Here is a 142,368-nt window from a genome sequence, read left to right on the forward strand (position 1 = left end):
ATGTTGAATTGAGCTGCTTTGGAAATCTAATTTTCAGACGGAATACAATTAAAGCTAGGGTTGGCGATTTGAATGAGATACATTTTTTTAAATACTGGTTAAAATGATCTTTATGACCCAATGGGAAGCAATTCATAGCGTGTTTTTAAAGTAGTTTGGAAAATATCCGCTGTCTACAGCAGGAGTAAAATGGGAAAAACAGCAATCAATAGTCTTGAGGGGACACCTTTTTTTAAACCAATCTAATCCCTTCGCCGTTCGACCTGCCCCCTGCGCGTACATGTCAATGGCGTGCACTGACCCTGGTTCAGCGCGTGCGTAGAATGACAGAGTGTCGTTGCAGAGTGGCGGAAAAGAATGTTTGGGGGTTTACTTACCTTTGACTGCGTCATAACTTGGCGTAGTGCAAATAAAGAAAAACGAGGAAACGTAGCGCTGAGGACAGGTTACGCCAGGAACGCACTGGACGCGGAAGCGACGCCGCGCGTGCCGCAAACGTCTCCGCGTCTCCGCTTCCAACGGGAGCTCCTCCAATGGGGTGGGAGCTGGGCGGAGCTACTTAGGCGGAGCCTTGGGGAGATGCTACATGCTAACGCTAGTTTTCCAAGATCGCCAACCCTAGCTTTAATTTCAAAAATAAGGGTGAGGGTTAACCTAACCCTTGCGTACACAGAAACATTTTGAAATCAGTATCTGTTCACACATAAATGGGAGAAACACAGAAAATGACCTAAGTCAGCATGCCTTGCCAGGCCATGATTTTGCACTGTTGGTTGTTTTTTTTAATCAAACCACCCACACGTGGCAATGGCGAATATGCAGACATTCATACGGACTAACTTAAATGCAATCAAAAGTTGTCATATTATTTTTTAACTCAGGAACTTCTGGTGACACATTTTGATTTTATTCATTTAAAGTCTGATATTTTCCATCAGCTAAAAAACACACGTCTTCCCTTCAATGCGTTTTCCTTCAACTTGAATGTCGTCAGCACATCCTGTCAACACGCTGCAGCGTGGTTTCGGGCGATTCTTGATCTGGCAGTGTTACTCTCAGTTCCTGCCAGCCAGCTTTGGCCGAACACAAAGGAAAACAAATGTATGTTACGTAAGTGACGGGTCACTGGAATGTCAATCAGTCACTGTCGAAAAATCACATTATGATAATGATGCTTCTGCTAATTAACTGCATGGTAATCCTCTTAAAGCAAACCTCGACCTCACTTCAACTCTGGGTGTGTTCTCTGCCGTCTCTCAGTGGGTTAGTAAATTAAAACAAACCAGCATTTCACCTTTCGAGTGAAGACGGGCCTCTTCCTCATCCTCAGCCCTAATTTGCAACCGATCCACATTCGCCAAGCGAGACATAATGTTTGTAACTCATTTCTTGGGGATATAAATATTTAATTGAATCATATTGCAGCAGGGCCACATCTCAGAAAGCGCCCATGTCATAAATCATCATATTTTACCAGGAGAAGGTTCGGCGTGGGTCAAGGTCAAAACGAGGATGAGAAAATAATGCAAATGGAAACGTGACAGCATGGAAGGAATGCGGAGGGTGTAATGAAATTTACTCCTTATCCCCATCCTCTGAAACTAATTGTTGCTTGGAGTAAACAAACATTTTCACAGCTGTCGGATGCTTTGCACACATGTAGAGCTGCAGTTATTTTTAGCCTCCTGATTGACTCGGAGGTGTCGCACGAGCCTCATCGGGCTGCTGCGAAAGACAAAGGCAGTAAACCGGTCCCTCTAATCGGAGCTAATTTACTGCAGTCAACAACACACACACACACACACACTCGCTCCTGGCTAAGCCCAAAATGCTTTACATCCTCATTCAGTAATCTTCATTCTGTTTATGTCTTATTAATTGAAATTTATCGTGAGCTGCACCATGTTCATTAAAGGAAAGGCATTAACGAGCAGCGTGGCAGAAAGAAAAAAGGTTTCTTGTCGTAATAATCTGGTTATCAGAAAAGGTGGTACAAACAGTTCAGGCTTCTCCCTCCATGTTTCCGTCCGATTCCAAACCACATCAATAACGTGGAAGGAGAAAATGAATATTTCAAAGCTCGTCTGTCTACAATATATCAAGATTAGATTTTGCTCCCAGTGCCCCACAGGCATGGGTGCTGGATATGGAAAAGCTGACGCTGAGGAAAAATACTGAACCGGGCAAAGAAATACGCACAAAGAAAAACGAGGCAATAAAATGGATTAATCCTGTTTGTGTTAGATGGACTTACTTACAACCAGTAAACATTTATTTGTTGGGAGAACAGTTGCCAGCTGTTGCACTGCGGAGATTCAACAAGGGGACAGAACACATCCAGATGTCTGAAGATGTGTAAAAATGACTTCTTTTCTTCTTCTTTTTTGGTGAATTTCTTGAAAAAGAATTGAAGTAATTAAAATCTTCCGGTGAAGATGAACAGTAATTACATTTCCGACCATAAAAAAACAGGTTTAAATTGGCAGCGCCAACAACATGACTAAACATAAAACACAAGGAAGCACAAGAGAAATAAAGCAAACGGGAAACACACAGTGAAAGGAAACTATTAAACAGAACAACAAGAACACAGAACGTAATGGCCCTGACAGTAAGATACATCATTATCAATGGCTGATTGGATCCATAGGCAATAAATGTAATAGCACAATATTTCTTGTGCTTGTTAGATGCCTTAAAATTGAACTGAGTGAGCGTTCATAAACAGTCTCCATTAAAATCATATTTTATTCTAAATATGCTTTTTTTTCTCCCCCAGTTGATGTTTCCATGTGTTTCTGCATTTATTTGGAGGCGCTGTGTGATGAATACTCAGCCAGTGTCACAAATAATAAGTATAAAGTCATAATTCATCAACCTCAGTAAACATATCATTCATATAGACGCTGATTATTCCCTCTCTGTTCAGGACGTAGTGTGTGTTTTCATGGCGTTCACACATGAAGATGCAGCGACAGTCGGTCATCAGCTATCGCGTGAGCCTCTGACCAGGAGAGGAAAACGGCGGCGTGAGAAGTGAAGCTCCGTGAATTTTGTTTCAAGGTTTATTTTTGTCATGTTTTTTTTTTCTGGAACAGTTGTGGGAGTTGGGATTGGAGCAGGTTAATGGAGGGTGCAGACTGAGGTGTCAGTGAATAGCAGTGGGCCATAATCTGCAGCACCTCCAGAGTAAACCTGCTCCGAAATGCAGTACAAACTGACAGATGACATTTAATGGCTCAGATCCTGACATGATTTCTTTATTTTCACTGTCCCTGAGGCCTAGTACCGTGTGTCCTTTCCACTTTCAATGCCCCTCATACTCATTTTTCACCTCGCAAAGCCAACTTGATTATCATCTACCATTATCCTTGGCAGCCGTCAGTGAAGTGTAGCGGTCGATTCATATTTCATGTATAATTATAATGAACATCTTTTTCTCTGGTTCCCCTGCAAGCGCACACATGTACTTACGCAGATTTATATCTGCAGACGTGCAGGAGCAGAGCAAACGGCTTCATACGGCAGATCTCTCTCTTGAAACCACTTCAAATATCTTATTTCAGAATCTGACAGATGATGTGGTGGAAAGTCAGATATTACTTTGATTTAAATAACTAGTCCCATGCAAAATGTCTTCCATTACATATCTTTTTCGACTTTATTGGTGGGGAAAAAGTTCTATTGTCTTTATTAAGACAAATGTTTGCATGAAAATGTAACTTGAATTTCTTTTTTTTTTTTTTTTTACTTGTAAAATTGTCCTTAAGGGGACAATTTAATCCTTTCAATAAGTAAAGTCAGTGTTGAAGTAGAAAGTGTTTGAACTTAATGGAATAACTCACCAGGGACCTCTTTCCCAGGATAAGGAATCGCAGATAGTCAGACGTCACTGATCAGTTGCACATCACAGTTAAGGAACTGATAAGTTACTGCAGGCGACACTGAGCCCCATAAAAAATCGAGACCGTTTGAATCCTGGTCTAAAGAAATGCTTTTATAAACATTTAAAATATCAAACAGAATTACAGTGAAAATATTAGAATTTAAGAATAAAATGCTCAAAAACATCTGTATGAACCGTGCAGTGCTGCCCACAACAGCTCCACTCATCATGGAGGTGGCAGACGCATAATAACATGACTCTATGGCTAATGGCTCCCACACACTCAGGGCTTCAAATGTATTTCCCTCCGACTGTATAACTCCTGCCCTCCTCCTCCTCAAGCATGATGGGATAATACATCCAACAAAGGCAATGATTCAGGCGTAATGACTAGCGCGGCTGCAGATGGACTAGCGCTTAGCCTCCAGCTAAAAAACTCTGCTAAATGAGTTTTATTCTTTTGTTTGCCACCAAATATGTATTTGTCTGCAGAGCAAATGTTTTAAATCTCATTTATAAATGTAATGTAATTTGGATGGCTGAAGTAAAGAAGCTGTATAATAAACACTTCAACAGAAACTTTCCAAGAACTTTCTCCAATAGACCAAGAAGACGGCTGAAATAAAAAATCATTTTCTCCTCCCTTGTGTTTGGCAAAACCAGACACATAAGAAGATAGTCAGACAGGAGGAACTACGAACAGGCTGCAAAGTAATCCTGATTCACTAGTGGGTAGAATATGTAAACCTCTCTGTCACATCAACAGCGCCACAGAGCAATGAAGGTAAAAGCTTCAGCCATCTTTATGTTACAGTTTTTCTCCATTGGTTCGGCTCTTTTCTTGAAACTGAAAATTGCATTCTCAAAACAACATGGATGAATCTCCAAACTATGCTGTAACTGCTCACAGCAGAACAGTATTTCTCAATCATTTCATCACATTGGAAATGTCTCAATGTCTCAGAACATCGTTGCAACTGATTGTTGTGGAATTTTTGGTGAATCAGAGCCAAAGATGACGAGTCAAGGTGTTGACGCTGCACAAGGAGGATTTATTGAGGATTGCAGAGGAAGCACACACAAATCAGCTGATTGAGAGCAAGGCTGTTGCTCCGAGGAGAATCCAACCCGACTCTGGCATGACTTCCGGCCATGCCATCTCATATAGCTAGATCTCACGAGACTAGCAGACGCTGTTTCCAAGTGACTTCAGACAAAACAGAGCGGCCTTCACACTGTGTTCCTGAGAACTTTGAAAACAAAGCATTATTCCATATCAATCCCTCCTGTTGTTAAATTTCAATTTAAACAAAACCAGACACAAAATAAATTCGAATTTTAACAATAATCTAACTCACTATCGGAGACAGTAAAGCCAGACAAAGTGAAACCACTTTTCATTTGCATCACACGTCAATATTAATGTTCTCCATAAACATCAATAAGATCAGTTCCTCCAAGTGCATTGTCATTTTTATTTTATATGTCCTAAGTTACCTATGTTTCAACGACCATTTCCAACTGACCCACTGTCACAAAAACACCAAGCGACACTCAGTCATGGATGCACAATTTAAACAAACCAGCATACCATGGGACAGTGACAGCTGCAAATACCTTCATGCCAAACAACAATCCTGGTCCAGGCCGATCAACCAGGAAGGCAAAAGACAATCAGTGGCCGCGATGTGTCCAATCAAGCTAAACTAAGAAAAGAAAGAAAAACCCTTAAAATCAGCAAAAACATTGAACACAAAAATAAAACACTGAACATCTGGTCGTTCTCAAAGTCAGTCATCAATGTCAATGTTAGTTTGTTAGTAAGTTAGTTTGTCAGCCGTAACACAGTCATAGTCACATTCACACATATTCAATTGAGCAGATATTTCCAAGGTAAATTAAAACCACAGAACATGGCTTCATAACCCCGACCCCCCTGCTGACAGGCACTCTGTGCTTTATTCACCAGCAGCAGAATGTGACGCATGTACTACGCATCCGTCGCCCCGAACCAAAACCTGCTGCAGTGATAATCTCTGCTGGAACATCAGCTGCTCTCAGACTATTTAGGAGCCCAGGAACCCAGTCAGGAGTCTGCAAGAGAAATAAGCATCAGGGTGAAACCGTGATCCATGTTTCCAAACCAGAATACCTGTAGAGAACCGTCCCTTCTCCTGGAATAGAGATGACAGGGCGGTCTGTAGCCAGGTAATCCCAGACCAGAGGCCGATGTTTAGTCTTCCTCCAGATGTTGACCCTCCTGTGACCTGGTCTCTGTTCAATCCAGTCCTGCAGAAACATCCTTGTGTGGTTGTTTCAAACACAGAGTCTACAGCTGCAAACCAAAAATCCAGTGACGACAGGATTCTGCCAGACCGAGAAAAGACGACGTCTCTTCTTTTAGTCTGTAGCGGCAGATTAGACCACAGTTCAGGTCTTCCCGAAGACCAGGACCGGTTCTTCTCCTCCAGATCCTCTCCTCCAGAACGTGTCCAAGGAACGTCACTTTCAGCTCAGCTGGGCTCAGGATGCTCGGCGGCCTCCCTCAGGAAGACGGTTCAGGAGTAGAACAATGTCAGGCTCTTCAAGCTTCCTTCAACCTTTTAATCCGAAAACATCATCCTCATACTGTATCAGATTTCCCACCTGACAGGTCCAGACCCAGATCCCCTCACCGCCGATGCACAAACTCCCAGACCAGAGACAAAGTCCTGGGCCAAATGTGAAGCATTATTTACCTTTTTAGGTGAATGCAGGCAAATATTGTCTTTCAGGATCCAATCTGAGTGAAAATAATGCAGCAGACAGGTCAGACAGGTCAACGACTGGACAGTAGCATGAGTCAGAGGTCCAAAAGACAAAATGATTTTAAAATCAGTAGATTTTGAAGTAGTAGATAGTACAGTTCAGTTGATTTCTATAAAATCTTGGAAAAATGTCCACCCATCAGGTCCTCTTCATCTTGGTGTAAAAAGAGTCGGTACTAAACATCATTGAATCATTCAATGACTTCATAAGACATTCAATACCTCCCATGACTTCCGGACAAACATTCTATTGTCTATCTGTATCAGTTAGACATTTAGCTCCAGTGTGATTCTGTGAGATTTAGTCGATGCTAAATCTGAGTAATCTCTTTATAGTTAGTCCACAAATACTCCAACTAAATCAAATAAAGGTGAAAATGTAATTAATTTCAGTAGATTTCAAAATTAAGAATGTAGATTCATAGAGAGTAACAAATTCTTGTAGCACAGTCATGTAAAAACATTGTCATGCTAGTTTTGTTATGTCGAAGGGGAAGGTCGAGATAAACCTCTCGCTTCTGTCTCCCCCTTCACTCAGTTTGAAAACCCGGAATGTGACCTCCAAGTTATTTCATTGAAACTGTATTGAAACAAATTCATTTAATTAATTCACTTTAATTCTTCACCCAACTGAGCAATTGGTTGATAATTAAAACCATTTCACTAAAACTAGAAGCCCCGCATCCTGTCTTCAGGCTACAGTGATGTGGGGAAAGAAGTGACCATCATGGAGGCTTCCTGCTGCCTCTGGTTCAGTCTGATCAGGACTGTTCAGCCCGACGACCCACTGATATCTTCCTAGTGACTTATAAAACAAACAAAACACATAATCCATTCAAAAGCTAAAAAAGTAAGGAATTTAAAACTTTTTAAAGTCTAATCTGTCTTCCCCCCAGTGTGTGTGTTCATGGCCTGACCTTGTCGCGGTCATGCTGCCTCATATTTTCCATCACGTTGCGGTACGCCGTTATCACGTCCGATGTTTTCACGTCCGATGTTTTCACGTCGTAATCAAACCCACCGCCTCCACAGCCTCCTCCCAGCCAGCCACCCAGCCACCAGGAGCAGCCGTCTCCAAGAATGCGTCCACTGCTTCTGCAGTCACAACATCTCCCCTCCTGTATGGAAAGTCTCAGCAGAACAGAAGAACAGAGAATCACCACACATGTCATCATCATAGAAAAACCAATTTTCTCGCTAAAATCTGAGTTTCATCACTCTTGTGTGCGTGTGTCTGTACTTCCCGCTGCTGACAGAGCTTCTCCCTCCCGGCTGGCTGGTGCAGTGCAGCTGGCCGTGAGGATCGGGGCTGTGGATCGGAGCGGCGAGTGCCTGTACAGGACTTTATAACAAAACAAACACTCAAAAGAGAAAAACATATTAGTATATTATCATATTTGTCTATCAAACAATGTGACTGGTGGACCTTCGTCTCCATTCTCTCACTAGTGCTGATATTTTCTCTGGATTGTTTTCTGTTCAGGGTCCTCGGCTCCTCAACAGTCTGATAAGGAGGAACCACTGAAAGAACTGCTTTCTTCAGCTCACTTTGGAGGGTTTAAAATAGTGATTTCAATAGAAAATCATGAATAATCATCCTGAGAGTTTGTCCTCAGGGAACCATCCTCAAACCTGTCAATGACTCAAGCAGTGACCTCTGACCCTGCATGCAGCTGGCAGTCTTGGAGAAATCAGTTTTCTCTCGAACAGGCCTGAATCACTGCTTTACAGCATTATCCAGGAAACGGTTCACAGGTGGCTCTCCTGGCCTCTGCCCACCTACTGAAGATGGAAAAAAAGAAATTCATTTTGACAAATTTCCAGAGGCAGAGGTTTCTGAAAATTTAGTACTGAAGTACAAATACTGCTACATTGATTAATGCTCAATGACCCGTAAAAGTACCAGTGTCAGAAAATACTTATGAGTGCAAAGCATGTCTCTAGACAAACTGCTCAGAGTATTGTTACTTCTAACCAATGGATGTTTTGTGTTGTCAGTAGCAGACATTTTATTTGATTCATCTGATAAAATACTGCATTCAAAGTTTATTCCTCAGAGGAATAATGAAAAACTATGCCAAGACAGCTTGTCTTGTGTGTAGATATAAGCAGGAATTTATTTCTATTAAATGAATTCCCTCTCATTAGAAAACAGTTACTGTTTTTCTTTATTTTGGTTTAAGCTGCAGATGAATTCAATTTTTAGATAAATCAATTTTTAAGATTGCAGAGTGAATCTCTCTCAGAGAACCAATCATCAATCACATCATAGATTAATCAACCCCGTCGTGATCAGACAGGCTATTAGATTCAAAGATTTGCATATAAATTCAAATCTTGGGTGTCCTCAGTAGACTTCAGGTTAAAAATAGTGGAGTAGATTACATGTTCAACAAGCAACTTTGTTGACTTATTGATGGATTCCTTATTTTAAACATGTAAAAAACAGGAAACAAAACAAACAGGTTGAAAACCTTCCCTTTGGTTAAATCCCTGCTTATTTTTCTTAACTTCCTGTTCTTCCTCCCTGTTCATCAAACTCTTCATCTCTTCACTTCACTCTGCCGCTCTCTCTCTCTCTCTCTCTGCCTGTCTTTCTCTCTGCCCTGTCTCTCTCTCTGTCTCTCTCTCTCTCTCTGTTCTGTCTCTCTCTCTCTCTGTCTCTCTCACCCTGCCTGTCTCTCTCTCTGTCTCTCTGTTCTGTCTCTCTCTCCCTGCCTGTCTCTCTCTCTGTCTCTCTGTTCTGTCTCTCTCTCCCTGCCTGTCTCTCTCTCTGTCTCTCTGTTCTGTCTCTCTCTCCCTGCCTGTCTCTCTCTCTGTCTCTCTGTTCTGTCTCTCTCTCTGTCTCTGTTCTGTCTCTCTCTCTCTCTGTCTCTCTCTCTTCTGTCTCTCTCTCTCTCTCTCTGTTCTGTCTCTTCTTTTCCTATGTTTAACACTTTGGTGTTTACCAAAAGTTTAGCACAAACAATAACTGCACACAAAACAGCAACACAAACAGCAACACATGTCCTCTACAAACCTAAACAACCTCCCAGCATCATGACCTTCTTCTTTATTTACCCCCTTTTCTTTTAACGTGAAAGAGAGAGTCAGAGTCGTGAGGTGTGACCTGCAGAATCACACTCACCCAGTTTTCAAAAAGTTTCACCAGTAGAAACTTCCACACGCGACGCCACCCACAGTTGCAACAGTGCAGGTCAGCCCGTTAGGGAAATCATCAACCCTTCTGTTACATGCACCAGGCCCGCCCTGGTGAAGAGGCTATATTAAGATACCCCCCAAGCTCTGCGGTGCGTCAATCTCGGATCCAATCCGAGTGAAAACAAAGTCGCTTCAGGGACTCAGCCCTTCCACGCCAGTGGCCCCCAGGGCCGTCCAGACTCCAAGTCTAGAAACTCTTCCTAAGCTCTCTCAGCCACAGTTCCAAGTTAGAATTAAATTATTGTTACAACCCAATCGTTACTAATCAATGATTAGCAGTTGATTGATAAAAATCAATCAAAAATTTAGGGACATCTTTGGCTCTTTATGTTTAGAAATTTGCTTTTACAATTCCAATCAACTATGAAATAGTTCTTTTATCTAGTCAAACATCCCCACAGGTAAGGCATTACTTCCTGAGTTAAATATTTAACAGAGGAAACATTTGCACTCACCTCGTTTATGTTGTGTTTAGATCCCGGACGAGCCCCCAAACTGTTGTGGAATTTTTGGTGAATCAGAGCCAAAGATGACGAGTCAAGGTGTTGACGCTGCACAAGGAGGATTTATTGAGGATTGCAGAGGAAGCACACACAAATCAGCTGATTGAGAGCAAGGCTGTTGCTCCGGAGAGAATCCAACCCGACTCTGGCATGACTTCCGGCCATGCCATCTCATATAGCTAGATCTCACGAGACTAGCAGACGCTGTTTCCAAGTGACTTCAGACAAAACAGAGCGGCCTTCACACTGTGTTCCTGAGAACTTTGAAAACAAAGCATTATTCCATATCACTGATAAAGCACAGTTACACTCGATTTAGTTCAATTTCCAAGTGAATATATCATGATGATCTAAACTGACTGACTGATTCTCAATCTAATGGTTGTTCTCTCCCAAACATGTCAGCATCATTTTGTTGTATCAGTCAGCACATGCAAAATCATCTGTTCAGCTGTCAAAATTAGTCCACGACATACTGCAACACCATGAATACCATATATGAATCTCTTGGAACATTGGATACAGTAAATTGATTGGATAATTGACAGTCAGGTAAAACTAGAACTTGACCTACGAAAGAGGAGTGTGTCACATCTCAGATGACCCATCGAACAGCAGGTTTCAGTTAGCTGACCAGTGTTGTCCATGATGGTGAATGCTGTCAATCATAGAGCTTGACCAGGACCAGCACAATTTCCGAACATGGAGACACCTAACCAAGCAAATGAAGAAGGACAACTGCCTGCTGGAGGAGGACGAGGGAGAAGAAGGGGAGGAAGAAGAGGAAGAGTTACAGTGCGAGGTGGTGGAACTCCCCTAATGGGGTTTTTACTGTAACATTTCTATCTGTCTAGTCATTGATGGTTACCCTTTCTCTCAAATACCCCTGTGGTACCGCTGTGTAGTCCTCAGGATAGATGTAACCCAAGTTTGCAGCCACTGGAGTAGTGGCCAGTAGTATCTTGAACTTGTCGAGGAGAATATTCCCATGGAATATCTTGTTACATTATTGTATGACTGTTCTCAATGAATGATTTGATAATTGTTCTTTACTCTGTTGTAGAGAATAATGCCATTGGAAGGAAAGGACACCCCTCACATTCTCATGTTTGTAGACGAGGCTGGCTTCAACCTGGCCAAGGGCCGAAGACGTGGTCGTAATATTGTTGGCCACCGGGCCACAATGGATATCCCAGGCCAGCGTGGGGGCAACATCACTATGTGTGCTGCCATTTCTGAGAATGTGTGGCCACTCTACATCCCTAGTCTTGGCCCGTATAACACACAGAAGCTCCTCCTCTTCTTGGACTGTCTTTACTCTGATGTGATCCCTGAAAATGAGAGAGTGCTCATCGGGCCTCACCATCTGATTGTGAAGGAAAATGTGAATTTCCACCGTAGTGCACTCATCAGGGCCTGGTTCGCTAACCATCCAAGGATGGTCATGGAGTTTCTACCACCTTACTCTCCTTTCCTCAATCCAATTGAGGAGTTTTTCTCTGCTTGGAGGTGGAGAGTGTATGAGCATCAGGCTCAAAATCGGAGGTCCCTGCTTCATGCAATGGATGCTGCGTGTGAGGACATCACAGCCGACCAGTCTCGGCGATGGTTGAGACATGCACGTCGTTTCTTCCCTCGTTGCATCAGAAGTGAGAATATATGGTGTGATGTTGATGAGAATCTGTGGCCACACACACGGCAGCATGTGGACACCCAGGAGGGTGACGGTGAGAGTGACAGTGAGGACAGCGACCCCTGAAGATGTTATCTGTGAAACTCGAGGTTTATTCACAGCACTGTTGGCTACATACAATTTTCCTTGTGCTGAATGCTGAAGGCAGTCGCACAGTACGATCCTGTTTCTTTTTTACTGTATCGGTTGAATGCTGAATTTTCATTCTGTGTAAACCTCTAACATAATCAATGTCATCCGCAGTATTGACACTTAAATTTTCTACAGAAAATACTGTTTTTGTTTGTGTGTGTGTGTGTTTATGTCACAGTATGTTGTACTCTGATGTATGAAGTTACTTTGTGTGTGAATAAAAGTAATTACAATTCCCTTGGCAGTATGAGTGCAATGTTCTCAGTTTTATACACAAGTGAATTCTGTTTGTCATATAACAAAAATTCTAACACAGTAAGCATGAGGGATATTTCAATGGTCCTCTTCTGTAATGACAAAACATCTGAACATTTTTGACTTGGAGTGCTCACACACCGCCAAAGGGACGATGCATTTTAGAGGCAAAAACTATTTATTTGAGAAAATAATGTAGTTCTGACACCTGAGTGAACTGTTTTGGAAGAGATCCGAGCTTTGACAGGTGAACCGTGTGGTTTTGCTGAACCGTCCAGGTTGCTATTGTCAAAGTACTAAGAGTGTTGAGCGTCCAATCTGTTTCAAGAAATGAGCCAGAGCAGTTGAGAAGGATCTTTGCATTTTGGTGGCACTGACTCATCATGTGGGGAAAAAAGTAGATTTGAAACATGAGTGATCAATTTTGGGAGAGATATGAGCTTTTGCAAGTGAGCCATGGTGTTGTGCTGAACTGTTAGACCGTTTAGCCAAATGATCTTAGAGTTTTGAGAATGTAATTTCGGTTTCAAGAAATGACTCAAACCAATGGAGAAAAACTGTAAGAACTCTTCCTGCTGCCTCTTTGAGTGACTCAATACACCACCTTGTGGTGCAAACTTGTATTGCATGGCCAAACAAGCAGGATAACACATTGAGCATTATCATATAGAATAGGGAATATTCAAAATCAGAGTTTGCTTGCAGAGTGTGCTGTGTTTACACAATACACTGCAGGAAACGTGATCATTTCCATGTTTATTTGCTTGTGTTCAGTGTAGAGTGACTGGAAGGAGTGCCGAGGCTCCGTGAACACAGAAATGTGAAGTTGAACGTGTTGGTAGAAGCAGTTATGAAACATATCGGAGTGTGACAGTCAATATATTTAAATGTGGCCTATTCATTGTGTGAATATCCAACTCTGACGCTTAGATTGTTACAACTAATAGTCTGAAAGATCTATCAAAAAGATACACAGAGCCTGGTCGGTTTATTTGCGGAACGCACATTGACAAGAGTAGAAGTGAAAAGCAGAGCATGAACATGTTTTCTAGTTTTAATTTGGGTAGGAGGTTGACCGGGAGGCAAAAGCCACAGGCAGCTCTGTGCATCTGTTGTTTGCAGGCTTGCATTGCAGCTCCACTGGCTGCTCGAGTGTCGCAGTCTCAGTTTTCACATTTGCATCAATGATGCAAAGTCAAACTTTCCGTTTGCCTTCTGTGTGAACAAAACCCGCAGCCATTCAAATCTGCAAGCGAGGAGTTTGCTTCTATTCAACAGGGCAGAAAAGAGGTGAAGTGAATGGAAATTACTGTCAGCCAGGGAGGACAATTGTGTTTATCTCACGAGTGCAAAATGAGAGAAAAACTTCCCTGTGACCTCGAGGCAAAGGCTTCCACATTACAATCAGCAGAAAAAGTGATGAGGCAGCAAAACGAGGGAAGCAAAGCCGCTGAACTTCATTATGCAGCTCAACTAAACCCACAAACACAACCCATATTTAACAGCGTGGAGGCTAACTTAACCCTTCTGGGACATAATTTCAATGTAAAAGTGAAATTTTTCAAGAAAGCAACCGAAGCGATGCGTTTTCATTTGAAAAGTTGTCTAAACAGGGATAGAGTTCCATGTCTGTGCCTGCCTGAAGTTACTGGGTAAAAGCATCATCTCTTTCTGCTTTCTCTGTCAGGGTCCCCTGGATCCCCGCCCCCCTGGCTGGGTCTCCCATCCTCTTCCAGGTCCTCGTCTGTCCCTGTGTGCTTCATCAATCTCAGCCGTCCCTGTGTCTGCCTCACCTCATGTCTCCTCAGTCTTTCAGTCATCTCATTTACCTTCGTGTCTCATCTCTGCCTCTTGCCCAAGCCTATTCAGGTGTCTCAGTCTTTGTCCCGTGTTGGTTCGGTCTTGCTTGGCCAAACATAAGATATTTATACACTTTCATAAAACTTTAGCATTCATAGACAAGAAATCAACTAAAACTTGCTCTTGAGAATTTTTAAGGTTTTACTGCATGAGATTTTGCACACCTGATCACATAAACCTAAACTGTGGCCAAATCAAAGCCACAAAGCCAAGAAAAACAGTTTACTGTCAGTGAAGAAACAAAACTTTGACTCACTTTTCATGTAATATTAGAAAAGCTACACTTAGCCGATGTTGTGTGTTCAACCGCAGTAATAGATCTATCCTGTGAAGTGTAGGAGTCCGTTTTTGCCACATAAAGAGCAGAGTGTGTCGTCTTTTGCAGTTTGTGACGTGTTTCTGCTTGAGAGCCGATCTGAGCGGTATTACTCAGTGATGTGTTGCTCGGCTGCCAGGTGGTTCCCTGCAATCACCTGTGGTCCCAGATGGAAGTCGGCCTCTCATTAGCCTGAATGGCCACATCGTTTTCCAGGCTACGTTTTCACTCCGGACCGATTGACGAGCTTCCTCTGGGGTAAAGCAGAGTTGGATGGATTTTGTCGTAATATAGTGACATTAGTGTCACTGACTCTGCACAGTCTGTGTGCCGACTATAAACTGCTCCTATAGGTGGGATTGTGAGTGGTGAAAACCCTTTTTAAATTTTTTTTTTTTTTTTCATTTTGATTGCAACCTGAAGAAACTTGAAAGACTTTATTGTAAACCGAGCTAAGACAAGAGTTGCAATTATTGATTGAAATAAGTTTTTTTTTTTAGCATCAAAGAAGTATAAATCTCTGTGCGACTGAAGGACAGATTGATTCCACAGCTTCATTTTTGTGGTTTGTCCACTCATTCTTCCAGTCAGGCATCTCCACACAGCCTACATAAAGGCTTCCAGCATTTTTTATCCTTACGTTTCATCAGTCTTCTTTTATCTGCTTATGTCCGACTACGATGTGTGTCTGCGTGTGTGTGTGTGTGTATCCCGCCCATTGATGGACCATCTAAATCACAGTCCCGGTTGATTGGATGAGTGTTTGGTCTTTCTGGCATGCTGCTGAGAGCTCCGTAAGCCGTAAAATCAGGGGGAAAAGGCTGCGTGTGCCATCAAACACACAACGCTTTGCAATCTGAAAGGAAACATTTTAATGTGTAAAAGAAAGAGCACATGTTTGTAGTTTAGACGGTCCAGAGAGTAGAAGGTTACAGGAAAGTCTGGACTTCAATGGGTGCCTGCTTGTCTGCAGATTGTGTACGTCTACATATGAGCACCTCTCTGACGTGCACGCATATTGTAAAATGTGTGTTTGCTCCACTAGATCTTGCCATTATTATGGCGGTGTGAACATGAATTTGTGTGTGTGTGAGACTAAAGTAAAGGACATCTTGTCATTATCATGCTGCACTGAACTGTAGTGGAGCTCAAAATGGCTCAAAGGTCAAATTAGTTCCATTTGAAAATAAGGGAAAAAAGGGCTGTGTGTGTGTGTGTGTGTGTGTGTGTGTGTGTCTGTTTAAGAAACGTCCACTCTATCTTAGTTCAAGATGTTTTATAGCGTTCACTGAGCCTTGGCAGATGGCCTGATGGTCGCCTCCGCTGCTGTTTGCTGTCCCAGCCGTTAAAACGGCTATAAATGACTAGTAGTAATGGTCGCATATCTGCATGTGCGTGCATGTGTGTGTACGTGTGTGTTTATTTAGTTAAGTGAATGAGCTGCTGGGCAATGTCTCAGCACCATGACATCTTTTGCCCTGAGCGGGTGAAGAACATCCGAATCCGTTTCGCTCAACCAGCGACGGAACTGCTTTTGCAGGGGAGCACGTCTCTGGAAGGCTGTGCTCCTTAAAAAACAAACAGAAGATTCTTACTTTTGGATAGATTTTGTATGTATTCATCATGTTGTCTGAGGCCGGCGGCCAAACCTGCTCCCCAGAATAAGAGATTGGAAAATACTCTGAATGCACACCGGTAACGCAGACATGAAGTCTATTATTAAAAAGCTCTGTATGAAATGTTGAGGAAAGCGACAACAAAGAGCGTTTCCTTGACGACAAAGCTGCAGGTGAGTGTGAGCTGCTTTATGAAGCAGAAGCATGGAGAAAAAGAGTGAATCCAGTGGCGAGGTGATGGCGAGGTGTGAATCAGGGCTGATGGAGAGACCTGAGCTCGTTCTGAAATATCAGCGATAAATGACACAGGAATCACACAGTCAGATTAAGATCTCTTTCATAATGTCTATAGTAAGAATAAAGTTAAACGATATGAAATGGATATGATTTTCTCTATTGTGGACCCACAGTAGGAGGGGAGTGTAGCAGAGCATAATAAACACAAGTTAAAGGAACCAGTCCATTCTGGACGCGAGCTGTTTTCTATGTATACAGTAACTGAAAGCTGAAAACTTGGACTCACTGAAAATGCTACTTTTGGAAAAATTGAAATTTAAAAAAAAATGCTCCGACTCCATCTCCATGGAAACGGGGGTAAAATTCAACTTTTGAAAAATGTGGCGACTCGGTGGTTATGGAGGAAACAACCTTTCTGAACAAATGCAAAGTGGTCGTCTGTCCATATGAATGTTGTTAACGTTCAGCTCCAGCACATCGCTCTCGTGTTTATTTTCAGAAACAACCAACAGCAAAATACATTGTTTTCACAGTTTCCAGACATCGATTTGAAAAAAAAGATTTTAACTTGAAACAGTCAGTGGGGCTTTAAAAAGTGATTTATTCTCTAAAGCAACCCTCAGCCTCCTGCCGTACAGCTCCTGAATGCTTTTCAGTCCCTTTATTTTTTGGCTGGAGTTTATTTTACTCTCACCACTGAGCTCTGTTTTCGAAGATAAGTCGTAAATTTCATCCTTAACACCAGCTATAAGTAAGAGGAGGTAGGCATACAGTCAAGATGCAAAGATGAAAGAATACCTGACAATGACTGGTAAATCTCTGTAAATAACATGCCAAGTCTTTATAACAAATTCTACAAAAGCACCAGTACAGCCAACATGATCACTTCATGTTCAAATCTAAATCAGATCAATTTAAATGCATCTTAAAGGCTTAAATCTCACAATCGCTGCATATTTTAGTGCAAACACAAATTGTGGAGCTATAGCTGTTCATACTAGAGATGAAAATGATTTGCCGGGGATCGCTGATTTTAGAGGGGAGTTGACTTTATGAGAGGCACTGAGGAAAGGGGAGGTGAAGCCAACACTCAACAAAGACATGCTGTCACAGCAAAACATCCAAAAACACACAAACATCTGAAATGCAGAAGCCACAGGGACACAACCAGGCAAACACAGATGAACAGGCAAACAAGACCTGCAAGAAAAAGCCTCAATTTATAGCAAAACCACCAGGTGAAGACAATCACACACTCAGGCACAGGTGAAAGACATCAGGGAACGACGATCAGACATGAGGAGGGGAAGTCAAGGAGCCTGAAGCACGAGAATTACAATGTTAAAATAATACAAGAACATAAACGTGAACGTGACAGGAGCTGCGCTCAGGATAGACTCTGTTTAATCAGTAGACTTATTTTTTGAGTTGACAGTAAGTTTACTGCTCAGTGTTGCTCCCTACAGAATTAAATTGAGAACAAACTTCAGTATATCGTTCTTCCACAATCCTGAAAGGCTGCCATAGAAGCATTTCTGAGCAGGACAAAGTTTAGCACGTCAGTTCATTGTAAAAACCAGATGTTTTCCAGTATTTTAAAACTCCTTGAGATTCTGCCTTGTTAGCACCTGCATCCCCGATCACTGAACTACTTTTCCATAGTATATCGCCACCTGCAGCAAAACAGCAAAGCCTGCTGCTCGTCAAACGGTCCTTAACGGCCTGTAATGTCGCATAAAACAAATGCCGTGCTCTGTTTACTTCCCCTACACAAACACAGGTTTGTAACTGAAGCATCACTGCAAGTCAAATTGGAAATCACAACGTCGGGAGCCGGATGAGCCGCCTGGTGTCAGCCGCTCCGTCCCGGCCCTGGAGAGCCTTTTAATGATAGGCTGTGAAGCATTAGCGCCGAGGGAGCGTCGAAGTCCTTCTCAGCTGTCAGGGCTTCGCTCTGAAGCTGCAGATAGAGCGAGAACACGACTGTAATTACAAGTCCGGACAAACAAAACCGGAAAGATATGAGTGAAGGACGATTCACACGCAGATTAGCAGAAATTGTTGGCGATGAATCCTGAATATGATATTTTGACTTTCCTCAACATCAAGAGGAGGACAAATGTCTTTGCGTTCAATCATATTGTCATGTTTTATCAGCTGCAGGATGTGTCCAAATCGTCTTTGTCATGTGTTGTTTCCACTACATGAATCCAATCAGATCTGAACGGTGAAAGACCGTGACGCTGCGCGCCGAGAAGCAGACTAACTCTGAATAGAAAACAGTCCTTTGATAAAAAGCAATAAACATGCTCAGCCAACCTTTCCTTGGAGGAAATTATGTTTTAATTATCCTGTCAGAAAGGCTTTGTCATAGAAAGCATAAGTCTGATTCAAGCCAAGAGGCTGCAAGTTTCTTGAGGAGAAAAAGTGATCCAAACTAAACACTCTCCTCAACATTTTCAGCGTTTTTTTTGGAGCCCATAATGCATTATTCACACTAAATTTGTCCGGTGCCTGTTCTTGGGAAGAGCGCGGTGCTGGACTCTGACGTGTCTGGAAGTTTTCGCTGGTGGTCGGTGACCCCTCGCCGTCCCTGACCCTCAGCGGGGAAAACGGGCGCTTCCAGCCAGGCTACCAGACAGACGGACCGACACAGAGCGCGCAGCGGGATTATTCTTCGGTGGCTGCGGTTCAGTGATCTTAATTGTAGTGTACACGGTGTTGCTCACAGCTACATCTCTCCATGTCAATGAGAATTAAAGTTTCAGGAGTTCAAAGTAACTTTAATGTTGGGCTGCAGTGCCCTCAGCTCGGCGCGGCTCCGCTTTTATCTCCCCACTGACTCTCCTCAGTCTGGCGTCCTCTCCGGGCCAGTGCTGCTTACTCATTACACTGTTTACTATGAACAGGCCAAACCCATTCGGAAAACAGTTGCTAACGTGCAGGTGCCCCCGAGCAAAACGCTGACCTCAAAACCTCCCACTTGTTTCAGGACCGAAGAACAAACAACGCAGAATAAGGTAAAGCCTGACCGAAGCGAAGGGGGGATTCAGTTTTCAGTCAGACCACGATGTAAACTGACGCGACGGAAAGTCCAAATAACACTCAAACAAATGAAAGCACATAAATTGCATTATGAATTGGTAGAAATATGCAACATAATTGCAGCAGCAGCCATCGACAGACCAGCCTCGTAATCAAAGTCCTTAACCAACTTGTGAAAATAACACTCAGGAAAAACAATAACTTCTAATTTGTAGCATTTATATTGCACACATATATCACCGTCAAAATAAGGCCATTTTTATTACAGATAATATGAACGTTGTTCTTTGTGCATAAGAGAAGATGTTCACCACATTTCTGCAGACAAATTGTTGTCGACCGATGTTGTACATCTATTTATTTACGTTTGTCAAGCTTTTCTTTAATCCAGAAACTGTTTTAGCTTGACCATCCTCAAACAGCAGGAGGACATTTGTGACAATACCAGGCAAAAAGATCATTTGATCCATGGTCATATTTACATGATAATGAAAAGGAGTGAAAACTCCAAAGTTTTGTCTGGTTTTGGGCGTCCACCACGATGCCATGCAAACGCTGAACTTCAATGAAAACGAAAAGGAGGGATGTCACTTGTTGTGTCTGGATTCAAAAGTGACCATTTGTAATGGCGTTGCAGTCAAGTCACATTCAATCCAGATAAAACACTTGTGCATCCTCAAAAACATCGAAAACAAACCAACTCTCTCTTTCGGAACGTTCTTCCGTTGTTAATTCCCTCCTGAGTTTCATTTTCTGCTGAAATGAACGACAAGCCCTGCATTTTATTGAAAGGTTTTCATGAGGCTAAATTAAATTCACAGAAGTTACCGATGATCTCTTCCCACCAGTAGGCTGACAGGTCGAGACTTTTGCGCTTCTTTGGGCATATAAAAGAGATCTGTAAAACCTTCGTCTGCTGATTCCACCAAAAAAGAAAAAGGAGGGAGATCACTCTGAGGCTGACGTCTCGCTCATCTCAATTTGCAGAGGATTAGAAGTATCCAAGGAAATTTACGCCTCTCCATATTTTACTGAGACAGAGAGATATGTTTTACATGGCGGAGTCTCTGGGTACATTTTATTCAGCGGGCTGAGCGAACTGTCAGGGCAGAGTGTTGTGAAATTGCTTACGGGTCAAAAGCAGTCAAGCTGCAGAGGAGAGAAAATAGAGGAAGGGAGAGAGTTTATGAAACGTGGCATCACATGTGGTGTGTTCACATAAGGTTTGCCCGGTGGCGGTGCTGGAAGTGTGCTTTTGTGCGCGTGTTTGTGTGTGTGTGTGTGTGTGTGTGTGTGTGTGTGTGTGTGTGTGTGTGTGTGTGTGTGTGTGTGTGTGTGTGTGTGTGTGTGTGTGTGTGTGTGTGTGATATATCTGCTGACATTACCAGCCATTGAAGATCACCCCTCTGCAGCGGGGAGAACAGATTATTTTGTCACACAAGGTATAAGTTGGTTCTTGTCCTGTCATTCACGAGGCAGACAGCTGGGATAAGCTTGGACAGAGAGATTTGATGAGTCCTTACTCACTTCCCACTGCAGTCATATGACCTGAGGATAATAAGCTATATTTGTAGCGATAACACAGAGTATTTGTGACTCCACTTCTGTCCTGTGAGGTGAAGGGAGAGTCTGCAGCTTGTTTGGAGCTGAACTTTAAGGGTCGTGCAGATGTTGATGCTCCACTATGGATTTATGCAAATGGTCAGTGTGTTTGAGGGCAGAATCGAAACGTGAAAACAAGGTGAAGGATAGCTTGTCCGGTCTCGAAAGACTCAACCCTTTATCAGGCAAGTGGCCATATTTGTTGACTTTCCCGTTTCGCTCTGTAGTTCAGTGCACACATGATTCTATAGTTACACCAAACACTGAGCTCTTTTGGTTTTCCCCTTCGCTCAGAGCAACTAATTGAAGCTTCATGCAGATGAAATTGATGCAAGTGACTGCAAAACCTTGTTTGAGCACAATCCATAAGCCATGGTGTTTGCATAAAATGCTATCCTGATTTTATGTTCCTGTCCTCGTCCTTCACAGGAGTCTCATGTCTCCCTTATATGATCCACTTATGGTTCCTTGTGTTTCTGTCTCCTGGTTTATAGTTTTGTTTTTGTTTCATGTCATGTTCACGATGTGTCGTTCAGTATTCATGGTTTTGCTTCTGCATGTTTGATATATTCATCTTGACGTCTGTGGTGTGCTTTAATGGACACTTTCTTCCTTCAAAGCTTGTATCTTGACTTCACCCTTTTGTCCTTTGAGCATATTACCATCTTAAGAATTCAGTCTGTCTTTGTTAGCCTGCGTTTTTCCTGTTTTTTATCGTTCATCTCAGCTCATCTTCTCAAAGGAAATCCCTCCCAGTTCACGCTGGTCGTGCTCCATCCTCGCTGATGTTTACATATTTGGAAAAGGCTGTTTTTGTGGTCATGGTAAAATGTGTGTATGGTCCATACAAAGCTGTCTGCTTTGTTGAAGACAAACACTGAAGTAGGACAGTTCACTGAAAAAAACCCCCGCAAAGGTCACTTTTATAATATTAAAAGAAGAGTCGGTAGATCATAAAAATATAAAGGCTTCAAAGTATTCAGAGAACTGGTGCTGAGGGTTTTAAGTAGGGCTGACAGATCCATCAAAAGAAATAATCTTCATCTTATTTGACCTCATATTCATTTATTTTACTCTTCCTTTGCATTCCAAAGTCTTGCCCCCTCAAGTGAGGACAAATCGTGATAGTAATGTAATCATTAGAGAAGTTAAATACATTTTTAAAATTTCTGAAACAGAGAAATTATTATTTCCTCACCTTGTACAGATGTGTGTGTAATGAGTTCATTATCGCTCCTGAAAGGGAAACGGTTGTTGAGAACAGACTGACCTGGTCTTTATGAACATGAATATGAACAAAAGGAATTTGGGAGTGCAGGACGGTCGTCCATAATAAGGAAAGCATTGTTGTTCAAATCCACATAGCCTCACCTTTAGACCTTTATTGTTGTACTTTCTCATTCTTAAAAATGATGGTGGTGATTCAAGGAAAGGATCATATCTCATGTGAGGGGATTGTACTGAGGACGCAGTTTGTCTTCAGAGGACGAAGCACCTCGTCTTGATGTGGCGAGCGTCGAAATGACTGCTGTAAAACATGCTCTCCTGTAGTTCAGCAGCCATTAAATGTTGGATTTCAGCCATGCGGGACAAACTGGATGCTTCAAACTACCGGCTAATGCTGTGCAAGTCATCCAGGTGCAAAGAAACATGGAGTGTCCTATAAGCTCAGCATTTGTCTGATTTGGCCATGTCTTGATAAAAATACCGACCAGATGCAGAGTTCAGGAGAATATAGAGGATGAATTACAAAACCCTGCTCCAGTTTCGGTGACAGGATTTAGGAAAAGACCATTGGTTGTGTGGTACTTTTATCGTTCACACAGCCGTGGCTGCTGTTTGTCTTGTGTCTGGTTTTCATAACTTGTTTTGATTCATGGCGTTCTTGGATTTCATTTAATTTCTAGTTTTGTTTTGGTGCTACGTTCAGGTCCATTAAACAACAAACTTTTCAAGGAAAAACAAAAAGGTTTTGCTGCATTCTGGGTGTCTACAATGATGCTTGAAGCCACTGAAAATACTCTGATACCACCTCTGTACAAACGGTGAAAAATGCAGTGTGAATAATGCAAAATGTAACTTTTCTGCAACGCTAGTTACTGTGCATCTGCACCACAGCTGTAGTCAATAGTACTTCTGCACATGCACAGGTTGATTTTATGGTTCAGAGTCACCCGTAACAGCAATTCAACTTCTTGCGTTGTCTATACGAATGTTTGTGTCCTGTCATTGATCATGTTAATAGCATTTTGTTCTCACACACTTGTGTGGTTTAATTATGAAACTAAAAAAAAGCAGCTCCCACTAGTGGCCCATCTTCAAAGTGTTGCTGTGGAAACATTTAACTTCTCAAAAACATAAACGAAGTTTCACTTCAAATATCTCGCAGGCATGGCGTTAGTTCCTAGAACTAGTCCAGCTCTGGTTTCATTTCCTTGTTTGCTTGTGTTCAGTTCAGTCTTCTTTATCTCCACCGCTGTGTCCTCCTCCATGTGTCCTCATCCTCTGATTGCCCTTAATTGTCATCAGCTGTGCCTCATTATCTTGTGATTATTCCTGTCTGGCCACAATGACAAGAACCTGTTGATGTTCCAGTGTTCCAGATGTTTGTCTTCTTTGACTGATGTTCTTCACATTTTTCCTTTCTTGTTTCTCGTCATCTCTTGTCTGAACCCCTCAGTTTTGGTTCTCCTTCATGGAATATTTAGATTGTATTTCCTTTTGTTGTGAAGTCTTTTTGTTTATTTAGATATATTTTTTAAATTAGCATCTTACAGACTTTGTTTTTGCGTCTTGGGTCTTTTATTGCTCAATATGACCAAGAAATTACTTCGCATTTAAATAATGCAATATTTGTTAATTTGCAAATACTAAAACTAATAAAAAAAGTTTAGTTTCTAAGATGATTTCTTGCTTCCAGTTGAGTTCATAAAAACATTACCTCAAAGTTTATTTGAGCATGAGTTAAAATGTTTTCAAAAGGCATTGCACATTGGTTTAAATTCCTATGAGATTAGATTTATGACCACACACTCCTCACTTAACCTGCAGGTTCTCACAAAGTAATATACCAAAGGTTACGGCTCATCGCTGCATCAACCTGCAAGAAAAAAGTCCAAAGCTTTGCAGCTCATTTCAAGTCTATTTATATTGTTCATAATTAAGAATGACTGTTTTGCTTTGTCTAATAAAGTTAACCCCTCTCTTATTTGCTCACTTCCTTTACTCTCTGATAATTGTGAGCCCATCAGGAGCCTTTTTTATCTCAGTGTAAATTATTTATGATCTTACATTATTCAACGAGTGTAATAAGTGCAAAATTCTGGTTGAGTGAATAATGGAATGGAAATCAGTTTAAAAAAAACACATCTCTCACCCGCTTAACTGGTAACCACTTCTGAATGACTGCAGGGCTTTTGGACTGCACTGAGTTCATTCATTAGTTTGAAACTTAAACATTACAAAAAAATGGAAAATTTTGTACACGTTTCATTAGAAACTTGTAGGAAACATCAAACAGACAAACTACATATGAGGTTTTCAGTTAAAGTTGTAAGTTTTGAAGCCTGTATATTGAATAGTTGGTGGCCTCTTGACACAGCCAAACAGGGCAGATCAACATTTGACTCTACGGAAAAAGTAAATGCAAAAGTGTTGTTCACACTCAATGGTGAATTGTTGTATGAAATCTTGGAATTTTAATGGAAGCAACTGATTTTTTTCAAAAGTTTTTCCTCCGAAACGTTTACCATATGTTCAGACTCTTCCAGGCCATGTACAGCACTTCCTCATGCTTCAGCCCAGGCCTCCTGGTGTGACGATCACTGCATCTCAAATAAAACTTCTACTTGAGCGCTCATGTTGATGTGGCCTGATGATTTGATGTGAGCGTCCACAGAAACCACTGACCACAAGCATGTCCTCGGAGATTCTGCACACGTTTAACAGACCACACTCAAATATACGCCCATATTTACACTTAAGTGAATATTTAACGGCTTCTAAAACTGAATGCGGTGAGGCGATGCTTCCTATTTCCACCCTGTGGAAATCCTATGTGTCATGTCCTTACTGGTGGAGCTGCACTGAAAGAACAGCATTGAAAAATATTAAACAAAGACAGTCCAGTAAAAGACCAAAATAAAGCTGCATAGATCAAAAAACCCAGCATGGAGCTGCATCAGACCACCACCGCTCAGCATAAACCAACATGAACCAGCACAGAACCGATATCAGACCACCATAAACCAGCAAGCTATGATGTTAGTTTTTCAATATTATATTTTTATGTGAGGGACATCAGCTCAGTTTTTCTCTCAAAGCTTCAGACGTGTCCTTTAAGTCTCCAAAAAGCCCTTTTGTGAAGACTGAGGCAAAGCAGCAACAGCAGGCGTCTGATTTTCATGTTGTGCGATGTGTAAGATCTCTAAAATTAGCGGGCGGTGATGTAACTGTAATGAAGGAGACCTTTTGAGATGTGCCTAAACGGGGTCTCACTGTGCCATCGCAGTGTCAGACCAAGTGAGTAATCCTGAATAATCGTGGTCATCGCCAGCTCAACATCACCGCAGGAGAAATGGCGGCGCTGTGTCCAGTTTTAGTTACTTGGCCCGGCTGCCTTTACCACTGTGAGACAGTGACACAGTGTACCTGACATTAGGAAGAAAGCAGAGGCTGAGAAATGTCCAGAGGGAGGTTAAGTGAGTGAGGTTCAGGCGAGGTTAAATGTTGAATTTACTTGAATGTCAAGTTACACTGTGAAGGGCGGCGCATATCCGAAGCAGCCGCCACGAAGAATGCCAAAGTGAAATGTCAGGCTGCTCAAGCTTAAAATGCTTATCAAGGATCTAGATTACATAAAAACCTGGCAAACACTGCGTTACCAGAAACCGATGTAATAACATTCTCAAGTGATGAGATGATGGCAAATGAGTTCTGCACCGTTTTATCTGCAGCACCACTGTAAAAAAGCGGAGATGAGTCTTGGCTTTCCAGTCCGGCAGCTGCGACTGAGCGCGGTGCCCAAATGCACGAGATCAGACTCTGTCGGCAATCCGCCGCAGCTCCGTCACGCTGATAGAAAACAGCACAAGCTAAAGGGCTTCAGGAGGGACGCTGCCAAAGAATTGATCGGTCGTGAGAAGGAGACAAAGGGGGTGACCCTCCAGAAGCAGGTAAAGGTCACTGGCCGTGGAGCCGGCTCACGTTTCTCTCCCCCACCGGTCCGCTCTCTGTCGTCATCTGCTTTTGGAAAAGCCGATTGCGCACATCTTTCTCTTTCCCTCAACATCAGCTGCTTTCCCAACTTCACTCTCCATCCTCAAGCAATCTATCAGTCAAATGTGAAATTTAAAGCACTTTACAGGTAGGCTGATGCAATTCAAGTCAAAACGCCAAACTTTAATTGCGTTCTGGGTTTCCATTTACCTGGAGCCACTGAAAACACGAGAATCACCAGGTTCAAATGAGTTTCTGTGTACTCGCCATTGTTAATGTTGATAACATTGTTCTTTGTACTTGTGTCATTTTATCACGAAAATAAACAACAGCGTTCACTAGTGGCCCAACATGAAAACCACCGAGTGTTCAGCATGTCAGTGTTTCTGCCATGAAAACAAACAGAATTTTCTCTTCAGTTTTCTGTAGTTCAGACAAATGTATTTACTTCACAAGGAGCGATTAATTTGATTTCCAGTGTGTATTCAGAAACACAACATAATAAATCAATTATTAATAAATAAATGATCAATAATCAATGTGTCAAGGAGACACCGAAGCTTGGGACAGAGCAAGATGTTAAAACATTTTCAAAACATTACTGTGTGAGCGCAAAACTTTTCTGAAAAGAAAACGTTAGAATGATTCATTTTCACCTCAACATCAAGATTTAACCCCCTGAGAGAAACCTTCAGAAAAACCACTGAACAAGAGGACTGGGTGTGATAGTTTTCCATCACAAAATCTAATTTCACAAACATTTAATGTTGCAGTCTCTGTAGAATAGTAGGTCAGTAGGTTTTCATGCTCTTTTCCTCATGATGTCCTGATTCAATGGTTCTCTTATATCATCTCTGATCCTCCCTTTAGGTGTTTTCATCCTCTAACTCCCTGTCTTCGAGCCCCATAAACTCTGCTTTTCATGATGTCTTCTTCTGTTTCTTGATTGTCTTCAAAGCGCTTTCATTTTAAAATCAATCACCTGGATCTCTTTATTACCTGCTCTCCCCTATTTATAACATTGCTGCTGATCAATTCTCCCTCACTAATAATGTTTATCAAGTTTTTTCTGATGCCCACTGTGACTTTAACTTTTCTATCTTTGTCCCTTCCAATCCCTGAGTTATTGTCTTCATTATTAGTTTTATTGATCGATTTCCTTTACATTCATGCACTGAACATTTATTCCTCATTTCCTCTCCTCAAGTGCCTCGTGTCTCTTCATTTTTTAATTTCCTGACACTTCTCCATTCTCTTCACCGATCCAATTCCTTTCCTCTGTTATGACCTTTCGCTTTGACCACAATCACCTCCCCTCCCCTCCCATCGCGTTTCCTTCCTTTCTAATAAAAGTCTCACTTTGCAATTCTCCTCCAGACCCCCTGTTAACCTCATATCCCCTCTCTCCCTGCTTTCGTAGTTTTTGCTTCCATTAATTCCTCTTCCATCTCCCACTTGCTGACTTTCCAAGCAGAGTTTTTTGTTGTTGTTGTTTTTTTTTTTTTTCATTTCCGCTCCGTTGGTCGTCTTTATCTCTCTCCGGCTCTTATTCCGCTGGCGTCTCTCCCCTACAGTTCCAGTTTCCGTTTCTGCTCCCTCAAGCCCAATGTTTAAGTACAACTGAATTTCATCACTTTCTCCACCTCCTCCTTTTATTCTGCCTCTTTTTCCTGATTCCTTTCTCGTACTTCTCCTCATGGCAGTAATAATGCTTCCTCCTCCCCCCAGCGGCCCCCCAGCTCCCACTTCCTCCTGAAGAACGGCTTCATCTGACGACCTGTCAAAGCCAAAGTTACCCAGCAACAACATACAGGCCACAGGAGAAAAAAATGGTTGCTCTGTAAAGTTAGTTACTACTTCTGCCATTTGTCGTCCCATTCATGAATCCATCCATCCATTCTTTTCTTTACTGCTCTAGAAAGTTTAGCTATTGGTTGATTTTGAATCTCAGTTTATTGAAGCTTTCTCTTAATGTTTGTTACATATAGACATACCTGAGTCTCCATTCTATTAACCTCTGTAGGTTAAATACCAGAGCAACAAAAACACCCACTGAATTAGAATATTGAGTTCTTTAAACTTACTGCTGAAATTGGGATTGCTGCTGAAATCGGCAAACTCGTCACGTCCTGCCGTTTTCGGAGCGCTCTCACACACTGACGTCAGGTCTTCGTATTTCACCCTCTTTAAGGCATAAAAAATATTTCCATTGAAAGGGTTTGTACAGTAAAATGAGAAATGACTCATCCATATTCACTGTGCTTCCACATCAGCCTGACGTAAGACGCATTCTGAACTGCAATCAATCAGTTTCCATTCAGCAGATGAATTTAGTGTCAGGCTTTTGTTTCGCACAGTGAAGGTCACACAAGCAAATGCGATAAGCAAAGTATCCTCCTGAGCCTCCAGCGCCGACTTTAATTCATCTTTAGAGGACAGTCGCTCAGCTTTGAATGGGAGGATTGTCTAAGATATAAAACTTCTCCTTTGAAAAGGACTAAGAAATCACGAAGGAACCGGATTTGTTGTACACAGCTCCATCAGTGTTATGAATCTTTTACATTCAGATTTCTTTTTTCACGGTCTAAATGGAGATTTCCATTTTTCCTAATTTCTTTTCAACTTGTTTTTTTCGTTTCACAGATAATGCATTTGTTACAAAACTATCATTTGTGTTTTCTTAAAATCAACAAATCATTCTGTTTTATTACCTTCACCTTTACTTGCATCTACTGTTTTTACTTTGAACCCTCTGCACTCTCTCCTGCCTCACACCATATCCACTTTCTTTTGCCTGTATGGCAGTTTTTTTTTTCTTCCACTTCTCACTTAACCTTTACTTCTGCAGTTGACTTCTCAGTTAACTCACTCTTTACTGTTCCCATGTTTTTTTTAATCCCTTTTTTTTGTCTCAGAAGCAATGCACTGACTTCCCCTTTGAAATCTGTAAAAAATTAATATTGCATAGGGCCCCACATGGTAAATTTTTCATCTGACACTGAAGCAGCTACATAATTCACCATCCATGTGAGAACGTGTGAATCTTTTCAAGTTTTCAGCCACTGTATGAAGACAAGAAAGGAATGGAAAAATGCATCTTGCGAAGGTATTGTTTGTGCACCGGATAGAAATGAACATGATCAGGGATTTACGAGGCTGCATTTTTTTTTCCACCAGATTATTCTGTTCAATTACTCCTGCCCATAATCTGTCACCTGACGTTATGTGCTTTCAAAAACTCAGATCAGCATCCCAAAAATAACAGTCCAATAGGCAGACAATCCACAGAAAGGATCTCTTCTCTACAGGCTCTTAAACCATAATGTTGAATTCAAAAGATAATACATCAGTGTTTTTTATGCTGATTCAGGATTCTTGTTCATCCGAGCTGCAGCCTAAAGCAGGTGTCAGCTACAAAGAGCCATCAGTGGTGTCAGGTGAAGCCAGAAAACCTGGCTGAGTGCTTCCATTAAGTGAAGCAGAGAGCGGAGCGGCGGCGACTGGAGCAGAAGCCGGGCCAAAAACAGCCTGGAGTCGGTGTACTCAGCCGACCCCACGTCTCATCCCTTCACTTTAAAATTTAACAGCTTACTTTTCAAAAGAGATCAGAAATGTGCGTTGATTTTTAGCCAAATTACACCCTCACCATCTGTCTTTCAGTGTCCATAGTCCTGCACCATTTACATTGTTTTCTGTTTTTTTTTCATGGTGATGCTATGTTAGGATTCTTGTTTTCATTGTCCATCTGATGACTTCATGTATTTTTTTTTCCTTTCTTAAGTACATGAGTGCAAACAAAAGGCAACTTTCAGTATTGTAATAAAATCCTTTCATTGGTGTAATGAATGTAATGCAGACCCAAGATAGAATGGAATGTCATCGGCGTACGATGAGGAGATGTGAAACCTCTAACTGCATGTCAACAAATGGTGGTTACTGACCATCTACTGAGTGTCTTCTAATGTGGAAACAGAAGATGCAAACACAGAAAGGCCCGGGACGTATTTGAGCCCATGACCTTCTCATGGTGAGGAGAGACTGCAAACCACTGCATCATCACTTCCGTCCCCCACACATCATCGATGTTTCCAGTGGATCTGTGAAACACTGAGCTTTCTCAGTTCCTGTTTTTGATTTTCCATGTTTTATATTTTGCTCTCTGTTTGCACCATGTCTCCATCTGGGTCTTCTTGGCAAGTTTTCTGTTCGCGCTTTAACGACTTCTCTGCCTTTATCACTCAGATGAAATAAGAAAAGAAAAAAAAAAAAAACAAAAACTGGAGTTTAAGACAAAGTCAGGGAGACTTTGCTGACAATTACATATTGGCTTGCAGAGTTAGAGCGGAGTGAGGCGTCACCTCCATTCCTCTGCTGTCCCATCCTATCTCCGTGAGGGGAGGAGGAGGAGCAGCGGGAGGAAGAAAAGGTATCATGGGGGCTACAGCGGGGAGTGGCGGTATCGATCCCCGTCAGGTTAGGATGACCTTCAGATGATACCGCTGGGAGAAGCCTTCAGCTCCGTCTCTAAGTATCTGCTGTCTGCTTCCTGTGGGGTTGTGCTTCTGCCCTGTCCCTGCTTACTTCAGGCAAATTCAAGATGCTTCGCTAAGCATGTCAAATAAAAAACATACTCTTATAAGATTTCAAAGACTGTTTCCTCTTGCTTTGCTTTATGTTATGATCAGACTACAGGTAAAGTCAGCAACAATTCTACAGTTTCTAAAAAATTTGACATTTAAACTTTAAAGCTTGTGTATGTGATTAAAATGGTTATATTTTCTCAAACTAAGCAATTACTACTGAAAGTTACTACAGTTTCAACATAAAGCCAATTTTACTCAAACCTTCTGGTGCAAAATATAGTGAAATGTCCAAAAACCTTCTCCTGCTGTTGGATCATTCATGTTTTTGCCAACGCACCCTGACAGCACGGCTTTTAGGCTAGTTGTAGTTTGATAGCTTTCATGGCAGCGCCACTGGAATCTCAGCTCAGGACTCAGTGTTTTGTTTTGTATCTGCCATTCTTAAGAAATTTGTTCCAAAAACATATATATAATTACAATTTTACAAAAAAAAACAGCTGATGTAGGAGAAACTATTTCGGCTCAAAAAGGAATTAAATCACCTCATTTTTCGAGACAATATGAAGTTCATGGGTTTGAGTCTGAATTGTGCCTTTCTATGTGCAGTTTGCATGTTTTTCCTGTGTGTACATAGTTTATTTCGCAGTTCAGAATCAAACACTGGAGGTTGATTGGCGACTCTAAATTGCCCGTAGGTGTGACTGTCAGTGTGTGTGGTTGTTTATGAACCTGTCTGTGTCGTAGACTGCGTCTTCACTCATTGCCAGCTGGAATCTGCTCCCGTGCCCCGCAGTCCTAAATTAGATCGAGTGTCAGATAGAAGATGGATGGATCCTCAACTGGACAACTGCCACGATATCATCACTCATCTTTCTAAGAAAACCTGTCGGACAGGAACAGCTCATTCAGAAAGCTGCCGCTTGAGTCCTCACATGAAAACCAAAGACACATCAGTCCACTTCTCAGATCTGAGCAGCAGCTTCCTGTTTCACCGGGAATTGACTTTACAGCAGTACTGCTGCTTTGCAAAGCTCTGACTGTGTATCTTCAGAACAATCAACACCAGGGGTGTCAACATAAGGTTCAAGGGCCAAAATCAACCTGCACGAATCTCCAATCCAGCCCATCAAGCTAACAAGAATCACTGTTAAATTTAAAAGAAAAAATTGGGGGGTTTTATTTACAAATTTCTGAAGAGGAGCAAAACACAGCACTCAGACCTGAGCTGACACAGCTGTGATGCTGCCATGAGAGAGATCTGCCTCACTGCTGTTAAACCAGCATCAAAGCCATGTTGTCAGGTTGAGTCTGTCAAAATGTGCATCATGCAGCCGCTGTTGAAGAATGTTTTTGGACGTTTCACTGTGTTTCACAGAAGGTGAAGGTAAAACTGGCTTTGTGTTAAGATTGTAGTCATTTTTGCAAGAAATTATTTGGTTTTGTGAAAAGATTGATTTCTTTCATCACACATACTCTGCACAATGAAAAACTTTAAAGTTTAAAATTAATGGAAAATATGGCATCATTTTACAGGAATTGGGCTGCATGTGCTCGCTGAACTAAAATGTGTTATCTTCTATTCCTTGCTGTTTTTTGTTCACCTTTCTTATTCTTCGTTTGTTGCTGGGCATTCACATATATGTTGACATAAACCACTTTCCAAATAAAATACCATCATGTCTTTGTGAGCATTTGATATTTTTAACCTCTGTATTGTCTTTGTCAGAGCTTCATCTATTATAAATGTACTGAAGAGGGAGATATTCATCACTCAGCTTTCTCAGGAATGAATAGATCCAGTTATGTATGAGATTAAAGAAACTGCCATTAAAGGGCATACCTGGGTAATCTTATTCTCTGTAATTACCACCATATCGCTCTGCCACTGACTTCTTTGTAGGTGTATCATCATGCATATCTTCCGGTCAGCTGCAGTTCAACTCTTTAAGCTGCAGCAGTGAACAGCAGCCTCCTCCTCAGGTCACCCGAGTCAACGCTACACTTCACAAAGGCTTTAAAAAACACCTTTTGAATGGAGAGATAATGGTCTGAGTCCTCCGCATTCTTTGTCACCACTGGGAATTCACAGTTTTCACTGTGATAAGTTGCTGCAGTTTTAAAGGTGGATTATAAATAAAGTTTACTTTAACACACACGCACACACATACACAACTAACCTAAATCGCTATTCACACACATACACACTCCGCAAACTCCTGACTCCCTGCTCGGAGGGAGATGGGAGTCTTTGGCAGGCAGTCTGATAGATGTCTAATCTCTAAAGCCACCTGGAGAAGATGGGTGATTGGAGTTTTTTTTCTGTTTCTTTTTCTGTTCCAGTCTTTTTCTGTCTGTATATCTCCCACACCTCCTTCACTTCTGCTCCTTCACTAGGCTAAATATACTGGTGAAGTTTGTCAAATGAGTGTGTACAAACATAGAAACAGACAAGTGAACTCAAAAAAATGCAAAAAATGGCAATCGCCTTGAATCAATGATTAAAAAAAAATTGTTGTACAAAGATTTGTAACTCTAACAACTATTTTTCAACTGAATCCCTGGTAGACTTTGATTTCTGTATCATTCATTGTCATTGTGCCCAAACCACAGGACAGAAAGGTTTAAACATAATCACAAAGATCATAAAATGATACAGTCTTGGTATCAAAAAAAAAAGGATTAAAAGTCATCACAATAATATAAATTACAGAAGTGCTCACTTTTAACTGAGCAAGTTTGGATGAATTGTTATGAAATATTTGTAACGTCAGGACGGTGTTTCCACTGGCCATGGGGCGCATGTACAGTAGCAGCATTTCTGAAAAGCTGTGCTTTCCGTCATTTACACAGAGATTGAGTTGGAGTACATTGAATGTGATTCCAAGCATCATTGTCCAGTAACTGACCCTCAAAATGCAACAAAAAGTGTGTTTTTATTTGAAAGCATTGTTGCTTAAATGGATTCCATGTCATAGAGACACTAAATAAGAGCTATTGGAAAGTAGACCACCACACGCTCACATGCATGTTTTTGGACTGTGGGAGGGAATTGGAGTACCCAGAGGAAACTCACGTACTCAGAACATGGAAACGCCACACAGCAAGGCCCAGCCGGTATTGAACCCGGACCTTCTCGCTGTGAGGGGAGATCACTCACCAGGAAGCAGATCAGGAAGGGAAAAACAAGTCAAGCCAATGATTCACCTCATATAGAGATAAGAAGCCTGAGGGGAGTAGACTCCAGGGTCATTATAGCAACAACATAACATCTCTAGCTATGCGTCTATGCTTCATTTAGTCTGATCTAATACACGTGTCCGCTGGTGTGACGTCGCAGACACCATATTGAATAACTGCTTTTTTCCCATCAGGATCCCTTTCATATTCTTAAGATGAAGTTATCTTTCTTTGACTAGCAGTACTGTGTTTACCTCTACAATAATATTTCATCAGTCTTTATCTCCTTGAAGAAACGTGACTCACAGTTTTACATAATGCCCTCGATTAAGTTATAATGAAGCAATCATTTTAAAGAAAGTTACTGTTTAAAAAGGCATTGATTCTTTCATCAGCATCTTCCACCTCCTGCTGTGACACAGCTGGGCCACTGTCCCCTTTACCCAGCGCCTCTTTGATTGCACATCTAAAACTGTACAGAGGGAAGGCGGCTATATTATTGAGGAAATTATCTTGAATGAGGTGAAATTGAGACACAAGCGGTGGATAATTGCCAGTCACTGCTGCACGGCAATCACGTCCAAAGGCTAGAGGTGCTTATTGGTGGCCTGCTGCTGCACATGTTCAGAGGCAGCTGTGTGGATGTGCATGCACAGTGGCCGCTTCCCACCTGCCTGGATGGCCAATACTTCTGATAAATGCAAAAACATACAAACAAAAATAACAGTAGTAAGACTTGCAGTGCATACTTCTTTCAGCCCAACCAGTTTCTTTTACCTACAGCTTAAAATGCTTTAACTGTCACACTAGCATGTAGTGCATTAACTCTCCTCCTCACTCTGCACAGTGCAGTGCACAACCTCGGTCTGCAGATCTCATCACCTCTTCTGAAGACAGGATTGACGACACCCTTCCCTTGGATCTTCGAACATTCTAACATGCTCTCAGTGGGATAATTACAACCACAGAAAGCAAGAGAACAAATCCAAGGCTCTGCGGGGTTTTTAATCAATCAACAGACAGCCTCTTCAGAAATTCGTAGTTTATTTTGCCTTTTCATTATTTTCCTCCTGCATCTGACGACTCATCAGAAGAGGCACAAACATGACATTTATCTTGAAACAGCTTGCAGAATATCTTTCAATTAGGAATGTGTTTCACAGTCACATGGTGTGAAGTCACCAAAATAAAGTCCTACAGCTTGAGAGAGAGAGAGAGAGAGAGAGAGAGGGAGAGAGAGAGAGAGAGAGAGAGAGAGAGAGAGAGAGAGCATGCATGAGCATGTGCACATACTTATATACTCATATACATATACATTACTCTGTGAGAAAAGGTAATGTGAAGTCCTTCAAGCTTTATGTGTGTGTGTGTGTGTGTGTGTGTGTGTGTGTGTGTGTGTGTGTGTGTGTGTGTGTGTGTGTGTGTGTGTGTGTGTGTGTGTACTGTTGGGCAAAGGTGCGTCATGAGCAGGAAAGTGCTGAAAAGTAACATTAACAGTAGCAGTAGTAGTAGTAGTAGTAGTATTAAGAGCATTAGTAGCCGGAGAAGTAAAGTTGCAATTTAAAAACGCGTTGTTTCGACATTTTTCGTCAGGCACAAGTTTAGTCGCCTTTGCATCCTCAGAAGGACCCTTCATAATTCCAACATGGCGGCGCCCATGCGGCTGTGCTGTGCCCTCCGCATCACTATTGGGGGTAAATTAGTGATCTTTTTTAGTATTTAGCAGCTTTAGGGGAACAAATTGTGTATATAAATGTATATGTCTGCAGTGTTTGAAATATATTGACGTTATGGAAGTGTCGTTGAATGCTTAAGCTTCTTGATTGACGTTGACCATGTCAGTGATTTTGAAGGTATTTTCTCTTACAGTAAACTAAATGTCGGTGCAGTGTGACGTTATGAATAGATAATAAATGTTAATGTTTCAGCAGCAGTAATTAGAGTCAGTAGTTCTGGGTACTTGCTACTCATCAGATATTTACCCACCCGGTGCAATTACTGAAATTCTGCAGAGCGTTGGCTGAAATAATGATTTTAAACGGCGTACACTTGCAGTAAAGCGACTATCACAGTGTAATCTCTGGTATTTCTGTCCTGTGTCCTTTGTCCTACGAGGACACATGCTATCGTTGTCTTATTGTCCTGATGATAAACATGCCATCCATGATCATATCATCTCTGTCAAAAAAGTATAAGAAGTTACTTAATGACAGACCCAATAAACAAAATATTGCTCATATTTTGTTCAGATTTTGTGCGCAACAGTTTTGATATGTCATCAAAGGTGCTCTTCTGACATGTGGTACTTCATGATAGTGCCTGTTTGCTTTTGATAATACACCACCTTCATGTTTGATTCCATGCACACAACGTGAACATTCTGGGGGATGTCTTCTTCTTTCAGGTGTGGCGCCGCTTCGTACTGCAGCTGGAGCCATTCAGGGATCCAACCTTCTGAATCGAGCTTCTGCTGCCTCTCTCCAAAGACAACATTCGCTTCCACTGTTTTCCCCAACATCATGGCAGCAAACCAGACACGGCAGCTTTTTCAACAAGTGTAAGTTCATGGAAATGCTTTTTTTGAATCATATTTTCTCCACTACAGTCCAAAGTCATCTTGAATATTGTACAATTAAATAATTCACATAGACACAGGTGTAGTTTTGTTTCAAGAGTGCAAAAATACTTATCATAAGACAGTTGCAGTACAGCAGTGCAAATTCTAGGGACATGCACAATATTTCTGAGTTTTTTTTTTTGTTTTTTTTTTTGGGGGGGGGGGGTAATTCAAATAAACCACTTAAATGTGATTTACCAACTTTTTTTTGCACACATGAAGTGAAGTTATTTCTCACAGTGCCATATTGTGTTACTATGAAGGAAAAACTACCTTAAACCTCTTTATTGCAAGAGCAAAATGCATTTTGGACTTACTGTTAAAACAGAAAACTTTTTTGTGGACAGCTGTGATCCTTCTATAAAGCACCAGCTGACTGAGGCACTGTTTAGATTACAATTTCAAGTGAAAACAGAAAACTTTTGTTGCGTTTTGTGAGTTCGTTCACACCTCAGTGGTGTTCAGAGCCACTGAAAATGCAACCTCTTGTGAACGGCTCCCAAGATGGAACTTTTTGAACACAATCCGACTCCATCGCTCTGGGACAGGTCTAAAATGCAACTTTTCCTGAAATGCTGCGACTGCACATGTGCACCACAGCCATAGTCTGTACTTCTTCTGCACATGCATGAGTACAGATTGACAGTAACAACAATGGCGACCTCAAGAGTGTCATTGCACCCAGTTCATATTTTCCTGGGACTCGGAAGTTAAGCAGTTGAGTCATCATCGTAGCAATCCAACTTGTCATCTGTCCATATGAATGTCCATGCACCCATAACTGTTAATGTTTATCGCATATTCTTCTGTGTGCGTATGATTTCATTACAAAATCATACAGCAGCACCCACTAGTGCCCTGGCATGCCAACTACATCCTTTTCAAAATTTCTGCCATTCCTATGTAAGCTGAAATAATTTTCAAATCATTGCTGAAACTCCTTTGAAAGGAAAATACAAAACCCTTTTCACTTGACAACACTAACTCAAAGGTTTCAACAGTATTACTAACAGTTTAGACACTTCCACTAAAGGTTTTTATCGAAATGAATATCATTTTTATCACTCACAACAATTGTATAAAATATTTAAAATAACAATAATGCAATGAAGAAAAGATTTCCAGGAACCCCCCGAATCAAAACATAATAATAAAAAAAGACAAAAGAACATTCCCACACATTTTTCCAATTTTTGCACGTTCAGTATTGTTTTGTTGGTATTTATGTAAATCTATCATGTCTGGCATTACTGTACCAAAAACATGATAAATATTTATTTTCCCATATTTAATGTGAAGAGCATGCTTTGGGCTTGGTTAGATTTTGTTTTATCATTAGAAATCAATGGGAATAACTCCCAGCAGCTTATTTCCACTCATGTTCTAGTGTGTCTTGTTAGCATGTGATTTTCCAAATGTCCACATCCTGTTTGCCACGCGGTGTATTTTTGTTCCGATTCTCCCATCAGTGAAGGCAGCCGCCTGTTAAAATGGTTTGTTTGGACAACATGTCAGATTGATGATAGTCTTTTAAATCAGCATATCTGTCTAAACATGCCTCTGCAGAGCTCCTGCCTCTTCAGAGGCTTCATACTCAGTGTTTTCCTCACTCCTATTTATAATCAGTCACAATCTCAGACAATCAGATGTTGCCATGCTTGTCACTGTGCTCACAGGAACTTGTGCACTTTTTGTTTTTCGGCTCATATATGATCTCCAGAAAAGCTTTTCGGTGACTAAGTTGAGCTCAATTCCTTTATTGTCCTCACATGTTCCCACAAACACAAATAAACATATTCTCATGAGACGAATAAAACTCAAAAACACAAAATAACAATATATGTACAATAGAGACATGTATGCAGCACTCCCGGGTGAAGTGAGTAAACTCTAAGATCTCAATCATGAAGAGAATAAAAAACACGACAAGAAAAGCGTTTGATGTATTAGAAATATAAAAATGGACCAAGGAGAACAGTGACCAACCTCATCCCTTCATCGTTGGACAGTGACTACTAGACAGTAGGAGAAATGCTGTATGTAACACCTTCAGTGATGTTCATTCTCCTAGCATCAACTGGCATTAGTTATTTATTAGTCAAGGCAAATTTACTTGGAGCACCATTCAGTCAATTAAAAAAGTCATTACTACAAATATAATGTTCTAGTTATATCATTTATTATCTATATTATCTTCTGCAACTTGATGGCAACTCCCTTGACCAATCGCACTTGAAGCAATTGAAGCATTTACTAATGGTTTCTTTCTTTCTTATGTCTGTATTCTTGTTTGTGTTGTACGTCGCTTTGGACAAAAGCGTCTTCTAAATGAAATTGTAGAATTGTAGAATTATTAGTTTATAAAGTTAATAGAACTTTAGTAATGTTTATGTTCCTGGTTTTGCAAAACAACATTTAATCATAAAATTCTGTAATTTGTTCCAAACTTTCTTTTCTAGTTTTGTTGTTTGTATCTTTTTGTAGCTGAACCGTTTTTATAAATCTTCCATGTGGACCGTGAGTTAGGTGAACTGTTACGCCCCTGATGTCCCGACATATTTGACACAGAGCTTCATGTGTCATAAATACTCTGCGGTTTACTCATGAGGTGAAGAGCGGTCTGAGCTCGGCTCCTTAAGGACGCTCTGATTTTGATATTTTGGCCGTGGCTGTGAGGAGGAGTGGGATCTCAGTCAAGTGAGGCTAGCTGTTGTACGGCCGCAGGGTAAAAGCTGTTTTTTGAGGCTTTCGGTGGATTTAGAGCCCTTTAAAGAGGACAGAAGTGTAAACAGGTGCTGTTTCTGCCCCGGCTGTGAAGTACCTGTTGGTGGCTTGAAGGAGAAAAACAGATTTTTGATCCATGTCGACCAGCTTCAAAGGAGAAACTTTGTTTTCTAGTAATTTTACTTTGTCTTGTTTGTTTTTTCCCGAGGTCCATTATATGTGGATTTGCTGTAGATATTAAACTGCATCTGCAGTAGTGTGAATCTGCTGTTAAAGTACCACACTACAGCGTTATTATTTATCTATTGCAGTCCTGCGGCGCCGCCATACGTCACCCGTTATTCTTTATTTGCAGCCTTTTCAGGTCCTGGGGTTCACACATTCTCATGCTGCATTAACAGGACACTAAACTGTTGAACTACAGTGACAAACATTCACTGTAAACCATTTTCATGTGAATCACAGGCTCGGGGGAAAAATGAACACAATTTCAGTAGCTTGAAAGTTTTAACAGCGTTTTTTGTGGTCCTCTGGGATATTTCTTTTTTTTTTTCTTTTATAAGTAAATATAAACTCAGAGTTGTCAAGGTTTAGGTCACTCGTCTGTAATTTTCTCCTTTGGCAGCATTTTAAGCTGCAAATTTACAGGAAAATACTGACTTTAGAAAGCCGAGCATGTTTGGATTTATTCACATTTAGTAGCACCTGTATTGATTTCAGTCAAAATTTGTCACAATTCAATTAGTATAAAATTCATTTTACAAAGAAAATCTCATCTATGATAACTCCATGTGTTTGTCTTCTGTACTGCTGAAACCTGTGCAGGGTCCTGGGATGCTGGAGCCAATCCCAGCTAACTGTGGCTGAGGGCAGGATACACCCTGCACAGGTCTCCAGTCCGTCACAGAGCAAACACACACACTCATATTCACACCCAGGGGCAATTTAGGGTCACTGATTAACCTTGCATGTTTCTGGACTGTGGGAGGAAACTGGAGTAGCTGCTGTGATGCAGAGAGTGAACCACTGCACCACTGTGCGGCCCTTCTTATGCCCCTGATACTTTAAATGTTCCGTATAAAATTATAATAATCAGTTATACCTGCAACTTTACACTTTTTGATTGTAAAAACGTATAAAATTATCTTCCTGAAAGGCAGTTTTTTGTTAATATTAAATGAAACTTTGAAAAGAAAAACATTTGAAGTCTGCGTAAAGCAGCAGTGAAGCAGTGTTTTGAGTTTTCACGCTCAGATTGGTGCCATGCTGTTCAAACTGCTGTGATGTGTCTGTTCAGTCACAAAAAACTGGATTAACTTTGGGAATTTTTCTCCCTGGTAGTTTTTCGATCGATGCTAATGTAAATGTCCAACATTGCGTTTAACTCAACAGTTTCCAGACACCGACCCCCATCATGTGTTTCTGAACACACAGCATGACGATGGCGGTGCAGCACAGTTTGTCCCCACGTTTGAAAATGCAGTTTGGATGATTGATTATTCATTTTATTTATGAGTCAAAAAAGGCAGTTTCATCCTGAAAATGAAAGCATAAGTTTGAATTTTATTCTTGCTCCATATTCGACCCAGTAGAAACAGGGTTTGTTTGGGAATATTCTGCCTCCGGGTTCCCCGGGACACCGTGTGAAGGACCTGGACTTGAACTGAAAGGGCTCTCGTCTGAAGAACAGCAAGTGTTTTTCTGGTGACTGTCGTCTGTATACACTGTTGACTGAAGCCGTGGGAGAGAAGGCTGGAGTTCTTTGCGAGCGTTAGCTTTACTGTCAGTCAGCTGAGTTGTCGGTAGAAACCTCCCTCTGCAGCGTCGACGCCGTAACTTCTCATCTCTGACTCTGTTTCTCTAAAACTCCACAACAGGGTTCAGTTGGTTTGGGACGCAGGCTGGCTTCATCAATAATTTATCTTGTTTTCAAACTTCTCAAACACCTTTTTTGAGGGCTTTTTTATTGATTTATTTATTTTTTTTGAGCTGTTGACAAAGTCCCTTCACTTCACTTTGTGAGTTTAGTGAAGTTTGAATCGTCTCCTGAAACCAGACGGTCACTTCTTTTTTTTCTGTTGTTTGTATAAAGATAACAGATCCTCCTGACGGGTCTTGGCAGCTCTTATCTTGACTCGATCTGTGCGTTGGCAGTGACTGCGGAGGAGCTGTGGAGAGGCGTGCTGGCCGAGTCTGGCGCCGGAGCCAGGAAGGGTCGAGGGAAGAGAACCAAACGCAAACTGAAGAGAGATCTGAACCGGGGACAGAACATCGGCGAAGGTGAGAATATTTACCTATTTACATACATTTTGTTGCATTCTGTCCGTTAACCGCAGAGGTCTTTTCTTTTCCGTTTCCTGGTTCTGTCAGGTCGTGGCGGCTTCCTGTGGCCCGGGCTCAACGCTCCGGTCCTGAAGGAGGGCACGGTGCAGAGCATGAGCCGGAGAGGCGAGGCCGAGCAGCTGGAGGTTCAGGCTGAACTCGGTAAACACAAACATCTTCAGCGGCAGACATATAAAGCAGCGATAAATTACACACTGCTCAAAAAATACAAAGCACCGGTACTGTGTTTCAGTTTAATTTTTCCAAATGAAACAATCCCCTCTTCTTATACTGGGCTGTAATGGCATCACTTATAGTCACAAAACTACCTGAGTGGATTTAAATGTGTTCAAACTGCCTGATTAGAAGAAACAGCTCAAACAAACCTGCATTAAAATAAGGAAATAAGTTGAGTTAAAACAGCTTTTGCAGTAAATATACTTGCATTTCTTTCCAATTTAATGTTCAGAGAGGAAAACTTTGTCAGAGAAGAAAGAGTGAGGACGAGGTCTTGATCCCGAGCAGCAGACGCTCCACTGCTGAGAGACCCGACTTGCCAATTTGCCTCCGCTGTGATCTTATTTGTTAAGAGTGATTACAGAGATAATGAGACGGCGAGGAGCGGCGCCTCTCGATGTTCCCCTCGCTGGGCGCATTTCCAGTCCCCCGCCGCCCGTTGAGTGAAGTTTGCCGCTCGCGTCCTCCCGCAGTGCGCCAGAGAGACGAGTGGGAGAAGAGGAAGAAGATGAAGGTGAAGAGAGAGCGGGGATGGACCGGGAACTCCTGGGGGGGCACCAGCCTGGGCCCCCCGGACCCTGGACCCAACGGAGGTACGTCACACCCGAATGGGATCAATGACCGTTTCTTTTTAGGTTTACAACTAAGATTCTCATCATCGAGGCTAAAAAGCAGAGCAGACAGTCGACCGTCTCGTCGGCGCCGTGATGCAGAAACACACGCTCGGCTGGAACGACGTCCACAGCGTGAGACGGAGGGAGAGACCAGCGTGTGGGGCCATCAGTGCTGATGAAGACGAGGCTGCCGGGGGGGGGGGGGGGGGCGATTCCCTGATTTAGAAAGACACCTTTCTCACTCGCCATGCCTTGATCGGTCTTTCTCTCTCAATCACCTCTCCTATTTCTACCTCTATTCCCACCTGGCTCTCCTGATTCGGGACGCAGTCGTCAGGTGATCACACAGTCTGAACCAACTGCTGAAACGGAGCTTCACCAAATGAAACATGTTCAAAGGCCGTGGATGTTCAGTGTGGCAAATCTATAATCTGTAAAATCAGAATAAATGAAGGCGTCTCAACTCGTTTTAAGCTCCATAAAATCTGCGTCTTCCAGAACCCTTCATTATGTATGCAGATGTAATCTGATCATTTAACCACAGAAGAGATTAGATGTCCTCTTCTGCTGTTATATGGAGGAAAATCAGCATCTGACAATCTGCCACCAGAGCTGGAAAATGTCAGTTAATAGAAGGAAAAAAAAAAATCTTGCTTTCGGTCCACCACACACAGAGCGGGCCTCCAAAATGATGAAATTAACAATAAATGTTTGGTTTTTAAGTGTAATGAGTCAACCAATCTGCCACGTGAACAGAGTTTTCTCTGCAGAACAATGCCTCATGTCGGGCGAGTTATTTCACCAGGCGAAGACACAGATTCACATTTTGAACTTTAACGGGATAAAATGTGTCGGTATCTTCCACGGTGAAGGTTTTTCTCTTGAACGATGTTTACATTGTTCATTGTTACCTAGAAAATGTTTCTGACACTAATTCCTCACATTATCACTGCAGACAGCTTCTTGACTGGATGCAATTCTTTTAATTCATGTCAGATTCAGCCTGTTTTTAAGCCCAGTAGTTTCTGTTCATGAGAATTAAAGTATGTGTTGATTTGTTTTAATGCACATTAACGTTCAACACATTAATGCTGAACTCACACATTCTCTTACTTTTCTGTGTAGTTTAGTGAAAGTTGTGTGAAAAGTCGGTATATTTGCCCCGTCTTGCTCATGCTGTGATGCATTTGAGCTTCTTGAACAACTTTAGAACACGTTGCGTTTCAGGGACGCATCGCTTCGTGTTCTGAGTGAAAACCTTTTAGCGCGGCTGATGAAAGTCTTGCTGCTGTCAGAGAGCACAGTTTCATCTCCCGGGTTTACAGCTGCGTTCTTAACGCCATATCATCTTGTAAACAGAGTCTGAGGCGCACGGCGCTCCAGCTCCCGCCTAATCGACTCCTCCACTCTGGACCGCGAGCGTCGGCGCCGGCTAATTCCCGCTGATTGGCCGCTGATTGGCCGCCGGCCCTCCCGCTCCCAGCCTCATTACGCCCGTAAACCTCGCTCCCTGCTCGGATTGAGTGGCGTCTGTTTTCCCTGATTTGTCTGAAGGATGAAGGACGAGACCGCGGAGTTACTCACTCTCCTGGTTTAGATTCTGCTCCTCGCCGTGAAGAGCGCTCTGGAGTCGGAGCCCGTCGTCGTCTTGTCTCAACACAAACTCATGAATGAGATGAGCAGAGAACCGTAACCAGGTTGCTGATCTCAGATCAGATTTGCCTTCTTACAGATGGTGGACTAATGTCCCTGCTGAGGTGTGTGTGTGTGTGTGTGTGTGTGTGTGTGTTTCCTCTCTTTGGAGCCTTGGCGTCGGCTCCTCTTTGTTTGCTGTTAATTGCTTCGAAGTGAACAAGCTGCTGTTGGGAGAGTAACATCCTTCAGAGGTCACTGGCAGTGGACTCGTTACGGCGCCCCGGGGGCTTCTGGGCATTTGCCGTACCGACGGGAGCCGGCGTTAAGCTGTTTATGTCGCGCATGCCTGTGCTTAAAGCTCTGGAATTGACATTTTCTATTTTTACTTCTCCCACAGAAACCTACGAAGACTTTGATTCTCGCGTCATTGAGGTGAGTGTGAAAACACGTTATTGAAATGGATTTGGTTTTAAATAAAAGGGAAAAAAAAGTGACAATATTAATAAAATGCAATCACACAAGCCTGGGGGGGTGCTAGAGAGCAGGGGGAGCATTCATCTTTGAGATGAAAATCACAGTTTTAAAATTAAAATGGAAAATTAATGGATGACAGAACTATTATTTTTCAAACGCATATTTAGCTTTTCATTTATTGTAATTGAAAGTCATAAAAACCATAGAATAGACTTTAGTGCAAAAGTATAGCGCATACAGTGTATTAGTACTGACCTGATATTTCCCATTAATATCATTTATCCAGCACAAGAAGAGCAGTGGGTTATACAATAAGAGACTTTAACAATAATATCTTACAGGAGGTCAATAGAAGACTGATGAAACCATGAACTCATGGTGTGTTTTCTCGTGTTGTCTAAAACCTCAACCTCCCCAGCAGTGGAGACCCAGTGTGAGGAGAGTTTACTGAACGTTAAAGTGCTGAAACTCCCTTGTGAGGCTTCAGCTCCTCCTGAGGCCAAAGCTTAGAAATTTGGAGAATGTCACGTTTGCATCCGTGTTTGATCGAAAGAGCAGAGGAGCGTTTCTGCTGCCCTGAAGGAGCCGCTCTTTATTTGAGAGGTGGATTTAAACTCTTTATTCCAGTCCTCCACAAGAAGCGGCTGCCGCAGGTAAAAGAGCCACTCAGCCCACCGGTATCACTTCAGCTCTTTGTTTTTAGTAGCTTCCGTGTGTTGATGGGAGTTTTTTAAGAAAGGCGGGGACGTACTTGTGAAATGCAACGGAGCTCATCTTACTGAATTCAGATTGTTCTCCCATTGGTCAGCTGTCCCAACCGGAAAAGATGAGACGTAATTCTTGACACAATCAACTTGCCGCCTACTTCCACTGATAACGTTGCCTCGGGCCAATTAATTCCATTCACACAAACGTCGTACCGTGCACACAGGGGCGGGATCAGCGGGTCACCAGGTCAGAGTGCAAATGACCTGAACTGCAAGATACCTTTTGGAAAAAAAACTGCCAACATTGAGCTGCTCAAACATAAATAACCACCGTGTTCCAATTTCATGTGTACTTTGATAACCCCTCCCAAATATAGTAAATACACTTTCTTGATAGTTTCTGTCTAAACTGGAGCTTTGTTCATTTAAACATTCAAACATAAAGGTCCACAAAGCAAATTCTCACAATTTCAAGGGAAGTGATTATTATTTTTTTATTTATTTCTTAAGAATAGCAAACAAAATACAACACTCCTGAGCTGAGGGAAGCAGTTTGGGGTTCAGCGGCTTCCAACAACAACCGGCTTTACCCGCCGAGCCTTTGAATTTAGAGGATTGAACTCAGAGCCGCTGCTCGGCGGAGGCAGCGATAAGATGCATTATATGAGCGGCTCATTTAGATTCTGTCTCTGTCATGCTGCATCTTACCTTCATTCAATTAGCACTAATGGACCCTGTTGAACTAATGGAGGGAAAGTCGCAAGGTCACACACACACACGCACACGCAAGAGGATCCAACTGTGTGTGTGTGTGTGTGTGGGTGTGTTTTTACCTACCTGCCAGTTACTACTGGCTTCATGTGGATTCATATCATCTGATATTTGGAAATCTTATCTGTCTGTAGGTTAGTTTCTTCGTGTGTGTGTGTGTGTGTGTGTGTGTGTGTGTGTGTGTGTGTGTGTGTGTGTGTGTGTGTGTGTGTGTGTGTGTGTGTGTGTGTGTGTGTGTGTGTGTGTGTGTGTGTGTGTGTGTGTGTGTGTGTGTGTGTCAGTCATTGATAGTCTTCCCCGACACTGCCGCCTGCAGAAATAAGCGCAGTGTCACGGACATTAGGCTTTCCCCTGGAAACCAGCAGACGCTTTTATGGTGCCATTGCTTTCTGTAAAAAAAATACTGTGTGAACGTGTGTGTGTGTGTGTGTGTGTGTGTGTGGGCGTGTGTAGACCACTATAAATTCTGTCCTAATGAAATGAAAGAGGCTTACTGGAATAAAAGGCTTGTCTCCCAAGGACGACGATGCTGGCATGCCATTAGTGGACGCATCCAGCAGGAGGAGAGAGAGAGAGGGAGGGGGAGGGAGAGGCAGGGAGGGGGAGGAAAAGTTGTGAAAGTAAGTTGAGAAGTTGAGATGTCTGGTCTGGTGTTCAGTTGTGGCGGATTTTTCTCGATGTGTGATGAATTCGCTAAGAGACTGAAAGTTGATTCTGTTTGCATTGATGATCATGAAGCCGCCCGCATAGAAAACCACAGGAACGAGGCCCGTGTTTTTAAAACGGCATTATGGAGGATTAGAAACGTAAAGTCTTTGAAAAGCAAAGCAGCTTATTAGTACTTTGAAATAGAAACTGAAAAACAAGATACCACTGGGGTAGAAACTGGCAGCTCTGTGGAGTCAAATGTTTTGTTTTTTACATCAGGAGCTTCAGGTCCTATTAAAATAGGATTAAATTGTTTTTCCCATATCAAGAGAGGAAAATCAATATCTTTACAAGTATCCTGTATTGTTGTTGTCTGTGTGAATGTGTTTGTGGTTTCATTATGTCAACAACCAGGAGCTCCATTCCAACATGTTCTTGTATAAAAACAGTTTTCTGGAAAGAAAATGCAAAAACCTTTCCACAATTCGTAAGATCTTTTTTATACAATTAAATAAAAGCATTTGAACCTCTTTCAGTACCTTGTTTTGGATCTTATGTTGTCCTCTCTCTCCTTATAGCAGATAAAGCCACGTTCTGCCACAGAGGGAGGAAATCTGTGAATTTCAAAATGTGCACCATAATGTACAACTTAATCCGATACCGCGCCGTCACAGGCCGCCTCCGACATTTCCATCCAGTTAAATCATACGTCTCTGGCAGACTCTCAGAGAAATGTGATGAGGGAAGAGGGCGAGCAGGGAGCGTTGGAGCGCCGCAGACAGGAGAGATGTTGGTGGCCTCTCTCCAGCTGCAGCAGCCACTTGGACCAGACTCAGTGATTTCATTAAGCGAGATGGAGCGTCGTCGCCGTCGGAGCAGCGTTTCCGTCTCTTCCTTTCCCTTTTCTCCTCCTTGAAAGACAACAACCTTGAAAGTTTCTGTGGAAAGCAAACACGGGGCTGGACAAAAACAACTTTTCTGAAAACTTAATGGGATTAAATGTTGCTTCGATTCAGCTCAATTTGTAAAGTGCATATTCAACGATACGTCACAGAGATTGACAATTCCAGTAATGCCAGCGATCAGGGATGTTTCCGGTGACGAATTTCTTCAAGCATGAAACAAAAATTACTAGTCGACTAGCATAAACATGCAGTACGTTTACATGCAGCCAATAACCCTTTTCAAACCCTTTTCAAACTCGAATGTTGGCAATAACCCAGTAGCGCGTGGCCATGTAAACACCCGCCAAAACCCGGAAAAGCTCATTTTCGAGATTTATAAAACCTGATAAAGACCGCTGGGTTACTCCTTTTCAAACTCGAAAGTGCCGCCGTGTAAACAGATATGGAGTTAAGGGACATTGTTTTTGGTTCTGCGCATGCTCCCATCCGCAATGAATCATGGTCTTTTGAGTCCAGCAACGAGTAGGCGCGAAACTCGACACACTTTTGTCCGTGTGAGGCTTCCGTAACGCGCGATACGAACTGTTATTCTGAGCGCGCACGTCGCACATGCTTCCTTCTGAAAGTCGGTGATTTGTACGGCCTGCAGAAAAATCATGTACAACAGAACAACCGTTCTGTCTGCGTTCCGTCTACAGAACGGAGTCACCGCTGCAGTGTCTGCCTCTGCAGTCCAGTGGAGGAGGTTGCCAGATCTGTCGATCTGTGCCGTAAAAAAATCTGAAACTCGTAGAAAGCAGCCCAAACCTCCATCTCGGTTGAAAATGCATGTTAAAACCGTGTTTGTATGATACAAAAACACGTCATAAACACATAATCATTTAATCAACCCATCCAACGTGTTCAAAAAAGAAGCTTGCTTTGGCGGAAACCCCACCCAATCTGGCAACACAAAGCCGCTCCGGTCAGAGCTGTTTTGTTTTGAGAACAGCATGACGTGCGCCGTGGTTTGGAAAGGGATATCCCGATTGAATGCGCTGACTTGTAAACGGGGTAACTCTCTGTCTGTTAAAGCTGGGGTCGACGATCTTGGAAAACTAGCATGTAGCACAAATGTAGCATCTCCCCAAGGCTCCGCCCAGCTCCCACCCCATTGGAGGAGCTCCCATTGGCAGCGGAAGCGCCGCACGCGGGAGCGCCACTCGCACAGAGTTTGTGATTGCCTCCAATGTTATTAACTTTTCTGACTGCCTGCACACAACGCGCATAGGAGTGCAGCGCGCCCGCTCCGCTTCGTTCTATTTTTCACGCGAGCCGCGAGCGGCGAGAGCGCCTTGGCAACACACGCGCGCACTGAACCAGGGCCAGTGCACGCCATTGAAATGTACGCGCAGGGGGCTGGTAGAACGGCGAAGGGATTTGATTGGTTTCTTAAGAGCGGTCCGCGCCTTCCGATTGGTCGGAGTTTTTACTGTCCTTTGGCCACTACTGTTGTCAGATTTTTTCCGCACCCTTTTCCGTCCACATAATGTATTGACTTCTCCCAGGGGGCAAGGAGCGTTTCACTCAGTATGACTAAAAGTGCTTTTGGACAACATCGTCTACCCTAGCTTTAAAGCATGTAAACAGGATTTTCCTAATGTTTCAGAAACCCAGATATTGACCTGAACCCAGATATTAGCTGCATGTAAACATAGTCACGGAAAGAGCAAGATTTAGAACTATTTACTAGTCACTGTTAAAGAGTTGTAGATTCTCTTCAGGAGAAGGTTAAATTTCGCTGCAGTTTGACACTCCTGTCTCAGAGGTTTGTGCCCTGGCGCTGCCTTCTGCCTCTCCTTCACTGCAACACACACACACACACACACACACACACACACACACACACACACACACACACACACACACAGATTCAGATCGGGTGACACGCGGCAACAGATTGAGGAAATCGGAGGGCGAAGGGGAGCGAAGTAAAAGCATCCTCCCACTGACATGCTGTCGCTCACCGAGAGCAGGAAGCGCTGCATCCATCTGCTGCGTCTTCACCTCACAGGACAACAAGCAAAACCCCAGATCAGCGTTTCCGCACACGTCCAATCAGTGACACATCCGACTTAATAACTTGTTGGATTTCCACTTATGAAAACAAGGTTTTGGATGCCATCTGGTTAGAAACTGGAGTTTTTTTCTCAGTATGTCGTTTGAAGAATCTCCCGGTGTTTCTGTTCGGTGAATCCAGCGTGAGGACTTGTTCCCCGTGTGTGTCCTGCAGCGCTGTGTTTTCCAGTGTTTTGTTGTTTTGCTCCTGCTACCCTGACCCCAATCCTTCTGCTGTTACCCCCGCAGTGGAATTATAAACCCTTTACTGAGATGTGTGTTACGTAACTGGCCGTGCTGAAGGCGGATCTTGACTTTGAAGTTGTCCGGGCCGTGCTCTGCGGCGCTGGCGCTCCCTGGCGGGGGGTGGAAACCCGCCGAGGTGAACTGCAGCCCAGATCGCTCCCCTCCTCCTCCTAAAGGCCGCCGCTGGTCCGCTCACCGAAACGCACACACACGAAGCAACCTTTAATCCAGCCTGCAGGGCGGATTGTCATGTTTTAGATCACTGCTTTAGTTTTTATTGATGATCTGTTTGTTGTGATAATAAACACAAGCAGCAGGATTTATGTCCTGTGATCAATAATCTCTTGATCAAACTGCCGAGCCCATTGATTTTCAACTGAAGATCTTTTGCTATTTACTGCTACTTTGATACTTTTTAACTATTACTACTACTTTTTAATTGTTTTTCACTGTTTCTGTTATTTAATCAATACTTTTACACAATTACTTGTACTTTATTGATGTTCTTTAACTACTATTATCGAGTTCTCGTAATAAACCTGGTCTGCTAGTGGGTTCAGTTTTGGGTCTCCTCATTCGATTCAAACACAAGTCAAGTGAATCATATTGATTTCAGACTTTTTTCTTTACTTTTCCCCAAGATTGTGTTCAGGCTTGTTGATCTGTCAGAGTTCTGACTTTGCAGCTCTGGAGGGTATTTTAGTGACTTGAAAGCCGATTGTTTTAGTTGATTTCAGTGCCAGCTGCAGCCTGCATCTGGGTTTGTTTTTAGCGTTTGGGCTCAGAGAGAAAATGTTTCCTCTCTTCCTGTCACATTAACAATGTCCAGATTTTCGCTGCTAAATAAGATTTTTTTTTTTTATTCAAGAGTGAATACTTGAGTTAGACAGCCCAGCCGAAGGGTTAAGGTTAAGATATATTTGCTCTATATATGTGGAGGAAAGCTGCTTTGGATGTTTTCTTGAAGGCAGAAATGGTGAAATGACTCACTTCACCGCCCTGTGGTCTAAAGTAGTATTACACTAAAGGTTGGCCCGCCTGACTGAAGAAGATTCAGCCGCAACATTGTGTTGATTGATTGTTTCTGATCATAAAATCTGATGCAGTAGAGGTTACTTTAGCCTGAACATGTTCTGGAATGGTTTTGTAACGAACCGATATTCATGAACTGTGCATTTTTCATGCTGCGCAGTGACATTTAAGAGCTCTGTGTTCTCTGGATTTCTATTTTAGAAGGACGAAGTTTGGTGTTTTCTCAGTGTGTTTGTACTGTCTGTGTGTGTGTGTACTCTGAGCAAGTTTTTAAGGGAGTCGGCAGTTTGCTCATCTGTTATATCTACCTCCTCTTGACACACACACACACTAACACACACACTTTTATCCCTGTTTCCTCGTCTATTTTCACTTTTGTGTGTTCTTATCTTGTTTGACCTCCTCATCTCCCTCTATACTTTGTTTATTCTTAATCAGATTAATCACTCCTTCTCTAAATCACCTTAAAGTGGCAGTAAATCCCTTTTCTTGTCTTTATCCCCCCCCCCCTCTCTCTCTCTCGGTCTCTCCCTCTCTCTCTCCCTCCTCACTGGCCCTCCTGTTAACATCTTCTGGTCAGTCCCCCCCTCCAGTCCTCTTTTGCGTGTCCCTGTGGTGTGTCTCTGCTGCCCCCTGCTGTTTGCTGGTCAGGCTGCAGGACACTCTGTCTTAATCCAGTAGTTTTTAGCAGCTCATACTTTTCTTCAGTGATGTAACTGTGTGAAGCATTTTTAACTCAAGTCATAAAGCAGGATTTAAATTCAGTTTTGTGGAGGAAAGGTAAAGTTGTGAGATCTCCCGTGAGATCTTGAGGCCTTTTCCAGGCCGAAAGGGATATAACATCCCTCTGGAGTTTGTTTAAGGCCGTTCTCCACCTCTCCTCCCAGTTCAGTGTGCCCAGAACACGTCTCGGGGGAGGACGATGTCCTGGTTTGAGGCTGGAACCACCTCATCTGGGTCTTTTCCAGAGAAACTAATACACCGCTGTATTCTTCTTGATGTCTGAACTCCACAAACTCTCCCTCAATGCGAGGCGGTGGAGATGAATAATGCAGAGATGGTATAAAATAACCTCAGGCGTTGCCAGGAACTAAAAGGATCAGAAGGTTTAAACAAGAAACTCACGGCCATAATTCCAAAAAGCTCAGGACAATGTGTGAAATGTAGATAAAATCAATATGTGACAAGTTCTAATCATCATCTGTCGAAGACATCAGTCTTTCAGAGTTTTATTTCCATTTTATGATTAGTACTTGCTCATTTTGAGTTTGACACTGTCAGAAACATTGGAACAATGCTTATTAATGAATGTAGCAATGATTTAGATTAATTGGTGAAAGGCCAGTAATATGACTTGGCATAAAAACAGTGCTTTAAAGAAGCAGAGTCTCTTGGATCTGAGATGTACAGAGGTTCCAACATCTCCCAAGCTTCCCGATCCTTATGAAAACTAAAGAAAAGCTTCATGCTGCTTCTCTAAAATGCCCAATGAAAGCAACGGGATATAATGGAAGAAGGACTTCACCCCCTATTTGAAGTGATACCTTGAGTGAAACGGGACGTACGACTTGTAAGGTTTCCTTTGTTTCATGTCTTTTTGTAGGTGAAGAGCGTGTTCAACATGACGGCCAAAGAGGGCAGGAAGAGGTCCATCAGCTGTCTGGTAGCTGTGGGGAACGGAAACGGAGCCGCAGGTTTGATTTCCTGAGAAAATGCACAACTTTGACTCAACAGTGGAACATGGTTTCATCACATTTTGAAACAACTCTTCATTCAAATATGTCCACACAAACTACACAACAAATGAAAGTAGAGGCTCCACAGACCATGAGAGTATAAGATCTTACCTTTTTTTCCAAGGAATTTCTGTAAAAGCGAGGAAGCACCTGTAAAATAACAAATGATGCTCAGACGTTTGTTCTCTGACACCACCTGACTGAACCCCCTCCCTCCCCACAGGCTTCGCTTTGGGGAAAGCAGCAGACAGAAACACGGCTCTCAGGAAGGTGAGGCTTTTTAAATCAGACATTGAGGTTTTAAGTCAGTGTCTCCAGTCGTTCTGGCTCTAGAGTTGAATCTCAATAATAAAGTAAAGAGAAGCCGAGTAATGATCAACCGGATAGTTTTTCCAGTTACGCTTCGTTGATAAGATCTAACATTTCAACCCAATGCTACTATAACCCTTTAACCTAGTAATACTAGGGCTACTGTTCAAGATTAGTAATTGATTTGAATTGGTGTTGATTAATCTGTTAAACTCCGCAGTGGAGTAGTTTGGGTTATAGTAGTTTCTGTTTCCCACCTCCTGGACAAATTCCTAAAGAAAACATCGTGGATTGAGCCGATCGGGAAATTCCTTTTTTCCATCTTGCCTTCTTTGTTGTCCTTATTTGCAGCATTTCTGCTCATGATTAAAATAACATTGCTGAAAGGTTTAGTTTGTTGTGTTTGCTCTGCAGGCCAAGAACAGAGCCATGCACTACTTGTACTACATCGAGCGATACAACGACCACACCAGTAAGTCTTTCATCTCTATTTCTCCACATTTCAGTGATTCTTTGCTGAAAGATGCTTATCAACTGAATATGAGGTTAAAACCTCTCACACGTTTCCTTGTAAATAATTAAATTCCAGTGAAGGAATGCAGGAATAAAATCTCATTTGGGAGTTGCTTTCATTGATTGTAAAACAGCAGAAAGTTCTCTAAATGTTTAATTTGACCTCTTATCTCATGTAGTATGTGCAGCTTCAGATGCTACATATTTCATAAGCATGGTGCCATCCGTGCTCAGGACAGAAGTGAAGGGTCTTTTATCAGCGTGGCGGGATGGGGGATAAAGATGAAAGAACAGTATAGTGCTCGATGTGAAATATGTTTCTTGTGCCACTTCAACCTGATGGATGGTTCTGAATACGAGGAAAATCAGAGCAGTGACAAACACAGAAGTGGAATAAAGCTGTAAACACAACTGTGGGAAACACTCTTGTCGGTTTACTTTTTACACAATTTTGAGCCCTGAGTTTTGATATATTCAACTCATCCTCATATTTTGCTTCGATCATACATTTCAATTCTCTGGGCCTTTCAGGACACCGGAGCTCACTGTACACAGTGGACGTGTTTAAAGGTAGAGCAGAGCGTCATCTGCATAGCAGTGAAATTTATTATTACATTCAACACTTGTCTCCTCATATTACCTGTTTTCAAACATGTAAAAATGTATTTTTTGATACAGCAGAGGATTCCTCTGCACTGCTCCAGCTTCTTCTTCTTCTTCTTCTTCTTCTTTTTTTTTTTCTAACCTGAGGCCTGTGTGGCTGTTTGTGCCGGCTGCTGCGAGAGAGACCAAAAGATTAATGTGCGTGACTCATCGGCTCCCATCGAGCCCACCGGAGGAGAAAGTTAGCTTCCTGTGCTGGCCTCAAACCAGACAAGAGTGTGTGTGTGTGTGTGTGTGTGTTTCTGTATTTTCACCCAGCTTGAGCTCAGAGCTGTGCTACTTTTAGTTTTTTTTAAGGTCACGGAGACAGAAAGCTCAGTCTGTGTGACCATCTGCAGAGTCTCCCTGTAAACCTTTGTTTTTAAGTGTGAATGTCACAATATGAAGGTTCTGATAACCTGGAGATCAGAAATCCTTAAACGTGTGAAAGCTCCGGGGGGTAAAGCAGGAAAAATGTAAAAATCGTGATAAGAAGGGGGTTGAGAGCAAACACATGATTTAATTTACCTCCATAGTAAGTAGTTCTTCTGCACATGCACGAGTAGATGGAAAATTACCAGTGCGGCCTAAAGACACATTATTCCAATACGACTGAAGCGTCTTGATGTAACAAACATGGATGATAAATCAGGAATGCACCGATATCAATACCAGTTAGATTAACAGCTCATAAAAATTGTATTTCTTTGGTTTCAGTCTTTCCGTGTTGTCGTTGTAATTACTGTAAAATCAAAGTGAGCTCATGAAAGAGGAGTTTTTCTAACTTTGTATCTCGATGAAGGAAGACCTCCTGCAGTCACAGCAGATGTTCGCTTCCCCCTCGCTCTCTGTGTGTGTCTGACGTTTAGTTTTACGTTTTAGATATCTTCACCCAGCAGGATGCGTCCCCAGACACTCTCCTCCCATATTCCCCGGCTTCGTCCCCGCAACCAGAACTCCGTCTCGGAGTCCCTCAACAAAGCCTCATTTATAAATTGAAGCGAATGTCCCGAGGACACTGGGACAGCAGAGATGCTTTAAAATGTTGTGACACAACAAGATTTTAACCCGCAGCTACAGAGCAGCAGCACAGAGGGACCTGGCGTGTCTGAATAAGTGATTATCACAGCTGCTGCAGCAGCAGCAGCAGCGAGCGAGCGGCGCCGGCACGTCGGACGACGTCTGGTCTCCAGGTAGAGAAGCAGGAGGCCTGAGGAACAGCAGCAGGAAATAACAAAGCAACGCCATCCATTTGGAAAACGGCACAAACAATGAGAAGAATATCCTCAAACTGCATTGCCTGATGCATTTCTATCCGTATTTCTTTTGCCTTTCAATAGTTTACCACGACATCGAGTCCAAGTTCAAGAGGACGACGCTCCGCATGAAAAAGCAAAACGAAGGTACATCTGACCCTCGTCTGACGGAGCCTCGGAGGAAATGCAGGAGCCTGACTGTGCTTGTTGTGTGCGCAGGTTACGGGCTGCACTGCCACCGAGCCGTCATCACCATGTGCAAACTGATCGGCATCAAGGACATGTACTGCAAAGTGGAGGGCTCCGTCAACCTGCTCAACATCACCCGGGCGCTCTTCACCGGGCTGGCCAATCAGGTGAGGGCGCGGCAGACTCCCCACGCCGCAGCAGGACTCGGTAACGTCACGAAGACGGATTTACTGATAGAGGTCAAATGGATTTCTCCCACTTCTCAAAGACATTGATGATGCTGGTGCTTGTTACGAGAGAGCAAAAAGTTCAAACAGTGGATCCTTTCTCACCTCTAGATATTAGGCGATAAGTTATTCGAAGCTCTCAAGCTCTGTGTGACGAAGCTCTCAAGCTCTGTGTGACGTTTTTTTTAAATTTCAAGTTCATTAAAGGAGTAAGTAAAAGCTATAGTTTTTATATTACCTTTTTTTTTTTTTTAATCACCCTCAGAAAACCCACCAGATGACGGCGGAGATGAAGCAGCTGCACGTGGTGGAGTTCCAGAATCAGCGCGGCCCGCTGCCCATCGTGGTGGCGAGCCCCAAAGACGGCGCCCGGCCCAACCCGGAGTCCGAGGACGAGATCCCCGACACCCCGCTGCACTGGGACGACGTGCGAGCCGCGCAGGGATTCAAACGCTCCACGTGGGCCAGCGTCAAGCGCACCATCTGGTAGCAGAGCAGCGGCGAGACGAGGCCGGGAGGAAGAACACATTACTGGACTGAGAGACGCCAGAGAGGACGGAGGGAGGAGCTGAGGTCAAAGGCCAATAGTGACAAACTATGCTTAAAAAATAAAGTGTATTTCCTGATCAATGTGGGCGTGTTGAAAAATGTTGGATGTGATAATAAATCTGATATAAAACTGTGAAAATCTGTGTTTTGTGTGTTTTCTATAAAATGTGTGTTGTTTAATTAATATATTCCAAGCTTTAAAGACATTCTAGGCAGGACAGTTTCATATTTTGCACGTCCTATAAGACAGAGCAGAAATACTTCATTAATCCCGGAGAGAGGTTCCTGTTCTGTTCTACACTGTCCTATTAGAGAACTGTTGGCCAACTGGAGTTCAAAGTGCAATTTAAAAAAAAAAAGTGCACTGCAGAGAAGAAATTACTGAAGAAAAGAGCCAGTTTTCACTTAGTGACTGTTAAGAATACACACACTGGCCATAACATTAAGAACACCTGTTGAACTACGCCTTCAGCATTTAATTGATGAGCATAGTTGAGGATGATCTGCTCACCTCAGCCTGTCAGTACGATGACTGTATGGACCGAAGTGACTGAAGACCAGAGCTGGTCAGCTTTCCCCTGACGTGGACAGCTAGTATTGCTGTGATCATAACTGTAACCTAAACTATTTGAGAAATGCTCCAAGTGAGTTTCGAACTCACAACCTCAGCATAGCATACTGTCTTATAAGTACTGCGCGCTGACCGATTGCGCCACTGGAGCCTGTGGGTAGTCAGGAGCTGTTTCCTGCTTCAACCTAATGCCACCCAGGATGTCATCCAGTTATTTATCATCCTCGTGTGGTTAAAGCCACACAGAAGCTTGATGGCACTAGATGAGATCTGAGTATGATGTTTGAAGTTCTGTGAATTCTGGCTACGTCTGGTTGTCTACATGTTGTACAGGAGGATCGTTCCTCCTGCCTTGCATAGATGCTGCTCATGGCCTGTTTTTCTCTGGTGACTTTCTTTCCAATGAAGGAGAACTGATGGCAGTTCTCTAAAGGAATGCTCCAGGTGAGGCTCGAACTCACAACCTCAGCATTGCTCTGCAGTGTACTGTTTTATAAGTACCGCACGCTGACCGATTGCGCCACTGGAGCTGCTGCAGGCCTTTTCTCCCTGAAAGCTAATTGTTTTCCTGTTCATGCACGTTGTGCTGGACACCAGGCGGTACTTCTCCTTCTGAAGACTGAAATATTTCATCGTCTCTTGTTGATAGTCATCACATAGTCCATTTTATTTGTGCAATTGTCGTCGTAATGTAACAGGTTTTTTTTTATATTGATTTCTGCCCTCATTGAATTAGAAGGCCTGTCGACCGGGATCCGCCCTCACCTGGCCCGATGTGAGCGTTCCCACAAATTCCCTCGCAGCGTGTTTTCCCTGCTTCCTCTCTTGAGCGCATTTCCACTGATTTTATCGAGGGGTAGGTGTTCAGTTTGCTCCCTGCACGGCTGGATTTGGAATAACACTGAACCAACACATCAGCCAACATCAGGCGTACTGCAGCTGTTCTGCCTCCACATTTTCAGAGGAAATAAAGACACCCAAACAAGTCGTAGATTTTTTTTAATTTTATTAATGAGGATTTTAAAAAAAACATCAAAACTATACAAATACATCTCCAACTTAAAAATAACATGTCATGATTTTCCAGCTCAGTTTTCCTCAGTTGAAGTTCTGGAATTTCTCTTCTTGTTTCAGAATCACAAATGGGTCAGAAAATCAGTCCATGAATCAGAATCCGGTGCTACCGTTCACAAACACGAAGCTCTGCGGGATCAGAAGGTTCGACCTGTTGACGTTAAAGCAATAACTGACATGAAGAAACAAGACTTTGGAGCTGTAGCGTCTGTCAGCCAGTGGAGTTGGCGTCAGTGAGAGAAAACTGGATTTCTGAGTCATTAATGTGATTTTATATCAGTTTCTCCATGTTCAGGTGGGAAACAGCAGAGGTAATGATTTAAATGTTTGCATTAAACTTAAGCTTACAATATAAATGCATCAGGATTCTCAGAAAATCAATCAGCTAATAATATATTGCGAGAAATTAAAGAGAAATAGTGTGTGATTGAGGTTTAAGCGAAGAAGAAAAAAGCAGGACTTTTTCCTGATTGATGAGAGTTTTGATAGTTTCTTCACATTTTTCTGAAGTATAACTCATCCTCTGTTTGCTTTTAATTTGTGGCATTACTCCAGTAATCCTAAAGTCACTTCATTCACAAAGAAATATTCACAACCTCAAAACAGGGCTTAAAGTCTTAACTCTAATCGCTTTGTGTGTTTTATGACAAAATATGTGAAAGTCTGATGAGAAGTAATTGTCAGGCTTAATATAATTTCAGTTGGTGGTATTTCTACTACACACACATATGCACACACTCACTCACACACACACATACACACACATTCCTGTAGACACATACACTGTGTGTGAATCCTTTCAGAAGTGTTTCCATCGGATGGCAGACAGGATGGCGTGGATGAAGTAGAGGAGCGTGGCCAGGTACGCAAACACCTGAGATGAACACAAATGAACACAAAAGACCAGATTAATCCCGACACTGCCAGGAGAAACGCGGCGAAGGCCTCGGTGCGGATTCTCACCACAGCTGCGATGTCAATCTGGTAGATTCTGAACTCCGCTACTGCCTTGCTCAGGAAGGTGATGTACGCCAGAATCACTCCGGCACTGAGGAAGAAGAGCGCCGCCAGACTGTGGTAAGCAAAATCCTACACACACACACACACACACACACACACACACACACACAGGGTTAAAACACCACAAACACATCCTGTCAGTTCCATCAGAGCCTAACTTACGGCCGCGGCCCAGGCGGGGCTGTTCCTGTGACCCCCGGCCATGAAGATGACCATCCAGAGGAAGGTCATGACGAAGCAGAAGACCGAGACGAACATCACCCAGCCCAGCGGGTTGGTCGGGCTGATGCGGGTCGACGCCACCAGGATCCACACCAGGCCGCCGAACACCTGCAGACGCAGAGCAGGGCGGCGGTGAACCAGCAGATCGCTCAGGCTTCGTTCAAACCGCGATGCAAAATGTTCGTGATGTTTGCATCAACGTGAAAGGCACGAAACCTTTCTGGAACAACAAAAAAGCGTTTTCACCTGAAACGTCCAGAGACATTAAATTCTACATTATGACAAGTGAATAATTAAGCTTTAAACACATTGTTGATTTACAACGAGACAAATTTCAGGCATGTTTGCATTTAGAAAAATGCAACGACGGATAGAAACTACATTTAGAAGAAGGCGCGGCTTCATGAAGCACTTTCTGCTTTGTACAGATTTGCTCTGTCCTGCACAAACGGCAGAAAGTCTAAATTTTGAAGTCTAATAAGGTAATGCCGTCGTTCCTTTATTGAGGGCTTTCTGTTCTCTGAGGCTCTCAGAGGATGCGGTCTGAAGCAGTTTGCCCTTTTAATGCAGAATGGTCTGGAGTAAGGGGGGCTACTGCAAAACCCTCTGCTTACTGATGCATTATGGGAGTTTTCCCAGTGGACGAGTGAAGTGCCTCAAAGCAGATGGAGAAAAGCTCCCTAATTTGTGTTTAAGCGACAGGTATGTTTAACTGTCCTATCATCCGTTCTTCCTCTTCACTCTGCAGCTTGATGATGAACTGCCTTTCTAAATAAATGCTCCAGGTGAGGCTCGAACTCACAACCTCGGCATTGCTCTGCAGGATACTGTCTTATAAGTACCGCGCGCTGACCGATTGCGCCACTGGAGCTTAGGCAACCAAGAGTACCGATCATAAAAAGTTCACATTTCAGGAAACTTATAGATGAAGGTGAAAGTGGACTGAAAAAGAGGCAAAACTGCAGCTGATGAATTAGGGATCGTTCAAGAACAAAACGCCACATCACTGTGAATGTTGACTAAACAAACAGATGAGGGTGGTGTTTGGTTTGTCAGGTTACTGGAGGGTTTAACCACATCCGTGTCGCCTCACCTCTCTGGAATCCAGTGTTAGACTGAGTCTTACTGCACAATGATCTGTGATAAGAGCTTTTTCAGAGTTAACACAGGCACTGATATCACGATCACACCTCTTATTTACATTACATTAAGATAACGCTGACATTAAAAGACGTCTCAACCCATCGGTGCGGCAAAAACTAACAACTTAGAGCAACTACAACTTCTTTATCGCTCGACATGAGAGGCAAAAAAGGTTAATGAAGTCTACTTCCAATTAATCCTGGAAGATAAATAAAAGGACAATTAAAGAAAAGTGAAATATTTAGAAGCTGTGTGGTCAATTGATAGGATATTTTAGGTATAAATTGTGAAATATGTGTGATATTTATGTATATATGTGTGATTCATATTTTTAATGTATACATATTCTAGTGAGTCCAAAAAAGCTGTTTTTCCCTTTTCTCATTTAAAACCAATATTTTATAAAAGCTCAAATACTACACACCACATACTGTAGAGGTTAATTATGCGTGAATAATCAGAATTCTTGCGCAGGATCTTCTGAAGATTCAATGAAATGATTTATTGCATTCAGCCGACAGTCATTCAAGGATGGATAAGGACTTCATTCGAAAACAACATGTACAAATATCATGCTCCATCCTTTCATTCTACGTTTTATCACCAGTACTGCACAGAGCACATGAATCGACGGCTGAATAACTAACTAATGTTATCTCGGCTGAAATTGGAACTAAATTTTGTGGTAAAGCATTGATTTTCTGCTCTGAAGAGCATAGAAAAATGCTGCATTCCTGTGTTATTCAACACTGGATGTGATGCAGTTTATAGAAACTGTATAAACTGTATCTTCAAATAAATCTGTCTTTTTTATTACAGTTGTAGTCAGACTGTACAGTACTATGAGGAAGTTGCAGTGAGAAAGAGATTAAATGGAGTTTCGTTCAAAAACCATATTAAGGGCGTATCAGAGGACGACTCCACCTGAAATTGCTCAACTTTACAAGTGGATGATAAAAGAAAGAGTAAATATGCTCTGATGCAATGCAATAAATTACTGTTGTGGGTGCAGCCGTGCATCGGTTCAAAACCTATAAAAATGGTGACAGCTGCAAAAACATCCCATTTGCATGGCTGACTGAAGGTAACCCACCGTGGTTAAATCTAAATATACGATACAAAAGACTAAATCGTCGCGTCAGCTGTCGTATGAAGACTTTCTGTCTTTTGTTTGAAGAAGAAGAGTTGACCGCATTCTTTCTTGGACACAATATGAATGAAATATGAGCAGAGAGAAGATGTGGGTCGTCCTCCCTCATGAAAAACGTGCTTCATTGTCTCCTTTTATTTACCAAAATTTGGTTTTTTTACTTTCCTTCTGTTATTCTCCACAACCAATATGGTTTCATTTAGAACCTTTTTCTTTTTTTTTTTTGAATAATAAAATCAATCACTTTCATTCTTTGAATGTTCTTTTATTTTAAGACTCAGAATTTAGGCCAAAGATGGCCGCTTTGGTCACTGTGAATGTTGCAGAAACTTCATCCTTTACCATCTAAACTGTAACTGAATTCATTAACCACAATAATGTAGGACAATTAAGGCTCCAAAGTCATCTTTTTTGAAAAGACGACTAACTGTATAACTATGATTTTGTCCAACGTCAGTGCTTTTAATATTTCCCAGCTCTTGATTGAAGTGATTTTGCAGAGATATCTCATTAAAAAGTGCTTTAATTGACCACTGTGTGCAGTCAGTGGCTGATTTTACTGGACCGCCTGACGTCTGTGGGCCATCAGTCTGCAATAAACGCTTTCAGTAGTTGCCTTATTAATGCTGTGCCTGTCTCAAAGGTTTTTTTCAAATTTTGAGAAAAAAATGATGACTTGAATTGAATCCTGATACGTATATCAAAAACCTCTCGATAACATTGTAATATAGTCATATTTGCAGGTTCAACTTAAGAGTGAGGAAAAGCATGTGAAAGGACCCCGATGACAGAGTGTCTTTTCTCACCAGCTCCGGCAGGTAGAATATGTCCGGGGCGGTGGTGCAGATCCCCAGGCCGCTGGGCAGGCTCCCCATCGACTGTGCGCTGGTTGCAGCCATCACTGCCTCTTCCTTCTCCCGGGAGCCGAGTCAACAGCGAGCCGCCCGGCCTCCTCTCCAGACTAACGGAGCCGCCACAGGCGCGCCCGACCCTTATAGGGCAGCCAAGTCTGTAGACAAACCCGTTCTGCTATTGTGGCTCCAGAGATCCCTTCCCACAACAGCCCCGGTGCGCCGGTGCAGCCCAGACACACCCTCCGTGTCTCAGTGCTGGCAGCCGCAGGCCGGGCCTTTAATGTGAGCTGCTGACCTGTGACACCGTGACAGGAATCCCGTGGCCCCGGGCTGCGGCCGACGTCGCCTCATTGTCGCTGCCGAGCAGAGAAACAGCTCGCTGGGTTTTCAGGTTACGCTAACATGAAGAGCCTGGCTCTGTGTGCGCACGGCGCCTGCAGCCTCTGTTTGTATTGCACACAGGAACTCGGGCAGGAGTTTCTGTTCAAAATAGAGACGGGGGCGATGATCGTCGAGTCTCTACCCGGGAGTGGAGGTGATGAATGTTGTCTCCTCAACAACTGATCAATAATTTATGTGCACTAAATTGCTGTCCTCTCTTTGTCTGGGTGTGTGTTCCTTCACACAGTTTGAAAACATAATTCTGAGGCTACAGTTGCCATATCGTCACTCTAGCTCCAATTCAGACTTTTTTTTTCTTTTTTTTTTGGTTTTTAAGCTTGTATTTTTGCATTTCTACTTGATCTCTGTGGCTTTTATTAACTTCCAGCTGCTTCAGGAAGCAACACAAATAATGATGCATTTGAAAGTGTCTGGGAAATGGGAAATGTGCAGAATCCTGCTGGGCAAAATGTATCTGATCGAAATGGGAGCTTCCCACCGAGGAAAGTAGCAGGTTTTAGGATCATGAAAGTCAGGGAATGTAGTAATGTACACTACATTACATCACTTCTGCAGATATGAACAAACTGCTGATGATGTAAAGTCTGATTGTTGTCATGATGTGTGTTTTCTGCCTTGTCTGTTTTTTGTGTTATTTTGGAGTTGTCTTTTAAGGCTCCTTGACCTCCCCTCCAGGCATCTGATTGCTGTTTCCTGTCCTGATGTCTTCCAGCTGTGCTGCCTGTCAGTGTGTGACTGTCTTCACCTGGTGGCTGCAGTGTAAGTAGAGCTTCTGTTGTGTGTGTGTCTCGTTTGATAGTTCATCTGTGGTCCAGTGTTCCTGTCTTCCTGTGTTCTCGAGTTCTGGCCTTTCCACTGAACAGTGTTTAAAGTTTGAAGTCCAGGGTGATTTGGCTGAGGTGTGTTTTCCACTCGAGTGTCTAGACTGTAGATGTTCCTCCTTAAAGGTGTAATACAACATTTTGATTTCCGGGTGGATCACCTAAATAATTGGTGGGTCTGTTTGTCAATCATTCTGACGAGCTGCTTTCGTAAGGCGGTTCTCCGTGCTTGCACCCAATCAGCTTCTCCCTTTTGCGCATGCGCATTCAGAGTGTTTATGTAGCCGGTGAGCTTACTGAGCTCGTACTTACCGATGGCGAGTCTGACATAATGAAACTGTAGCTGTTTCGGAAAAAAAAGCTTTATTTATGAGCGAGGTGGATCGCAGAAACTGTACAGAGCCGTGCACGCCGGAGAAGAGGAGATCGCGCTCGTACACTTCCGCGTTTTCTGGGAGAAGCAGGAGAGCCGGGCGGATGGTCTGGCGCATGCGCGTTGTTCAAAAAGTGAGTAACAGACGTGGGGCTTCGTCTTTTCGAGAAAATGTTGTATTCCACCTTTAACTGTTTCATTCTTCTGACATGAAGTTTGCTCTGTTGTCAAAAATCACCATTTCCTCGTCACAAGAAAAGAGAAGACATGTTCGAATCTCCAGTTGCTTTATTTCACATCATAGACTCAAAAAGTTATCTGTAAAGTGAAATCATCTCAGTATTTACATTATAAAGTTCATCCGTAACTAAAAATGCAGAAAAAAAACAAAAAGGCAAAACTTTTGTGCTGTAGCAGTTTAGGGAAGGAAATTATTTATAACCAATAATTTATTAAAAATTCCTGAAACTTGAATGACAAAAAAAAAAAATACTTTATGGATGATTCTTTCAGGATTTATACAAAAATGTAAATAAAAGTCTTCCCCCGTCAGACACTAAAACTAAAATGTTGTTTTTGCGTGAAATGAGCTGAAGCCTCCACACGATCATCAGACGAGCTTCAAGCTTTGCCCGCTGAAGAGGACACTGGCCTGTGTGTGGCGCCCGAACGGAAATGTGCTTTTGACATCCCTGAATTACAGGAAATGCAGGAAGCAATAAACTTCATACATACTCTAACCAACCGGAGTCAATCTCTACCAGCAATAAACACAAATGTGTGAATATATCGACAATTTCAAGTGATAGTGCTTTAATTCGCATCAAAAAAATGTATTTTGACTCACTGTTGTGGTTAAAAAGTAAAATTTAAAATGTAATCAGATTTTCATGCAGAACTATCTGAAGTGTTTCGCCGCTGAGATTGAGACAAACACACAGCTTCAGCCTCCAGTTTACCTGAAGAGCTTCAGGGTAAACATGCAAACAGACGGGATTCAATCAGGACACATGATGGAAGGACTGAAAACTCTGCTGAAATTAACCTTTTTTGTGAAAGATTATAAAACATTTAATTAGATCAGTGAATTAGCAGTTTACTCTCAACCATCTTCATCAGAATTCATCTTTTTTTTTCTAAAAAACATGATAATTTTTAATTCAGTTTTACCATGGATAACCTTTAATATTGTGGTCTTTCAAACTCATTTATTCATTTTTTTGTATCAAGATTCTTCAATTTGAAACAGTGAGTTACTTCTAGTGGCGTGAAAATAACAATAATTAAAAAAAAAAGGTGAATAAAATTATTTCAGGTCGTCTGGTTTTTGGTTCAGTTTTGGTGGCGCCTCAGTGTTTCTTTTACGACCTTTTCCATCGGATGGCAGAGAAAATGGCGTGCAGGAAGTACAGGAGAGTGGCCACGTAGGACATGACCTGCGAGCAGGAAGGAAAGACGGATTACTGTCACGCTACCAAAAGGCAGTGCAAAAACACCACAAAAAGAGCATTTTAAATAAAACATTTAGCATTTTAAAACTCCAAATAGGTATTTGTGTGTGTGTGTGTTTTCATGTACCACTGCAGCGATGTCCAGCCGGTAAATCTTGAGCCCTTCAGCCGTTACAGCCAGAGAGCTCAGTACGATGGTGACGTAGGCCAGATCCACGGCTGCACTGAGGTAGAAAACCACCGCCACGAAATGATACACCGTGTCCTGAGGAGGGAGACACGGAGGGGTTCACATGATGAAGAGGCTCATTGCTGACCGTGCGGATCAGGGAGCAGCAGATGTGACGGACCAGAATGGGCCAGACGCTGCTCTGATTGGCCCCACAGAGGAAGATGAAGAACCAGAGTGTGGTGAAGACGAAGCAGAAGACGGACACGAACATCACCCAGCCCAGAGGGTTGTCCGGCACGACGCGGGTGGAGGCCACCAGGATCCAGACCAAACCCCCAAACACCTGAGGGCCAGAAGAGAAGGACCGTGGGTACGGAATTCACTGTGTTCTATGTTATGAACATCTGTTTCTTCTGTGATTCGAAAAAAAAGGAAGATTTTTAAATCCTGAAGCTCATTTTCTGCTCATGGTTTTTATTAAAGTTTTTTTTTTCTCCAGGTCAAACTCAATTCGATGCTTCAGCAGCTCAGAGCCAGGGTCACCAGGATATCAGTTGGACTTTTTTTCAAAGTGAAAACTGGAATTTCTGCTTCTCGTGCCCCTTCATCCAAACCCTGGCAGGGTGTGTCCCTCAGCCAATCAGCATCAAGCTTCAGCTATCAGGCGTTTTATCAGGGAGCAGCTTCGACTGGCTGCTCTTGTTGAGGAAAGTTCAAAAAATAAAACTCCTCTGCTTCTTGAATGAAAGATGGAGACAGAGTCTTTTACTCTGATTACTCACATTTGCTTGCTCACGATTATTTCTTCTTTTCTTCATCTGATTTCTTTCAGCATAAGTTGAAATAAATCAGTTTGTCTAAGTCAAACCCTTGTTTTTTTACACTCCAGTGGTTATATGTGAAGAAGGAGATGTTGGACATTGTGAAGCCAGGATTTAATCAGCTGAGCAAACAGAAAGTTCAATGTGAGGACAGTTTATTCATACCATAGATCCTGTGGTTATGGTTAATTTTTCTTTTGAGGAGGAGTTACAGACTAAGGTATAAAAATGTGCCACGCCCTAAATTCAACAATATGCCTGCAAATATTTCTCGAGTCTAATGTCCAGTTACTGTGAAGAATGTGGACCCCGGCCGTCCCTTTGAATCCAGACTCTTTTGCTATCTTGATCTAAGTTCAACATTTTGTGCATGTTTGAACTTTTTTTTCCAAGAAAGATGACTGAAATTATTAAACATGATTAAAACTACAACAAAAGATCAAACAGATGTAGAAGAGAGATGAAGAACACTAAAGAAAAAACAGCTGAAAAAAATTTGAGCTTGAAATGTTTCAATCCAAAAAAGAAAACTTGGGACAGAACACAGATTCAATTCCAGAAACCTGAAATGTGTGAACCACTTGATTTATTCATCTTTTTTAGCAGGATGAGGGAACAAAACATCACATATTAATGATGAATAATATGGATTAAAAGTGATTTGATCTTTTGTTGTGGCCACAGTGGAGCAGTCACTGTGTCTCTGGCTCCAGATACCAGCCAACACGTGGAGTTTGCATGTTCTCCCTGTTTGTGTATAAAGGTTTCCTCCAGGTTCTCTGATTCTCTTTCACAGCCCAAAAACATGAACGTGAGGTTAAATGATGGCGCTCAGTGCGAGTGTGAATGTGAGTGTGTGTGCCTGCCTGTCTGTGTGTGTGTGTGTGTGTCTGTCCTGTGATGGCGACCTGTCCCAGGTGTGTCCTGCATTCGTCCATTTTAGAAAAACAGCTTTTATAAAACTTTGATATTGCACCTAGTTTTCATCTGAAACGTTGTTGTGTCAACAGGGTCAGAGTGTTTTCTTTATAGAATAGATTCAGGGTTGCCAGATCTGACTAACAGTTTCCAGCATAAACAACATGGAACCACGCACAGAATTCGTCCAAACATTCGCCGACGGACACACTCCCTCACAACATCAGAACGGATTTTTTTTTTTTTAATGCATCTTAAATAGCTTTCTTTGCTTGATTAACTTCAAACTGATATTTACAAAGAGATAATTCTTTGTAAACTTGTGAGCCCTCAATGGATAAATAACGGCAGAGAAGTCTCCAGTTTGTTTATCAGTTGTTTATTTAACATGGCATGTCTCTTATCTAAAGTTCTCTTTACTATCTTCTTTTCAAATATTCAGAACAGTTTGACATGTATCATCTTTTCTCCTCTCGTTGTGAAGTCGATGTAATGACAGAATTTCCTCATGTGAGATGATTAAAGTCTCACCTCTTAACTCTTAATTATTCCTCCTGTTGCTGCTCATCCTTGACAAACTGTTATGCTTTATGTATTCAGATATATTTCCATCAGAACCAGCCTTTCATTCTACAGTCAGTTAAACTACAGTAAATCACGTCGGATCAATCAGGCTCTTGATGGACACTCACTCCACTCACAGCATGTTATCATCCAGCTGTTAAATGGTTCGGTGATCTTTCACAGCAGCAGCATCGATATCTCAGCTCATGTCTCAGTGTCGTGTTTTTTCCACTACTCTTAAAAAATGGATGATTTATTTGGAATTTTTCAAGTCATTTCATGGACTTTATTGAAGCACTTTTTTTGGGGCTGGTTTTGGCCCAGGGGCCTTATGTTTGGCACCTCTGAGCTAACATGTAACCATATTCCCCCCAGTAAGGAGTCATAATGTTATGGCTGATCATTGAAAATTAAAGGATTCCCATCTGGGGTTAATATAGTATTTCTATTCTCGACTCTGTTGTATTGCTGTATATGGATCGGTCTATTTTCAAACACTATGAATTCCATTTAGAACAGTTTTATTACTCAGCCTGTGCTGATGTAACCTGATAACTCTGAAATCTGCCAACCTGTGCAGCTTCAGGATGGAGGAGTGTGAACGTCAGCTGCTGCTGATCCCTTCACTGTGTCCGAACACTGTCTCCCTCCTCGAGGTCTCTGTGCGATGCCATTAAAGTATCAAAAAGAGAAACTGCACCAAACCGCTGCCAAAGCCCTTATTTTTTCAGCCCATGTAGTAAATGTCCAATCCTCGGACGCAGATTATGTTACGAAGCGGTGTGAGAACCGGTGAGTGAACCACGTGAGTGGACGGTTGGTTTAGATTTACATCTCGCTCTGCATGACAGGGATGGAAAACCAGCTGCTCCACAGATTTAATCTTTATAACCAAGTTCATTTGGGTATTTACAGCTTCTACTCCCAGTGTATCTCTAATAATAACATTGTTCACAATAAGATCATAAAAACCAATGATTTTTGACAAAGCCTTTAAAATCCTAAACACGGTGCTTGATCTTCATTCGAAAGCTCCTCCTCCTGTGTGCTGAATGCTCTGCGTCAGCTCTAAAAGTGCACTTTCATGAAATCCTGCTGGGCAGGTCTCCGCTGTGACCTTCAGTGTCTGCACTGTTTGCAAAACTTCTTTAATCTGTGTGGAGAAACTGTTGCATCGCTAAAAATGTTCACACTGCCTCACAGCAGCAGCGTAAGTGAACGTTCTGGATGAGATCGTTTTCATGTGAAGGACTTTACCGGACTAAATCCATCCAAAAATCCATTTAACATTGAAAAACTCTCAGCTGTCACTGCACAGGCACTGTCTTCCACCATACGTTGCATTGTGATTGAGTTTTGAATTTCTTCATAAATGAATCACTTTACTGGGAGAAAATGCCATCGCAAGCATGGGGTTCGTTTCATTGCATTTCCTGAGCATTTAATTCAAAATCAAGTTATCAGTTTAAAACTTAACATTCCTCATTGTTGTCATATCCACCATTTTCCAAAATGTTCTCGCCAGAAGGTTTGATAAAGGAAAAAAACATGAAGAATTGCTTCCTAAAGGATGTATGATCAGTTCAGTGTGATTACTTCAGATCATTACATTGCAAGATTTTATTTCTAAACTATGGGAGTAAATTTGTAAATCCATTGTTCTTTCATTTCATTTAATGAGTAATGCGGTGTAGGAGTAGTTTCTGTGTGTGTATTCTGCTGCTGAAACTGGTCCCTGTTTTGTTGTTGCCATGGTTACAAGAGACCAATCCCAACATGACCCCCATGGGTTGCCAAGTTTTGTTTGTTTTTCGGTGGGGGTTAGTGGAAAATCTTGCAGATATTTGCCAACAAGCAGAGATTTAAGCAAGAAAAGAGCAACAGAGGAGAAGATAAGAGATGTTTGAGTTGCGGGTGCCTCGGCCTATCAGCCCATCAGATCTCCACACTCGGTTGGTTATCGGTTTGTTGGCACCGCTGATCAAACGCCGGCTCCCGCTGACCCGACGAGACAACGAAACAGACTGCTATCTGGACCGCGGCCCACCCGAGTGGAGCGTTGATGAGGAGGCCGATAGCGAACAATGGAAGCGAGATCACTGACTCAGTGATGCTGAGTGAAGAAGGGAGGATCCAGAATAATGTGTGAGAAGGAGACGTGCTGATAAAAGGGGGAATAAGATATTCTGGGTCAGCAGAGCAAAGATGGGAGGACAATGCAAGGAAAACAAGGGAAGATCCAAAAATGGGGGAAGAACCTCCTAAAAATGTCAATAAAGAACGAGGAAACTCACAAATTCAGGGATGAAGAAGACGTCGGGAACGGTCAAGAAGATCCTGCCGCCCGAAGGCAGAATGTCCCCTGAAGTGGTGGAAGCCATAGTCCAAACTCAGTGTATGTGTGTATGTGTGTGTGAGTGTGTGTGTGTGTGTGTATGTGTGTGCGCGCGACTTGTTGTGAAATGAGATGTGTAAGCTGTCCTAATCTGCCTTTTAAAGGTCGCCGTTCTCTCCTCCCCGGCCGCTCCGCTGCACCTCCCCATCCATCCCTCCAGCCCAAACGACCAGTCCGACGGGTGCTGCCGGGCTTTGTTTGTGCAGCGGGAGCATGTCTCAGGTCTCACAGGGCCGCGCGCATGCACGTGCATTTTATATGTGTTTACGGTGTTTGAGCCTCTATAAAAACCAAAGACTGGTTTACATACAAACAAAGCAGTGACGCAGCGTGCCTGTGGGAAATGCCGGAGTGAGATGAACATTTAAATATAATAATTCAGTTTTAGCCAAAGAATATATAACAAGTATAACAAAAGACTGTCTGCTTAGTAGACTGGCATCAATCATTTCCATTAATGTTTATTTCTCATATTTCATGTGCATCTTAACTAAATATTGCATGTGTCGCTCAGTTTTCAGAAAGGCCAGGAGTAATTTTTAAACACAGACACACTGAACAGACTCGGCTGCATCTGCAAGCAGAAGAGTTTTTAGTCAGAACTTTTTGCTCCAACATTTTAATTTCTCAGATATGCAGGATGTAAAAGCCGAGGAACTCGTCAAAAAAACATCTGACGTACTAAGATCTGGAAAAACAGTCAAGATAAACATTGCTCTGGCTCAATTTCTTGAGTCTGACTTAATTTTTCTGTCTCATATCCCACATTTTATTCCTTTTTTTAACTAAGTTGTTTTTATTTTTGCAATCTCAATACTTCACAACAGAGTTAAATGTCAGTTTCACGTCCATTTATTTCCAATAACCTGAAAATCCGAACATTTCCCACAATCTCTGAAGCGAACGAGTTATCTGTGACAGAGTCCTGGTTGGCTGCTTTCGTTGGTTTGTAGGAGGAAGCTGGAGTTTGGATCTTATTTTCATACATGGAAAGAACATGTAAAGGGACAGGCCGCAAGTGTGATGTCAAACCGGGGAATTCTCACTGTGAGGGGACAGCGGAACCCACTGCACCGCTGTTGTGGGTGTGTTTTAGTTCCGGTTCCACATGCAGAACAATTTTATCTTGATAGCCATAATAACTTTCAAATTCAAACTTGTTCTTTGACGTGGAACGGAGTACAGTGAAAATGTCAACATTTCATTCGTCAGTGATTCACTATCTTTAGAGGAATCGTTTGCAACAATTAAGAAGTTTCAGATAAAATTCTTTACTCCAGAATATCCCATGTTTGTCTTCATGCTAGTGGAGGAACCTGCAAAATTGTCATAAGATCAAAATGTTTTAAAGCACTCCAGTGATGGCGTGACTTCCACCAGTCCGGTGGTTGCGTTTGAAATGAGCGTAGGAAGGTCTGTTCAGGCAAATGTTGAGAGCGCATAGGCGTGAACATGTAAAACAAAAAACACAAAAAGAGGGCATTCAGACTGCAGGAGGACAAGATGGAGAAGAACAAACAAGGTGAAGTGGTTGGGAATGAAACGAGAGAGCGAACGCAGAGCAAACACAGGAGGAGAGTAGCAGTGAGTGGCGGAGACTTTATTCATCACATGTGATATTGTAGTTTTCCACCTGGCAACATGAAAGGAGTCATCCAGCCAACAAGAGACCGAAGTTCTGACATTTCCCAGCATGCAACTGTCTGTATGCTACAATGAATGAAACCATAATGTTTTATTAGCTGGCTTTAAAAGTGCTGCAAAGGACATTTTATTCAGTCGATTAGTGGCTCAGCTGAAGGGAAACCTTAAAAAAAACAACATTTTGTCTTAAATCAGTCATGATTGATGTCAGAAGTATTTACTGTGATTGTGCTGTGGTTGCTGAGGGTCGAGCTGCCAAACACATCATGACGGTCGGTATCCAGGCTGAGGGATTAAAACTCTGCACAATATACAAAACCTATTGTGAGAGAGAGAGAGGAGCTCTCGGCCTGTTTTCATCCCAACTGACTGGACATGCTCTGTTGCCACAAAATAAATAACAAATCACACTCACAGTCATTTTCGTTGTGGCTGCGATACAGGTGATGAGTTTTATGAATGAATGTTTGTAGCCCGAATCAGTCATGATGTGAAGAGGTGAGTGTTTAAAACTGCTCTGTGAAACTGCACAAGCTGACGTTTAAGAGATGTGGTCAGGTGCATATAACTTATTACTGAATTGTCTCTTCGATCAGATAAGGTAGGAAAGCCTATAAGAGGGTTTATTATAAAGGCTTTATTATGAATCTGTGGCGTTTTTCTTCAAATTGGACAGCAAGGCACACATGAGGTCAAGTTGGAAAAATTCACAATAAAAATGCAAAATTCAGATTAGCATTTAATATTTCAGCTAAACTGAATTTCAGCTAAGTGAAAGAGGGTAAAATATGAGTGATATGAGTGTGGTCAGATTTTGAGAGAGAGAGAGAGAGAGAGAGAGAGAGAGAGAGAGAGAGAGAGAGAGAGAGAGAGAGAGAGAGAGAGAGAGAGAATAATATATGTGTAACACTTACAATGAAGTAGCTGTAATAGTAAAACTCAAACTGATATAGGCCTATTCATCTCTGATATCAAGACAATTGACAAAAAAAAGCTTAAAATGTAAGTTGTAACTAACTGTTCTGCTATCCAGCGTCTGAGGTTATCTGTCACTGCTCTTTATAAAGTCATGACAGGCTGTAAATTCACATTTTGAAAAAACAGTATAGAAATGAAGGTAAACAAAGTGACTTTAGACTCTGATTTATTCAAATCTCATATTTATGTGATTTTCATTTCTGAAGGATGAATATTTCCCCTCTGATGGATTTAGCTAACTCACTAAATTTCACTGCGAAATCACTTGTTTTCCTTTGAAGGAGTGCTGCTGCCATAGAGCCACATCCTTTGTTCTGTCCTCACGATAACGTCCATATTCAGAAGTATCAGTGTGTTTGATCTGAGCAGTGATTCACTGCGGGAGCAGTTTTCAGTTTTCACGCTGTCCAAAAGGGTTTTTGTGAGCAAGTGAGGGAGAAACTCTTTGTTGTTGGGATGTGGACACACCCTGAGTCAACCTGTTGGACTCTGGGAGGTCAGTCGAGTGTGTTTGGAGACCATTCCCCAGTGGGACAAAGGTCAGGGTTCGACCGGCGGGTGGAAACGCAGTGAGGGTCGCTCTGTGGTGACGGGATCCAGTCGAACCGAGAGAGAGGGAGGCGGATCGAACTCCCCGTCGCTTCTGTGAGAACATAATGCAGGACAGTAAGGCCCTGCTGCAAAAAGTTGTGTTTATTAACCCTGTTTTTACTCTGAGACGGAGTGGTTCCCAGCACCACTGATCCCTGAAATGCAACATTTTAGTCTGTTTTCACAGAACAGGAGATCAAACTATCAATTACTCCAAGTGGTTAAAGTGATCTCAGCAGCAGAGCAAAACGAATCATTGAAAAGCGAAGTGGAACTTCCAATTTTCTGGAATTGAAAGTGAAAACCACGTTATATAACTGGAGAACTGGAGAATCAGACATCAACACCTTCTCAGTACAAGACTAAGTTACAGTGACTGAAGTATTCAGTGAATACATGAAGGACTTCACTGGTTATTTCTCCTGTAAAGGCCTGCAAATGTCATATCTGTGGTGGTTAATTACACGCTGGTGCTCATTCGGTGAAATTCAGTCTGCAAGATTCAAGTCCTGGTCTCCGAACCCTACTATGTTACATTCAAAGGATGTTTGGATGAAGAAGCACAAAATACTTCTGATCTTTTCTGGAAATTGTAGTGTTAGGATAAGAGGGACGTAGGAACCTTTGATGAGGAGAATTGTTCTGGGGGGGTGGTTTTAATAAAACACCCATTCAACTCGCATGTCTCTCACTGAGCTGAGATATTTTGATATAAACTCCACGTCGGCCAACTGAACAGAAATTTCTGGAAATATTTCTGGAAACATTTCTGGAAATATCTGCTGATAAGGGAGTAGAACCATATTCTGGAGTGTTTGGTTTTACCGCCTCGCCTTCACAGACCATCGATATTCTACAGAAGAATAAACTCTGCACTCAGTACTGAGCTAAAACATCTGAAGATTTTATGGGAAAAGGACTTCAGGCTTGTTTTTGGGAATGAGGAATGGACAAAAATAATCCCACAATGTGGAAAAATTAAGTCTTATGTTACAGTTAATTGTGGGTCGTTTCCTGTCATCTTTCTTCTGGTGTATTAATTATATTGTCCTGGTTTTTCTCTCTCTAGAAATCCTACTGGTTAGCACTGAAGAGGTATGATTGTCATGTACCAAATAAAAACAAAAATAAAAACTTGAATAATAAAAGCCACTGTCGCATCCTGGACATATTGAACCTTCAATTAAATGGATGTAAATGATATTGTTTACACTCTCGCTCCTCTCATTTGGAAACAAATTCAGCCATGATAGAAATTACAGTGTATGAATATATCATTTAGATATTATAGATATAAAATAATTCATCTTAAGGGACTTTTATGCAACTAATTTACCAGGTCTTTCTCCAAATGAGACTCCTGTGTAGTCAGCCAAGTTAGATCAAAAAGTTATTTTACTACAGCTCAGAATTTGAATTCACCAAAAACATAGCAAAACTCCAACAAAACAAAAATTATTTTTGAAAGTGGTTTGTTAATTTAAAAATCACCCGGTAAAGGTTTCAGGGTTTATCTTGTCACATCAGGAAACGGTCTTCAGAATGTCTTTAAACATTGGTCAAACACACACACAACAAAACAAGCAGCGTTAAGAGAGAGAGAGAGAGAGAGAGAGAGAGACACACCTTAGACTTAGATTAGACTTAGACTGCCTCTTCTGTTATGGATCTGGTTACACACACACACACACACACACACACACACACACACACACACACACACACACACACACGCTTAAACACTTCCATGGGAACCCTTGTCAGCTCTGTTAAAATACAATAGATATCTGTGAGTGTTCGCCACACACACACACACACACACACACACACACACACACACACACAGTGATAAAGAATGCATTGTTTTCCACATCCTGGAAGACAAGAACACCGTTTTATTCTATCGACAAAAATGTAAATAATCATTTTTCCTGATTTCTTTTCCCTCTCCTGTTGACTTGGACCTCAAGCTGCAGCACTGTGTGGCTCAACATGAGGAGCCAAACCTTTGTTTGCTCTGCTGAGTCCTTATATGCTCCAGTGGATCTGCCCTGTAACTTACAATGACCCCTGACCTCTCAGGAGGAACACAAACAATAAATAATTTACAAGCATGTCTGTACAATGACCCTGGATGTTCGTCTGGAAACTGAAGTGCAATATTTGCATATCTCTATGAAACAATGATTTAAATCAGATGGGCTGATAAATATAGACTGATGATAGTTTGAGGAAGAGAAAAACAAAATGACGGGTGGTCACAGCCACGGACAGCATCACTTTTAGAAAAAGGCTCCCAAGGTGGAATTTTTTGAAAATGCTCTGTGAAAACGGGGGAAATGTTTCTGAAAGGAAAATACAAAAACAACACGTTGTGTGAACAGGGCTGAAAGTTAAGCAGCAGAGTGGATAGACACTGATAATTAAAGAGATGTCTGGAACTGATTAATTGCATTCATCATCATCTTGAGCAGTAAGTCTTTGTGGTTTTCAGCTTAAATTTCTACTCCTGTTTTTTAACAACTTTTCTCAGACTAGAGTATAAATGAAATGCATGTAAGACAGTTTGATAATGAGCATGACTGGCAGCTTGACATTTAAGAATATACCACAAAGCATTGTGGGAACCACGGTAAAAGGTTAAATATTACTTCGAAATTTCGCTTTTTTTTTTGAGGGGGTAATGATGTATTGAAAAGAGAGATGTTTGTTTCATGGAAAAGTAAACACAATACCTCTTGATTTCCTAAGTTCCCACACTGTTTGTATTATAAAATACATCGATGGTTGAAATACATTTATGTGCATTTTTAGATTATATTCACATTAGGTTGTATATTGTTTCTTTTAACATCGCTGGGCCACATGAAGACTCATTATCAGTGTATTTTAGCTTTTATTCTGTGACAAAATCTAAAGAGAATTAAAGAAGATTGATTACTCAACCAGTTTATATTATAATAACTTCATTCATATCAACTTTGTGCATTTTTCCTTCTGCAGTGCTCAGCAGAGAAACGTGTCTTTACTCACTCACCTGAGGAGAAAATTCAACGCTTGGCTTCGTGGATCATCTTTCCTCCAACTATTTCTCTGGAAACTCCCACATTCCTTCTTTCCTCCTCCGCAAACAGTCAGAATAAGGTGTTTGTGGTTGAATACCTTCCTTCCTCTAACAAACACACTCAACATTCAGTCAATAAAAACAAGTGATGTTGATGAATCTGTGTGAGGTTGTTTGTTGAAGGACTAACAAACGTTTCTTCCACATTCTTCAGATCTTAAAGTGACGTGAAGTAACTTCTGTTTGCATCATTAATAATCAATGTAAACAAACCAAGTTATATTGTATGCAATAAATACATGTTTCAGTTTGTGGACCATGTCTGATGCAAAGTCTATTTACTGTAGTAAACCCATTAACTTTTCTCCATATATTTATGTCATAATGTGTATTAATAAAATCCTTATTGATTTTTTTTTTTGTCCTTTGTTCAGATGTTTTTCATGAATAGAATAGAATCAGTCTGATTAATCATTTCCAGAGGTAAATTGTTGAAAGTTTTCAACATCGGGCCAAGCTGTTACAAAGCATAAATGTGCAAGCATGTTGGTTTTATTCACTACACATTTACTGTTCGCCTTGAAAAACTATTAGACATACAGTGAGTAAAGAATAACTGGAATTGGTTCCAACATTATTGAAGCCCCTCTTCAATGACCTGTGACACCGTTAATATTCTGATTTTTAGAAATTAGCAGTCGATTCACAGGAAGTAGGCCTCATCCAGCCCGTAGACCAGCGGTTAGACATGTGCAATGTAGAGCAAACACTCAGAAAAGGCACATTCTTCATCTTTTTTTTTCTGTGCCACTTGAAGCATTGATCAATCCAGGGATGTCTGGCTCCAATCCACCCCAAAAAACTAAATTTCAAAGAAAAGATTTTCTAACTAATTTCTAAAGATTTGTAGAGCTCCACAGCATTCTTCAGTTTCAGTATATTTCAGTACAGTTCTCGACCGGATCGCGATGGGTGACCTTAAATTCACCCTGAGCTGCAGCCATTAAACGGCACTAGTTGGTTTAACTTCATGCCACTCGTTATTGATCAGTGATTGGTGGAACCTCTACTATCAAGTCCACCCCGGTCAAAAAAAATTTAAGACACTCGTCCAGGGCACAAAGTCAGTGTCAGAATGATTTTGTTACAACACTAATCCCACCCAGAAAAAGTCCAGACAGACACCGTACTCCATCAGGAAGCTGAAACTGAAGCTCTGGTCATCTTCATGGTCCATGGTCATGGAGAGCCACTCTGTCTGCACTATGGAGGACAGACCTGCAACTGGTGGTCTCAATCCAAGGACACCAGATCGAGATCCCCTGCTGCTCCCTGGAAGGAGATCCGGACTCTTAAACACTCCAATAAATACAGAAAAATACAGTTCTGTCAGTAGTGTTGGGCCAGCCACTGAAAAATAAAACTGGAATACAGTCACTTCTTCAAAACATACAGCAGCAATTTTGGAAAAAAAAGTAAGTAAAAAGTAAAAAGTCTCCTGAGTTCCATTTAATGAAGTGGTAACATATTAAGCTGTCAGCACTGTGTGCAACAGGCAATATCAATTTAGAAATAGAAAGTAGTTACTGTAGTCAAGCCTCATATCCACTCTGATATCCTTCTTCTTTGCATATTTATGCATTTTTATTTGTCAACTCCACTTTTTTTTATGACAGATTAGATTCTGTGATTCAAAACAATCTTTGAGTTTTTATTCTCTCGCTGCCGTGGGATATTTGAGCTGCCTTGATGTTGTGCCAGTTTCTTCCACTCCAAATAAAACTGTCCGGGCCGCCGGCAGTCGCCACAGCAACAGCAACACGGGAATGTGGAAATACAGGATGTGCAATATGATCGACCTGCTAACCGGGCGCCACAGAGAGCGACTGCGGGCAGGAGTGTATGTTCACACTCCACAAGCACCACTTCAACGTTCTCACAGAGATGGAAACGGTGTTTTGGAAGGTTTGATGCTTAGACAGAGGGATGAAATGAGAGCTGGGTTTAGCATGGAGGTCATGCTGGATGGGTGTGGTCCAGTCAGGTGTCGGCTTTTTAAGGAAAATTGATGGGTATTTTTGAAACGTACTTATTCTCTTTCTTGCTGAGAATAAATTTTATCGTCACTTAACAAATCCCACAGCTGTATAACTATTATTCTCAGAAATCAGATCAAGAGTCACACATCGCAGCTCTGCACTGCCTCGCTGTGTGGTGATGGGCGTCTGCAGCCAGACTGAACCGGCCTCCCACCGCTCCTCTTCTTTTATACCCGCCTATAAAAAGACTGCCGCCAACTAATTATTAACTCTGCTCTGGTGTCCCGTAACCCTACACTACTCCACACACACACACACACACACACACACACACACACACACACACACACACTCACACTCACACACAGCCAGTGTTGAATAAGTGGGTGTCACCGTGCTAGACAACAGGAATGGAAAGTAAATACCAACAAGTGATACTGTGAAGCCACGCCGTTTCAGTAGTGCCATGAACTGGCTTTCTCGATCATAGATGAAGAGATCTGTGCGAAGCTCTGCAGTTCCAAAATGTGTTTTGGTGATATCTTTGCAAAATCAAACACGTTATGATATAAAACACACAGAAGTTATGATATGAAAGAAGGAGTCGTAACAGCAGAAAGTGGACTGGTATTTGTTGAAAACATTGGATTGATATTAAAATATCACTAAATGAGAAAAAAATGTTCGATGTTTGGAGGAACAACAGTCAATGATAAAAAAAAAAAAAAAAAACTTAAGTTAGATGGAATGTAATGGAGTATCTTAGGAGAGACTGTAGATGAAAAACTGTTGGAACACACTGAATATTAAGTGAAAAATATCCAAATCTGTTGCTGTTCTAAAACAAAAAAACTGTTTAATTTCAAAATTATCGATTTGTAATTTTGGGTGAATTTGCTTCATGAATTGTGTGTGTGTGTGTGTGTGTGTGTGTGTGTTGAATCAGTTCAGCCTTCAGTCCTCCATCAGCTGATGTCAGCAGAACATTGCAAGACGTCCAGAAACACAGTTTCTTTAAAATTGTTTTATTCATGGCACAAATGTATAACTCTATTAAAAAAGAAACTATATATGTTAAAGTTCTCAAATGGCTTCTGTGTCCGGATGCGGTGGATGTTGCTGTCACCGCCCAATACGGAGAAGGTCAAAGGTCAACTCGGTCATGTCAAAAGCAAGATGTGAGTGTGAGGGGCTGGTGAAGACCTCCAGGCCTCCTGCTGGGCCTGCGGAGCGCCGCTGGCTCTTCAGGGCGTCCAGGGTGGCGTAGATGACCCGGGCGCGCTGCTCCTCGGACGGCGGGTCGGCCCAGCGGTGGCGGGGCAGCGAGGGGGAGTGCAGCAGGAAATACACGGACGACATGTACACCTCAGCAAACTGGTGTTTCAGAAACGACGAGTCTCTCTGTGAAGGAGAAGCAGTTCATCATGACACGTGGAGCCACAGCTCACTGTCCAGACCGACAGCGACCCCTGCAGGCGTGTCCTGCTATTACAGCTACAGCACTGACTTGTAGTTTCCTGAAGGCTGGCCTCTACTTCCTGCCTCATCTCGACTCTTTTCCATGTATTTACAGTGAAATGTGTACATTTTCCTCAAAAAGGCCGACAGGTTTTCACATTACGACATAGAAACACACCTTCTGTGCTCTGCTCATGCTGGCCATGGCGTCCATCCAGGCACTCTGAAAGAAAAGTCATCATTATAAATTTGACATAATCATATGTCGATCTCATCATTTCAAAATGATTCTGCATTTAAGGTTTCTTTCTCAAGTATGCTTCTATTTTTCCCCCTTAGTCATTGCTTTCTGACCCTGAGTGCATCCAGGAGGTCTGTTTGTTCGAGCAGCACAGGAAAGGTTGAAAGGATCGGGCTGCAGATTGGATCTGAAACAGAGAAAACTGTGAGAATATACTCTTTTTTTGAGCTGTGGACATGTTCAGACTGTTACCTGCATTCTGCATGGTAGGCCTGTCCATCAGCAGAGTGTCCGCCAGCAGCTGCCTGTGGAAGGCCAGCAGGTGGACGCAGCTCAGACAGTGTAGCAGAGTATCTGGAAGAAGACTGGAGGGTGAAAAGTCACCGATTTTGAACATCTAAGGTCAGGACGTCGACACAAATTTCAGTTCAGGGGCAACATGCAGCCCAGCTTCAGGTTGAATAACAGAATGCACCATGAATGTGCTCAAATACATTTAATACGGAGTTTTTGCACTAAATCATTTCCATGTGATGCACTGTGTTTAAGGTGTAAGGATGGCTTATTTCTGGCTTACTTCAGCTGTGTTCTGGTCTGGCTGTTGGTTGATTTGAGCTTTACGGTCAGTTTGGGCTGCCGCCTGGCCTGGAGCATCTGCTGGAGAACTCCTCCTGGGGCTGAGAGGAGGACAGACTCTCAGAATAGAACACAGTCTTGCCTTTGGGGATTACGTTTGTCCCGTCTTCTTACATCCTCTGGTTATTGTTGGCTCCACTGGCACATCCTCCTCATAGGGAGTGCCTCCGTTCACCGGGAGATCGTAAGTCCTGCACGCAGAGAGCAGTGAGATGGTTTTTCAGAATAAAAGCTTGTGATTTGGGTGGATGAAAATGTTAATGATGAATATAAGTGTGAGGTTAGCTGAGTAGCATTCTTATGAAGACACACTGGAGCGTCTTATTTGTGTATTTACCTGTTTGGAAGCGGATTTCCTGCATCATCAGTCAGTTTCAGGAAAGCCCACCCACAGCTCAGGTCTCCTCTCTCACCTGTAGACTAAAACAAAGACACACACTCACTGTGTTCACATAACAGCAGGACAGTCTTTCCGTTTCCCTTCAGTTTGAAGGTTTGTGTGAGAGCTCGTACATTTCTTATGAAAGTGACTCCAAGTTCAAAGAGGACGCCGAGGTTAGGAGCTGCAGAGCTGCAGCGTAAGAAACAGTCTCCGTTCATTAAGGTGGGCAGCATGCCGGTCATCTGGAACACACGGCACATCAAATCAGGACGTCAGAAGAGGATCCGTCTCACTGTTGAGTAAACAGTTTGAGTTTTATGAGGCTTCCCGTACCCGCGGGGAGAAGCTCCAGGTCTTTGGGCTCTTGGAGTTGTAGGCTGCTCTCACAGTGTGGATGTTACTCAAAACCTGGATCACAAGCATAGCGACGGTCACAAATCACCCCTGAGTTCAGCTATTTTTATTGAAGATGTCTGCTCTACATAAAAAAAACAAAGAAATGTAGGAGAACAATTCTGATTGAAAAAAGATTTTAGAATTTAGAACTGAAATCAATTCACACTGCAGGCATTTAAGTGAAGAACAGGCTGCTGGCTCCTGATACCTGAGTCCCATCGAAGGCACAGAGTCGGATGTGTCTGCTCAGCACCTGAACTCCGACCCCCGGAGTGGGAATCATCGTGCAGTTCCACAGCGTAAAGCAAACACAGATCCTGACCTGCCGCGCACGAACCTGCGTGCCAGAAAATCCACTCGTGAGCAAAGATTTCACCTGGACAAGTCATATGAAAGACCAACATCATGTCCGAGTCACACTTGGAAAGCCTCACCCTGCCCGTGTCGGCGTCAAGGAAGAGGTCTTTAAAAGAGAGCTGCGACTGACTGAGCTCCGGCTGGATGTAGTGGCTTCCTCTGTATTTTTCACCTAGAACACGACACAGACAGCAGAGGATATGCTCTTTATTGTGAAGTAAAGAAATTAGAATTCCACAGCTACAAAAACAGCTACAAAGATAAACAAAACCCTTCAAAATGGAACGAAACTACAAAAGAGACACAAAATAACCTCAAAGAGACAGAAAACAACCATGAATGGATATTAAAAAAAAACTACATGAACAAAACTTTTAATTCTGTATTTTATAATGTCTGTGTCATTAAAGTTAAAAATCTATCTCTTTACATATATACTCCCAATCTGTTGACTGCAGGTCAGTTACAGCATGAAGAAGGAGCTTGGAGAAGCTCTCATTCCTTCATTTCATGCACACACAAAAAAACAAAAGAAACTGGCAAAGTAATGTGAATTAAAAAGCTAAAATGATCATTGGAATTCAGTGAAATAAGGACCGGTATCCAGTGAGTAAGTTTGACTCGCTGCTGCTTTGCCTCTCCAGGCTGGTGGCAGACTTCAACAAGTATGAATTGTGTTTTCTGTTTGATATGAGATAATGTGTTTCCTCCATAATGACCTTCCTCCAGCAGAAGTTTATTGAGAGCTGACGGTCTGAATCCTGACGGTATGGCCCCCATGGCAGACAGCACATCTGTCGCATCAATCTGAAGCAATACAGGAGAAGTGTAAATCACACACAGCTCCAAACTGGATTCTTACTACAGTTATTTGTAGGAAACTGACTTTAAGTTCAGTCGATTGATTGAAATAGTTAGAAAATGTAGTTTTAACCTCAGTCAAGGCCTTTCTGACCGTGGACCAGTTTCCATGTGAAGCGCTGAAGGAGCAAAACAAACATTGTGGATTTCTAAATATTGATGTTCATCTATTAGAGGCGGTTATGCATTCCTGAAGGTTGAAACACTGCACCTCTTACTGTCCTGGTCATGGATGACTTCCTCACTGTCCTGCAGGTCCTCTTCATCCGATTCCTCATCATCATCATCATCGGTTCCATCGTCTTCATCTTCATTGTTCTTGTCACCGGAGCCGATCTAACACATTTACAGGTGTATTTATAGAAAGTCTTGCAGTTCTTATGAATATAAATAAGCTCTGGTGGGCCTGGCCATTACAACTAACAAGGTAAATGTGAATGATTATTAATAGTCAAACACTGGATGCCTTGCTGCGAAGCGACTTTCATACCTGCAGGAAGTTTTTTGGAACGACTCCTCTGTTGCCTTTGGCGTCTTCAGCCAGCCACCATCCGTCTCTCGTCTTCCTGATTATACTCAGTACTTGTCCCTGCTGAAACACCGTGGAGACAATAGAAAAGTCAGGATCTTGATTTCAGTTACTCATGTTTGAAAACCATAGAAACGTTCTGCTCACAAAGGTTCTCTATTGTAACAAATCCTCCTTTACACACTCCGTTAAACAACTTCTGGTTGAAATGACACCTCTTCCAGTCTTAGATTATGGTGATGTGATCTACAGATCCTCAAAAGCTCTCCTCCATTTACTGTGCTGCTCTCAGCTTCATGACTGGATCCATTCAGCACTTCCAACTGCTCCTGGACTCACTGCTTTCATATATCTACAATCCCTTTTCAATATTCACTACACAAATCTCAGTCTCTGTTAAAACCCCTGAATAAGGGAGTGTGTCCAGTAGTGTCTACATTGTTGTTTAGTCGTTGTGTTTCCTTGCTGGTTCTCAACCGACCTGCCTGGCAAAATAAAGGTGACAAAAAAATGTATCAATTAAAAAATAAAAACCCTGGCTTTTTATTACTTTTTATGAGGAGGGAGTTATTTCAGCATTGTTCTTGTAAACATTGTTGCACACAATTTGTATCTGAGGGTAACTGAATTATGAAGCATTTACACAAAAGACAAAAGCTTAAATTGTACGAAGAGTAGGTATATTAAAACAATTCAGCACAACAGCTCCTGTGGGTTTGTTCATTCAATCTGAAGTTTGCAGTAGTTTTGAGCTGAACTGCCTCAAATTGAGATTTGTTTCGAATATTTCAACAGCATCGTTACCAGTAAAGAATAAGATATTAGATACATTTGTCAATACAGAATGTACATGAAGTATCCAATAATCACAAAAACTGAACTCACTTGTTACTCTGAGCAACTCATGACTCTGCATTGAACTTCAATTTCGTCTTAAATTTCTCTTTAAGAAGAAAGTGTGTGTTCTAACAGGCCTGACATGCTCATGATTTCAAAAGTGTGACAGCTCTTTAACCTGCTTTTCTTACAAAAAGAAACAGGATTTTAAAGAAAGGAGTCAGTCAACACAGGCTTCACTCGACCTTTAAAAAGGTACGAAAGCTGTGTGAGATTAGTCAAACTGTCACTACAGCCCCTCACATGATTCTAGCATGTTTTAAATTAGTCTCAGAATGAAGAATGACTGTACCCGCACAGAGAGGTCTCCCTCCTCCTCTCCTTTAAAGTCACTCAGGACGGTGTAGATGTGCTGGTCTGAATGAGACGGCGGCTTCACTGCTCTCTTCTCTTTTTCATCATCATCATCATCATCATCTTCACTACTGTCGTCGTCACTACTTTCTTCATCATCATCATCATCATCATCATCACCTCCAGTCTCACTCTCTTCTTTTGAAACATCACTGTAAAGAAAATATTGGAAGTGTTAAAAGCTAGCTGAAGTATTAAATGATGTTGCAAAGTTTTTTTTGTTTGTACAAAAGAGTAATATTGTGCACAAAATGAAATACACGATCCCTGTCAGTTTTCTCTGAAATGCACACAGACATCACTGACCCTGCTGTGGTACTGGGTCCTGGTGGTGAAAGCTCCAGAGAGAGGTTGTTCAAACACTCCAAGATGCTTTGCAGTCGTGTTTCCTCTTCCTGTTTCCTCTGATCATAGTTACCCACCGGAGCCAGCTCATCTGCCTAGAAAATAGAGCAACATGCAACAAGCATCAGGAGTGATGTGTTTCAACCTGATGATTATTTTAATGGCAATCTTGTTGTAGATCAGTTAATTGCAATTAATATTATTTATGGATTAAACTGCATTGATATACACAAATTAAATACATATGTCACCAACCTTTGTGAGTTTTTTCAGTGTATTTTGTGTCTTCTCTGCCAAGCTCTGCAGTTCCTGACATCTTTTGAAAAGGAGACGTTGACACAGACTGAGTCATAAGTCCATTGCAACACAAAAGGTGAACTACAGGTTGGGTAAAACAAGTGAAGTCCTGGTGAGGGAATCTAAAACTAGTTTAGTAATCAAAATTATTTACTTTCTAGATGCATCTTCAATGGTTGTGACTTGATTCCGTACATCCTTCACCAGCCTGTCAACCTGCCCAGAAGAACAAATTCAATGCAAAGATGACATTTACTTATACAGCGAATTATCATCCATATGTGGGGAAATTGTGTGACTTTGTTCAACTACCTGCTTTTCACCACATATAACATCTATCTGCAACTGCTTATGGATAGTGTGGCGAGTGCGACACACAACTAAGATGGTTCATAGAGCTGTTGGAGTTCAAGACTTCACCGTACTGAGTTTATAAAGGGATCTCACAGTGCTAAAGCTTCATCACATGAAGTTATCTGATCACACTTAATCAAGACGTGAACAGATGGTTAGCTTTGGTTAACGTTACATACAAGCGCAAATCTTCAACAAACCTGCTTTTCAATGTCATCCACTTCCCTCTGTGCGAGCTGCAGCGCACCTCTTCTTTTCAGTGGCATTTATTCTCTGTTTTAACTCCTAAAACCTACGCGGTTAGCTGTTAGCTTAGTGCCGAGCCTCCTAGCTGACGCTACGGTCCACTGGTTGCTCGGCAACCGACTTCTTCTACGGATGAAACGAACTGTCTAAAACCCCCAAACATTCAAATTTAAAAAATACATTTTACAACACTTACAAAACATATTCATGCTTTTAAGGTTGGTATATGAAGTGACAATGGAACAGAAACAAATATTCGACAAGCTTTTTCCTTTAAACACCGGTGGTTGTATTTATTGACTGCCCCCTTCTGGTCTGGAGGATGAATTTAAATATTATTGAAATGCTATTTCTATTGTAACAGTCAAGTATTCCCCTTTTAAATAGTCAAAACTTGCAACTGCTCTGTGGAGTGACTCCTGTTCGCAGTATTTTGTCAGGAACATTGTGTAATCAATTAAGTTAAGGTACCTGAAAGATTGGAGTCACATTTCATTATTTCAACAATGCTCCATAAATAATATTATAACATGATATTGGTGTTGATCCGACAGTTTGGGCCTTATCAGCGTGGACAGAAATAATAACAGCTAATATGTGAAAATCCTGCGAAGCAGCTCTGTTAAGGGAAACCTGCTCTTTGTTGACTTCAAGTCCATAGAACATTAGGAATTTATTTCAAGTTGGAATAAAAGCCCCAGATCACACTCACAGGCTTGATTCCACAGTATGACTCCATCACTCATGATTGTATATAATTCATTTTACTGATATATTATCCATCCAGCTCTTACACATTTAAAAGAATATAAATCACCCCACATGACAGAAGTTTGGAGATGTTACACAGATGGCATAGAACACATTCATTGCCTGTTTTCTGTACCTCATATTTGTATTTCATTAGTTAATTTACAGTGACGCATGGCTTTAAACTTTGCTGCTGTGTTCTGATTTTGACGTGTTTTGTTTTGGAGTTTAACATTCCTCTTTAATTCTTAATTTTGTTTAATGGTGTTCAACAGCTATTATAAACACTGTTTTGCAAAGTGCTGCAGAAATAAACTTTAAATTATTCATTTAGGTTAGCAGACTGTTACATTGTTCCAGTACACCGATGTATCCCAGATAATTACTTTTTCTCTGTAAAATAATTTCCCTATGTCATTATGCTATTATGGTTTTAGAATTATGTAAATACATCAACGAACCAGCAGGAGGCAGACCTTGATTGTTATTAAACATGTTACTTTCAGGGCGCCTCGTTTTCCTTCGACTGTGAATGTTTTCAAGGTTTGATACACAATTCTCAATTTTTTTTTTGTTCCTTTCTGTCTGAGATTTGTTTTAAAGTGAAATTACTTCCAAAAATATAATTAAAAATTATATTTACCATTTCTTCAATTTTTATTTGCCACTTTCCACTCCCTCGTGTGAACCTGAAGGCACCACCAGCCCCGCTGGTTATGTCATTTGACAACATGGCTGCGCCCGTCGCTCTGATCCAAGGAGCCAGCAGGGGACTGGGGCTTGAATTCTGCAGGCACATACTGAAGAATAAAGCTCTCGCTTCTGTAATAGCGACATGCAGGAACCCGGACGGGGCGGCCGAGCTGCGGGGCTTGTCTGGCCAACACCCGGGCAGAGTGACGATCCTCAGCCTGGACGTGAACCGGGAGGAAGACATCCGCGGAGCCGCGGAGCGGGTGAAGGAGAGCTTCGGCCGGCTGGATCTGGTCGTGAACGCCGCGGCGATGCTTCATCCCTCTGGAAAAGGAGAAACCAGTCTGAGGGACGTTTCTGCACAGGTAAAGATGGGTTATAGCTGTTTATGGTGCTTCAAATTCTTAACTAAATAAATAAGAGATTAAATGGTTAGACCAAATGATCACTTTTGTGAGGTGAACACCCTTATTCCAATATCAACCATATCTCCATAAATTTGTTATTAAATGAATATACATAAATGTGATTGCAAGGAAGAAAATCCCACGTCAGTGTTGAGGGGCAATAAACAGACATTGACCCCTGTGGTTTGCACCCATGTGCATCATACAGCCTGGACAGGTCACCAGTCTATCACAGATCAAACACACTTGGGGCAATTTAGCATCACCAATCAACCTCTTATGTATTTTTTAGGACTGGACTATCCAAAGGAAAGAAATCCAGAGGAAACTCACAAACACATGGAGAGAACATGCAAACTCCACATTGAAAGGCCAAGCTGGTGTTTGAACCCAGATCTTTCTGGTGTGAGGCGAGAGTGCAAACCACTGCTCCACCATGCAGAAAAAACAGTTCTCATACCAGCCTAATTTATGTCATGTGGTTATAGTTTCCATTGATTTGCTTGTTGTAGTTGCATAAAATATGTCAGTAAATTCTCCATTTGTCTCCAAAATAAAAATGAAGAATGTCCCACACAAATGATTTTTTTGTTTTTTCTGTTTCAGGGCATCGTTTCCACCTTAACAACCAACACAGTGGGTCCCCTGGTCATGGCTAAGTACTTTGCACCTCTCCTGCAAAAAGGCAGTGGTGGATTTGGTCAGCAGCCTGCGGACAAAGCCAAGCAACACAGTGGAATCATCGTCAACATCACGGCCAAAGTGGGATCCATCGGAGATAATGGTATCTCAAACACACTTTCTGCACACACATTATGTTGGCTACACCACTGCTGCTTGAAGTCGGGAACAGGTCGCTCCAGTCATATAAGTTCATATACAGCATGGTGAGCCAAAGGATGCAGCAAAATGTAACAATTTTTATTAAGGAAATCATGGGAGCTAGAGAGGACTCTGCTTTGACATGTCTCTTTCTCTCTCTCTCTCTCTCTCTCTGACCTTATGTTCGACACTCCTGTGTTACAGTAAAGAGTATACCTGACTCTGATCCTACACTGACAGCTGGTTCCCAATAAGAAGAGCTTGATCAATGCTAAACGGTTATCATAAAAACCCTGCAGCTGTGTTCTGGAGTGATCCCTCGTGTTTAAAACCTCTGCGTCACCCCTCAGGTCTGGGCGGCTGGTACAGCTACAGAATGTCCAAAGCAGCTCTCAACATGGCCACCAGGAATTTGTCAATAGAGCTGGGCCGCGGTCGACCAAAGGTAAATGTCAACACGGAAGGTTATCTGTTGCTTTACTTGTTGTAAAACTGCTAGATAGTGCACTCACTGATGCTTGGAAACCAACAGATTCTGGTTTGCGTTTCTCCCAGGTGGTGTGTGTGTCTTTACATCCGGGAACCGTCAACACAGACCTCTCGCGGCCTTATCACCGAAACGTGCCTAAAGACAAACTGTTCAGTGCCGAGCACTCTGTGAACTGCCTGATGAACATCATAAACGCACTGAGTGTCCAGAAGACCGGGAAGGCGTACAACTGGGACGGGTCCGAGCTGCCCTGGTAGAATCAGTACAACAGGACGGCGTTCCTGAAACTAAATCATGGAAATGATCAGGGGTGAGGCTTCTGGCAGTTTCAGTGTATTTTGCTACCTCAAAGTCAGCTACAGTGTTCAAATTCTGTTGAACATTCTTTTGCTCACTTGTCTAAAGGCCTTAAGATTTATTACATTGTAAGTGTCGTCTACACGTAATGAGGCACAGTTACACTTCAATTCAATGAAAGTGGCATAAATGTGCATTACATTGAATACAATCCTGAAATCTTCACAGTTGAGTGTATTTCTAAACTTGCATTTTTAGACATTTGAGCTTTTCAATGCGAGAAATAAAACTTTCATGGTGGCATTTCTTCTTTTGGGAGATTTGGTGGTGGCTGCAGCTCAGTTGCAGAATCATAATTTTTTTTAATTATTTTTATTCAAAGAGGTAAATTTCATCACTTAAACTTGAAATTACTCCTCAGTTTATGAGGTTATGAATTGTAAAGGACACAGAAGAAAAGATTTCAGGAATAGTGAGACTAAATTTTGTGTCTTGGGGTTTGCAGTGTTAAACTGAATATTATCAAGTCTGGGTTACCAGGTGCATTTATTAAACTCCAGCCCTGCAAAAACTTACATTAAAGTCATTATTGGAATTTGGAGGCCAACTTTCACACCATCGTGCATGTGGATCAATTACAAAACTGCCAACATGATCATGGCACTGTTTCACCAGAAGATGGCAGCATTTCGTTTGATTGATGGTCTTCAGTGTAAACACACTTGACATGTATGGCATTCTTCAAATTAAATTGGTCACATGTTATTAAAACTGCTGTTTGTTTTTGCCATGTAAATTGATTGATTTTATTCAGGGCATTCAAAACAAATTCATTGCGCGTTTTCACAGAGATTTCATTGAAAAAATTGGAAATCAGTCAGTTTGATCATGCGATGTTGCATCTGACGCTCGAAATTTTTCTGAGATTGTCTTATCATGAACGGTCTTTTTGTTAAACTCGCTATAATTATGATTTGGACATTTTATAAGCTTCAATATTAATTACCAGCTTTATCCTTTTTTTCTAATACGTAAAAAGAGCACAATGTAACTTTGCGAGAGTGAAAGAAAAACATGCCCAATCGTTTTATATCTTTTTTTTCCTTTATCTAGCTGAAAATGTTATTTGACCTTTGTATCTCGACCAAAGCATGCTGGTTTATCAGTATCAGGTCTCCTTGTTATTATTTCCACATTTAATCGCGTCAGGTTGAACACAGTATACGTCATCACTCATATTTGTAGGGAGTTTATAATGTCTTGTTTTTATTTACGGTTAATGTGTACACGTTCTTCACAGTAGATAACCACATCTTCTATTGTGACCCGTGCTCCAGTTTCCCCAAAGGTATTCCTACTAAAACAAACAAAACAAAACATGCGTTGACGTTTGCTCGGGTTACTACAGTTCATTTTCCTGTCAGATTTATCGACTCATGTGCGCACAAAGCGCACATCTCGCGCGGGGACTGCGGGGAACGGGGTGACAGTGATGCGGCGCAGCACCGCTGATAAATAAAGCGCCCGCAGCTGTACACTGAACGCGGCCGCAGGCGCTGCTTGTTATTCCGGCCGCAGCAGCGGGGGGAGCCGCGGCGCTTCGCTGGAGCTCTGCGGGCGACGCTGAACGAGCCCATTCTTGTGTGTGTCTTTGTGTCGAATTACGGCGAGAGAGAGAGAGAGAGAGAAGAGAATAGGAAAACCGGTCGGAGGAGGTGAACGGGTTCGGGCCTGGACTGGAGGAGCTGTTGTGACGTTGCAGTCCATGCTCATACACACACACACACTCTCTCTCTCTCACACACACACACCGGCTGCCGCTACCAGGACTCAATGTGGGGAAATGACCGAGAGTGACCTCAAAGGAAACACCGGCTTTTAGCGACTGTTTATGTTTTTATTTTTCACCCACGCACACGCAGACATGAGCGCTAAATTTTAGCGAGCTATTTTAGCTTTAAATACGGGCCATTCAGGCGTTTAGCCGCGCGCACGGTTCTGTCAGCTTGCAAGCGGAGCTAATATTAGCTAAGCTAAGCTAAAGCAGCCGGCGTTTACGTTCTGTTTACCCGCAGATGCTAAGCTAGGCTAAGGCTAGCTGCTCGCCATGGATCAAGCCAAGTCGATGGTCGACAAGAAAGGAGCGGTGGGACCGTTTCACGTCAACAACGGACAGAGCCAGAGGGGGTTTCACGGCCATGGCGTCGTGGCCGCCAACGGTAGCTGCTGCAGCGGCGGAACCAACAACAGCGGCGGCGGCGGCGGAACCACTTTCGAAGGCATGCATCACCTGCACCGCGGGGAGGATGCGGAGTGCAACGGGTCCCCGGCAAAGCGGTGCCGGCTACGGAGGAGGACGGAGTCGGTGAGGCGGCACAGACCCCGTAAGTACTATTATCCGCAGCTGTCATCCAATTACTGATAAATCAACGCAAAGACACAATGCAGGGTGCCGATTGTGACATAGACTGGTGTTACGCATGAACTGGTTTCCATGTTGACATGTTCCTTTAGCGTCGGTCGTGGCTGCTACTGACAGCAGATCTTAAAATAAGACTCACAAAAGGTATGGCATTTGAGAACGTTATTGCAAATGTTGATGTTGATCTCTGTTGCGTTTTTAAAGATCTGTCGTTATTAGCTGCACTATGGGACGCTAAAGGAGATCGGTCACCAGTTAACAGGGAAACCAGCTAAACCGAAACATCGGGTGACTGTAACACATGTTGTTTGCACAACCATATCGTGTTGCAACCGTGTTTTATTTCAGCACAATATATAGACTAATCTGGGTGTCAGATCACATTCTTGTCCTTCCTCCTCCTGATTGTCTCAGGCCGATCTGTCCAGTCGGTCGTCAGGGAGACCCCCTCTCTGTGTTGCATGAACCCTCAGGTTGCATTTGGAGCTCTCCGATTGGTCGCTGCCTGGTGGTGAAAAAGCTCCTGATAAGTGGGCTTGGCTTGTCTCAGCCAATCAGAAGCAGAGTGAATGTGCTGGGGCCACGCCTTCTTATTTACCCAGTATTTGTGATGAAGTGAGTGGAGCTGCTCATGCTGGTGGAGTTTTCAGCTTTTAAACAGAATGTGTGAAAGTGTTGTTTCCCTTGGTGTCTAGATCCTAGAGCTTCAAAATCTTATCTGCACCTTTAATTATTTTTGTTTTGAGTGTAGCATTTGTTGGTGATATTTTGCCTCATTATGAAGCTTATCACTGAAAAGAAACCTGGTAAGTGTAATTTTAGTTTCATCTAGTGAATTATTTGCAACACATTAAGAATGGGGGTAAGCTTAAGTTTCCATTCATATCTTTTGTTAATGAAAGTTTCTTTTTTGACAGCGACTGAAACAAATGTGTCACTTTTGTTGGTAAGATGTGTACTCCTTAAATGGGAACACACACCTGATTGCAGTCCTTGGCAGTGCATGACGGGGTAATTGTTAAGTCTAAGCCTTCAGAGTTTGTTGTGGTTAAGTGTTTTTTACTCTGTGGAGGTATTTGCACAATTTGACTGCATGTTTAGCAGCTTTGTTTCAACATTAACCCGTCAGCCACCTTTACAGTAATTTCATTAGGGTGTGTTCAGATGTAATTGGAAAGGTATGCATTTCGATTTTTGCTGACAAGGTTTTTTTTTTTTTTTGCCATTCTATTTCAAGCCACAGTATTATTGTGACATGAAGTGGGTTTCATCATAGTAAAGAGTTTGTTTTCAACTCACAAAAATAGGGAAAAAGTATGTAAACTGGATGTTGAAAATAATCACATTTTTCATAGAGCAAAGGCAATAACTAAAAATTTCTCTACAGCTATTTAATGACCAGTATTGTTTCTTTCTTGCTTCTTTCTGCAGTGTTTAGTGATCTCAGAAAGAGCAGCACACCTCCACAGTGCACTGTGAGCCCAGATTACATAATTATATGAACAAGTCTTCAGTAAACTTTGAAATGTCCAATGAGAGCTGTTCTGCTTTATGGCTGGTTATCTCTGGATGGATGCCAGGCGTCTTGATAAACCCGGATAACCCTCTGAGTTTTTTCCCCTTTACAGACTGATCCTGGAATGTATACCCCCTCGGAGATTTGATTTTTCACCATTGCCCCAGAATATTTTCTTTGCACTCTGTGCTTGAGGTTGTTCAGCATCGGGGTTACTATTGGGTAAAGCTGGTCTTTGTACCCTTTGTTTGCCACCAGAATCAGTCTGGCTATGGTTTCTCGTTGGGTGGTTTTTGAAGTCCTCCTCATGGTTTGTGTGCAACATGACTTTATCCTCTATATTCACTCAATATAAACTTTGATACATCATACTTGATGACAAAACATACTCCAAATTGTACACATTCAGTTGCAAGAAAATGGAGATGCAGACTTTTATTTCTGCGTATGAAGTGCAGATGTGAGGTTGTAATTAAAGTTAGTGAAAGTGAATGTTGTGAAGTGAAGAATTTTCCCTTTGCAAGCACATCAGCTCTGAGAACATGATTTGTTCTCTCCTGGATAACTCTTACAAACCGGAGGCCTGTACTGTGAAACTGGATTAACATACCTGAGATATCTCTTTGTTACCTTTGTTGACTTTACCCACACTTTTGCAGTTGTGATAAGTGGCACTACAAAGCTTGTCGTAATTGAACCCAACCTTGATCAGTGGTCGTGCACATAACAGTGGAGGAGTTTGCAGCATCTGACCGATCGCACACATGGAGAGAGACTTTACCTTGGAGGAGCGGACAGATATTCTCCTAAAATATGAAGGATTTAAACTCGTCAATCAGGCCAATAACAACACGGTTGCCACAGCAAAAGCCAGGAAGGAATAGCGACAGAAAATTGCTGACTCTCTTAATGCATAACTCTGTGAGATAATAACAATTCTTTGGGCAACATAAACATACAGCACACTGATCACGGAATTTTACTCCATTACGGCACAGACGTTTCAGACGGAGCTTCCTCGGTCCTCTCCTGTTTGTTTGTATTTTCCATGAAGCTCTTTTCAGGCTCAGGTCCCACGTGTGAGGGCATTTTGTGTAGGAATATTGATTCCTCATCGCGATGGCACGAATAGTTGTGCATTCCATAAATATGTTTCTGCAGTTGTGCCATGTGTGACAATTATTATTAACCTCATGATTTCAGATGCAACTCTAGTGGAGCTAAACTTGGAAACAAGTCAAGAACAAGTAGAAAAACATACTTCAAAGCGGTCAGTGACAAGGTTTTCTTTCTTCACACACTGTCTCTGTTGTATGGATCAACAACATTTATTCGATATTGTTTGTAACTCATCTGATTCAAATCTGTACATTTCGTACAGGAAGTCATCGGGAAAATCAAAAGGATTGCATCCATCCTGAAAACCTCTTTTTCTCCAAAGCTCTTCTCTCACGATCCATGCACCAACATCAACAGGATCTTCTAAGAATGGGCAGGTCATTTTCCAACAGGTCTGATTGGTCAGGAGGGTTTTTTTTTATGCTCGTGCGATAGGTTCTGGCTGAACCATGACTCAAAACTGTCAGACTGTGATAGTTTGGGTCCGAATATCAAAAGTGGGGAACCTTTTTTGTCCGACTCACTGCTTTGACTTCTTTGTTCATGGTGAAGAATAACTTGGATGAAAATCGGAAAAAAATGTTTAATTCTTCACAGGGAGAAATTTCATTAAAAAGTGTTTTGCAACTATGCTTTGGTTCCTGATTCAGGAGTGAAGAGCTGACTCTAGCTAAGGTTTAGTTTTGAGTCTTAAGAAGTCAGAATAACAGCTGACGTTAGGTGGAGACTTCCCACGTACTTACAGCTTTACCATGTGTGCTATATCCGTAAAGGCATAAATCCAATACAGGTTTTTCAAAGTCAGCCACAGGTTAAGTAAATACTGCAGACCCTCAATTGTGTCGATGAATTGGCAGAAGATGTCCTATCAAGTTTCAGTGTGTGGGGGGGGGGGGCTACTCTCTCAGAGGTCATGCAAATGCAATGGAGGAGCAGTGTTTGACACACCCAGAAACCAACCAAAAAACATTCTGTCTTTTATTTTAATAGCTCTAAAAACTAGCTGTTGTTTTACTAGGTTTTGATTTTTCAACAAAACATGGCTTTGGGGATGTTTATTGTTGTTTAATTTAATCTACTGCTGGATGGACTTGGATTTGTGTGTTTTGCAGTGGTTTAGGTTTAAAATGAAATCACAAAACCAGGTGAAAAGGTCATCTAAATGATGCAGAAACTCCAGCAATGTCCCGCTAATCATAACTTCTTGTGTCAAAAATGCTGAAGGAGCTCTAAACGGAGATTAAAACAGTGCGGGTGTTGTATCTACGCATTTGTACACGCAGTTCACTGGTCTTATCACGCAGCACAAATGAGACAAATGTTACGGAAGTGTCCTGTACTTTTTTGAAAATCATCCACACTAAGCCCTTCTGTGATACCGGAGGTGAGAGTTCAAATAGCTGTCATCAAAGCACGAGCGGCTGTAATGATTCCCAAGGAAAGTTAAACTGTCGTGGCCCAACACGCTGGCATGCAGGCAGTGCAGAGCAGGTATGCATCAGTCCTGAGACCTTTCACCCACATGGACACAAGTCACTCCTCATGTCCTAACCGCGCTCCTTGTCGCAGCAACCTTTGGTTTGTTACAGGCTGGTTGTGCAATATTTGTGTCTGTGTGATCCCTAAATAGAAACCCGGCAGAAAGAGGGCATTTTGGGTTGTAAATGTCAGAAGAGGTGCGTGTGAAGTTAGCCACAAAGCAGCGGTAACTGAATGGCAAGGTGGAGGGAGGAGGTGTGTCTTCTAAGGCGTTTTCATGTTTGTGGTTGAAATGTAAAGTCAAAATGGCTTCCAAGGTAGAACGTTCTCAGTTTGTCTCTGTGGAAACAGTCGGAGAAGGCAACCTGTCTGAAATAGTGCTGCTGCGCATGAGCACCTTGGCAACAGTAAACAGTTCTTCTGCACCTGTGTGAGAAGATGGACAATAACAAGGTTTGCGTCCAGAGTGTCATGACTCCCAGTCCTTATTCTCCTGGGACTTGGTGGTTTAACAGTAGAGTCATTATACTAGCAGCCCAACTTGGTCGTCTGTCCATGTTGTTTTCAGTGCTTCTGCCGTTTCCATGTAAATTTGAAAGAAAATACAAAACAGTGCGTTTTCGCTTGAAACACTGTCGTGTAAGTGGGTCTCAGTCAGCTGCTCAAACATTTCCTGCTGCTGTTGATTATTCTTTTTCACAAAAAGTTCCGTCGTTTGCTTTGTACGCCTGCAAAGAAATGAATACAGCAAGTTAACATTTGTGAATCAAGTGTCTGCCTGTGGAGCCCCTTGCTGCGATACTGAGAACCAAAACAAATTACTCATCAGGAGGGAAATGCATTTTTTATGAAGTGGAAACATTTGGCCCGTTGTAGTGGACGTGTCAGGAAAGCCTTCAGAGTAATTCATAATGAATGTTATTTAGACAGTGCAGCATTTCCACCAGGTTACAGGAAAGGATTAACTTTGTATTTATCCATGTTAAACAAAATGCAGCACATCCCTGGTAATCCAACAGACGGGGGAAATTTGGAGGATATTTGCCCGACTCATTAGAAGATTAATTTGTATTGAACGGCTGTTCACGTGACGAGAAAAAAATCAATTTTGCTGCAAACAAATGCATGGCCACAGAAAACTGTTCCAGTCGCAGACAAATTCGACCGACTATGTGCAGGAGAAGACCTGTCACTACACTTTGATCAATAATATAACATTGAACGAGAAATGAGCCATGCGAATGAGAATTATTTTTGGTGTGGGGATTTGTTTAATATTCTCTCCATCGCTGCCTCTCCACTCACACATTACACACCCAATATAAACTCCAGAAATGAAAAACTTAAAGGTTCACAGTTTAAAATTGGTTGAAGACAACAAAAAGCTGTGATACACCTGAACTGCAGAGACATGTGGAAATGTTTCAAACGTGAAATAAAGTCTGTAGGTTGAGGTATAGTTCATGTAACTTCAACGTGACATGTGGAAAGGCCTCTTGTCTGATGTTGAACATCTTATTCTCGGTCCTGTTCTCACCCTCCCTGATGGCAGCATTTGTTCTTGTTCAGCCAGATGAAACAAAGTAGCTCTTCTGGTTTTATCTCGAACATAGTTTTCCAGGCTGTATGTATGTCGGTATGTAACATGTGGAAGCATTTACATGTACTGTAGCTCAACGTGTCTGTCTTGAAATATGGAATAAATGACAGATTTAAGGAAGAACTGACTTTTTTTTCCCTCAACTTGTTTGGACTTTGATTCGTGTTACTCCAAAGATGACACCCGTGACTTGAAGAACAAAGGCTGTAAGCATGTTTCTTGTGCACATGTATTTACTGCCATAAAACTAAGATGCAACAGGAACAGTTGCTTTTATTAATTGTAAGTATGGGTAGGTAGTATTCTCCGCTAAGGCGAGTGATGACCTTCATCTGAATTAAATACAGCAGTGTGAAGAGTTTCAGGGTCAATTTTCTGGAGCAGGCCCTGTAAAATCAATGCTGTTTGGTCTGTGTTTACAGACAGTGGAGCTGGTCAGTAAGTAGGAGAGAAAGGTGACCGAAGAAAACAAAACAAAACAAAACCAAAAAAAAGCTGCAGATTAAACTGATTACGGTCCAGTGTAGTGGACTAACCGAATTAAGGCTGATGCCACAAATAAGATTTAGTCAAAACACATTGAGCCGATGAAGTTCAATTATGCACCTGAAGTTTGTAACCGTCTCCAGTATGCCACTATGACGGATCCAGTCAGCAGAGAAAAGTCGTTTCACCAAGGCCTGAAATGTCAGATGTGTTGACTCTGATGTGAAGGTGGACTTTGGTCACAGCGGCCCCTTCAGTGCCTGTTGTGAAAGAGGAACATCGTCTCCTGATCATCAGGCCATACCGGGAAGTTCACCTGTGGATTTTTTTTAAAGCCCACCGTGCTTGTTTTTTGTTAATTTTTAAATGTTCCCATACAAAGAACAGTCTCTGTCAGTTGTTCCTTTTTGCCATGTAGAGTTTATGTGAGGCCCGTAGTGGTCTTCTTCATGATAGACATGAGTGTAAACATCATTGCTGAAGCAGTTTTATTGAAAAGTTAACCCTGACTCTATATTAAATGAACTTGTTGACGTAGAGACGCTTCACAGCGTGACCTCTGCGACACTGTTGCTTCAGTGTGTTGAACTTGAACATCTAATACTTTATCATTAGTGTATCAACAACAATGGAATCATCTTGAATGAATAATAAATTATAGCATCTTATTACAAGGCGCTCAGCTGGCTGCAACCCACAGTGAGTCAGTGCGTCAGGTCACACCTGTAAAATATTAGATATAGTGAAGATGACAAATGTGCTGCACCAATGTGTCCAGTGTGTTTTGCATTCGTCAGTGTCTACCGTCAAACTTTTTTTCATTGTTGGAAGGAATCCTTCGATTGTTGCTGATCTCAACTGTTGAGCAGCGATTCTCACCCCGGCAGCACATACTTAAGTGAACACGTCTCGCAGCGGCACAGACTTTCTATTGTTCTGAATAACACAGCCTGTGTTGAAGCTGATGTGTTCAGATTCTTCCTGTCATTTATTTCTCGCCTCTTCACGGAGCAACAAACGTATATAAAATGAGAATGTTTCAAAATGCTGCGAGTCTCCTCTAAAGTTACCTGTGGTAACCTCGCCGTGCCGCCATGCTTTTTTCATACCATCGTCTGAACGTCCGCGACGCTGAACGTTGAACCAGAACTTTGGTATTTGTTGAGCTGCCAATGCAAACATGGGTGGATGAGTCCATCTAAAAATAGCAATATGCAATACGCAAAGCCAAAAAAAAAAAATAATCCAAGCACAATTTAGGAACAAAAAGGCAACTGGATAATAATGATTAAAAATCACTATAAAAATTTTTAACTAAAATACAAAAAAAAAATACTTTAACAATCTCAGACACAGTCAACTGTCAGGGTCAAAGAAAAACCATCATTTGCTTGTTTTTTCATTACTGCAGCTCTAATAATGCGTTGAGTCCACTAATGGAGTGAAACACTGGGGAAGTCGAATCGCTCCCGAGAGCAGAGTATATTTTTGCGTTGCGCACAAACATCCGTCCGTTTCTATCAGTCCTCTGAGCGTATCGGTAAATCTCACTGTGATTGAATTAGATTGACTGAGAGGCTTCAGACGAGAAGATGAGGAGGAAAATAGGACATCGAGGGAGCAAGGGAGAAGAATGTGGAGATGGGAGAGTGAATGAGTGAATGGAGGGAGTTGGGGGAGAAAGATGAATGTGTGTGGGACTGATGGACGCTGAGTGAGGGATGGAGAAAATAGGAAGTTCAAGAGTGTGAGAGCAGACGATGGGGAAAGAGGGGGTTACTGTCTCCATAGCAACCTTAGCTTTTGCTGAGCCTGTTTAATGATTCATTCATTCATTCATTCCAACTCTGATCAGACCATTTTTCACCCTGGACTTGTCTTCAGCTTCCTTGAAGCTGTGGTTCAAGCAGACACTACGGTGGTAATACTGAAGGAAGTTAGCACTGATCTGCTCTTCGCCTGCTTTCACAGTTTTTCGCCTTTATCATTCGGTTTGTAGCTGTGAATGAATGGAGAGTAACTGAATATGACCACTGTGTAATGGCAAGACCTTCACCTACTGTTGTTAAATGTTCCACTTAATGCATCTTCAAGTGGCTCAATATAAGTATAAAAATATGAATATACCTTCATAAAACTGTCTTTGAGATCATTTTATCAGATTATTTGATTGAGATGAGCCATCTAAGCCTGGTCTGACAGACTTTTTGCTGCTGTTTTTTAATGTTTTTATAGACTGAACATTTTTTACTGCCTTGCTGGCGGGCACTCGCATGTAAAAGATATGTAAAAAAAACAAAACAAAAATGTTGAGAATGTTAAAAATGTTGTTTGTTTTTCCTGCTTCCTTCAGCATTTCCCTGGTTTGGGATGGACATCGGCGGCACCTTGGTAAAGCTGGTGTACTTTGAGCCTGTTGATATCACTGCAGAAGAAGAACAGGAAGAAGTGGAAAACCTCAAGTCCATCCGCCGCTACCTCACCTCGAACGTGGCCTACGGTACGCCTCCGATTCCTGGATAAGTGCACTTCATTCAGCTTTGATCAGAGAGGCTCCGGAGCCTAGACAAAGCCGTGAATGTTCCTCCTCCTCCCGCTCAGGTAAAACAGGTGTCCGTGACGTCCACCTGGAGCTGAGGAACATGACCATGTGCGGCAGGACGGGAAACCTGCACTTCATCCGCTTCCCGACGCAGGCCATGCCCCGCTTCATTCAGATGGGCCGCGACAAGAACTTCTCCAGTCTGCACACGACGCTGTGTGCCACCGGAGGAGGGGCCTACAAGTTCGAAAATGACTTCCGGACGGTGAGTGAGGAGAGGCAGCGACTTGTGACGTGTTTACAGAACAAATACCTGTGAAGACTTATTTTTCTTCAGTAATAAAATGTCATGAAAAGGCTCCGTTTACAGAACAATGTTTTCAAGTGAAAATGCTAAACCTTCATTACATTCTTTGGGATGTCTGTTTAGATGACATATTTTGAAAATGCTCTGTGTCCATGTAAATGAGGGAAAACGCAACTTTCTGTCGTCTGGAATAACAATCCAACTTGGTGGTTTGTCTGTACGAACGTCTGTGGACTCGCCATTGTGAATGTTTAAAGTTTATTGTTCTCTGTGCTACATGTGTGGTTTCGTTACAGAAAGCACCAGTGAATATTTTTATATGAAAACTACATAGTTTTTACATTTAAACGGGCGTCGTTTTCCAAATGATGTCTGTTAAAGGCAAAAATTATCTGAAAGAAAAACACAAAATCAATGTGATTTCACTCCCTGAAAGTTAAATTTTTGTTTGCTTTTCTTGATATTACTTTTGAATATGTCAGGAAGTTTAACTGTTAAACAAAAAAAAAATCTTTGTTGGATTCCAGATATTAAAAAGACTTTCTTTTCAACCACATGCATTTGATAAATTAACGTCAATGTGACATGTGCTACTGGCAGACTTTGATTTCTCATCGGTTCTTTTGAATTTTTGAGCAGATGTGTGTTTTTACCTGAGTCAGCTCATTGTCCTGCAGTTTCCTGGTGATTCTCTAATCTTTGACATTTTGGAAGAGATGGTAAATTTGCTTTGTGATTGCCTGATGGGTCAACGATCACATGAGTTCAGTGACTGTGTCTGCAGTGCAGCAGATTCGGTGAACCCTGCAGTGTGAGCGAAACTGGACTAAAAGTCTTTATCTCAGCCAAAACCGTGCTTCCAGGTCGGAGGTCTTCAGAGGACACTTTGAAAACCGCTCTTCCAGGGATTGTTTTATTTCTTTTAACGCGTGTCGTATCAACATGCTGAAGGTGCTTCTGTCCTGCAGATGGCCGACCTGGAGCTGCTGAAGCTGGACGAGCTGGACTGCTTGATCCGTGGGCTCTTGTTTATGGACCGGGTGGGCTTCAACGGACACCCAGAGTGCTACTACTTCCAGAACCCGTCAGACACGCAGAGGTGCGTGAAGAAGCCCTGCACCCTTGACAACCCGTTCCCCATGCTGCTGGTCAACATCGGCTCCGGGGTCTCCATACTGGCCGTGTACTCCGAGAACAACTACAAGCGGGTGACTGGGACCAGGTGAGGCCCGTCAGGACCTATTTATAGGCACGACAGTCAGCAGTTCAATCACAGGAAGGTTATTTTTGTTGGAGGCGACTCTTCGGATGACTCACGCAGATCAGAAGAGGAAGGGAAATAAAAAGTTAATCATCGGAAATAAGAATAAAGACATAAATCTAATCACTCCTCACATTTTCTGGCTGTGAAAAGTAAAGTTTCCAAACCATCAGTTGATGACTGTTAAATCACAGAGCAGAATTTTGAATCAAGATTATTGATCTTGTGCTTTCTTTTTCAAAGTAGAATGACCACAAGGAAAGAACCAGCAAAACAGATGAAGAGATTTCACAAACTGTTGATGGTCATACAGTACAAAGATTAGGCTTGCTGGTTGCGCTAAGTCAATGTTTTGCTTGAAGGAATCTGTGCAAAAGGTGAAGGTGGCCAAATGCTTTTTTATAGCCATGTAGATGTGACAGATCTTCCAGTGGTTCGAGTAGCATCATAACATCTACTATCAGCGCGTGTGCTTTAGCAATCTTTGAGCCAGACGTGATTAGATAGTGAATTGTAAACAAAATGTTGAGGGAAAAATAAACCTGTCAACATGGAGTCATATTGATAGAGATTATGTAACGGCTGAACTCTAATAGGCCATCGTCTGGATTATCTGCCATCGCAGATGACCAAAACTAGCATGAGGCATACGGGTATGTTTTTCTACCGGATTTTGATCAAGTTGTTCTGTATTGCAAACAGACGTGGAGCTGGATTATCTGATTTGATCATGCCCTTGCTAAATTGTTGCTGTTTGTCTCTAAATTTCAAGCAAGGTAAAGATCTTTGTGTAGTGACTGTTGGGTAAGTGGAACATGTGGTAATGGCTTGAGCAGCAATCCAGGAACTGGATGAAAGTCACTGTAATTTCCTCGAGTTTGAAGATAGACATGACTGGGGAAAAAAAAGAGTCGGAGAAAGAGGCCAAATTTCCAAAGTAAACATACTTGTATTATTCATGACTTTTTAGTTTCACACAGTTCAGTTTTCTGCCATTTAATGTTATAAGAAATCCAGTTCTCGCGTGCACGCAAACGGATCTCAAAGTTCAACCCTACCACTTCTTTTCCAACTGTAAATATTTAAAATGAAGCATTTGACAGTTTAACATTCAGAGTAGCTGCGTAATAAACCAGACGCGGTCGGCACGTGTTCCTGTTCTCCCTCTGAACGCAGGCTTCCTTACTGTCTTTTCAGTCTGGGGGGCGGCACATTCCTGGGCCTCTGCTGTCTGCTGACGGGCTGCGAGACGTTCGAGGAGGCTCTGGAGATGGCCAGCAAGGGCGATTCCACCAACGTGGACAAGCTGGTGAAAGACATCTACGGAGGAGACTATGAGCGCTTCGGCCTGCAGGGCTCCATCGTCGCTTCCAGGTGAGCGCCGTGGAAAAAAAAAAGAAAGACGTGACACAAAAAGAGCACAGAATAACCTGTGTGGCTGACTTCAGTCAGACAATCAAGACGAACCAGATTTTAGAACAGAACATGACGCGCAGCCAGCAAATTCTTCAAAGTCGCTTCTATCAATCATTAAATTGGCTCGCAGCGCAGCTGAAGATCTGATTAGTGTTTCGGAGCTGAACCTTTCAGACGTTGCCACACCGGTAGTTTGATTCTCTGTATGACAGGAAGCCAGTGCAAAGAGCAGAGAGCTGGACCGATGTGGTTCACTTTAAAGACGTTTGTCAGGACTTCATTACTGTTGAATCAGCTGGAACTCCCTGAGAGATTTTTCAGGAAGCGATGCATGGATTAACCCTTTCCTTACCTGAATATTTCCCTTCAGGGGTGAGAGGCCCACGAGAGGCTCCGCTCTGCCCGCTGACCCACCCAGCAGATTGTAAAAATGTTCCATCCATTCCGGATGAAATTGGGCTGTGTGTAGCCTCTGGTTAGCCTGAAAGTCTTTTGTTTGCTCACATTTTCGAATCTCTGTTCAGCATATATACAGAGCAAAGCTGTCACTCTGGGTTGGAAAGCTAATCCTTAAAAAAAAAAAAAAAAAAACAAACAAACAAACAAACAAGGGAAAGATTTGATCATAATCAGTGACAGTTCCAAACAGTGTTGGTTCGCGGTCGCTTCTGAAGGTTGCCATGACACGTGCCGATGTCACCGCGCACCTTCGTATAGCCGTCTGTTTTGTTTTTAAGCTGTTAGAAGGTCATGGCGCTTATCAAACGTGCCAATGAGGGTGTTTGTTTTCCAGCTTTGGTCACATGATGAGCAAAGAGAAGAGAGACAGCATCAGCAAGGAGGACCTGGCCAGAGCCACGCTCATCACCATCACAAATAATATAGGATCTATAGCCGGCATGTGTGCTGTCAACGAGGTACATGCACACACACACACACACACACACACACACACACACACACACACACACACAATAAGTCCTATAAGTTATGTAATATGAACATATGAATTAGTGAAGCTTATTCCAGCCGTTAGCAGTCAGTGATGTGGAAATACCAAATGACCAACAAGGGGTTCAGCAAGTTTTCATGTCAATAATCTTCTTTCACACGACGAGCTGAGAGTTTGTTTGCAACTCAGGATGACTGGCAGCATTATCAACCTGTCGACCTCACAGACACTCGAGATTGCTGTGTTTCGGTTGGTTCATTCCCCAATACAGATTTTTCTGTGGTTAAAAACCTCGAAGTTGATTTAATTTCTATAAATCATCGTCATTTTCTGAAAATATTTACTCATCATCCATTTCATCTCGTATATACACCAACCTGAATGTCTCACTGGTTTGTTAGCCGTTAAACCAGGAGCTGCGGTTGACAGATTTCTCGGTAGCCGCAGGCGTCAGTCCGGAGTTTTTCTGCGTGCCGTGAGCTTCTTTACAGTGTTGCCTTGTGGCATGGCGATCAAGCAGCATTGTACAGGGCTATCACAGCATGCAGAGCTGCAGCGAACGCACAGGGGCCACATCCAGAATGACAAGGAGACGTATCATTCAGATAGTTCTAGAAAATGATTTGAAACGTAAACATTACTACTCTTAAAGCCAATCGTGTCTTGATATGAGGATTCTGTTGCTAGTAGATTGCATTACCAAGAGAAGAACCTGCAATTGAAACACAAATATCAGCTGCACAGCGCCCTCCTGTGGTTTGGAGGAGGAGATGCAGTCACCGATTTCTTTGAGGTTAAAATGAAGTCTGAGTTTGGATTGTTGGCACATTCATGTTCTCCATTTAATAACTTACTTAGAGAGTAATTATATCTTTGTATCAATAAAATTTAGGTAGAATGTTTTGATTATAAAAGGTGAAAAGCACTAATACTAATCGAGTTTTAGTTCTTTTTACGGGTTTTTCAATCAGATGAGAGAGAAACTATTTGGTCTGACCAAAAAAACATACAGATTGCTGAAGTCAGTTGCAGTAACAAAACCACATACCTGTTAATTTTTGGGGAATTTGATGGATTTTGTGTCTAGATTTCACTGTTTTCCTTACCTTTTCTCCCCTGGCATCAGAGAATCGAGCGCGTTGTGTTTGTTGGGAACTTCCTTCGGATCAACACAGTCTCCACGAAGCTGCTAGCCTACGCCATGGACTACTGGTCTAAAGGACAGTTAAAAGCCCTTTTCCTGGAACATGAGGTGAGCACCAATAAAATACTGAAACACGTTTAAACATCATCCAATAATCCTGTGCAGCAAATCCAAACTGTTTTGCCTCGCAGCGCTGTTTTTGTTCCGATTGTACGCTCCGCCTCACTTCAGTGAAAGTCCAGGACTTGTTTGTGACGTGTGCACTGATGCGTTTGTGCGCCGGCTCCAGGGTTATTTCGGAGCGGTGGGGGCGCTGCTGGAGCTGCTGAAGACGACGGAGGACCCGTGAAGGAAACTCTCGCCACCCCGGACCGCCGTGTGTCGTCGACCTGCGATGCTGCTGAAAGGTCCCCTTCACAGAGGAACACTAAGAGAGGGATTCAGAAACTGAGAAAAGCCATTTTAATAGTAATTTAACATTTGTATATAAAGATAACCTCTAATGTCCCTCTCCTATATTTCCCCGGAGTCTCCCGCCATCATAGAGGTTTTAATATTGTAATCTTTAATTTATAGTTTCCTGTGATCAGGCTGGTTCATTCTTCTGATCAGCCCTGTGTCAGGACGCACAGTCGCAAAGTTTTAACTTGCTTTTTTTTTTTGTTTGTTTTGTTTTTAATAATAATTTTTTTTTTTTTTTTTGTGGAAAGCTACTGTAGCATTACGTCCTGGGGACTGTAGTGCGTGGGGCGACTTCTGTGTGTGCACGGCGAAGAAGGCTCTCCTCTGAGTTCCATCTTTTGAAGTGCAGGAGTTTTGCAGTTTGTTGCACAATGAGTTTCCCCGTTCCCCTTGTTCTTCTGAGGAGTGCACTGAAGCCAAATCCCTTTGAGATTCATTTAGCACTTGCTTCCCTCAGCTCCAGACTGGAAGCAGGAAAACGGTCTCTTTTTATCTTTCTATCTAAACGACACATTGCCTTTGCTGTACGTTCGTCTGTCTTCCATCTGCCTGCATCGTATTCATCTCTAACACTTCCGTATCCTCACGCATGAAACTTGCTGTCGAAGAGACAGAATCAAGACGTCGTCTTCCCAGACTCGATCTGGATCTCGCTCGGCAACCCGTGCTTGTGATGAGTGAAAGACTTTTCTTTCTCTTTCTTCTTGCTGTTGCCCTTCGCTGCCTGTCTGTGTCTTACCTGCAGGACTTCTTGGAATTAAGGCACGTTCCTTCTCCCTTTGGCTTCTAATGTTCCCGATGCTGCCTTGATTGGTTTTAATGAGGTGTTTACAATGTGCTCGGCAATTAATTGAACAAAAAATGGAGAAGATGAGTCAGTTTTTAATGGTCTGGCGATGGCATGTTATTGTAGTTGGCTGTTCATACATAAATTCTGCTCACCTCTTTGTTCTTAAGAAAACTGTAATCCTGTTCTCCTCTCATAAGAAATGCTTAGCAGCGACTAACCTCGAGCTTTAAAACCTCCTCATAATCGATAAACTCTCGAGTCGCCGCAGTAGAACTGTAGATTGTGGAGGAATATGGACCACAAGTGTATTTCTTCCTGTAGTTTCTCTTCCCAGCCTGGACCTTTTTACAGCCTTTCATTTCACCTCTCTCTCCGAAGCAGCTGAACCATAAAGACGGACACTGTCCACCGTCTACATGCCTTTACTCTCCTGCAGAGAAACTGTGCTCTTTCCTCAGTGTCATGCTGTAAAATCCACCTTAAATGCACAGAAATCGTCATGTGGCGACACATTTACATGACTTCAGTATCTTTTAAACTTCACCTACAATCAATGTGAGTCAAATCAGATGTGATCGTGTTAAACATAAATGTGTCATACACTCTGATTCACACTAATGACTTTCCTTTAGAATGAAGGAAGACCGAAATGTAATATATTTATGTTTTATAGTGTATCAGTGTAAAAAGCAGAGGTGTCAAACTATATTTAAATACACAGCCCTGTTTGTTCTCAATCTTCAACACTAAAATGTTGCCCTATAAATTATTTTATTATATCTAGAATTAAGCTTTCTCTTTCAGTTTTAGTTGCAAATATGTACAGGTTCTGTAAATGTCCACATTTAATGAACTCTGCTTTCCAAAATCTGTTAATCTCCCAGAATCTGGGCAAAAGCTTGTTGAATCTTCAGTATTCAGCAGAACTGTTTCCTCAAACTTACCCTAACACAACTTCCATGCTAATTCGTTAATCCTTCAACTGCTGTATTAATTTTCACTTTGAGGAATATCTGACAAAGAGCAGCAGTGAATCTTACTGTAACAAGTGGATTTTGTGGCAAAAATACCAAACTCTGGCCCTAAGAAGAGCTTTTCCCACAGGTTACCAGGCCTCTGTGTGTTCTCAGTAGGGATAAGAGCAGATTGTAACCACTAGATGCCTCTAAATCCTCCACACTGAATCTCTGAATGGCACAATGCTTCTGCAAGGGTCAGAAAGAGAGGGTAAGCGATCATCTCCCGTCAACTCAGTCATGGAGAGTTTCACTGCAAACTGTGACAGCTTCTCTGTTTTCTGGTCCTTGTTGGTTTTTTTTTGTTTGTTTTTTTTTTTTGCCTTGTTCCAGCTCATGCTGGGACGATAACAGTGACCTCAGTCTGTCAGGTGCCACTCTGCTTGATGATAATTAGGCTAGTCGGGTCGCATCGTGCCACCCCCCCCCTCCTGATCTGAAGCCCCCAGCCGGTTGCCTTCACTGCATGTCAGTTTGGTCACACTGTATTTGTGCCCTTCACTTTCCTACTGAGCGTCCCTTGTTTGTTTTTTCTTCTTTTTCTTGTGTTTTTGCATGCGTCTAGCCTTTTTCAGTTTTCCTGTTGTGCTTTCTGGGCTAGTTTTCTTTCTTTTGCCACTAAGATTCAGAGCAGTTACAACAAATTGGCAGTGTGGATAGTTCATGATTCGCCTGCCCGTCCCAAATATGTCTTCACACAAAATCATCGACTCTTGAAGTAAGATCTGCGATTCATTGAAAACCACAATTTTCTGTTTATATCAGATTGTTTTATGGAAAATTTTCAAAAAGTGTGTCATTTTATTTTTATCATTCTGTTTTTGTGGCCAGTACTAATAATGAGGTTGTGTATCCCCCCCCCCCCCCCCCCCCCCCCCCCCCCCCCGGCAACTGATATATATATATTTTTTTTAATGTTATACCGATTGTTGTTTTTGAACATGTAGTTGGCACAACAGAACCAGTGTGATTGTTTGTGTTCCGTCAGACTGCAGTAATGCTCTGAAACGTTGGTCGCTGCATGCCGTACCTCTCGAGCTCATGTCATTGTCCTGCAGATCATTTTATCCTGACAGGTTTTGCTGTTTGTGAACAGCAGTGGTTTTATGTTTTTACATTATGTGGACCCGTCTGTCCGTCACTGCTGTCTCTGCAGAGTACATGCGATATCATGTTTCTATGCTATTCTTAATGTATTCCGGTTTATGGTGACTTTGTAATTGTCTGTTCATACTACACAGTTAAAACCTTGAAATAATTCTGTTGATTATTGTTGTTGTTTTGGGACTGAGCTGGTCAGGTGGATACATACTCTCTGCCCAAAAAAAACAAAACAAAAAAAAAAAAAAATGATGGAATAATAAGAACAATGTTAGACGATTCATACGTCACGTGAAAGTAAAGAAACGGTGAACCTAAGTAGCATCTTTGCATTTTCTGTGGTTGTGGAGTATGTATAGACCTTCATACTGATGTCAGGCTGCAAACGGTCATAACGACACAAAAACACCTTCTTCAGATCAGCACAACGGCTCGTGGTGTGGTTGGTATTTTTGAAGTATTTTAACTTACATACAATGTGAATCAGTCTTTTCAGCAACGCCACATCAAAGCAGCTTTTTGTTTCTGTTATTCCGACTCAAGTCGCTCTGCTTTCAGAGCGATCTGGGTCTGGATCTGTTCGGGGTTCGTTTCCCACCGGGACCACCTGTACTCGGAGTGTTTCTCTGTACTGTGAGGAGCTCCAACGGCAAATGAGTGAGATCTTAACCTACAAGCTATGCAGTAACACACTCATCCATCTCTGTCACCTCCTATCTAAACCTACCAGAGTTGAATTGACTTGTTTGTTAATACTTTTGTAAAGAATATGCAACCCTGTTCGTTTTTCCCGCTCACTGAGAAATCCTGTTTGAATCTTGACGGAGAGTTTCTCCCCCTCCTGAAGTTTCAGTCCTGCTGAATTTGTTGTGAACACTACTGAAGGCGGACGCTTGTAACAGGATGTTTGAGACCGAATTATGCACCAGAAGTGTTTTTTTGTTCTTTCTTTTTTCCTCCCCCATGTGTAACTCAACCCTACTCCAGGTGCATGTACTGCACAGGAGAGTGATTACAGTATACATGTTTACGACTAAAATCAGTCGTTTTATGTATTTTAGATTTAATCCCACTTTTATTTTTGTTTATTAAGAGAAAATCGTCTTTAAAGGTGCACTATGTAAACTTGAATGCCAGATTTATGCATTAGTTGGCAGCGGACAGACTTTATTTGGAAATGTGTTAAGAGCCCATTTACACATTTTCAAGTGAAAACAAAAAATCTTTCTTTGCATATTAGTCTGTTTACATGACAACAGTGCTTGGAGTCACTGAAAATGCAACTTTTTGAAAACGCCCTTAATTCTTCACCATCTGAGCGGGTAAAGCTCGGGCTCTGTCTTTGTGTAGACTGAGGGACGCTGTGGCTGTATAGTAGTTCTTTTGTACACGATGGACAATAACAGCGTCCATATTCTCCTGGACTTGGTAGTTCTACAGTTGTCACTGGAATACCAATCTGAGTTTGTCTGTCCTTATGAATGTCCATGTACTCCCGTTGTTAATGTTTAGAGCATATTGTTCTTAACACAGGTGTGGTTTCAGCACACATCAACCAACAGCACCAACTAGTGGCCCAGCATGAAAACGACCCTGCTGTTTCCATAGAAATTGGCACAATTTTTAAAAAGTTGCCATGTAAACACAAAAATGATGCGTTTTTGTGTAAGAAAGAGCATAGTGTACCTTTGAAATGTGCAGATATCTCCTCCAAACTTGATATGATTTTTCACCCAACTCCTCAAAGGTTCCTAATCCGGTCAAACATCCTGTTGCTGTAACACATCCGACCTTTGACCTGTTTTCTAAAATGCTTGACTGGCAGGATGGATCTTTTCACCCTTGTGTATTTGATTGTACAGAGCTTTTGTAAATAATAATATTAACGATAATAATAATATGATTTATTCGACACCAGCAAATCTGTCTGAAGTGGTTTCAGCTGTCCGGGGCAAAGTTTCCCAAGTACGACTCGGCCATGTTCGATCTCAGACGCAGACAGAAGACGCATCGAGACAAACCACTTTTCATATTTACAGTTGTGATAGTATCCGTGAATAGCTTGTTTTAACCTGCTTGCAGTACATAATAAGGATGAAACATTGTTTTAGATGTTTTTTTTTTTTGTTTTTTTTTTCTGTGATTAGGTTTGATATCTCAAACATTTAATGTCAGTTTGATAAGATTAACAAAAACATTTTTCGTGAGCAATCTTGGTGGGAAGCTAATGAAAATCCTTTCCTTCCGGCTGTTCCGATGCTCTTGGTGGCTCCTGTCGAGGTGCATGTTTTCTGTCTGCTGGATTTCAATGCCAGTTGTTCAATCCCTGTGATCTGGGTCCACGGGAAGTCTTGGATCGCCCAGTGCTGGTTGTTCGTGTCAGAGCTGCTGCTTTTAACTCCGGTTTGAATAAAAGAAAGGGTTAAAAAAAAAAAAGAGAGAAATTAAAGATTCCCTGCCTTGTGCAATGTGTATGTACTGAAGTGAAAGTGAAGAGATTTTCTTTTCTAAAAAGGAATTAAACTAAAACTGGATCAAATGTGTGTGCCGGGTGGTTTTTACTCACTTGGAATGAATGAAAATATAACATGATCCATTGCAGGAGGAAACGGCTCTAAAATTAAACTTGTATTTGTGATATTTGAAATTCCTTTAAATATATTTTTATTAATTTTCTTTTTAATAAAGGAACCAGAAAACATAGAAAATCAGAACAAAAAAAAATGAGCCCATACCCACCCCCCTCCCAAACAGTTAATGAAATATTTAGTGTCAATTGCAAGCTAACATTTCTGATTGATATCATGACTATCATGATGTATCTCTGCTCCTGGCGGGTGAGGATGTAGAAGAGGAGGGCAGCAGGCAGAGGCTGGAGTGCCCAGTGTGGAATCTGAAAACCTCCAGTGTGTCTAAAGGCTCAATGACTCGGTGCTGAGCAGGCATGCTGCCTTGATCTGTATCCTTTCATCAAGTCCCTACCTAAATACAGAGCTTAGGGACTGACACTGTATGAAACGATTGCATGTGGTTAAAAATGACATTCTATTTTGGAAAACCAATGAAATGTTGAAATAAATTCTCTCATTTTCGGAGAGATTTCAAAGCCTGGACCTTGAACACTGTCATCAGCTGCTGCAGCACCGTTCAATGACGGACCCAAGCATGATGTGATCAATGGGGGACCACACAGCCAATACCCAACCTCTCCAGGGTCTGTCAACCTGGTGCATATGCCAAAATGCATATGCAGCCAAGCCGTGAGATCATCGTCTCTCACTCCCCACTTTACAATGCACAATCCATATTACACAACAACAACAACAACAACAACAACAACAGAGAGAGAGATTTTCCACCAAGGAGCAACAGCAACACCAATCTGATCCACAGAGATTAAAAAAAGCAATAAAACATAGCACTCACCACTTGTAGATGAAAGCCATCCTGTGATCCTTCTTGAGCAATCGCTCTGAGACGTCCTCGGAAAATCCCGCACAAAGTCTTGTAGTTTATAGTTAGCTTTTAGCATTTTAGATGTTCGTCTGCTTAAAATTTCTATTTTTCAGAAAACTTCTGCTTGAAAAATGCTCCCAAAGCAGGTTTACAATTTTATCAGCCGATCAATCATCCGCCATCCCGTTTCCAGATGGTGCGTCAATGTCGTCACACGACACGCTGCCCACGAGCCAATCAGTGAAGCTCATCTAAAGCACCGAGACCAGCTCCAGGAACTCCGCTGGCCCCAGGGCAGTCGGTCAATAGCATCAAAATCTGATTGGCTGATGATGCCGTCACTCAATGTAGCACAACCCTCAAGAGCATCAACTCTTCCCCATCAACCGCCTCCCCTCCCTTCTTCTGCTGGTGGACAGTGGTGGGTCTACTCGCGCTTGAAGGCTGTGACGGGACCGGACAGTTGGAAGCAACTGTCTTAGGCCAAAAAGATAAAATGATACTTTGTCACTTTATAGGATTTATTAGGATTTATGACCCCCCCCCCCCAAGGAATTTATGGCACCTAATAAACCCCTCCCCCACTTCCGCCCCTCCCCCACCTGTTCCCCTCCCCCAATTTTTTTAAGATGTATGACCCCCCCTGAGGAATTTATGGCCCCCCATAAACCCCCCCACCTGTTCCCCTCCCCCACTTTTTAAGATTTATGACCCCACCTGAGGAAATTATGGCCCCAAATAAACCCCTCCCCGACTTCTGCCCCTCCCCCACATGTTCTTCAAGTATGAGATTGGCGAACTCTGTCGTTACCAGTTGGACGAGTATGAGAAAATTGGGCCTTTATCGTCTCTGACAGCTGTCTCATCGAACGATTGGGGTGTTTTGACGATGCTGATCGACCGGTATCACAGCTGGTGCGAAGAGGATGAAGATTCTGAGAGCGTTAAAGGTGCTGTAGGCAGGATTTTACTAGTGAATGCTAATTTTTCTGTGTTTTCTTTGGATTAAATGTTAGAGTATCCATTGATAATCCTTTAGGGGTGTAGCATAATTGCTATACCGCGAGGGTGCAGCGTTTCCATCTGTCTCTGTTCTGAGCTGAAAAGGAATCTCGACAGCTCCCGGTATCTTTGACTAATCAGAAGAGCCCATGAGGCTCTAACCGTGATTGGTCGAGGGGCGTTCGTCACACGTTCTTGTGGGAGGGGCTTAACTTGCGTAAGGGCGTGATGTCAGAGAAAACAGGACAGGATTGGCTGTGCTGGGTTTCAAATCGCCATCTTAGATGGGTCAAATCGCCATCTTGCTTAGGTAAACCTAAGCAAGATGGCTGAGATGCCGAATCCTGCCTACAGCACCTTTAAGTGGATAAAGTTGGCATCTCCTGAATCAGAGAATGATCACAGAAAGATGAGATTCTGTGCCGTGTGGCAGACTAAAACTATGGTTTCCGGTCGATGGGTTTTCCGTGCGAGCATGCAACTGACAAATGAGGAGCAACTGGTCGATAGCTTTGTTTGGGAAACCTTCAACAGCGAGTGCGGTGTTTTCAGGAAGATTCTCGACTTACCATTCGACGCAGTGGTGGAGAAGATGAAAGAAAAGTCGGAAAGACAAGGTACTCTGTTTCACACCTCACGTGATTGGAGAGGCGTTGTTAGCGTGAGAAGAACACTTAAGTTCTAAACCACGCCTTCTGCGCCATACACGCCCTCAATAACCATTTATAGAGAGGGAGGGAGGCTGAGATGTCAGTACATCCGATTTTTTTTTCATGGACATAAAAAGGAGCGTTCTCAAATTCAGCTATGCAGAAGTACAGCAATGGAAGATTTCCTGCCGGCTTCAAGCGTCCACACCCGAGGTACCCTGACCTGCTGAGTCAGGACTCTCACAGTCCGGCGCAGGCAAGCGAGACCACTGCGGTCTCGGTCAAACCTGAGGGAGGTGTTGGGCCTGCGTCGGCAGGTGCTGGAGACTCTGGCGAGGATGGTGTCGACGAGTGGATCTCATCTGGTCTGATCGCTACTGTGAAACTGGGTTTGCTTCACCTGCCTTTGAGCTCCATTGAATATAACCATTCATTTTCTGAATAGCATTGCAAAATGAACGAGTAATTGACTCCAGGCACATTTCAGAATGGCCTTTTAATTATAAAGGGGAAAAAAAATCATTTTTTATAATTGGTGTGTTATAAAACTGAATTGAATCAAATCAAATTGAACTGAATTGATTTGAAATGAAATGAATTGAATTGAAGTGAAGATGAGACAGTTGCCAGGTGAAGTGTGATTTCATCACTCTAATGTCATCAGGATCTTCAAACATTGGAGCCATTTCAAGTCTGTGTTTATTTTGTGTCTCATTTGTGAAAAACAACCTCAGACAGTGCAAGATGAGTTCATTTTATGAGAAGCTCCAATTATCTGGAGTTTTTTGTGATGCAGTTCTTATAGTCCAAGATGTTGAATTTCAAGTTCACAAAGTCATTATGTGTTAATGTTCTCCATACTTCCAGTAAGTTGAAACAGAGAAACAATGTTTATCCTTCAAAGTTCTAAGTTTCACCTTGTATAAATGGATAGAATATGAAAAACTGCTGAAATTGTACTAATTTAACATAAATGTGCTGGGCCCAACAACTTCATTGTGGTTTGAGTTGTTGTCTCCGTACCTGCTCCTTTTAACTGTTTCACAAAAGTTTGACATTTTTTCTTTCTCTTTTCTCCTGCAGAGCTCTTTTCCTTCGGTGGTCCAGCCCAAACCAGAGGGACTATGACATTGGTGGCGCCACTCCTGTGATGATGGAGCTTATTATTAAGTTTGCATACACAGGCTCTGTTCCTGTGATGGTGGACAATGTGCAGGAACTCATGTTAACAGCTGATGAGTTTGAAGTAATGGAAATTGTACAAACCTGCAGCCATTTCCTGGAGGAACAACTCTGCCCAGAGAATTGCATAGGCGTTTGGCAATTCACAAAAGCCTACTCCTTCTCCAAGCTACATCATAATGTCCACTGCTACATCCTGGATCACTTTGAGGACGTGGTTTCCAGTGAGGAGTTGCTGCAGCTCGATGTCCATGAACTTGCTCTTTTCCTTGACAGAGATGACCTTATTGTAAGGACAGAGAGCATTGTGTATGAGGGCATTATGAAATGGATCACCAATGACCCAGATCAACGAAAAGGACACCTCTGCTATCTCATGTCGAAGGTACAGTGATCTCTGTGACTCATACTCTGAGATGCTATGTGTTGTAAAGAGTGCTGTACACAGGGAAAACCTTGTGTTTCAATGGTTTGACTAAAACATCCTGTTCTGTCCATCCGCCTTCCTGAATGGATACATCTATTACATTGGTGGCTTCAACGGAGAAGAGACTTTCAGCAGTGTGCGCAGGTTTAATCCCATCAAGAACGTTTTTGAAGCGGTGGCGCCGATGCATTCGTACCGTTCCTACGTCAGCGAGACTGTGCTGAATGGGCTCATCTTTGCCCTGGGAGGCTTTGATGGGCAGTTGTGTCTCAGATCTGCAGAGCACTACCAGCCCGAGAGCAACCAGTGGACCCTCATAGCACCCATGAGCGAAAGGAGGAGTGACGCAAGTAGCACAGTCCTCCACGAGAAGGTGAGTGACTCCAAACAGCAGCTGAATTGAAAGCTTGACAGTCTATTTGCACCTAACGGGATGGGATTTATAATGACCTCTAACAATGAAATAACTAATTTATTATTTTTCTATTTTTATTTTCTCCTGTTCAGAATACCAATGATGATTACTGTAACATTGTGACTCAACATTGACATGGGAAACATTGGCAACACTTGTGGCCAAAAATGTAAAATGACTTCCTGTCTTTGCTTTAATTTTCAGATTTATATTTTTGAGGGATCTAATGGGTGGGAGTGCCTGCAAACCACTGAGTGTTACAACCCACAAACCAACCAGTGGACAATGGTTTCTGACATGAGTAGTTGCCGCCGTGGAGTTGCAGCTGTTGCTTATAAGAATCTCGCCTACGTGGTAAGTTTACCAAACCAAGCTGACACTCAGATAACATGTGACTCACTCATAGAAAGCGTGGAACCCTGGAAGAGCTGGGTTTTGAATCTGAGTTAGTAAAATGATTTATCCTGACTGCTGATGAAGAAAAACATTTATTTAAAAAAGTATCTGTTTATTTATACAATTAAGAACTTTTTTCAAATGCATTATTCCTTTTTCATTCTGCAGGTCGGTGGCTTTGGTGGTGACGTCTATCTGGCCAGTGGGGAGGTCTATGATCCATGTACCAACACTTGGAGCTTCTTGCCCTCCGTGATAACCAGGCGCAGCAACTTTGGCATCGAAGTACTTGACGATTGCATCTTTGCGGTTGGGGAATTTGACGGCTTTCACACCATCCGTGCTGTGGAGCGATTTGATCCGACGTTGAATCTGTGGTCTGATGTCCGCCGCTTGCATGTCTCACGCAAAGCAGCGAGCTGCTGTGTGATTTACGGACTCCCCAACCTTCAATCGAGACAGTCTGCCATTTATTCAGGTAGATCAAGAGATGGAGGAGGAGGGGGAGGAGGAGGAGGAGGAAGATGATTAGAATTAGGTGCAGGAGAAGGAGGAAGAGGGAGGATCAGGAGGAGAAGGAAAAAGAAGAGGAGGGGAGGTAGTACTTGCCCGCCCACCACCGATAGAAAGAGAGAAAAGGATAGGACAGACAGATTGATTTACTGATTCAGCGTTAGGATGTGTTTTTAGAGAGAGGGAGAGAGAGAAAGAGAGGAACAGAGGGTATCGAGGTCAGATGAACAGTGCAAGGGAGTCAACAGTTATTAAAATACAAGACAGTCCCAACAATGGCTCTGATAAACCAGGAGAAAAAGAAAAATCATCAAGGGCAATCCACATCCAAAAGTGCCACAGCCCATTTCTACGGGGGCTCTTCACATGAAGACGCCGACCATCCAGTCCATGAAGCACAGTGCAGGCCTCCCACCAGTCAGGCCAGAAGAGTCCCCAGGACGACACCCTCCACAGGCAGACCAGACCGATATGGACGGCCCCCATAAAGATACACTGCATATAAAATAATTAAAAAAAAGTATGAAATTGAAACAAAACAGAGTAGCGGGTATGAAAATGAAATGCAGCGTGATAAAAGAGTAGAGAAAATTAGCATACCCCAAATCTGTGAAAGACTGTTGTTATGACCCGAGTTAACTCTGGAAAAGAAATTCTTACCTCAGTGAGAAACATTGAAATTGCAATGGCTGATTCAAAAACGTTCACGGATGTTGAGGAAAAGCATGTTAATGCACTGTAAAGACAAGGCCATGAGCTGCCAGAACATCAGAAACTGAAACAGCAAAGAGAGGAACAATGGAGTGATGCCACTCAAAGATGCTACAGATGTGGCTCTTCGGATCACTGTGCTAATGAACCAGTCTTGTCCCGCCAAGAATGGCAACTGCAGAACGTGTGAAAATTGGACATTTCTCGCAAGTTAGCAGATTGGCTGCTAAATCGGTGTATTTATCTGAAGTGACTGTACTGTGTGTTAGCAGGAAATCAACTGAAGGTAAACTGATAGGAAACTTACACTTCATATCGCCAAAACTTAAACTCTGACATGTTAGTTGACTCGGGATGTGGTGGTTCCATAATTCCCAAAAAAATTATACATGAAACACTTCAAGACAAGTAAACCAATCCCACCTACAACAGGACTTCTAAAACATTCAAAATATGAACTGCAAGTACTTGGATGTCTTGAAGCCACACGGAGGAGATTGAGCATGCAAAGAATTTCGTACAGTACAAATCCAGCCAGAGATGAAACCTGTTCATCAAAAACTGATCTGCTTGCCATTTTCAGAGCCTGAGTCTGTAACCAAACAAACGAATGAACTGGAAGAACAGGGAGTCATTGAAAAAACTGATTGATCTGAATGGGTGTCTCCCATTCTTGTCACCAGTAGGACAGACTGAAGGATCCATCTGTGTGTGGATATGATGGAGTCTAACAAAGCAGTGGTTCCTGACAGCCATCCCTTATCACTGACTGAAGACTTACTGTCAGAACTGCATGGGCCTGCCCTGTACTTTATTCCACTTTGGGCCTGAAAAGTGTCTACCATCAATTGGAACTGCAGAGATGAGGGATTAATGCTTTGATTACACGTGAAGGCCTGTACCAGTACTGCACAGTATGAACTAAGCTCTGCCCCTAAATGTCTCCTCCGTCAGACTGCATTCAACTTTCTGGGTTACAGACTCTCACCTGCAGGCTTGGAGGCAAATGATGACCATGTTAGAGCAGTCTTAATGCACCTGCGCCTGCCGATACAGCTTCCCTGCATTCACTCCTGGGACTAAGTGCATTACACAGCAAGTTCATTCCTAACCACGCCAGCCTGGTGGAACCTATGAGGGCTACACGACATTCATCTGGGATGAAGCAGCACAAAAGAGCTTCAGACAAGTCAAGGATATGGTTGTTAACAGCCCTGCACTGACACTATTTGACCCAAATTAGCTGACAGTAGTGTCAGCCGATGCCTGTGATTACAGGCATGGAGCTGTTTTAACTCAAGTGAGCAAAGCTGGGGAAGAACACAGTGGCCTTTGCCTCCCACAGCTTATTTGATGCTGAGAGAACCTAATCTGTTGTGGAAAATTAGGCTCTAGCATGTGTCTGGGTGGCGTTTGTGGCTCCGGGGAAGAGAGGAGCCAGCTGAGGTGGCTTCATGTGCAGGTCAAGAGGTCAGCTTTTCTTCTTCTGGAACTACCTCATTTTTTTTAATAACTTGAAACTGTCTTTTATACACTTTTTTTTTTTTTAGATTTTCCTGAGATCCCCACAAATGATTATCTCATCCTCATCTATAGTGTAATTTAGTCTTCTTTTTTATGATACAAAACAATCAGTTTTTAAAACCTTTTCTAAACATCTGTAATTGAGATGTAATGGTGATGTGAATTATTTTGTGAAAGCACATATTCCTTTTTTATCACTGATATTGCAGACTTACTGGAAAGATCTACCAAACTCCAAATGATAGCCTCAGCCTAGCATTAGAAGAGTTCAGATTTTCATTTCCCATCTTTCATTAATACTATTTAATCTGTCATGAATCACATCATAAAACCAGTGAGGGGTTTGGGGGTTAGGATCTGGTTTCAGCTCTGAGGCCTTCCACACTGTTCTCCTCTGAATGATCACACCGAGAAGTTGCAACAAAGTCAGGCGGATGTTTTCAGCTGCTGCTGACTTATGATAACATCACATACACCTTTCTCCCTCTGTGCTGTTTCTGTACACTGTAATTTTATTTTATGCTGCAGTTGTGACATTTTTTTCCTTTCATTGAGAAATGTTTATGAAGCACTGAAAAGTAGAATTCTTGACTCTGAAGCAGTTGTAATGTTTTGTGGTTGAGGTGCACTCACACACACGAGTGTGTGCGTGTGTGTGTGCGTGCGTGCGTGCGTGTGTGCGTGTGTGTATAGAACATCCCGTTCTGAGAGTATCCGCCCCCACACGAGGAGCTCCGCGTTGTTCCGCTGCTGCAACCACCAAAATGTGTTTTCTCTGCATCCTCAACAGTGACACAGTAATGTGTGCGTGTGTGTGCGTGCGTGCGTGTGTGTGTGTGTGTGTGTGTGTGCATGTGCATGCATGCACTTTGTTTATTCTCTATCTCAAAGTCTCATAATATCTTTGAATTTGTTTGTTTGATTTGTTCATCACAGAAATAACACTGATTTAAACTGCAGTTAGTTAAGAAAAGAGGTTTTTGCAGGACAGTGAGAATCTAACGAGCTTTAGAGTTTATCGTTTAAGTTCAGAGTGTCAAACATGTCCAATGTCCAGTCCAGCTCTGAATGACATTGAAACATGTAACTAGCAGACGTTACACAGCTTGGCCATGTATACGCGGACTGCTTTACTCACAGTTCATGCAAACAGATCGAATCAGATTAATTTAATCTGAATGATTTCAATCAGATTGAGCGACGCAATCCACGTAAAGTAGTAAGTAGTAGTGAGATACATCACAAATCCACTACAGGTAGCGAAAGCAGACTGCGTGTGTATGTGCGTGCACGTAAGCGTGCTCGTTCTTCAGACAGAAGTTTCCACTGTGTAGGCGTATGCGTGGGCGGCAGGTGGAGGACGGGTTTCCTATGAGGTTGGCATCCCCAAAACACAAAGAAGAAGGGGACTTCCTCGTATTATCACGCACAACCGAAAAAGAAAACCTGTGAGTTTCCTCCTGCCACGAACTAATTTACCCGATTAAGCAACTTAACGGAATGAAAACTGTAAATAAATTATGTCTCCATCCTTTTCAGCATCATTATGCTGAGTTCACTCTGAAGTCATTGGCTGGTAATCCACTGGGGGGAGGCAGAGCTGCTGTGACCGGCACGAGCAGTGCTCGAGCCTTTAATGACAAACAAAGTTTTTCTTTGTTGTGATGCAGAGCATACGTGATGAAAATCTCTACATTTTCACTTTAAACAAAATGCGAGAAATGTTTAGAAATGTGCTGAATTATTTTCTGTGGAAGATTTTTCACTTTTCTTTACTTGTTTCCTGAGCCAGATTGGAACATCAACATCAAACATAAGGCCCGTGGGCTAAAACCGGCCCATAAGGCCGGTTTTAGCCCACGGGCCTTATGTTTGACACCCCTACTTCAGTGCATTCTTGACACTGTTGACTTAAAGTGCAGAATCATCAGTAAAATTCTTGCTCCTGCGCTGTGACTGAGGTTGTTCTCTATTTGAAAAAATATCAAATTCTGAAAATATGCATTCAAGCTATAGCAGAAGTTTACTGATCTTTAGAAAATAAACAGTTATCACAGGACAGCAGATTGATCAATGAATAGCGTCGTGTTTTACTTCTTTGGACAGACTTTGTTGAAACACAGAGACGGGCTGCGGCTGTCGGAGGATGAGTGATCTCCTGCGAGACACCTGTGTTGTTGGTTTACACTAGATCCACTCGCTGATAAACTTCAGTCATGCTGCAGCCAGGTGCAGAATGCCACTGTGTGTGTGTGTGTGTGTGTGTGTGTGTGCACGCATGTGTGTGTGTGCTTCACCACATCACTTGCACAAATTTCTCTGTGGGAAGGCAAACACAGCACAAAACATGAGACACTCCTGAGGAAACGCAGATGAAAAGGACACGTAGACATTTCCATGCACTGACAGGTCGCTCATGAAAGCCTTATCTCGTCTGTTTCAGAGACGTTTCGTCGTATCTCGGCTGATTTGTTTGCTTTAAACCTACTGTAATCCCTTCTAGCAGTGTGAGTCACAATGGTGCATTGAGTAACAGCCGCTTCCAGCAGGCAGGTATGTCTAAAACTGCACAGTATGAAATTTGATAGGATCCTTAGCTTATTTATTAAATTATGTTGTTGTTGTTGTTGTTGTTTTTATTGACGGTAGGGTCCTCATCCAACTGCAGTGTTCAGCATCGGTCCAGTTTGGGCTCAGCTGCCTTTCGGTGTGTAGTTTGCATGTTCCTTCCGTTTTTCTCGAAGTCTGTTTCCTCTCTCCCAGTTTTCAGTGTTGACACTGATTCTTGTGAGCATTAACTGAAGCATTAACTCTATAATAAAGTCTTATACAGTGGGTGGCAGCATGTATCTTCAAGCTGGTTCTGCTCTGCCTGTAAACCAAAAGAAGAAACTTCAGTAGTTCAAACTCATACATTCAAGAAAGAAGAATCTTAAATTATCTTTTACTTACTTGTCTTTTGTGAACCAGAAGTGGGAATATGGTGCCTCAACACTGAATATTTTGTTGTGGTTTGTTTTAATTACCTAAATAAAATATATTTTGTTCTTTGAAGATCCAGTTTTGTATCGATGTGTGTAGCAGCGGTACTGTGTTTTGTGTTCCAGCGTTGATTCATGTGGAATTGTTGGGTTTTTCTCTGTAAAAGTGACTTGAAAGGACTGCCTTGTATTTGGCGTGGTAGAAATAAATTGACTTGAATGGAAAAGGTTAGGATAGGACAGAAAGCATCAAACGAGTTGGTTTAATTTAACCTAATAACGATGCATAGTGCTCCACGGAAGGATATACCGGTGCACAGCGGCTGAGTCTGTGGCTTCTACTGCTGTGCTCCGGTATATCCTTCCGCGGAGCACTGCCATGCGCAGGTCTGTGATAGGGCTAGGGCGTGGGTCCAAAATCTTCAGAGTATTCCTTTAAACCAGCCTGAAAACTGAGATCCTGAACTGAATTCTTTGTCCTCACGTGCAGCAGAATGTCCCTCATGAAACTCCACTTTTGAAAGCGACTGTTGTCGACAGGCAGAGTTTCGAAAGCGACGATTTTCCCGCAGTAGACAAATCAGATTTTTCTTGCGTTGGAAACAGACGGGCGCTGAGCGATGGCCGTGTTCACAGCATGGAAATAATGTGTTTTTATTACAGGCTAATGCAGATAAGAACAGTCATGAGAGGAACAAACATGACTTCAGATCAAGTACTACACACAAGAACATTGTCTGTGCAGAAAAGTTGGGTTTCTCTCAAATGGGTCGGCTTAGGCTTTGGGTTTAGACTTTTCGATGCAATTCTTCATACAAAAAGCTGGAAAACAACAAAACAAACAGTGCATTTATTTTTGCTTTGTTGTTAAAGAGAATTTTATTCTTTGCTTGAATAAAAATGGGTTACTTAGCCATGCTGGTGTGACATCTTGTGTCATGCACCCATATTTAACATGGATTTTAAATTTCCCGCCATCGTACCTTATGACGAGTGTTGTGTATCTCACGGTGCGCTGTCAACGGGCCAGTGCAGCGCACGCTGAGTGTGCACGACTGTAGCAGGCCTGTTTCACCCTGAATACCCCATTAATTCTGAGGATATTGTTGCGGCGGGTGTGTGAAAGTCGTTTTCCACTCAGGTTCTGTGTTGCAGGCTTGCAGAGGAAACGCAAAGTTCTAATTTTGAGTCAGCCCACTGTTCTCTATGGAAACTTCACACACAACAAACGTGCACACCCCAGCAAGCGAACATGGAAAATATGCTCTTAACATGAACATTTGTCACATTTGGTGTCATGTGAGCTGATAGCATGTCTAAATATAGGTAGCATTATATCAGTAATTTAAATGTAAGTGTTATTGTCGACATTAGTGCCATTAAATGTGTAAAATAGAATAATGCTTCCATTAAGGCTAAAAATATCAGCATTTAAGTATTTTTTTCAACCTAAAATTGAAGTAAAAACATCTCTGTCTTGCATTTACTGTATGCCTTGTGTTCCTCTGGCTTCATCTTCTTTTTTTGTAAGCGAAATGAGGCCTGAACAGTGCAGTCACATTCCTCACAACAGTTTCAACAACCTATAACCAAACATGTCAGTGAGATTTCCCGTCAGCTTCATTCGTGTTTTACTGACGTTGTTACCAGTTAAAATTAAAAGAGGTTCTGTCGATCAGTATTAATTTGGCAGCTCTGGTGCATCGTTTTACTGCGAAGCTGCATCGATGCATCTGGAAGTGTGCGTTTGTCTGCTTGCTTGCAGGAGGTGTGTGGTTGGAAAGAAGCTCCGCTGCTTGGCGGTGGACTGTTCTGTGTGTAGTTTTCATGTTCTTCCATGGTTTTTTTTTCTGAGCTTTCTCACTCTGATTTCCACTATTGACCTGTTTAAATGACCTTTGGTGACTGTTTGATTCTAGATTACTTGTATAGATCATATAAACTGAAATACTAGCAGTGTTTACGTGGCTGGAAGTCTGCTTTATTTAGGGCGTTATTTTGCTCCAGCTCCTAGAATACCAGGAGTCTTGGAGCCATTTGAGAGTCCGAACACGCAAATGTTCGTTATATGAAATTAGTTTATCCGGAAACATTTATACAACAAATTTACCCTTTGTTGCCAACTTCACATTGTTGTAATTGCTTCCTGATATTGACGTCATTTTACACTTGTGGTGGGCCTCATGCTCTCAACGGGGGGAAACACCGAGCGCACGATCTGCTGTTTCTGCTTCTTTCATGTCAAATCTGTATCCTGTCACTGAAATATCATATTTTCCTTTTTTTTTGTTTTTTTTTTGTAGACATTGCTTGAGGTGGGTTTAGGTTTCTACCCATTTATGTTCAGCATGTTGGAGTGGGATCATGTGAGCTGCAACTGAGACACTGATAAAATGTGACAAAACGTCATGTCGTTGGAGTTCGAGCACCTATAACCTCCTCTCTCACACTTTTGGGACCAGTGCATGCTCGCTTTGTCTTTAAACCTTAAATCTGGAGCTTTTCGATGTTTTAGTCCCTAAAGTTCAAATTACAGCTACACAAGTACAATATGATCTGAAAACAACTTGCACAATACTTTCATGGTTTGATGTTTATCCCTTTATTGCCCAGTGATGTCTCTACAGGTGAGACTTTTTATTGGTCATTAATCTGATAAAAACCGAAGGAAAGTTTTTTCTTTTTGAAGAAAGGATTTCTTTTGTTCATCTCACTCACACCAGCAAGCAGCACCAAATGGTTATTTCCTTTTTATGCTTGGTTGCCCGTTACAGAATGTTTCCATTCTTTGATTTGACCTCGTGTGGCAGTTCAGACCAGCACAAACACTGTGAGACCCTCTATTAGAGAGACCATGTCTGTTTTTCCATTTCCCCTCTTCACACTGAGCCGCTGGTTCACTCACAAACCACAACGCTTTCTTTTCCAACAACACAATTCACCGCTTGCACAAGGCAACTCTTCACTGTCTTTCTACAATTTCATCGTTTCTGTTTAGAGTTGTTCTCTATGAAGCAAAAAGATGGCAACAGAAAATAATAACAATAAACTTTTTTTTCATTACCTTAAATCATGAAATTAGCAGGAAAATTTAATTTCAGATTTTACCTTTCTATTCAGTGCTCAGTCTCGGACTTTAAATAATCAACAAGGTTAAACTAAATCTTTATTGGCATGCTTATTTAAATGTATTAAGATTAATTGTAAATTTCTCTTTTGTTCAGTAACATAGTGGTTGTTAAATTACATGTGGAGGGTAGATGTTATCCCAGCATGCCTCAGAATTGTGGGTATCTCTTTGAAGAGGAGAAATTTACCATTTATAAATTTGGATCCACTGGAGAAACTCCATAACAACAACATTTGAATTATAAATAATATTGTGCAAATAAGAAGCATAATATTATCTTCCTTTTTTATTTAATTGCACACATGATGTTAGTGATGTTATTTATGTGAACGTCTTCAGCCTGCTGAAGCTCTGCAAACACGTACATGTTAGAAAGCATCTATTTCTTCTCATAAAATAGAGGAAATGGCCCTGATGTAAAAATATACTCACAGCTCAGGTTGCAAATAGGTACAGGCGTGTAGCATAAGTGACATATGAGTTATTACACAAACGGAAACTTACAAAATTACACTGTTTCTCAGATGCATATCTGAAGAATGAAACGGCTTTTTTTGGACTCACTTTGATAAATATGGAAAGAGGAGAGAGGTATCATTGCTAATCAACCAGGTATTTGAACGCCTTTGGCTATCTATCCAGGTAAATACAATGTTCTGGATGGTTAAATCCACTGTTGATAATCTCCTCAGACTGAAGATCAAACCATTGGAAACTGCATGTTGAATGAGAAACAGCTGTTTATATCAGCATTTTGTTCAAAGAATCCTTCTTATACAACAAGGTTATTGTCTTCATGTCTTCCTAACAGCTTTAGTGTTCGTGGTGCATTCAGGTGCTCTTTTCAGAGATTAAAAAACATGACATTGGTGCTCGTTTTTGATGTGTTCCTGATCTGTTGGGACTTTAAAGCCGAACATTCTTCTGAATGGGTTGATGTTTTTAAAACTCAGATTCCTGCCATGTGGTTACACTCTCTGTGTGAGGCTGTATGTACAGGAGTGTGTTTGATCACAGCAAAGTGAGAACAACTGCACCACCAGAGTGCACGCACATACACACACGCGGCTCAACACAGTGTGTGTGTCGGTCAACAAGATGGTACTAAAAGGAAGTAAATAAGAGGCGCCTCAGGAGAGATGAACGCTGCAAAACACAGAGGGGTCAGTTTGACTTTACGCTTCAGTTTATTAGGGACATACTTACAGATATATACTCTACACCAGTGTGCAGGGGATTCCTTACCAATCAGTCAACAAAGCTATCCACTATGATGTCTCTTTTCATGCTAGTCACACTCCCAGTGCTCTAAGTGAATGGTGCAGTAATGGATTACCACCCTGTTTCTATTTAAAGCCCGATTCAATCTGAGACAGATCCAATCTATTGAAACGCATAATGAATAACATGTGCCTGGTAAGATAAGACCCACATTAATACAACAATATGTGACCTCCATATTGAGGATATTTCAAAGGATAACAATAAGATCACCAATATTACAATATCAGATTGTTTACAAGCTTTAGTTTTGCTCAGTGGAAAAGCAGAACAGTAATGAAATAATCTTACAAGTTTACCTTTCATTTCAGCTATACTTCTAAGACATACAAAAAAAAACAAAAACAATACTGAGGGAAACAATGACTCACTGAGATCATGAACAGTGTGTATCGGTGGATAATGTGCTGGTGACAGTGGTCTTCAAGAAACGTGATTCCCAGAAAGAGTAAAAGCTCATAAATGGTTCACATTATGAGTGACATTCTTCAGAAAGCTTGTGTTGGTTAAGATGTGAAATCTGATTTTGTGAGGCGACAATAAGGTCACGCTTTGATGTATTTAGATAATAAAGTTGTTACCTTTAAAAAAAATAGTCGAAAAAAGTACTGAAAGTGTTGCATCTCGTGCATCGTAGTCAGTTCTGAGTAAAAAGCACTTTTCTCAATGAATTAGTCACATTGTGAAGATCTTTGATCGTCAATAGCAGCTATATGAGTCATCTTCAACCCGTGAACTTCCCTCGCAGCACAAGCAGTGGTTCTCACATAACCGTAAAAGATATTTTTACAAACTGAGGAAACATGCCCACCATTAAAAGCAAAATATACTCAAATCAATACCTTGCTGGCTGCATAAGAAAGAGAAAAGCCCTCTGATCCTCTGTCTGTGCACAATGACAGCAGTTATGATGTGCATGCATAATATATTTTAAATCATCTATACTGAAACTACACAATGTTAAAGGTTGAATAATAATACTAAACTCAGTAGTAACTCCTGATTTTAAAAGGAGGAAAGTATCACAAGATGTCCTAACTTAAGTCCCATATAACTGAGGCTATACAAGTTATCAGAAATGTTCAAGAATTGCAGTGATGTTGACTATTTGTAATTTCTGCTTTTAGCATGCAATGTCTGAAGAAGTCTTGTTCATTTTGTTGCTGTATTGTGGTTCTAAACATGTGTCTTACTGAACCTTTCACTGATTGATCTTCTGTTATATGTTGTATGAATGTGTTTTTAATATATGGGCTAATGCAGAACTCAGGTTTCAAAGCAAATGTCCCCCAGGACAAGAAATCTATTTATCTATGTAAAAACATTTGGACTTTGCATGTTTTTTGTCTGGTTTAGTTTCTTTCCATCTATCCACCCATTTTTCAGACTGATAGATAATTGAGGGTTGCTTCGGGCGTCTAGAATTGTAATGATTTATTGATTGTTGCCAGGGAATGCAAGAAAATTCAAGAAATGTGATTGTTTTTTTACGGTGCACGTTTTGGAGAGTTTTTACTGTCATTTTTAGTCGTACTGGTATTTCTTTCTCTTGCATTGTGTTATCCTTCTTCCTTATATTGACGACCAGCTGCAACTGCGTCTAAATAGCAACTAATGATCAATTCTAAGTCACATGTTAGCAAATAAATTGATGTGGCGTGTTTTTCAGTTTGGTGCACATTTAGCACACATTTCAAAAACTGCAGTTAAATTGAGGGCGGGAATTCTTTCTAATGTCCAGAATTGTACTTTTAATTGAGCACCCGGACGCACGGGGCACGACAGAACAACAACAAAACCCGTCAGTGCTGAAATATGAGTGTGTGTGGGGGTGTGTTTGACACATAGCTGTGAGCTCTCTCAGCGGGGTGTTAGGTCTTCAGAGTCACAGTGCTATTGTGTTGTGACCTCTCACATTACACTGGTCAATATTACCCACACACACTCAGACCCACGTACACACACATGCACACTGTTGGTCCAGGTGGTCAGTATTGTCTCATTGTGAGGTGGGGGGGGGGGGTTGGTTGGGGGTGTCACGCCTCAGTGCATGGGAACCAGTTGACTTTCCATTAGCTGTTAATAACCATTAGGTAATGTCTGTCAGACACATGCGCATGCACAAACACACCGAATGATGTTTGAATGTTAAATTTAGCATTTATCTTCCTGCACGTGTCAGAGAAAAGCTTTGTTCTGTACATCTTGAAGGTGGCAATAGATTTAATGAGTTTGTAATTTACATTTAAGCCTTAAAGATCAGCCATAAAACTTGAGGCATTGTCTGAGGAAAGCTGCTGCAGGTTTAGATCGCTGTGCATCATTCACTGCACTCAGCTCGTCAGCACACTGAGTACACGAAGTGAAGACATAAATAACATCTAGCAATAATGGCAGCCGTTCAGACTGCCTCCATTGGTTGTAGACCCCCTTTCCAGTCTCTGATTTGCCAAAGCGTTTTACAAGTGAGCCAAAAACATCACACTGACAACGCGTACTTTAATCGTCGTCGAAGCATCAAAGCTGCCTGGCGACACTTTGATGTTTATGGTAATACAACACTTTCTCTTATCTGGAACCGTGTGTCTGTACTTTCATTTCTGAAGGATCTACTTCAAACAAAGCAAACGCTGGCCGTTTATACCACAGGGGTTTCAAACATAAGGCCCGTGGGCCAGTGTCGGCCCACAAGAGGCTCTAATCTGGCCTGCCAAACCACCAAGCAAACGCTACACATTTCAAAGAAGAGAGTGGTTATTGGTCAAATTTCTTGAAAGCCAAGACACAACAATGAGACCTGAGCTGGGATATCTGTGACGCTGCCGTGGAAGCTAGCTGCCTCGCTGATATCAAATTAGCCTCAAAGCCGTGATGAGTTTGTAAAAACTTGCATAAAGCAACAGCTATAGGTGTTTTCTGGGCATTTCAGTGTATTTGTCACCAGAAGATATCATCAAAGTTGGCTTTATGTTGAGATTGTTGTTATTTTTCAGGAGAAATTGTGAAATGTTTAACAGCAACATGCAATTTTTCAAAACTTATCCTCGGTGCCGCAGCAAAGAAAGACTGAAGGTAGCCGTTCACACGGCGGTGTTTCAAGTGAGAATGCATCTTTTTTGTCTCGTTTCAGGAAAGTTTCATGTGTGCACAGCAGCGTTTTGAAAACGATGTCCACTGACAGGGAAATGGTGGAAACGCTGAAATCGATGTAGTTGTAACATCGTAAACAGGGCCTCAAATGAGTTAAACACCTTGGATGTAGCATTAGCATGGACGGCAGGTAACCGAGACACACTGTTGCTTTTGTCGGGTTATCAATTCCAGCGACACTTCTGCTGAGTTTACCGAGAGCGCCAGATAAGAACGGCCGGGGGGGTTCTGCGTGGCTGATTTCATGCTAGTGCATTAAAATGCTTCCCGCTTCGCCGTGACGTTTGTGGTCAGCTCGGCGGCTCTGCTCAGAAAATGTGTTTAAACAGGCAAATGATTGTCGCAGCGCCACACCACTGGAACATCCAAACCTAACTGAGTTTTATGGCACCATTCAGGCGCCCCCGAGGGATTCAAGGGCAATTACAGATTACTCATGACAGTGGATGCCATTATGCACAGTAGGGCATAAAGGGCTGTAAATTAGACTGTAGTCAAAACCCGGCAATCTTGTGTTGCTGTGCAAACAAGCTGATGGCGGCAGGTAGACACCGTCTGCACGCCAGGACGATAAATTCAGACTGGAAATTATTAATTTTTCCCAGGTTGTTCATAAAATCCTCCAGTGGTTTTATTGGCACTGTAGCTGAATGTGAAATGTTCCAGCCACCGTGGCTGAAGGTAATGTTAATAATAAACACTTTAACACTTATTTTAACACTGTTGTTGCCACAGGAGAGGCCATCCCAGTGTGTGAGTAAGTGAAGCATGAAAATAAAAAGTGTCGGGCATCAAATTCTGTTGACATGTATAATACTGGTGTAATGTGGTGATTTCAATTAAAAGACAAATAATTTTTTGAAAGCAAAACTGTAATTAGATTTTTAATTATTTCAATTCAGTTACGACACTAATTAAAGCATAGATTGCTAAGAGCACTTTGCACAAAAATGAAATATTGAAACACAACTTTTGAAGACTCCTGCTTCTGTATGAAGGTGAGAAAAGACATGTCCTCCAGTATTTGGCCTCACTATACATATGAATAATCAACTGTCATCCTGAAAAGTAAATCAAACACATTTTAGTTCAGGGGCAACAAACAACCCCATTTCATCTGGAGTGGGCAGGACCAGTAAAGTAATGCCATAATAACCTTCCCTGCTTTTCTGTGTTATGATGCAGATTATACGTAATGAAAATGTCTCCATTTTCACAAAACCAAACCAGCGTTCGCTTGTTCAATCCGGATCTGAGTTCAGATCAGATCAGAACTTTCCCAGAAGGTCTCTGAAGTGGTCTCTGGTCCGGATCAAACAGTGCTGGTGTGAAAGCGCCCAAACTGAGGTCCAGCATCACGATGTTCAGGCAAGATTCTGTCTTGGAGGTGTTCAGTCCCGATCCCCTACAGTCCTGATTGTATCCTGGACTATTGACCCTTCAGCACCAAATCTGAAGTTCCTCTCGTACTGAGCAGGATTACCGATGCAACAATACGCCATCGGCTGGATGCCTGGTGAAATCTGCTTCACAATAATAACCAACACCTCGTGTTTTGAATGTAAAAAGAATTAATCTTTTGCTAGTTTCACATTTTCAAACACGTGTTGGAGACTTTAAGGCAGAGGTTGGCGTTCCCGGTCCTCGAGGGCCGCCGTAATGCATAGTTTCAATGTCCCTTGCTCCAATGCACATGAGTTTAATGAATACGTCAGTACGAAGCTGCAGAAAGCCTGAGAATGAGTCAGTTAGTACTATCAGGTGAGGACACATTGAAACTGTGCCGGAATCTGGACTAGGAGTGCGAACCCTTCAAAAACAAGGGACACTTTGTGTCAAACTGATTTATGACCCTTTGATGTCAAGATTTATGACATTACAGGGGTGGGGATGTGAGGATATGACCACTTTTGTTTTTAACTGTCACTTTTGGACCCTTCTGATGTTTTAGGACCCTTCTGTTATCTAGTTTTATGACCACTTTTGTCGTAAACCCTTTGTTGCTTTAAGACCCCTCTGATGTTTCAGTACCTCTCTGATGTTTTAGGACGCCTCTGTTATCTAGCTGTATGGATAACCCTAACCCTAGTCCTAATTTTAAGCTCAACAGATGGTTGACAGGTGCTGAAGAGATCAGGACAAGGCTGTGAAGAGGACATAGGCCTCGTTTTCAAAGCATCGTGGGAGATCCAAACTTAAGTGTCGAGCCCTAAAGACAGGTGAGAACAGACACCAACACGTCTTCTTACTTCTTCACTCAGATCACTTCCTGAAGTGGTTTTGGTTTGCAGATATGAGATTATTTATATTCTGTATCATTTAATCTTATAGCTTTGAGTAGGATTGCATCACAAGTCACCACGCCTACAATCTTATTTTTGTTGAAGTCTCTCTACTTGTGCTCCCTCTGTCATAACTTTTATGTCACTATTTCCCTCATTATTGATAGTTTGTTGTTTTTGTTCGTATGTAATCATTTGCTTGTGTGTCTTTAAAACAGTTGTTAATTTATTTTTAAATATTCCTATATTTCCTATATTTATTCTCAGCAGCTGCAGTTTTATGTTTCATGAGTTTTCCAGAGTGTGTTCTTTTTCCTGCAGGCATTTTACGTTCCCTTTGTGATTCACGGTGAGTCTAAATATTTGTTTCTTTTAGCATATTTTTATATTACACAATTATATTATGTAATAATTTGAAGGTATGCAAACATCTTATTTTCAATATTGTCTTTGCCCAGTTCAGCGTGAATCCATCTTCTCTGAATGCATTAATTGTCCCCTCTGTCTTCACTGTTTTGATCATTTCCCTATAAGATCTCTGGATTGTCCCACAGGCACTGTGTGTGACTGACTAAACAGCTGTGAGTGATATATTCTTTGGTGAAACTCTTCATTCCTGCATCTGAAAGAGAAATGTCGGTTCGTTCTACACGGCGTCTTGGTGTCAGAATGTGTGATTTTGGGGCTTTCGAGGAAGGAGTTGATATAAAGCTATAAATAAAACTTAAATAAAGCTAAATAAATAAATAAAGCTGAGCTGAGTTTCTGAAGGATTTCGAGATACAGCCCAGTAACTCAGAAACTTCATGCAGAGAAAGTAAACCCCCCCAAAGAAGGAGAAAACCCCCCAAAAAGTCAGATTATTTCGAGGCATTCACACACACTTTCCCACACTCGGAGAAATTGATTGATATTGATCACATGTAAATGATATTGATTGTCTCTCTCTGTCTGGTCTGCATTGATTTGTGTGCAAATGTGTGTGACTCTCGTTGTAGATTCTTTTTTCTTTTCTTTTTTTCTGAAGAGAGCTGGCTTTACTGGCAGCACTGTGCACGTGTCTGGAGTCATCTGACAAATAATTTCAGGTCTTTCCTGTCACTAACACGATTTCCATGTAAGGAAGTGAGTTGACTCATTCTTGTTTGTGACGTTTGTTAGGTAGTTTCAGTTCATGGTGGACTTTTGGTGAATTAGTGTTTTGAAAACACATCAAAAGATAACGCTCCTCATGGTGTCAGAAATTACAGTTTTCACTTTTGCAATAAATATACACTAAAACTACTATTCATTTGTTGTTGCAAAACGAAAACAAACCCATTAGAAATGATGTCAACGCTCAGTTACAGTTACTTCTACTTCCCGTCATGTTTTGTGGGGTAAGTTTGATTGGTGAGGATGTATAGAAGTTTTGAAATGTGCATTTCCTCCTTTCCCCTCCATCTGGTGATAGTAAACGGCAGGTGAAATGACAGGAAATGTTACTGCGCAGTTGTGCTGAATGTTGTAATAGGTGGTGCCTGCTTCTGGGATTTGTGAAGGTTAGGCGATCACAAGACTTCTGCTTTATACTTCTCATAATGCCAAAAACACATCAGCATTCTGATCTTGGCGATTCTGCCAAGAAAAAGCTTATTATTTGCAAACTCCACCCAAAGCTGTGCTGTCAGGGTGACTTTGTAAAACATAATGCAACGGAGATGATTTTGTAACATTTCACTGAATTTTATTCCGGAACGTTTCGTTAAAATCGGCGCTATGTTGAGATTGTTGTCATTACCAGCAGTAGCGTGGGTTTTGGGAAAATAGACATTTTACATCACACATACTCTTTGCCACAACAAAGACACATTTTAAAGTTTCAAGGTAATTATGGTACTTGTTCTCTCAAGATGAGTGTGGTCCCTGAACTGAAATGTGTTTGACACCCCTGACGTAGACACTACATTGAAATAAGTGAATGCAGATAGCACAATATCCAAACAGTTCATTTCTCTGATTATTTTTGAAGAGTTTTATTTGTGCAAAACCTGCAGTGACCTACGAGTGCTGGAAAATCAGCAATGTATGAATAAGAAATGAAGACTTTTATTCTTTTCACTCAGTGTCTTCCATGGAGACCCTGAATCACCCTGCAGCTGGCCATCTGCAAAGAGGCTGAAACACGCTGTGATTCAAAGGTACTTTACTGATGCTGTGTCAAGAGAATTACATCTTCCACATTTCTGAGGTGCCGCTCCCACGCCGGTCCTTCCTGTGTCAGGATTCAGGAGTGATCATGCGGACATCTTGGACGGGGGTGTCTAATGTTGAAAGACTAAAACACCCTTGATTCAGAAGTGCTTTACTGATGTCTCCTAGCTGGGATTTACAGCTTTCCCAGAACTGAGGCAAAGCTCTCACACCGCTCTCAGCAGCACCTCATGTGAATCTCGTGTGAATCCAGTTCTCCATCACTTCCTGGGTTCGTTGATTCTGTGTGATTCACATATTGTCATTCCTGCACGAAGGCGGTAGAACTGATACAGCAAAAGCCTTCTGTTCGTGTCATTTTGAACTTTAGGATGAGTATTTTCCTGGAAGGAATGTGATGAATGGGGACGCCAGATGGCGCTGTATCACAAGGGGAATTGGCCTCGCATTGGCTGAGGTTAACACGCTCCGCCCTTTAAGGATTATAACCAGAGGAGAGCTGAAGTCACAGCGCAGAGAACCTTCAGGAGTGAGAGAGAGCAGGTTGAAGAGCTCCCTGGAGTCTGAACACCTCCTCTGCTGCGGATTATCCAACCATCCCTGCGTAGTGTCCCTGTTACGACCATTAGTGCGCAACACTCTGGAATTTATTTCACTTCGTTTTCTTTCTTTATTTTGTTTTTTTCTTCTTTATTTTGTTTTTTTCTTCTTCTTTTTTTTACTCCTGGGAGTTAATTCTTTGCTCACGTCGGACCTTTGGATCCTACCGACCCCCGCATTGATACCACTTTCTGACTTTCCTTTATCTTTTTGATCGAGCCAACTCGAGCTGCTGCGGGAGCGCGCGGTGATGTCCCGTCTCTGACATGCACCGTCCGTCCAGGTGAGCAGAGGTGCGCGCGCGTTGTTTTTGTCATTAGGATACTTCACACGCAAATAAAACGCGGCTTCGGCTTGTCTCCCGGCAAGTGCGCGGCCGAGCCGCAAACAACTGCAGTTATAGCAGCCGCGCATTGTTCATTTACATCGTTTAAAATAATAAATATCCGCGGATTTTTAAGGTTTGTCTTGATGTGACATAATCAATCGGTCTAAGCTAAAATACAGAAGATGAATCCGTGCGTTATTCAAGTAAAACCTTAGAATTACTCATTTTAACTCACATTTGGGGTTTTAAAGGTACTTTTTCATGTTTAAATAATACCTTTCGTCCAAGTTTGGGTATATTTCGCAGCGCGCTTTGCCGCGATCCTGCCACTCCGCCGGTGCTTTTTGGCACCGCGGCGCGCAGGTTGCGCTTGTGGTCCGTCAGGTGAGACCAGATCGCGTATCTCCCGGGAGAGAAGTTGTGTTGGCTGTAAGTCACAACATGTGATTTGTCTTATTGTCGAGAGGTTGCAGACTGTGTTTTGTTTTGGTTGTTTTTTTTTTCTGAACAGACCGTTTGAGGGTTTATTTGGAAACACTTTGCAACTTAGAGCCAAATCTTTGACTGGATGACTAATTTTCTTCAACTAAATGTTGACAATTTTCCATATTTTACTAACTACTCGCCTCGTTGTGATCGAGGTCATCGAGTTCATTCGTGTTTATGGATGCCGCTTTAATGGTCGGGGTGAGATTTACGACTCCTTGGAGTTATTTCCCTTGCAGATCTCATGTTATTAACGCTTACCGTGATGAGTAATTACCGCGCCGCGAAGGACAATCGCGTCTTTTCATGAAGACCCTGGAGATAAACGTGTAGGCGTGCACGCTGCCCTGCGGGAGGCGCACGCTCACCGCTTGGTTTTGAAGGTGAAAGCTACAAATATAGAAGACAATTCTAAAGGCACGCATCTTCCAAGTGACAGCTGCTAAACTATTTTAATACTTTCCTTCGTGCTGAAGTGAAATCCTAGGCGGCTGAAGCGCAGCCTCGCTTTTTCCCTTGGAGAAGCTGCCCCGCTGTCTCCCACTGACACTGGAATCGAGAAACTCGTTGCGGGCAGGTTAAGTCTGCCAGATTTTGTGAAACATTTAACACAGCGACACCTCAACAGAAACAGTATTTGTCTATTTTGGCATCAACCTCGCGCGCTTCCTTTCTTTCGCTCCTGCTGCTTTTCCGTCCTGGCGCGGCGGCTTGCATGTGGCATTTCTCTATTCTAAATGCTTCTGCCTCTTCACGACGCTGCTCGGAAACACAAGGAAAGCTGCTGTTTTCAGAAACTAACCGGGCTATGGTCGCATCCATCTCTCACGCGGTTGTTGTCGATGTTCAGCTGTGCGTAAAAGTGTGTAAAAGGCGAACAAGATAAGACAGACATGCCATTAAAGTAGCGCGAGCTTGTGTCTCGCGACAAGAGGACGCTCTGTGCAGACTTTTATGATGTTTTGGCACTGAATAGAGTAATCACCGCTGGGAATCCGTGCGCTGGGGAAGCTGAAGTTTAGTCTGGACAAACAGGAAGCGCCGCGACGAAGTATGGTTTTAACAGTACAGATGCAAAAGTGTACGAGTTTGTTTTTCGTGAAACACACACATGCATGTTAATCCCCCTTGAGTTCATCAAATTCACACTCATTTAAAGTGTCAGATAAGAACAAGGTCATTGCATTTTATTTGACTGTAAATATGAGACTTAAAGATGAACTCTGGGTTGACAAGACGCGTCTCGCAGACTGTTTGTCTGTGACGCAGTTAAACTTACTCCAGCCGCTTCCTACGTGCCGGATTGTGTTTTTTCCCTATAAATCAAACACAGATCTGCAGCACTCAGCAATTTCTGTCAAACAATGGAGACACCAGGCGGTCAGCTTGGGCAGGAAACCCGGGCTGCCGCCTCAACAGGAACACATTGAGCCGCACATAAACTCCTCCACGCCAGTATCGCCTCATCTCTGGATACCGGTCACTGGGTAAAGCAGACTGAGATGAAAATGCATCTTTGGTAAATACAAGTTATTGTTGGCAAATGTTAAAAAAAAACTCAAGCGGATCAATGTGAAACCAAATAAATCCAAAGTCTGTGATGAGAGTTAGAAGCTCGGTGTTGACGCAGCATCGCGGTGCCACACGTGCGCCACAGCGAGATGAAAGCCGAGCTGACGGTGCCGCTCTGTTCATCCAACAGTCCACCGAACCCGTCCGATGGCGCGTCCGCAGTGAAGGACGCAGACTGCAGCGGAGGAGATCCACAACCCGCCGGGGCCGCTGGCGCGTCCGCGCAAACATCCCGAGCAAACAACGGCGGCAACCCCATCTCCGCCGGAGGAGGAGGAGGAGGAGGAATAGGAGCAGGAGCAGGAGGAGGAGAGCCGGACTCGACAAAGTGGTGCGGAACCGATGCCAGCCTAGGCGTGCATCGTAACAAACCAAAACTGCACCCGTCCCGTCGCTCCTCCAGTGGATATATCTCCGACTGCGACTCGCAGCCGAGCTCCCCGCTCTTCCCGAAGCTCCCCACGGCTGACAAGGCCACGCAGACTCGGAGCCTCACCGGGCAGGTGATGACACACGCCGTGCACCGCATGGCGGAGCAGCAGGGCGGAGGAGCCGGGACGCACCAGCGGCACGGTGAGCACGGACACTTTGCATAAACACACGACCGCGTGATTACGCACGGGTGCTTTGCGCGCGGGCAGGTGGAAAGCGTTTTCAATACTTTCACAGGTGATACATTAACAGTGCTGATAAAGAGAGCAAACAAAACACTAAAATACTTCACTTATATCAGAAAAGTTGACTTTCATTTACATGCTCAGTGCATGCAGGAGGCTTGTCCCAGACTGCATGTGGAATCATCACATCAGTGTAAAAATAAGGATTATTTCAGCACTCCCACTTCCCAGTTTAAAGTAGCAGGAACCGAAGCTGGTCACAGCTGATTAAGGGCAAAGTTCATCACTTCATCATGACTTAAGCCTATATAAATCAGCAACATCCACAGAGACAACCTCAGACTTGTGGGAGTTAGACGGAGAACACTTCCAAATCCATGCTTGAACCGGAGATGTTCTCACTGTGTGGCAGGAGGCAAGTGGCCATAACCACTCCACCACCACACACCCCTTCCTAATCATGATGCCAACAACAACAAGAAAGAAAATCCCCTCTGCTAATTCCTATCAGTGAGGAGTGACAGTCTGAAGTGGAGCGGACACTTTGGCTCACAGACTCATGAATGAATGCACACACTTGGTGAATGCTTTAGACGTAATGAGTCTGTGTTGTGTGAGAGTTGTTGCCCTGACTCAGCCAAGGCGAGCTCCTCTGGATGTTTTCACTATGAAATAGGGCTGCTGCTGCTTCTGCTGCCGCCGCCGCTGCTGCTGCTGTGTGGGCGTGCAGGAAAACATGAAACCAGATAGGAGTCTAACACAAGCTCCCTGAAGCTCCCGTTATCAAAGAAGAATTGTGTGTTTGGGCTGGAGGTGGCGTTGAGTGTTAATAATAGTAAAAAACTCAACAAAACACTCTCAGGATGTTTTCTTTTTTTTTCTGTCCCTCCTCCTTTTTTTCTTCCTTCACATATTACTCACTACTACAGTTACTCTGAAGTAGCAGCTTTTCTGTCAGATGAGTAAGACTGTATCATACTTGTTTTCACATTGTTATTTATGTGACTAACACTCTGCGCATTGCTGCATCAGGAAATCCAACCAGTTCAGGCAGAAATGTGAAACAAGCTGTTTCGTACTCTCAAACCTATTTCTGTCGATTTTCTTCCTTTTTTTTTTTTTTGGTAGTACTTCACTTCCTGTTGAGTAATGTTTACTGAAATGCTTGTCAAAACCCCCACAGGGTTAATTAAACCTTTACACGCTAAGAGAAACTGTTGAGTTGACTTGACGAAATTATGTAGAAATCAGCGCTTCTGGTGTAAAATGCTTCAGTCTCACAGTCCTCGTGCGTCCATCCTGACACCGTTGGATTTTAATCAGGTTTTTCAGATGACGTTTGGCTCTGCATCACTTGCGCTCATATTACAGGGCTGGACTCGGGGATTTATTACATTTGGTGGCGTTGGCTCGTTGCCTTCAGTTCACAGCCGTTTAGAAATCCTGCTGAGTCAAGTTAGCAGGAAGGAAGACTGACGTTGACTTCTTCTTGACTTCTGGCTGCACCAGGCAGAGCCAAGAATCACTGTTGTGTGTGTAGTTATAGGGAAGTTAATGTTAAAAGAAAGGTTGGGGGGGTGGGGGGGGGTAATTTTGTGTTTATATTTTAGTTTTGAACTTTGCCCCACAGAATGGTTGCCAGATAAATCTCGTAAATGTTTAAATTAGTTAACCGAAAGTGGTTTGTGAAGTCGTGACGTTTCGAAAACGGGAGTCCCTGATCAGAAGCTCACTGCTGGAAACTTGTAGAAAGAATAAAAATCTCTTTGTTTATCATGTGTACACAGTAGTGCAGTGAGATTTTCCCTTTGTATTTAACCCATTCAGCAGTAGCAGGTGTGAATGCAGAAACTTTCATTTTATATACTTGGAATCTAAATGCAATTTCAGGGATTTGAACCAACAACCAGTTACAAGATTCACTATCTCCTTTAGTTTAGGTTGTCATAATAGAAATATTTAATGCAAATTCCAAACGCTAATGCAGTTTTTCAGAAACACACATTTTTTTACACATTAAACTCAAATTGCATGTTTTTTTATTTTTAATTTATAGTCAGAAAATCATTTTTCATTTTTGTATTAAGTAGTTACGCGAGCATTTATAAGAGGAAGTAGCATTAGAACAGATGTTTTGGTCGTGCCCGCAGCCATAAAATCATATAAAAGCCACACAAATCACACTGCAAATAAACAAAGGCACACTGATCTCAATAATCGCGCAAAAAAAAAATAAAATTGGTTGTGACATCTTGCAGCAACTGATTTGCTCCTTTAACGTGGTTCTTTTGTGTCAATTAAAAGGCAAACTAACAAATGAAAACAGGATGAGTAGAAGTTGTGGTAAAGAAGGAGCTGAACTGCGGAGAGAAATCCTCTGGTTCTGGTTCCAGGACCAGCTGGAGACGTTATATCGCTCGGTTGGTATGGGTGTGGTTTGGGGTTACCCAAGAGAAGATGGGGGATTTTGTAGTACTCAAGATTGTTTGGGCTTCTCTGATCCTCAAATTTGAACCATAAGTGGATTTAAAGTGAGCTCAGGTGGTCTGAAAGGTGGTTCCAGTTTAGACTTCAGACCAGGTGTCAGCTGCTTTTACCCATCCCAAGATCCAAGTTCAGATAAACGTTCTGGGCCGGAGTATCCATCCATCCATCCATCCATCCATCCATCCATCCATCCATCCATCCATCCATCCATCTATCCATCCATGGATGGTGGGTTTTGAACTGCAGATTTTAAAAGAATTAACACTTTTACACTTGAACCTGAACCCTTTAAACTTGTAATTCCTTGGTTGACTTGTCCCTCTTTGTTATTATAACACAAACTCAGTTTCCTCTTTCAAACCCAGGTTCTGTCTTATAAATGAACTAAATTATCGGTGACGTTTCAGCGGAAGCTTCGGGTTTGTTACGATCTCGAGCTGCTTCCACCAACGCTTAATCAGGAGACGTCTCATGAGACGACGGGTCAGGTTTCACTCAGGCTTCCCTGAAACCACAATAGGTGTTATGTAACATTATGTTACACAAATATCTGTGGCTGAGAGCAATAAGGTTTTTTTTTTTTTTTTTTTTTTTTTCCATTCGCAGCCGAAAAGAGGTTGACATTGAATAAATAAGTATTACAAAGCGGCGCACTCATTTGAAGTCTGGGTTGCTCTTTGAGGATCTTTCTGTGTGGAGTTTGCACGTTCTTCCACAGTCCATAATCATGTGCTGCATGTTTGGAGCTGACTATAAATTGCCTGTTTGTGTGGACATGTCGGCCTGTCTGTCTGTCTGTCTGTCTTTGTCCTGTGATGGACTGGTCCAGGATCATCCCTGCCTTCATCCGTAGTCAGCTGGGATCACCTCCAGCCTGCATGCAGGAAGCTGGAGGTCAGTTGAGTGCTGTGGTTACACTGTGGAGGCCGTGGTTTTCAGAAGGTTCTCGGGTTTGAATCATCTGGCCGGGGAGTTTGCATGCTGTCCCAAACCCATGCCTTCTGTTTTCGCCCTGTAATGAACGTGTCCAGACTGGTCACTGCCTCTCGCCCACTGTTGGTGTTGGTTGGATACACTCCAGCCTGAAATGGCTATTTAAACTGGATGAATATCAGCTGAGAAGATTGAGAAGTTAACTGCTGTTTTGCCACTTTACAACAAAAGTAAGTGCAGAAATCGCTCTTGTACAATATGCACCAGGAAGCTGGGTGATGTTTGATGATGGAGCCACCGGCCTGGAGTTTCATCAGCTCTTATAGCCTGGATCCTTATTTTTTGGTTTGTGCTGTTTATTTTTAATACAGAACAACAAGAAAGTGTTTCACCTCCAGCAGCTGTGACCCAAAATAGTGCTCCGGAGGGCTTCTTAACCTCAGCCCTTCTTACAGAGTGAACACTCTTTCTTTCAGCCGTGGCGCTGTTGGCTAAAGTTGCCTCTCCCGTTGCTCGGTAACAAACCAAACTGTGCCATGAGGTGGAAATCTGGCAGCAGAAACAACAACGAGCATAGTAAATCCCCTCTCAGTGTTCAAAGAATATCCACGAGCTAATAATACAGTGTTCAGGTCCAGAAGCACAGAGCAGTGCATGTCCCAGCTCTGTGGGTAGTTTCTAATCCGACCCTGTCAACTTTTTGTCTTCAACCACAAGCGGAGTTGTGTCTTTTGTAAGTGAAAAAGCCGTCACAGGAAAACATCCGTAAGCCCCGGCACA

General features: G+C 42.3%; 7 protein-coding genes, 3 non-coding genes and 1 pseudogene across 13 annotated transcripts in view; 5 read left to right on the forward strand and 6 right to left on the reverse strand.

Annotated features, from left to right (window-relative positions):
* Nucleotides 1-35,775: 35,775 nt before the first annotated feature.
* Nucleotides 35,776-56,709, forward strand: mrps5 (mitochondrial ribosomal protein S5). Its single transcript, XM_030107393.1, has 12 exons — nt 35,776-35,824; nt 36,535-36,687; nt 41,626-41,751; nt 41,842-41,955; nt 42,504-42,623; nt 44,677-44,711; nt 52,763-52,853; nt 53,119-53,165; nt 53,619-53,676; nt 55,700-55,762; nt 55,835-55,971; nt 56,297-56,709. The coding sequence occupies exons 1-12, from the start codon at nt 35,776-35,778 to the stop codon at nt 56,519-56,521; spliced, it is 1,218 nt and encodes a 405-aa protein (XP_029963253.1). The 3' UTR covers nt 56,522-56,709.
* Nucleotides 56,710-57,216: 507 nt separating this feature from the next.
* trnai-uau (transfer RNA isoleucine (anticodon UAU)) lies at nt 57,217-57,302 on the reverse strand. Its single transcript is given in 2 exon segments — nt 57,217-57,252; nt 57,265-57,302. It is a non-coding gene; the product is annotated as a tRNA-Ile (tRNA).
* Nucleotides 57,303-57,587: 285 nt separating this feature from the next.
* On the reverse strand, nt 57,588-57,681 carry trnai-uau (transfer RNA isoleucine (anticodon UAU)). Its single transcript has 2 exons — nt 57,644-57,681; nt 57,588-57,623 (listed from the first exon to the last, which is right to left on the reverse strand). It is a non-coding gene; the product is annotated as a tRNA-Ile (tRNA).
* Nucleotides 57,682-58,146: 465 nt separating this feature from the next.
* Nucleotides 58,147-62,964, reverse strand: LOC115399460 (myelin and lymphocyte protein). 2 transcript variants are annotated; one of them, XM_030106852.1, is made up of 5 exons: nt 62,567-62,964; nt 59,408-59,575; nt 59,189-59,314; nt 59,008-59,099; nt 58,147-58,376 (listed from the first exon to the last, which is right to left on the reverse strand). In XM_030106852.1, the coding sequence occupies exons 1-4, from the start codon at nt 62,657-62,659 to the stop codon at nt 59,025-59,027; spliced, it is 462 nt and encodes a 153-aa protein (XP_029962712.1). In that variant the 5' UTR covers nt 62,660-62,964; the 3' UTR covers nt 58,147-58,376; nt 59,008-59,024. The 2 variants fall into 2 exon arrangements, with proteins under 2 accessions (XP_029962712.1, XP_029962711.1); XM_030106851.1 differs by having other exon boundaries at nt 58,147-59,099; nt 62,567-62,961.
* Nucleotides 60,245-60,338, reverse strand: trnai-uau (transfer RNA isoleucine (anticodon UAU)). The gene is made up of 2 exons: nt 60,301-60,338; nt 60,245-60,280 (listed from the first exon to the last, which is right to left on the reverse strand). It is a non-coding gene; the product is annotated as a tRNA-Ile (tRNA).
* Nucleotides 62,965-65,433: 2,469 nt separating the features above from the next.
* Nucleotides 65,434-70,616, reverse strand: LOC115399869 (myelin and lymphocyte protein-like). Its single transcript, XM_030107518.1, has 4 exons — nt 70,431-70,616; nt 66,012-66,176; nt 65,789-65,926; nt 65,434-65,646 (listed from the first exon to the last, which is right to left on the reverse strand). Exons 1-4 carry the CDS (start codon nt 70,515-70,517, stop codon nt 65,572-65,574), a joined length of 465 nt encoding a protein of 154 aa, XP_029963378.1. The 5' UTR covers nt 70,518-70,616; the 3' UTR covers nt 65,434-65,571.
* Nucleotides 70,617-79,887: 9,271 nt separating this feature from the next.
* Nucleotides 79,888-86,306, reverse strand: nphp1 (nephronophthisis 1). 2 transcript variants are annotated; one of them, XM_030106148.1, is made up of 20 exons: nt 86,155-86,306; nt 85,755-85,816; nt 85,559-85,619; nt 85,265-85,398; nt 84,897-85,110; nt 83,669-83,770; nt 83,390-83,514; nt 83,252-83,297; nt 83,037-83,124; nt 82,395-82,489; nt 82,169-82,297; nt 81,898-81,972; nt 81,696-81,806; nt 81,520-81,602; nt 81,297-81,373; nt 81,124-81,223; nt 80,799-80,911; nt 80,660-80,733; nt 80,484-80,528; nt 79,888-80,248 (listed from the first exon to the last, which is right to left on the reverse strand). In XM_030106148.1, exons 1-20 carry the CDS (start codon nt 86,218-86,220, stop codon nt 79,970-79,972), a joined length of 2,079 nt encoding a protein of 692 aa, XP_029962008.1. In that variant the 5' UTR covers nt 86,221-86,306; the 3' UTR covers nt 79,888-79,969. The 2 variants fall into 2 exon arrangements, with proteins under 2 accessions (XP_029962008.1, XP_029962009.1); XM_030106149.1 differs by having other exon boundaries at nt 80,073-80,248; nt 80,799-80,900.
* A 1,360-nt stretch (nt 86,307-87,666) lies between these two features.
* On the forward strand, nt 87,667-90,412 carry LOC115399029 (C-factor). The gene is made up of 4 exons (XM_030106152.1): nt 87,667-88,008; nt 88,657-88,834; nt 89,223-89,317; nt 89,428-90,412. The coding sequence occupies exons 1-4, from the start codon at nt 87,667-87,669 to the stop codon at nt 89,617-89,619; spliced, it is 807 nt and encodes a 268-aa protein (XP_029962012.1). The 3' UTR covers nt 89,620-90,412.
* An 871-nt stretch (nt 90,413-91,283) lies between these two features.
* On the forward strand, nt 91,284-111,740 carry pank1a (pantothenate kinase 1a). Of its 2 annotated transcripts, XM_030106150.1 has the most exons (9): nt 91,284-92,043; nt 100,635-100,781; nt 100,883-101,088; nt 102,099-102,352; nt 103,589-103,765; nt 104,601-104,724; nt 105,886-106,011; nt 106,193-106,255; nt 106,302-111,740. In XM_030106150.1, the coding sequence occupies exons 1-8, from the start codon at nt 91,767-91,769 to the stop codon at nt 106,250-106,252; spliced, it is 1,371 nt and encodes a 456-aa protein (XP_029962010.1). In that variant the 5' UTR covers nt 91,284-91,766; the 3' UTR covers nt 106,253-106,255; nt 106,302-111,740. The 2 variants fall into 2 exon arrangements, with proteins under 2 accessions (XP_029962010.1, XP_029962011.1); XM_030106151.1 differs by lacking the exon at nt 91,284-92,043 and adding an exon at nt 92,604-92,887 and having other exon boundaries at nt 106,193-111,740.
* Nucleotides 111,741-114,205: 2,465 nt separating this feature from the next.
* On the forward strand, nt 114,206-117,332 carry LOC115399241 (kelch-like protein 10; annotated as a pseudogene).
* Nucleotides 117,333-135,102: 17,770 nt separating this feature from the next.
* LOC115399802 (protein no-on-transient A-like) overlaps nt 135,103-142,368 on the forward strand; it is a 21,777-nt gene continuing 14,511 nt past the window's right edge. Inside the window, exons 1-2 of the mRNA XM_030107371.1 lie at nt 135,103-135,448; nt 137,682-138,124. Coding sequence (XP_029963231.1) covers nt 135,432-135,448; nt 137,682-138,124 — 460 coding nt within the window. The 5' untranslated portion in view covers nt 135,103-135,431. The remainder of the gene's footprint in view (nt 135,449-137,681; nt 138,125-142,368) is intronic.

The sequence above is a fragment of the Salarias fasciatus genome, chromosome 13 (genome assembly GCF_902148845.1).
Source record: "Salarias fasciatus chromosome 13, fSalaFa1.1, whole genome shotgun sequence".
Classification (NCBI taxonomy): Eukaryota; Metazoa; Chordata; class Actinopteri; order Blenniiformes; family Blenniidae; genus Salarias; species Salarias fasciatus.

Bases quoted from the DNA above. Each gene is read 5' to 3' on its own strand.
- mrps5 (XM_030107393.1), top strand. From the start codon at position 35,776: ATGGCGGCGCCCATGCGGCTGTGCTGTGCCCTCCGCATCACTATTGGG. The intron at 41,956-42,503 runs GTAAACACAAAC...GTCCTCCCGCAG, and splicing joins GGAGGTTCAGGCTGAACTCG to TGCGCCAGAGAGACGAGTGG. The intron at 42,624-44,676 runs GTACGTCACACC...CTTCTCCCACAG, and splicing joins GGACCCTGGACCCAACGGAG to AAACCTACGAAGACTTTGAT.
- pank1a (XM_030106150.1), top strand. From the start codon at position 91,767: ATGGATCAAGCCAAGTCGATGGTCGACAAGAAAGGAGCGGTGGGACCG. The intron at 103,766-104,600 runs GTGAGCGCCGTG...TTTGTTTTCCAG, and splicing joins GGCTCCATCGTCGCTTCCAG to CTTTGGTCACATGATGAGCA. The intron at 106,012-106,192 runs GTGAGCACCAAT...CGCCGGCTCCAG, and splicing joins CCCTTTTCCTGGAACATGAG to GGTTATTTCGGAGCGGTGGG.
- LOC115399869 (XM_030107518.1), bottom strand. From the start codon at position 70,517: ATGGCTTCCACCACTTCAGGGGACATTCTGCCTTCGGGCGGCAGGATC. The intron at 66,177-70,430 runs GTGAGTTTCCTC...TCTGGCCCTCAG, and splicing joins TCTTCTTCATCCCTGAATTT to GTGTTTGGGGGTTTGGTCTG. The intron at 65,647-65,788 runs GTACATGAAAAC...TCCTGCTCGCAG, and splicing joins GGCTGGACATCGCTGCAGTG to GTCATGTCCTACGTGGCCAC.
- LOC115399460 (XM_030106852.1), bottom strand. From the start codon at position 62,659: ATGGCTGCAACCAGCGCACAGTCGATGGGGAGCCTGCCCAGCGGCCTG. The intron at 59,315-59,407 runs GTAAGTTAGGCT...GTGTGTGTGTAG, and splicing joins GCCCCGCCTGGGCCGCGGCC to GATTTTGCTTACCACAGTCT. The intron at 59,100-59,188 runs GTGAGAATCCGC...TGTTCATCTCAG, and splicing joins AGATTGACATCGCAGCTGTG to GTGTTTGCGTACCTGGCCAC.
- nphp1 (XM_030106148.1), bottom strand. From the start codon at position 86,220: ATGCCACTGAAAAGAAGAGGTGCGCTGCAGCTCGCACAGAGGGAAGTG. The intron at 81,603-81,695 runs GTACGAGCTCTC...TCTTTGTTTTAG, and splicing joins GAGTCACTTTCATAAGAAAT to TCTACAGGTGAGAGAGGAGA. The intron at 80,249-80,483 runs GTGTGTTTCTAT...TCTCCTTCACAG, and splicing joins GCATGAGCAGAGCACAGAAG to AGAGACTCGTCGTTTCTGAA.
- LOC115399029 (XM_030106152.1), top strand. From the start codon at position 87,667: ATGTCATTTGACAACATGGCTGCGCCCGTCGCTCTGATCCAAGGAGCC. The intron at 88,009-88,656 runs GTAAAGATGGGT...TTTCTGTTTCAG, and splicing joins TGAGGGACGTTTCTGCACAG to GGCATCGTTTCCACCTTAAC. The intron at 88,835-89,222 runs GTATCTCAAACA...GTCACCCCTCAG, and splicing joins GGGATCCATCGGAGATAATG to GTCTGGGCGGCTGGTACAGC.